General features: G+C 48.7%; 2 protein-coding genes across 6 annotated transcripts; both read right to left on the bottom strand.

Moving 5' to 3' along the window:
- Nucleotides 1–6954: 6954 nt before the first annotated feature.
- Nucleotides 6955–63745, bottom strand: CSPG5 (chondroitin sulfate proteoglycan 5). 5 transcript variants are annotated; one of them, XM_061576931.1, is made up of 5 exons: nucleotides 63687–63745; nucleotides 50298–51981; nucleotides 47856–48044; nucleotides 29919–30081; nucleotides 6955–18413 (listed from the first exon to the last, which is right to left on the bottom strand). In XM_061576931.1, the coding sequence occupies exons 2-5, from the start codon at nucleotides 51968–51970 to the stop codon at nucleotides 18231–18233; spliced, it is 2208 nt and encodes a 735-aa protein (XP_061432915.1). In that variant the 5' UTR covers nucleotides 51971–51981; nucleotides 63687–63745; the 3' UTR covers nucleotides 6955–18230. The 5 variants fall into 5 exon arrangements, with proteins under 5 accessions (XP_061432915.1, XP_061432914.1, XP_061432918.1 ...); XM_061576930.1 differs by lacking the exon at nucleotides 63687–63745 and adding an exon at nucleotides 62845–63573; XM_061576934.1 differs by lacking the exon at nucleotides 63687–63745 and adding an exon at nucleotides 62845–63577 and having other exon boundaries at nucleotides 18244–18413; nucleotides 29924–30028.
- A 23488-nt stretch (nucleotides 63746–87233) lies between these two features.
- On the bottom strand, nucleotides 87234–141295 carry LOC133358567 (SWI/SNF complex subunit SMARCC1-like). Its single transcript, XM_061576936.1, has 20 exons — nucleotides 141115–141295; nucleotides 139771–139907; nucleotides 137458–137517; nucleotides 136664–136701; nucleotides 130636–130662; nucleotides 130347–130462; nucleotides 128444–128515; nucleotides 117629–117742; nucleotides 112991–113144; nucleotides 111535–111651; nucleotides 110873–110935; nucleotides 103377–103493; nucleotides 101851–101992; nucleotides 98112–98216; nucleotides 96605–96657; nucleotides 94345–94417; nucleotides 91978–92117; nucleotides 90808–90942; nucleotides 88909–89074; nucleotides 87234–88029 (listed from the first exon to the last, which is right to left on the bottom strand). Exons 2-20 carry the CDS (start codon nucleotides 139895–139897, stop codon nucleotides 88019–88021), a joined length of 1830 nt encoding a protein of 609 aa, XP_061432920.1. The 5' UTR covers nucleotides 139898–139907; nucleotides 141115–141295; the 3' UTR covers nucleotides 87234–88018.
- Nucleotides 141296–144179: the final 2884 nt, after the last annotated feature.

Genomic DNA, 144179 nt, shown 5'->3' with positions numbered 1-144179 from the left:
CGGCCCCGGGTGGGATGCCTAACAGATGAAAAATGACATCCGAAATAATAGTCGCGGACGCCCCGGAATCGACCAAAATGCGCACGTCCACCCCTTGTATAGACCCCGGCACGGTGGACGAACCCGTAGCGGCCGCAACAACCCTCCGTGCCAATTTGCGCCACTGCGTCACAGAGCGACAAGGCCCCGTCGAAGGTCCCTCTTTAACAACAACACTATGACCGCACAACGAAGGTGATGGGTGAGGTGTAAAGCCTTGCCGGGTGTCTGGTGCGTGCCGACTTGCCTGTTTCGGTGGATCCTTGGGCGGCTTGGCCGGTAATGAGGCCTCCTGTTGTGGCGGACCCGGGATGCGGGCCCAGCAGTCCTTCGCGTAGTGGCCCTTCCGTCCGCAGCGGAAGCAATCGGCGTCGTTGCGCCGAAGCGCAGGCCTTGCATCGCGCCGCCCGCGTATCGGCGGTGCAGCACGAGAGGCCGGTCCACCGCGGCCTGACCATGGCACCGAGGCGGCCGTCAGCTCCTGAGGGCCCCGCTCATCCGGCACGTATACCGACTTCGTAGGGTCCCAACCCAGAGCGCCACCCTCCGCGACGGGCCCCCCTGTCCACGTCGTGACCTGTTTCCATCGTCGTAGGTTGAATTGTGCATCCAGACATTTCGCCGCCGCCCGGGAGGTGAGCTTCTCATGCCCGCACACCGGCATGGGAATCCCAAGATCCCGCGACAGCTCGAGCATCTTGCCCAAGATGAGAGGCTCGAGCAGGTCAGGTGTTGTATCTGGATACGCGGCCATAGCCAAATCAAGCACTGCACCCCTGTACGCCACAGGCGACTCCTCGGGCGCTCGTTGTCGTTGAGCGAATCGCCGATGCGCGTCGTCAGGTGGCTCGTAGGCGTCGGCCATTTCTTGAAAAACTCCATATAATGTCCTCTTCTTCTCGGCCTTAATGGAGCGAAAAAAACGAACAGATTCGTCGTCCAGAAGAGTCGGCAACACTTCCAAGGCCTCAGCATCGGTCCATCTCGCAGAACGGACCGCCGCTAAAAATCTGCAGGCGAAAGCGCTCCAGTCGCCCCCAATGGCGAATTCCTTGACCGTGGTGAGATGGCGACTCCGACTTCGCTTCACTCCGCCCTCCGCCGATGGTTCCTCCGGAGGCAAATTCAAAATGGCGTCGAATCGCGGCGTGGTCAAGATGGCGGATTCCCGCCGCGGCACGCGCAAGATGGCGGCCTCCTGCCGCGTGGCCCATGGCGCCGGGAGTGAAGAACCCGTGGCGGCCTGTGGAGCACTCTCCGCTCTCTCCGTCGCCGTGCTTGGGGTGACGAGATGACACAATTGGCCCAGGGCGTCCTTGAGAGTCTCCAGTTGCTCAGCCACCTGCAGCCATCGCCGATCAGCGTCTGATGGTGTCGGCGGCCCTGACACTGTGGCTACATCTTCCACTCCCGTCCCCGCACTCGTTTCAGCAGGGCTCTCCTCCACCACCCTGGCAGGATCCATGTTTGGAGGGAAGTCTTCGTCTTCGGACGAAGAAGCCGATGCCGGCGCTGGAACATTTTTCTTTCTCACTTGTTTCGACATGCCGTTGCACTTCCGACACCAATGTAATAAAGGACTCGACCACGATGTCTGGCTTGGTGTCCTTTATTCGGTTCTTCTCTCTTAACCCGCACGGCTGTCTTTCTATAAGACTCTATACTGACACGGATACTGCTCTCCTGCAGTTTCTCCCCTCGTCGTTCTCTCAGCCTCTCTCTCCTCTCGTCGCTCTCGTAGCCTCTCCCTCACACACAGCCTCGCCGGCTGTGTTCCCCGCAGCTCCTCGTCCGCCTTCTCTCCAGCCGCCCCACCGCTGTCTTCTCTCGCAGCTCCGCTGGCTGCTCCCTTAGCTGGCCACCGCTGGCCGCCGCTGCCACCCCTTGGCTTTGCCCACGTGGCCTTCCTCTGGTCCAGTCCCACTCGTTCTGCCTTCCTCTTCCGGTCTCCTCCCTTAAGAACCTTAACCTTTCCTCCCACGTCACCTAACTCCACCTCTCCGTGACGTCACATCCGGGAGGTCGCCCGCGCCCGCATTACAAAAATAATAAAAATGAATAATGTTCCGAAAAATGCGCAATTCGCATTAATTATGTTAATGTGTGTATTACTATGCATAAATTATGATAATGCGTGTAATTATATGCATAAATTATGATAATCACGGAGATAATCGTAGTAATTTATGCGGAGGCTTGCGATTATGTTAATGTGTGCAGTTGTGATAATTAGGCTTAGTTTCGTTTATCCAGAGTTATCAATCAGGATAACACGATTATCATAGATTCATTTACCGATTATCCTAGTGTGTGTTATAATATTTTAGGTCTCCATTTTCATATCTCATCGCAGGTAACAGCTCTTATGAATAAGACAGTTTTGCATGGACTTGGAAGGAACACTCGATATGCTTCTGTGATAACAATTTTATTCTAACAAACACGTGGCATTCTATCATGCAGGTTAAACATGCGTCAATAATTCATGAATAACCAAACACTTATGCATTTGCGATATCATGCATTCGATTAATATGAATAACTAAAATTCTTATGCAATTACGAGACTATGCATTTGACTAAAATGAATGACTCAAAACTCTTATGCATTTAACGAACTGAATGACTAAAAACCCTCCTAACAACCAGGCATCTCATTAGTTCGTTTTTTTATCGATCACAATCGGCGACTGGCCGAGTTTGAGACAAGCATGACACACTTCATTTTGCGGTAATAAAAAGCACTTATTGTATCCCAAAGGCGAAAGTGTATGTATATACTGGTGGGTGAGGGCGTGTTGCGGGAGAGCTAATCTGGCTCTGTTTTAATTAATTCTTCGGCGAGACTCTTTGACAAAGGAACTGGTTTGACAAGATTTTCTCTGTTTCCTTGAGTCTGTATGTGGGGAGCGATACGACCTCTCTGCTGTCTGTGCGAGCGGCAGCTGAGACTTTCTCCGCTGTGAGGTGAGCGGCGGCGCTCGTTCAGAAGACTTTGACTCTTTTTCTCCACGGCGGGATGACGAGTCGGTTTTGGTTGATGCTGGTCGATCCGGGTGTCGCTCGTTGTCGCTCGGTGGCGCACGGTGGCGCAAGGTGGCGCACGGTGGCGCAAGGTGGCGCACGGTGGCGCACGGTGGCGCACGGTGGCGCAAGGTGGCGCACGGTGGCGCACGGTGGCGCTCGTTCAGCGATCTCCGCCTTTCCTGCGGGTTGTTCGCTGGTCGTCACTCTGACGAGGAGCGATGCTTCGTTCGTGGCAGGGTGGACGTTGGCGTCTTTGTTGGCTTCACTCGCAGCTCGGCGACTCAGGGTAGCGATTCTTCTCAGGTGGTGCAGACCTCGGCTTGTAGCGGCACGTCGCTATCCCGCGAACCTCGCCATTCTGGATGACGAAAACTTCTTGACGATCTGTGGTGGAGTCGAAGCCCTGGCGACGAGTTGGGGCTCAGAGCCCTGGCGATCTGCTGGTGGGGCCCGTGGCCCGGACGAGATGGGGCTCGTGGCCCGGACGATCTGCTTTGAATGGATTTTCCTTCGGTTTATATCTGGAAATTCCACTCAGTTTCCCGAGTTGTTCAAATGCTGTCATAAAACATCCCTGTGGGGGTGGACCATCTGCGTCCGTGTGTGTGTCCGTCCGTGTGTTTCGCGTGCGTGTTTGTCTGTGTGTTTATTAGCTTTGAAGACACAGCTGTGTGTCGTTCTGGAAGAAAGGGGTGGGGGGGCCCCGTGACGGCGCCACCTGAGTTATTCATTAACCAGACCGATGATTCGCGTCGAGTTATATAAAAAAAACATTCGAATCCATGTTTTGTTACTGAATAATATTTGTCGCGAAAACCTACGCGTTAAGCGAGCTTAATTATTCCCTCCCTTGCTCGGGGATCACATCCTTTGTCTCACACAGCTTAAGTTGGTTTGGTTTGGAAGTTGAAATGCGACTTATTTGCTGCTTGGTTATGCCGAAACCGTGTTCACGATGTTTCATCGTGACCCGATCTCTCATGGAAATGTTATTTCCTCGCGTGTGCAATTTTTGCTGTCCGTGTTGTGGGGAGACAAAGGCGGTTGTTTCCACGGTGGGAGCACCCGGCGCATGCGCTTATTTATTCGAAGGCGTGTGTTAATTTCCTTTGAGCCATTGCCCCAACCTTTATGGGTGTCATTTCCTGGCTTGGTGCCTGTGTGTGGAGATCCTCTCGGAAAGACAAAGGCGGCCGTGTTGCTCGCTTCCCATGGGGTGTTGTGTTTGGTTAATTTTGAGAGCCTTCTCCGCCCTTGATTTCTCTTCTACTTTAATTCCGTACTTATTGTTTGACTTCTTGTGATTATTTAATCTGATATCCCGGCTAGGGATCTTTGTTCAGAATATAATTATCTCTTCCTCCGTGGTGCCTGGTTTGAGGTTTTTTTTTTTAACAAAAGGATGTCCTGCTGACCCCCCTGCCTGCCATTCCCCCCTCCCTTGTTCCTCTTGTGTGAAATTCGGGGAGTTTATGACCTTGATTACCCTCTTTCATGCCGTCTTTCCTTTGAATTGAGGTATGCGCGCATCTGTGGAAGTGTGGGGGCGTGTTCGTTATACGTTGCCCCGTGTCTATTAAAAAAACAATATTATATATGATGGCAGAATAATTCTTAAAAAAAATATTTAAAAAAATAAAAAGGGGGTACATACACAACAAAACGCCAAAACAAGATGCACAACCTGGTGGATCGATGTGGACAGAATAATTAGGCGACGTCGGAAGATGCCAGGAGAACTGGCAAGAGATGCAGGACTTTCAGCAGAAGAAGAAATTGTGCACGTTATGAAGAGCGTATTTTATCGACTTCAACAGATGTCAACACGGTTTTTACGACTAAAAGACCTGAACACAAAATTTGGATTTCTGCTGGACATCAAAACTCTTCTATCCGACACAGATGTCCATGCAATTCGTCAAAATTGCAAAGATTTTGGAAATTTCTATGACACCGACATCAATGGCCACGAACTTTTCACAGAAATTGGAGATTGCAAAATGCTGCTCAGTAGACATGATTCCTTGCAAAAGGTGTCAGTTTTGTTGCCAGAAAAAAGGGGAAAACCCCTATTAGTATATTTTGGTACTGGTGTAGAGGTGTTACGGGAGGGCAAACAAACACACCGGGCGTGGTTATGCCCGTATGCGAATGAGATGCTTACATCCACGTCCGCACCGTTTAGCCTGGGGGGCTAATGCGGTGCTGGGATCCCCCACGGCCCCACCCCTCGGTGGGGGAGTTGCTATATAAGGCGGTGAATCAGAGGGCTCGGGGTTCAGTGTTCAGCTTAAACCAGCGAAGCAAGAAGACCGGCTAGATAGGCCCTGGGACTCCCCTGGATCGCTGTCCTTCTCAGGACCGACCAGGGCAAGCCAGTGGCGTGGCCCCGAGAGCCCAGAGCCAATGTTCTTCTAAGAGCCTGTCTGGGGACTCAGGGTGCCGTAATCTCAGCTTAACCAGAGCTGGGTCAGCTAGCCTCCCCTAGCCCTGTAGTGGAGGACCTAGGAGTAGGCTAGCCGGGACAGAGATTGTGGGATCTCCCTGTTAGACAGGTGAAGGGGCCGATACCCCTTCGAGTGTTGTATATCTCGGCCTGTAATATACAACTGTGGTTAATAAATAAGTGTGCCTCTGACTACGTCGTCCAAGTCTCCTTGAACCTACTACACTGGCAAAAGAGGTCCCATGATGTAGCTGCTCACCCCGAGCCCTCATTACTCTGGTAGTGCGTTGTCTTGAACTGTGCGCCTTTTGGCGTCATCTGGTCGAACACCATATGAGACAAAGAAAGCTGTCTCTGGTGTGGACCAATCAGTTTCAAAGACAATGCATAAATTACCAGAGTGTTGTTTTTGTTTGCATTTGACTGCAGGTATTGTGGTTAATGTAGACATGATTCCTTGCAAAAGGTGTCAGTTTTGTTGCCAGAAAAAAGGGGAAAACCCATATTAGTAAACCGGAATGAAGTTCTACCAGAAACTCCTTTGGATCTTCTTGGTTTTATTGTGTTTTATGGAGACGACATATTTCCGAATTTGCGAATTTCACTGCAAATTTTATTAACAATAGCAGTTTCAATTTCAAGCTGGGTGAGTGAGTGAGTGTATAGAGTGGTGGGTGCATAGTGATGAGTGATAAGAGATGGAGTGATGTGGTACAGAAGGATGTGGAGCTGAGTGGACTTGCCGATGACTGGTACCAGCGGTGTCAGGAGGAGGCTCGTCAAGGACGCTCCTGGGCAGTTGGAGGCAGTCGTCCTCCAGCAACAATGGAGGGCGGAGGAGCGACACTCACAACAACGAGCGAAGCGCCGGGTGGTTAAAGCACAGAAAGTTGGCACAGTAGGCGGCACAGGTGGTGCATCAGCCAGTCTTCTCAATCAGTCGGCCCGTGGCACCTGGGTCTGCCCCGTGACCTCCTGCCAGCGGGCGTTGGACACTTCACGTGGCCTCAACGTGCGCATAGCCTGGCACAAGCGTCGTGGTGACGTCACCGCCACTTAGTGGCGAATGGCGGTTGTTTTGTTGTTGTGTTGTGAGTGTATAGAGTGGGTTTGTTGATGGGTGTGTGAGTATATAGAGTGGGTTGGTTTGTTGGTGGGTGTGTGGGTGAGTGTATAGAGTGGGTGAGTGTGGGTGAATGTGTAGAATGGGGAGTGTATAGAATGGGGAGTGTATAGTGATGAGTAGGTGAGTGTATAGTGGTGAGTGAGTGTATAGAGTGGTAAGTGTAGTGAGACTCGTGTTGCTTTATCCAGCAGAGGGCGCACGTAACGCACGCAGACGGCGTGAGATGACCGTAGGCGAGTAAGTAGTGGGTGGGTGGATGAGGCGTTACTAACTAAACAATAACACAAACAATAAATGCCACTTATAGACTACATCAGAAATTGAATACTGTTTATGTTCAACTTTGCTTTCAAACCCCATTTTTTACATTGAATCATGTATCTGCGATGTAAAAACACATTGGTTTAAGAGCAATTTGACAGCACACTTAAAAATAACCTTACACACTGAAGCAAATTAGCGCAAATCACTCATCGTATGAATTCTACAATGACGTACATTAATGCATGCGGTTCACCAGATACATCACAGTTTCATTAAAAACCAACGAGCGAAAATTCACTTGGGTTAAATACCGTAGGTGCAGCCCAAACAACTGATGGGGTTCCCCTCACAATCACACGGGTGGAAGATGTCAGACGAAACCAATGCTGACATGTGACCGACACAGGACGGGCGGGCCTTCATCGGGATTGACACGAGGCTTTGTTTACGTATTCATTTATTACGACTAAAAAGTTATTGGGCAAACAAAATCACACGTCCGTCGTGACATTTAACAAACTGCGTGTGTGCTAAGCTAGAAGAGGAAATAATGAAATAACACTCGCTCATTTATTTATTTTGCAAATGGAAGCACAAGGGGCCGTCCATAAATGACGTCACGCGATTTTGGTCGATTTTTGACCCCCCCCCCCCTTCGTCACACGGCGTCACAAAAAGTCAGACCCCCTCTCAAATATGACGTCACAAATCTCTGCCTCCCCCCCCAAAATAAAACATGCTTCAAATCGCTTTAAACTATTGTAATTGTAGTGTGTATTTAATGTGCCGCTGCACTCTCTGATGTTTAAGGAGAAAGCATTTATTAAAAAGTCATTTTAATTCAGTAGACTTACAGTTATTAAAAGTTGCGTATTTTGATGTGACGTCACATTTTTCACCCCCCCCCCCCTCGTCACAAATCGTCACAAATGTCTGACCCTCCCCCCCCCAGGTGCGTGACGTCATTTATGGACGGCCCCCAAGGCCCGACGACAATACGAGAACGTTAGCATTATGCTATTAAATAAAGGTGACGTTTGAACTTTACAAACCTCAAAAACGGGGGTTTAACACCTCCTAAGTACCGTGGTCTAGAAGCCAAATCATTGCAGCCGAGAGAAGCAATGCCGCAGCGAGGGCATTTGTGAGTTTTGCGAATCTCAATTCGACCCACCGCCATTATTCAAAGCGCTATATTATAGGTGTGTGTGTCACCACGTACAATATATATTTTCATTTTTTAAAATAAATACTCTTATTTCCACCATTATCATCATCCGAAAAACCCAGCACCGGTTGAAATCGCAACATTGAACATTTTTGCACACTCAATAAACAACGGGGCCAATCACGCGAAACGCCGCACCACTTCACGTCTCCGCCCATGACGCATGCAACGAACGAAAGCGATCTCGACGGTGGCGCTTCGAGGTCGCGCCACCATGAGCGTGGACGGTGCCCAAGGTTTGTGACGAACGGGGAGAGCGCCGTGTACAGACAGTCGCGAGGCTGGGCACATCGTCAGCGCTGACTCTTAAAACTCAATGGCTACTCTAACAAAGTACCTCTCTGTCCGACCCGAACTGTCAACAGAATAACATGAAGCTAAAGAACACGGTGTACGTCCGCAAAGCTATACATATACATCACGCTACATTAAGCACACGCACAGTATATTCACCTCAACAAAATGTGAAAATGTAGATTATTTTTATGTTAGGGTTGTCATCAGTGCGGCAACGCCCAACCTTATCCTGTACGAGGCTCCAACATCTGTGTTGTCGACCTTCATATATTGACAGCATGATCATCAAATCATGGGCATGGCACAATGAGGCTCTTATCCAGCGGTGCATCCACACAAGGGTGGTTCCTGTCTCTACGACACCTCACGCTTCCTGGCAATGCCATTTTGAGACAATTGTATTGTTTGAGGACGTAAAAAAACATTGCGGGGGATGACAGGACAGAGACACGTCTCAAGCCCAGGGGTTGCATCTATGGAGGTGGGTATGCGGCAGCGTTATGCGACGCATTGGGGCACAGTCGGCCACAAGGGTGTCCCCCCCCCGAATCAACAGATTAACAAGTTAAAAATGTTTAGAAAAAAATATTAAAATTTTTGTTGTTAATTAAAAATAACCCGCGGTCTACCATGTACCAAGCCGGATTAACGCATCTGGCTATCGTTATCAATAGAGCAGTGTAAAGTTGAGCAATGGAGCCGGCATGAAAGCAAGACGCACGATAACTTTATTGTGAGTCGTATTGTACCTTTACATATTTTATTTATCCTGTAACTGTGAGACTGTCTTCCCCTGAACCCAATACACGGTCACAACTAAAATAATATAAAGTTATAGCCTACACATTATTGTACACGGGGTTAAAACACGTGTAGTAACTCTTTTGTTAAAGTGAGTCGGGGAAAAATGAGAGGAGCTCACAGTCGGATGGTGCAGAGCCCCCCCCCACCCCCCCAGGGGGCTGCAGCCCTGCTCAGCCCACACCATACCTGGGTGGCACCACAGCTCGCCTCAACAGCCTGTACACGTTCATCTTGGAATTGTGTATATGTATATAATTGTGTAATTGTGCGTATGTATATTGTGTGTAATTGTGCGTTTGTATATAATGTATAGCATATTGTATGCATTACATGTACATCAATAATACATAAACATTATTTATATATATGTAGATGTGTGCCGTGCATATTGTTAAAACGTAAAAACTATTATAAATGCAAACATTTAAATACGTTAATTTAATGTGTTAAAAAAATCCTAAGCATGTGTGTATGTAAGCCTATTTTCCCATACGTAACTGACAAGCTATTCGAAATTGCAATCTCAAATTGAGCCAGAATAAATGTTTCAAGTTTATATTAAAATGTAATTGGTTGAAGACCATTTCACAAGCGATAAACATTTCGAAACATATAAATGGCTATGACGTAGATGTTACGTATCTAACGAAATGAGGGTTATATACCTATCTATTGTACCACATGTAGATGTTATGTATTGTAAAAAAATTCTACATTTTATGTAAATTTTATAGCAAAAAAAACGAATACCTCAGGGGTAAATCATTTATCAGATGAGGATTATGTTTGAACGGTTACACCTGAACAAGTAAACTGCCCTTCACAGCATGAAAAAGGGGAAACGCTTTGAGAACAGATAAAATAATTGTAGATATCAAGGAAGCTGTTACAATAAAAAAATGCTGTTTGTTCACTCAATGTTTACACATAGAAATGAAATACATCAATAAATAAATTATACACCATTGTTCAGCATGAGAGACACAAACGGATGTGTCCAAGTACAGACCCATTGGCATGCTATTACACGTACAATTAATTCGAACGTTGGAGCTGGATTTAGAAACTGTATTTTTACCTACTATTAATCAAATTACTATCAAACTACAAAAGATAAATACATGTAATAAACTAATTTTCCTGGATTTAATCACTGACAAGGCATTTTATTCATTGAAAACTTTAGCAGTTATTTAAGCTATCATAAACGGAGGCTTTAATAATATAACAAGAAGTTATTAAAATAATTAATAACTAAGGTACAATAATACCCCGGTTTAGGATGTCGGGGTGGACAACGAATATCGAAACGACTTGAATCGAAGCGATTTGAACAGGGGTAGTGGATAGTCGGTGGTGATGGTGGAGGAGGCTGAAAGGCGACGGATAATGAGAACGGGTGACGACGATGCTCTCAGTGATGCGAGTGTGTGGGGTTGAGGCGACGCTAATCGGGTAGCGGTGATCGTAACGTGACAACGTGCTTACGAAACGATGTCAAAAGGGAGAGACGTGTATGTATGTTGAACTTCTTTCGCAACATACATATCCGACCATGCTAATCGGAGGTGCGGTGTATGTAAGTTTAACTTATTTTCCACTGTTATGTAACCAACCGTGCTAAATCGGGGTATTACTGTACCGTCAATATTGATCTGCACGAAGACAGTGGAAATAACAAATCAGAAGAGAAGCCAGCCGAGGAGACAACCCGCCAATAACGCAAATCACAGCAATGGGAGAGGATATTTTACAAAAAAAATGGATTTGAGAAATAAAAGCATGCAACATAAATGGATAAAGTATTAGTCGTCTTCGATTTGCTCATGAAAAAGTCACTCGAACAAAGTTAGAACAACCAATACTTTGACTTAAAAAACAAGGCTGCAAAGTTAGACAATTTTGCTAAACATAATTATGCCTTAAGATATACACTTGGATCTAAATAGTGAAATAAAGATGCAAACAAGAGGAAGGTGGATTTCTTTTGCACAATTGTATTTGTCAAGTGAGAGCAGCATACGTAAATAATAAGTTACCATTTGGCCCATATTGCCAACGATAACTCAGCTCAGAAACGTGGACAGTGACAAAGAAAATGGGCAGACAGCTGAAGAGCACATCGCGAGCAGGGATGATGCCAACGGAGAAGAATGGTGACGGAACGGCAGCCACAGGAAAGAACGCGCCCGAGAAGATGACCACGGCTGAGATGGAGTGCTGAGATGGAGTGCTGAGATCACTTGAGCGCAGACGTCACAAAGAGGAGCCTGATTGAAGACCCCAGGGCCGAGCATCCTGGCTCCGCGCTATCCCCGCGTGAGTGAGTGATCGTAAACGTCATCAACACTTGCCACGGTGCGGCACGCACGTCTGCACGAGTGGGCGATTAATAATCCGCACTGAAGCTGTGGTGAACGTCAACAGCTGTCCCTTCTATTCATTTTGCCGTGGGATAGCAGAAGTTCAGTCGGCACCCTACGATGCTCTTGGCTGGCTAACTAAACCTCGATCTACCCTCGTTAGTGTTACTATTTACATACGGCAGCAGAAAAAGAATGTGAGATGGTGGTGCCATATGGAGATAGTATAGGTAGCCTTTCATTTAGCAGTGGCCATGCCACGACTGATGATGGCAAGATCCCAGGGCTAATTCCACTCCTGTGTGAAATGTATTTCACTCTACCCCGTTGTTCTGCTCCATGAGGATACTATTCTGGGCGTAAACGTCACGCATTGCGACCAGGCTTACATACAACATGGCCAACTCCAGTAAAAGCTTACGAACGAATGCACCTACTTCTTTCGCACCATACATAGCCAACCGTGCTAATCGGAGGTGCGGGTGGGGGGGAAGGACAACAAACTAAAATAATGCTCCGATAATATCCGTCAGGATCATTGCACCAGGAAGAGGGGCACTGACACACGTGACCTGATATTGTCCATTGAAAAACTAATCAGCCGTTCATACTCTCAGAATGCACAACACTTTTGATGAAAAAATAGACAAAGAGGCTTGACCCTTTCTGGCAATAACACAGGTGTTAAGATGTTGAAACGCCACATAGGTGCTCTGTACAGTTGAGATTATTGGAATGAAAGTGTAATGCCCCTAACTTAATCGAGGCACCACCTCTAGATGCCATTTTATACGCGATAGATGTAGCCGCTTCCATAGAATCTATTTTAATTGTGATAAGCTTAAACATACATTGACACAAAAATAAACAAAAGCAAAAAATGCGCTAAAATATAACCAATTTAACTTAAAAAAATCTGAAAACTTCATCAGAAAAATCCCTTTGCAAGATGCAATTCAGTGTGAAACCTAAAAGGTCCCATAGATACAACTTTTCATAAACAATTTAAAACTATTATCACAAAAATTGAGTATGTGCGTGTCTTCTCGAGTGTGTGCGTATATTGTACATCACCTGTATCCCTCATCTCACAGCACCATCACAACGACATTGTTCACCCAACGCTGGGGGTGACGAAGCCTTCTCGAGGTCAGCCCCAAACATGGGTGCCACGGTGGATCGGAGATGTTATCTACCTCGCCTGGTATAAAGATAAACGTGGGTTCGATCCCGACCCCGACGCCTGCTATATATTTGGAGTTTTCATGCCCTCCCCAGGATTGCGTGGAATTTTCTCCAGGTCCTCCGAGTTTTCCCCCTCCACATTTCGAATCAACGTCAAGCATTTTCGAGTATTTGGCTGCTGCTGTCAATTTCCACATAAGCCACTTCGTTGAGCTAAAAGGCGATTTACTTTGCTCAGTTAGTGTTAGCCGCTGAGGTCGTGACGGGTTCTCTCTTCATTCCTGTTGCTCGATGCCCCCTGTACCGTTCCCGTTCCCCTGTGATGCCCACTTTATATATTGGCATGTATAATACAGATTGATTGACTGATTTTTGTGGTGGTTATTTTGCTGTACAGTCCAGTAATGCAGCATGGAATGAACTATCAATTTAACTTATATTGTATACCGTGTAAAATTAAGCAGGTGACACTTTGCTAATGAAAATCCGAAACTTCAAATTGGGTTAATGGTACCGTGTTTAAACAAATGTTAACTCTGGAAAAGAAATCTAGAAAGTCCACAGGACAAACGGTGAAAATATAACTTTCTTGCAGTAAACTAATCCCTTAAAAATTTAGCGTAATACGATATACAGTACTATTTAATGTATTAAATTAACATTTATCATCGACCATGGTATCTTAATATACGATCGATCAATCATTCCACTATTAAAAACAAATGCCATACTTTACCCCTTTATTTACTCTGGCGAATATACGTAGCTGTCCCTTCAACCTCCACTGACCAATGTGGTGAAGTATGGTCAACCCCACAAAGTACAGCATGGTGGGCCTTCATCGAGCAGTGTATTGACACAGGGGGTTACAATGCTAATTATAGCATGCACCATTATTGATTATGCAAATTAAGCCGAACTATGCCGTTCAATATAACACTGTAAGGTTGTTTCACAATTATTTGTATCTTGCAAAAGTGGCTTTTTTCTAATTTAAGTATTCAGATCTTAAAAGTTTAATTATTTATATTTTTGTAGATGCTATGGATTAAATTTAGAAGTTTAATGTTGTGTTATTGTATATTTAAGCTTAAAACAATAAAAATAAAAGAAACTACATACAACACGTATGAAATGGCACCGAAAGGTGATGCCTTGAGTGCGCTGGGGGCAATGGCGGAGCCAGGATTTTCAGGTAGGGGGGACAACCCCTCCAGCAATGAAACATGATAGAGGAGTTCTTAGTGAGTAAGGACTTGTCCCTTGCTTTTATTCGACGCGTGTGCGGCGATGGTGCAGCCATCGATCGAGGGTCGAATTCGAACCGCGTTGTGTGATCGGCATCACGCTCGCTGAAGGTGTTTGCCTTCAGGGAAGTCGTGTACTGTATACGCAACTGCGCACAATTCTGAGTCACTTATAACTGCTTTGCCATTACTTATTGCCAATTATGGACTCAGACTATTGTCCTATCATCTCATAGAGTCCCTGGCACGTAATAATATTCTACACAGTGGCAGTGGGGGTCGCAACATGCTGGGGGCACTAAACTTTAATTCCGATCATCTCAAATGTGGCTCGATAGGTTATGCAATTTTTTTTATTAAAGCCGTAATCTTCAAGTTTACTAAACAAACTAACATCATTGTTTGAAGGACACTACTGAACAACACAAGAGTATGTATACCGAGATCAATTATTGAAGATAATTGAGATACATTTAGGAAAGAAAAGACACAAATAAAAGAGGATGTAAAACGGAATATGATAAATAAAGGCAATGTTCCGAAAGAAGACTTTCATGAAGTACAGAGAGACGGAGGCTTGTAATTACATCACGAAACAGAAATGTGAACACATGGATCAGAAAACCGATGCAAATTAGAGCCAACTTATAACTGTGTATTAAACCTTTCCCATTCTGATGACGTACGTGCGCAATAACGTTGTCGGTACGTCTTCAGGTCGGAAGATGTACCGTGGCTCCCACAAGGTCATGCGGGAGGGCATGTGGCAGTGTTGGTGCCAGCTATCATAGAGTAGAGGTGGTCGTGTCGCGACGGTTCACTGCGGTAAGTAATGACGTCTTTAAAAACAATGGCAATACTACACCTCTCTAAATAAAATTAACGCTGAACATGCTTTGCACGTTTCGAGATTCAGCGGTGAACGGGGGACACCCACATCCTGCAACTTGCAGTGGCCATGGAGAGGACGCATCGCGGGAAAGGCTGACAGCCCACAGATGAGACTGCAGACGAAATGTATCAATGTATGTGTGTGGATGTATGTATGTAAATATGTTGGATGTATGTGTGTGATGTGTGTGGAACTTCTTTCACACCTTACGCAGCCAACCGTGCTAATCGGAGGTGCGGTGGAAGGACAACAAACTAAACGCACAGAAAAATAACGGCAACCAAAGGAGCAAACACGCCTGAGACAACTGCAGAGATCGAGCAACGATCTGAGCCCACGCACAGGATCGAGACAGTTTACCCCATCACAAGACCACGCTGTTCTTGTGTACGATCGCACAAATACGTTCAGGAGCTCGATGCCGATGTCTGCTGACCACGACGAGAGGGCTCCAGCAGAGAGAGAGAGAGTTCGTGTGGTTTTGGTCTTCCTCCTCCTCTGTTGAAGGAGTGTAGACCACAGTGGGTTTACTATATGGTCCGTAGTTTGAGTTGCATGTCCACAATATCACTGTGGCTCGTGCCTTTAATTTTCCATTCATGAAGGAGATGTGCGCATCGGCCTGTTGATGTTCATGGTTCCACCAGAGGGATGGCAAGCCCATGAGGGATGGTAATGACATGGAGAGTGCCCGCATCCAAGCGAAGTGACAATGGCTAATGGTAACCTACAGTGCTGACGCGTAATCATGCACTGGCATGAAGCGAAGTGAAGGCAAGCAGCACGGCTCTCGTGCCCATGCGTGCAGAATACAGAGTCGAGTGGCCCGCCCCTATTTGTACCTTTACAGACTTACGAGCACGTTGGCGGTGGGGAGGAGAGGGATGCCCCACGTCCTGTGTGGGAGACCGACTTGGTGCATGAAAGGACGTGCGAAGGTCAGGCCTGGCTACAAACAGCGCGTGCTCTGAACATACTGGGCTGTTGTGGCGTTACGTGGGAAAAAAACTAATCAAAGTGTTTGGATGTGGCCATTATTAACAAGAGGTTTTAGTTTCATTTTTTTTCGCATTTAATTTTGAATTTCTACATGAATAATGATACACTGTTCAGCATACTTTCTCGTATTAACACCATTTTGGCAATCGTGCTCTTAAGTTATTGCAAGCAAGTAATTGCAAATTGGATACTTGCTTCATGTAAAATGTAATATATATCGTATACAAGCTAATAATGGCTAAGCATTACAAATATATAACGTCGTGACGATTGCAATTACAGTTTGATATCAGTTTTTATTTTAAGACATCTCCAAATGAGAACTGACGATTCGTAAGGAAAATTGCAACACCAACTCTGCAAAATGTATTTTCAATTATAGTTTAAGTAATTTCACGTAAACCCTGTTTTTTTTCTTTCAAGTTACTTCTCGATGACCATATTCCGATGCACTCTTAAGGAAGAAGTGTTTTATATATACCTATACATATTGTTTGTTGGAAACAAATATTCAAATTGTATTCGAAATACGCAAATAACATCAAAACTTGCAGCTTGCAACAATATTTATATCCATTATGGTTTATGTAACATGGGCTGCAACCATATACAAGTACAAATCAACATTAGACATTAGATCTCCAAAACTTTTTTACATTATCTTGAAGGTGTGTTCATGTTGCAGCATATCTCATGCTCCTGGTTGACTGGAATAAGGTCACGTGACATTGACAACAGTCAACCGGTAAGAACACCCCAGCAATGGACAATTCTGCCTTAATTTCTACGTCGGAATAAAACCCCGTTTGATCTTTTTATGCAATGTATTTATCCATGTTTATTGTACATGTATTTGACTTGCTTCCCAACGCTGCCTAGGCAACTTTAGACTTCATTATTATGATTGGCACTTATTTACCCAGGAACGCCTCGCTAAGTCTCAAACAATTTTCCAGATGGTCCTGCGGAAATTTCGAAAAGGTGGGTGACAGATGCTATATTAGTGCCAGTGATGTAATTTATTTTTCATAGAGTAGGCCAAAGTTCACGACCGAGATTGCTTCAGTGCTTTAGGTAAGATCTTCAGACTGGGCCTCTGAGCAAGAGGGGAAGACCCGGTATTGGGGCTTATCTAACTTGCATTGTATGATTGTTCATACAGGTGGGACTGTATTTGGCTGCAATACCTAACTAACATGCAACATTTGTTTTATATAGTAGTAAGTTTTTACCCTTTTAAACTGGTAAAAACTTACTACTATATTTTGCCACTGGTAAAAGAGATCTCATAATTTTTTTATAGTTTTCTTTTTCTTTTTATGGTAAGACCCACTTAGCTATGTTGCTCTTTTTCAGACGCATGATGTTGATTCTAAATGTGGAGGGAAAATCGGAGGACCCGGGAGAAAAATCCACACGACCACGAGGAAAGAGAGAGAGAGACACGCAAACTCCAAATATACAGACGTCACGGTCGGGATCGAATCCACAACCTGTATAACAGGCGAGGTAGTTAACAGCTCGCCATCGTGACGCCCTATGTTGTAGAACAAAATAGCAAAGTTGGTAAGTTTATGAAATATTGTTACACAATTGGAGATTGCTTTTAAGTTTTATAACAAAAATTTATTTTAAATCTATTGTGGTTTACCGCTGCTGATATATCTGTCATTATACATGTTCCAGTAAAATCTAAACCCAAAACGTTCATTATGAATAATATTGGTCGCAAAAGCCTACGTGTTAAACTTAAATCTGTTTAGGTATAAGGTTAGATCGCAAAGTCCGAGTGAATAAAATCATTCCCTAAAATACTTTGTGCGATAGTCATAAATGGAGTGGTATCAGAGAGCAAGAAACGGATTGATTAACGAGTGGCGTTTCCCTTCGCCGTCACGAAGTGAAACACAAAAAGGTTCCTTTAACTTGGGTTAAAACTAAACGTCAACATTTGCACATGGGTGTGGTACGTGGTTGACAACCTTGCTTCAATTAAACATAAATTCCAGTGGGATTGGATTATTTGTACACCAGTATTAAAACTGTCACACAACCTTGTAAACGCGTGCAACTACAGTGAATGCCAATACAAGTACCGTACAAAGCCTAAAATTAAATGCTGGTGATGTGTACTTAACACCTTTATTATTAGGAACCACCGCTGCCACTCCAAAATTATAAAATCTTACCAGAGACTCCGCTCTGTTGTTGTGGTTGTGCGTAGAAAGAGGCGTGGAGCTCGGAGGCGAGGCTTTCAAGGTTTGAGGGCAAGCTCCACGCGGTTGCCACGCGGTTACTCCACCCGACGCGCCTTCAGGCGAGGTTGTTTTGGAAGGAGCGGCTATCGCTGGGTTTGTCGTCGGACGTGTTCTCGGGTTTAGCGTGCGGGACGTGCGGCGGGTGCCCTGCGGAGGCGCTGGCGTTCAGAGGCTTCCCGTGCCCCACAGTGATGGCCCCAGACTCCCCGTTCTTCTCCTGCTTCTGGCTGGGGTCGTCCTGCGGGAGGGCCAGAACAAAAATTCTCCAATTTAAACAAAAAAATGTCAAAACACGCAGCGTATTCCAAAAGGCACGCGTGCGTGAACCGCAAACCATGAAGAGGGCGCGGTAACAAACGGTGGTATAAGAGGTTTTTTTGGGGTTAGATCGCGTAAATTAAGTGTTAAACTCGCCACCACCAGACACGGCCAATTAGTAAGGTTTGTCATGGAAGCAAAACGTGACAATTAGTTACTAGTTCAGCACTACCGATTGTGTGTTGGAGAGTAAACCTACAACATTAAGACTCAGCTTCATCAGGCGACAGTCAGAGTTGTGGAGAAATCCTCCTGCTGTTTCGTCTTAGAGGGATACAATGTGACGTCATTACTTGTGAGCCAATCAGGTGCGAAGACGAGAGGGGGGTTAATGTAGCCATATAAATTACAATGAATATCCATGATTAGTCCGGTTAGTCACAGTTAATCTCACCCGAAAACCTCTGTTATAGATAATATTGGTCGCAACAGGCTACGTGTTTTAGCTGGTGGTGTTAATATGATGGTCAGCAATTGGAGTAGCTGCTTTACAGATGTTTTGGGCTGATTATGTATGTCTAACTTCTTTTGCTATGTACATAGCCATCCGTGCTAATTGGAGGTGCAGGGGAAGGACAACAAACTAAACACAAAAAGCACTTAGAAAAAATGAGTTTTCAATCTAAATGATTTAAAAGTGCATAGCTCCAGTGGCTTCCTAATATCAGAAGGAAGAGTGTTCCAGACGGCCACAGAAGCGCATCTGAAAAGCGCGCGATGCGGTGACCATCTTTGCTCGATGGCTAGCCAATAGCCATTGCTGCAAGGATGACCGGAGTTCTTGTGATGATGGTTTATGCTCCTTGATCTGTAAGATGAAGACAGCTCAGTTCTATTGAAATCGAATTGTAGTTAATCACCTTCTCCCTCATCCTCGACCCTGTCAGCACAGCTAACACCGAACACACAGATTAGCTTTACATTGTTCAATTTTCCAGGTAATGCCCACTGAGCTACATAGCTCCTTTTTAGAATCAACTTGGCCACAAATGATAGTTCAACGAAGTGGCTTAACATGTGGAAATTTATAGCAGCCAAATACTAAATGCATGTTTCTAAATGTGGAGGGAAAAACCAGAGGACCCACAGAAAAATCCACGTGATCACGGGGAGAACATGCAAACTCCAAATATACAGCAGACATCAGGGTCAAGATTGAATCCACGACCTCCTGCATTCCAGGTGAGGTAGTTAACATTTCACCATCGTTACTCTATTACAATCAGCTTTTTTAGAACGTTCATTAGAGGAAACAAATATATTTCAAATTCATCATCATCAGCCAGGGTCAATCCCAAGCTAGATGAAGGTCCTGCCCAAGCCAAAATACTTTTCCTTACATTGCTTTATGAGAACCGGCGTGTGAAGGTATTGGCGGTACTACACCGCTGGTGTGCGTTATAACAAAAACCAAAAAGCTAATTTGTGTGCAACATTTATTTATTTTCTTTATTTTTCTTGCGATTCGCAACTCCGGTGAGAAAATCTTGTAGAGTGGTGGTGCCTGAAAATCAGTTCTCGTGATATCGAGGCAGTTTGGAAGACAGAACGGTTATATGAGCGGCTGACCGTGAAGCTTCACAGTCTGTTGCCATATAGCAGCACCCAGCCCTGATGACGATTGTTTGGCTCGGTGTTCTAAAGGCAAGATTTGCACTCGTGCCCTACCTAGACTTCGTCGAGACGGTTGTTCCTCGATTAATTTCCAGAATCATTTCTTGGCAGACAGTGGCATCACAAATATTATGACGTATGGTGGTGTCAACTTCTCATGGAGAGTTCTGCAGCTCAACTCAAGTGGCAACAGCAACATCATTCGACTGTTGTATGAGGTCCAGTGTGTTATGCTGCACCAGTGTACCGCTAATATGTCCATTTGTCATTCCAAGCATGCTTTGTGTTCAGTTTTTGTTCCATATTTTTGTTGTTGCTAATGGTGACATTTCTTGACGTTTGTCATTGCAGATAGCACACAGTGATTCAACGCTGTTTTCTTCAGGCATATTGCTGTTTCTCTTCTACGTATGTTGAACTTTCTTCCACACCGTACGTAGCCAACCATGCTAATCGGAGGTGCAGGGGAAGGATAACAAACTATGGGTCTCTGTGTGAGTTTATGTATGTATGTGGAATTTATTTTGCACCGTACGTCGCCAACCGTGCTAAACAAAGCTTTCCAGAAGCTCTCCACTTTGCTCTCGTCCATCTCATCATTTCGATCTCAGTCACCTTCAACATCACCCTAGGAACACGTTCTGCTGTGTCTTCCATTTGTGTTTCCCTTGAAGATATCGTCCATTATTCCGTGAACTGGTTTCACACTACCCTGGAATTGTTCGTATTCATAATTAGCTCAACTTTTTGCAGCCTTTTTAAAAATAAAATTCTTCTAAAATGTCCTGCCTGTCAAGTGCTTGCCAAGCTGCATTGGCTTCCAGTTGCTGAACGAATAAATTATAAGGTCGCACTCATTACACACAAAGTGCTTGTCACAAATGAACCACAATACTTTGCTGATCTCGTCAAGGAGCAGTATCTGTCACGCGAACTCCGGTCATCCTCGCTGCAGTGGCTTTTGGTTAGCCATCGAACAAAGACGGTCACCGCATCGGACGCTTTGAGATGTGCTTCTGTGGCCATCTGGAATGCTTTTCCTTTCGATATTAGGAAGCCACTGGAGCTATGCACTTTTAAATATAAATTGAAAACTCCTTTATTGGAACTGCTTTTTGTGTTTAGCTTGTCCTTTCCCCGCACCTCCAATTAGCACGGTTGGCTACATATGATGCGAAATAATTTAGAAATACATACTAATGCCGTCATCAGCAAAGCTGAGATGGTTCACATATCTAACCTATATAATTAATTTTTTGTCCGTCCGTCCGTCCGCGTACGCTCCCTACCGGGGGATTTAGCTCTCGGACCGTGGGGTTCGGCGAGATTAAATTTTGCAGGTGGGCACGCCCCCGGCCCCGCGGTAAACTTAGGCATTTCCGATTTTTCGTCTCTAAACTTTAAATCGGACCGATTATCGATTTAGTGCGATTCATCTTTATTTATTTATTTAACGCTTTATTTATTTATTTACTCTTGCCGGCCGGCGCGGACCACGGCGGTTGCCCCTGGCAACGGGTAGAGACGCGTTCGCTGCGGGGTGGACGCCATTTTGAATTACCATTAAAAATATGCGCACGCATTAACACGCGATTCTGAGGTAAATTCATCAAAGTTTCACGTCCTTTTCACTCCCCCCCCCCACCCCAATGTGTGCAATTACTATTATAGGGTCGGTAGATAATAAAATTATAGCGATTAGACAGTAATATTGTAGCGCGGGGGGGGGGGTATTGGCCCCAGTACGGAGCCTCAGCTGGGTAGGCAATCTAGGCAAGGCCGGAGGCTCTGCACGGTACTAGGCCTCGACACCCCACCCGTGTCAAGCGACGACTTTGTGGTATAAACTCGATATACCCGGCGTTGCCTGGGGGGAAAATACATTTAAAATCTTCTGAAAACTTTAAAACATTACATACCAATGAAAATACAAGTGTGTAATTACTTTTAAACCCGACGCGCCAAGAATCGATTCTCTGAATCGCGAAAAGGAATCGAAGGTTGTAGATTCCTTTAGATTCGGACGATTCCCGTTTACTATAAGTTGGTTAAAGTCGATATAAACTGCTACGAACGGGAAATATCCGGCGTTTACCGGGGCAAAAATTTTATTAAAAACTCCTGAAAACATTAAAACATAACATATCAATGAAAATAAAACTCTGTCATTCAAAATGTAAACCCCCAACATGCCAGGAATCGATTCCTTGAATCGCACAAAGGACGAATCGAAGGTTGTAGATTCCTTTAGGAGGGGGAGAGTGGTGAGGGGGAGAGTGGTGAGAGTGTTGAGAGTGGTGAGAGGGGGGAGAGTGGTGAGGGGGAGAGTGGTGAGGGGGAGAGTGGTGAGGGGGAGAGTGGTGAGGGGGAGAGTGGTGAGGGAGAGTGGTGGTGAGGGAGAGTGGTGATGGGGAGAGTGGTGAGGGGGAGAGTGGTGAGGGGGAGAGTGGTGAGGGGGAGAGTGGTGAGGGGGAGAGTGGTGAGGGGGAGAGTGGTGAGGGAGAGTGGTGGTGAGGGAGAGTGGTGATGGGGAGAGTGGTGATGGGGAGAGTGATGAGGGGGAGAGTGGTGAGGGGGAGAGTGGTGAGGGGGAGAGTGGTGAGGGGGAGAGTGGTGAGGGGGAGAGTGGTGAGGGGGAGAGTGGTGAGGGAGAGAGTGGTGAGGGGGAGAGTGGTGAGGGGGAGAGTGGTGAGGGAGAGAGTGGTGAGGGGGAGAGTGGTGAGGGGGAGAGTGGTGAGGGGGAGAGTGGTGAGGGGGGAGAGTGGTGAGGGGGAGAGTGGTGAGGGGGAGAGTGGTGAGGGGGAGAGTGGTGAGGGGGAGAGGGTGAGGGAGAGTGGTGGTGAGGGAGAGACTGGTGATGGGAGAGAGCGGTGAGGGGGAGAGCGGTGAGGGGGAGAGCGGTGAGGGGGAGAGCGGTGAGGGGGGAGAGCGGTGAGGGGGAGAGCGGGTGAGGGGGAGAGGCGGGGAGGGGTGAGAGTGGTGAGGGGGAGAGCGGTGAGAGTGGTGAGAGTGGTGAGGGGGAGAGTGGTGAGGGGGAGAGTGGTGAGGGAGAGAGTGGTGAGGGAGAGAGTGGTGAGGGAGAGAGTGGTGAGGGAGAGAGTGGTGAGGGAGGTGAGAGTGGTGAGAGTGGTGAGAGTGGTGAGGGGGAGAGCGGTGAGGGGGGAGAGCGGTGAGAGTGGTGAGAGTGGTGAGGGGAGAGAGTGGTGAGGGGGAGAGTGGTGAGGGAGAGAGTGGTGAGGGGAGAGTGGTGAGGGGGAGAGTGGTGAGGGGGAGAGTGGTGAGGGGGAGAGTGGTGAGGGGGAGAGTGGTGAGGGGGAGAGTGGTGAGGGGGAGAGTGGTGAGGGGGAGAGTGGTGAGGGGAGAGTGGTGAGAGTGGTGAGAGTGGTGAGGGGGAGAGTGGTGAGGGGGAGAGTGGTGAGGGAGAGAGTGGTGAGGGGGAGAGTGGTGAGGGGGAGAGTGGTGAGGGGGAGAGTGGTGAGGTGTAGAGTGGTGAGGGGGAGAGTGGTGAGGGGTAGAGTGGTGAGGGGGAGAGTGGTGAGGGGGAGAGTGGTGAGGGGGAGAGTGGTGGTGGTGTGGGTGAGTGGTGAGGGTGAGGTTGAGTGGTGAGGGTGAGGTTGAGTGGTGAGGGTGAGGTTGAGTGGTGAGGGTGAGTGGTGATTGGTGAGGGTGAGGGTGAGTGGGGAGGGTGAGTGGTGGTTGTTAGTGGTGATTAGTGAGGGGTGAGTGGTGAGGGTTAGTGGTGAGCATGAGTGGTGAGGGTGAGTGTTGAGCGTGAGTGGTGAGGATGAGTGGTGATTGTTGAGGGTGTGATTGGTGAGGATGAGTGGTGAGTAGTGAGGGTGAGTGGTGAGGGTGAGTGGTGAGGGTGAGTGGCGGTTGTGAGTGGTGATTAGTGAGGGGTGAGTGGTGAGGGCGAGCGTGAGTGGTTAGGGTGAGTGGTGAGGGTGAGCAGTGAGGGTGAGCAGTGAGGGTGAGTGGTGATTGGTGAGGGTGTGATTGGTGAGGATGAGTGGTGAGTGGTCAGGGTGAGTGGTGAGTGGTGAGCGGTGAGGGTGAGTGTTGAGGGTGAGTGGTGAGTGGTTAGGGTGAGTGTTGAGGGTGAGTGGTGAGTGGTTAGGGTGAGTAGTGAGGGTGAGTGGTGAGCGTGACTGGTGAGTGGTGAGCGTGACTGGTGAGGGAGAGTGGTGAGGGAGAGTGGTGAGGGAGAGTGGTGAGGGAGAGTGGTGAGGGTGAGTAGTGAGTGGTGAGGGTGAGTGGTGATTGGTGAGGGTGAGTGGTGAGGGTGAGTGGGGAGGGTGAGTGGCGGTTGTTAGTGGTGATTAGTGAGGGATGAATGGTGAGGGTGAGCGTGAGTGGTGAGGTTGAGTGGTGAGCAGTGAGGGTGAGTGGTGTTGTGAGGGTGAGTGGTTGTTGTGAGGGTGCGTGGTGAGGGTGAGTGGTAAGAGTGAGTGGTGAGTGGCGGTTGTGAATGGTGATTAGTGAGGGGTGAGTGGTGAGGGTGAGCGTGAGTGGTTAGGGTGAGTGGTGAGGGTGAGCAGTGAGAGTGAGCAGTGAGGGTGAATGGTGATTGGTGAGGGTGTGATTGGTGAGGATAAGTGGTGAGTGGTCAGGGTGAGTGGTGAGGGTGAGTGGTGAGCGGTGAGGGTGAGTGGTGAGTGGTTAGGGTGAGTAGTGAGGGTGAGTGGTGAGCGTGAGTGGTGAGTAGTGAGGGTGAGTGGTGAGGGTGAGTGGTGAGTGGTTAGGGTGAGTAGTGAGGGTGAGTGGTGAGCGTGAGTGGTGAGTGGTTAGGGTGAGTAGTGAGGGTGAGTGGTGAGCGTGAGTGGTGAGTAGTGAGGGTGAGTGGTGAGCGTGAGTGGTGAGTGGTTAGGGTGAGTAGTGAGGGTGAGTGGTGAGCGTGAGTGGTGAGTGGTTAGGGTGAGTAGTGAGGGTGAGTGGTGAGCGTGAGTGGTGAGTGGTGAGCGTGACTGGTGAGGGAGAGTGGTGAGGGAGAGTGGCGAGGGAGAGTGGTGAGGGAGAGTGGTGAGGGTGAGTAGTGAGTGGTGAGGGTGAGTGGTGATTGGTGAGGGTGAGTGGTGAGGGTGAGTGGGGAGGGTGAGTGGCGGTTGTTAGTGGTGATTAGTGAGGGATGAATGGTGAGGGTGAGCGTGAGTGGTGAGGTTGAGTGGTGAGCAGTGAGGGTGAGTGGTGATTGGTGATGGTGTGATTGGTGAGGATGAGTGGTGAGGGTGAGTAGTGAGGGTGAGTGGTTGTTGTGAGGGTGAGTGGTTGTTGTGAGGGTGCGTGGTGAGGGTGAGTGGTAAGAGTGAGTGGTGAGGGTGAGTGACGGTTGTGAGAGGTGATTAGTGAGTGGTGAGGGTGAGTGGTGAGGGTGAGTGGCGGTTGTGAGTGGTGATTAGTGAGGGGTGAGTGGTGAGGGTGAGCGTGAGTGGTGAGGGTGAGTGGTGAGGGTGAGCGGTGAGGGTGAGCAGTGAGGGTGAGTGGTGATTGGTGAGGATGTGAATTGGTGAGGATGAGTGGTGAGTGGTCAGGGTGAGTGGTGATTGGTGAGGGTGAGTGCTGAGCGGTGAGGGTGAGTGGTTGTTGTGAGGGGTGAGTGGTGAGTGGTGAGAGTGAGTGGTGAGGGTGAGTTGTGAGGGTGAGTGGTGATTGTTGAGGGTGTGATTGGTGAGGATGAGTGGTGAGTAGTGAGGGTGAGTGGTCACGGTGAGTGGTGAGGGTGAGTGTTGAGGGTGAGTGGTGAGTGGTGAGGGTGAGTGGCGGTTATGAGTGGTGATTAGTGAGGGGTGAGTGGTGAGGGTGAGCGTGAGTGGTGAGGGTGAGCAGTGCGGGTGAGTGGTGATTGGTGAGGGTGTGATTGGTGAGGATGAGTGGTCAGGGTGAGTGGTGAGGGTGAGTGGTTGTTGTGAGGGTGAGTGGTGAGGATGAGTGGTGAGGGTGAGTGGCGGTTGTGAGTGGTGATGGGTGAGTGGCGAGCGGTGAGGGGTGAGTGGTGAGGGTGAGTGGTGAGGGTGAGTGGTGAGGGTGAGTGCTGAGTGGTGAGGGTGAGTGGTGAGAGAGTGGTTAGTTTTGAGGGTGAGTGGTGAGGTTGAGTGGTGAGGGTTAGTGGAGAGTGGTGATTGGTCAGTGGTGATTGGTGAGGATGAATGGTGAGAGTGAGTGGTGAGTGGTGAGGGAGAGTGGTGAGTGAGAGTGGTGAGGGTTAGTGGTGAGGGTTAGTGGTGAGAGTGAGTGGTGAGGGTGAGTGGTGATTGGTGAGTGGTGAGGGTGAGTGGTGAGGGTGAGTGGTGAGGGTGAGTGGTGAGGGAGATTGGTGAGGGAGGTTGGTGAGTGGTGAGTTGTGAGGGTGAATGGTGAATAGTGAGTGGGAGTGGTGAGTGGTGAGGATGAGTGGTAAGGGTGAGTTGTGAGTGGTGAATGGTGAGGGTGAATGATGAGTACAGTCAATATGCACTGCTGTTATCATACCAGGTACCACCACCACAATATGTACTCCTCTCATCATAGCAGATACCACCACAGCAGTATGCACTGCTGTAATCATAGCAGGTACCACCACAGTCAGTATGCACTGCTGTCATCATAACAGGTACCAACACAGCAGTATGCACTGCTGTAGTGATAGCAGGTACGACCTCAGTCGGTATACACTGCTGTAGCGATAGTAGATACTGCTATCGAGTTGGTAGATACCGCTATAGTAAATACTAAAACAGTCAGTATATACCACTACAGTCAGTCAATACTGCTACAGTCAGTATATACTACTATACAGTCAGTACATATTGCTACGGTGAGTAGCTACTAGAGTCAGTAGATACTATTATAGAGTGAGTAGATACTGCTATAGATTTTGTAGTTACTACTATAGTCAGTGGATACACTATAGAGTCAGCAGATACTATACAGTTAGTCGTTACGAGTATATAGTCGGTAGATACTACTGTAGGCCCAGTAAATACTACTATGGTCAGTAGTTATTACAGTCACTAAATACTACTACACAGTCAGTAGCTACTACTGGCTCAGTAGATACTACGGTACAGTCAGTAGATACTACTACAGAGTCAATAGATACCACTTCCTCTGTTGTATGTAAGGTGTTGTTAGTATATATACCTACGAGGGGTAAAGATATTTTTTGAGGGGGGGGGGAGACCACAATTTTCGGAAACATTTTGACATCAACTATTTACCCCACACTTTCTACAACTTTTTGGACTTGTGAAAGCCTCTTATATATTTGTTGGTGGAAAAATGTACAAACAGCCCACCGGGCTTTGACAATACCTTAGTATCTGTGTATATACATGTAAGGTTTTTAAGAAAGATATTTTTCACCCGGGCAAAGCCGGGTACTTCCGCTAGTATATTAATATGTCTTTGTTTTTCCAATCCAGTTTTTTTTTATGTGTTCTAATGTTGAAGTGAATAATCTTGGCGAAGCATCACTTCGTTGGAGTCTATTCTTAGCACACGTCTGGTGGGTAATTGTTGGGCGTAATACGCCGCCACCACTTTGGTTGAGCTGGTAATTCCAGTCAGGGCCCAACAGGGGGCAATAGCGAGTCCGACCTGTGACAAGCAGGACTCGGGGGTCCGGCATCCCGGGGGGGATGGTTGGGAACCAGAGGGGGACACCCCAGGGCCCCGGGTGGGGGGCTGGGGGGGATTGCGCAACAATCCAGGGCCCTCGAGAAGGATCCAGATGGTGGGCGTGGCCAGGCGCGGGGTGACCCTGGGAGCCCCATAAAAGCCGGACCCCGGAGCGGCTGAGGCAGTTCGCCTCAAGCTGAAAAACCAGAAGCCACCTGAAGATAGGACCCTGGACCCCAAGTCCCGACGTCCTTCTGAGGGCCGGGGCTCAGTGAGGCCAGTGGTCAATAGGCTAGGACCCTGAGGATCCCTCGACCCGACGTCCTTCTACGGGCCGGGTCTGGATGGGCCAGGGTCGTGACTCGCACCTTGGCTGGGTCGGGTCACCCTCCCCTAGGTCCCGCTAGCCAGAGGGCTACAGGAGCAGTTAGCCCCAGTGGCTAGGATACGTTAGCCCGGAGGCTGTACCTCCCTCGGTTGTGGGTGGAAGGGGCCATTACCCCTTCGTGTTAGGGACCTCGTGTTGTGTTCTTGTTACATTATATAATAAACGTGTTGCCTCCTAGGAAGACTCCATCTCCATACAAACCCACTACACACGTTTTGTTGGCACTTTAGATACGTACATTTGTGTGGCTGTCCCATTTCTGTCATTGAATTTCATTATTCAGGCCTCATTTTATGCTGCATCAAACTTCATATTCTACATTAGATTCCACGTTTAAATTTCCACATTTTACTACCATACAAGTATTTATATAAATATAAACATGCAGTGACAGTAAATTCAATTGGGGGGGGGGTCTTGTCCATTCTTGCACGACATATTTTAAATTTGCTTATTATTGGAAATTGGCAAAAATAAACAAATAGACAAAAAATACTTTAAAAGGTTAATTTCTTTCCTGTACCCGAGCTTACCACTCCAATCTCGAAGACTCTGCATGGGGTGATGTATACACGTGCAGTCTTTTCATTGTTTACGTTGTATATAATGTATAATGTACTATGTGTAATAAAAGACTTCGTCACACACTGCTGGTCTCAAAGCGCCAAGCGAATGCGCTCCAATCCCCGCCGACGGTAAATTCTTTAATAGTCGTCAGACGGTGGCTGCGAGTCCCCCCGCTGCTGTCACCCGAAGCGGGCGCCCCACGTGGCGGTGACAAGATGGCAGCTTCCCGCCAGTCATTCGTGGCCGCGCCCAAGATGGCGGCGTCTTGCTGTGTGTCGGGGAAGGCGGGAAGCCTCGCAGAGGTTGCAATGGCGGATGTCTCGGCCCCACCCGAAGTTTCCCCCCGGAGAGGCCCGACGCGTGGCTGTCCCGGCATCGTCGCTGGCACGACCAGGGTAACCAAGTCTAGCAAATCAATTTGCTCCTCCACGAGCCGCCAGCCGTCCTCGCCGCCAGAAGATGCAAACGGCCCGGCTCCCGCGACATCTTGTACCCCTGTTGTGTCGCTCGCCGCCGACCCGCCTGCGCCCTCCGTGTTCGGGAGCGCCACCGCTGGAGGAAGGTCCTCCTCGTCCTCTGAAGAAGGCGTAGGTAGATTTTTCTTCTTGAGATGTTTTGACATCTCGAAGCACTTCTGACCCCAATGTAATAAAAGACTTCGTCACACACTGCTGGTCTCCGTTGCTCTTGTATTTAGCTTCTTTCTCGCACCCCGCTGATCCTGACAACGGACCAGCATCTCCTCGCGCGCGCCCCGCACGCGCTCCCTCGTCAGCTCTTCCGCTCCCCCACTCTGCACACCGCTGGCCGACGGTGTGCCGAAGCTCCTCCAGGCACGTGGCTGATCACCTTAAAACTCATCTATATACTTCTGGTTATGCAAATTATAGTTAATTCTGTGAATGGTTTTTGGCATTTATTTGAGTACTTTTCCATATTTAAGTTTTTAGTTTCAGGAGTTATTTTATGCTGAGTTTTCATTGCTATGCCTTGTACATCGATTTGGGATCACTGATGAAAGATGCCATATAAAGGTAATTATTATTATTTGCTTCAAATTGTATAATGTATGCAAAGCAATACCTCAAGCATTGACACTTGCATCACAGTGCTCCGCACAAGGCCTGTGTTCGTTACACATAGCGTCCACGTCAATTAGAACACAACAGCCGTAGGCCTCGGCGGAACTGCCACTGACTGCAAAGAGGAGCAAAGCAACGATAATGAGACCGACATACCAGAGGGGACATCGTAAGGTCGTACCGTACACAGCATGTTGTCATAATAGTTGAGGGCACGGGCACTGGGCAGCAGGCTGGGCGACTCTTGGCAGCTCTTGCGAGGTGGGGGGGGCATGCAGGACTCCACAGCCACTGTCGACAAGGAGAAGTTGTCAGCTCCAACCTCCAGCTGACACTTGGGCAGGCTGCAGGGATGTGCGCGCGCACACACACACACAGACATACACAGAGACACACACACACACGGGGGCAAACACACAGAGATGCACACACAGATACAGACACACACAGAGACACACACGGACAGACACACACAAGGGGGCAGACACACACACGGGCGCACATACACAGACACAGGGACGCACCCGCACACAACCCAGCGGCTAGAGTTTAGTTATGTAAATAATTTTATTTGGTTTTCACTAAATCTTTTGAAACGTTTTAAGACTTTGAGAGATGTTGTTGTTGTTCAATGTGTCAATGCAAAGGCTTATCTAATCAATGAACAGCGGATGTGTAGTGACTGATGTAGATCCGATTCAGAATCTTGATGTGCTTGGATAAATCCGATTATCTATAAAGCTATTTTTCACACATGTCCAGTAGGGGCGGGTCAGAACGTTTCAACAACAAACAATGCTAAAGACGATGGGAGTTCAGGAAGAGGGGGAAGGAATGGATCTATATATTTCTTACCTAATAATTACCATGTCAAACATATTCCCACCATACTAATAGGGGTTTTCCCCTTTTTTCTGGCAACAAAACTGACACCTTTTGCAAGGAATCATGTTTACATTAACCACAATACTTGCAGTCAAATGAAAATAAAAAACAATACTTTGATAATTTATGCATTGTCCTTGAAACTGATTGGTCCACACCACAGACACTTATCAGAGTATTGTTTTTTGTTGGTTTGCATTTGACTGAAAGTATTGTGGTTAATGTAAACATGATTCCTTGCAAAAGGTGTCAGGTTTGTTGCCAGAAAAAAGGGGAAAACCCCTATTAGTTTATTTTGGTACTGGCAAAGGAGGTCCCATGATGTAGCTGCTCACCCCGAGCTCTCATTACTCTGGTATTGCGTTGTCTTTGAACTGTGCGCCTATTAGCGTCATCTGGTCGAACACCATATGAGACTAGGCTCTAAAGAAAGCTGTCTCTGGTGTGGACCAATCAGTTTCAAGGACAATGCATAAATTATCAGAGTATTGTTTTTTGTTTGCATTTGACTGCAAGTATTGTGGTTAATGTAAGCATGATTCCTTGCAAAAGGTGTCAGTTTTGTTGCCAGAAAAAAGGGGAAAAACCCTATTAGTATATTTTGGTACTGGCAAAGGAGGTTCCATGATGATATATTCCCACTATTTTATATTAATAATAACCATCTGCAATCCAACTGTTCTGCTGATTAGCATACAACAGAAAGGAAGAGGTGAGTAATACAATAAACCCATGCCATGGGGTTATCTGCATCATGAGCTCACATTGAAATATAATTTAAGCGCTCAATTTCAATTCATAAATAAAAGTTTAAAATATGCGGAATACATGTTCATAGCATTTCACAGAAATGCACAATACAAGTGCAGGCCTACTAGAGTGTAAGCCTTCCCTGAATTGATGTCTCCTCCCTTTGCAATGCTTCTTATCCCCCTGCAAAAAAACCTCTTAGCAACGCGCGCGCCCGTGAATAAAACATTCAGCTGAATATTCATCAAGCTGTCAACGTTGGATTGGGGTGCTGGCAATGAAAGAGTGGATGTGTGTAGCGATTATTAATGAGTTCCCACAGTCTGAGACACCGAATCAAGAGACTAAAGATCCATTGTGTCTCAAATGGTTAAGTTGCGGCCAATGTAGCGATGCAAGCAAGGAGGAAGAGGGAGGATGAAGAGCGACCTCGGCGGACCACCGAATGGAAGTGGGCCTGACACTTATTTCCGTCATGATCCACTGCTTGCGGTGCGATAGATCGTAAATGTGCTAGTTTATGAAAAGCACTCAAACTGAATCTAAATAGAGCACACATTATATTACATATTCAATGCAGTCAAAACCGAGAACCCACACATTATAAATTATAGTATGGGTGGCCTCCGGTTTATGACGATCCACATTTCCGACGTTGATACAATACAAACAAGGATCGATTTTTGATGCAGAAACTTGAATCGCGACTCGTCTTTCGACACGACTCCGGCCACATGTGAATTTGAGTCGGTCCGGTCTCCGATGTGACTTGGCGTGGAGCTGTTGTTCATCTCAAGTGTTTCTGTGACTTTTTACCGATTGAACACTGGTGGGAGTGAGGAAGACACCAGGAGACAGAGACACAGGTGGGAGTGAGGGAGACACCAGGAGACAGAGACACAGGTGGGAGTGAGGGAGACACGAGGGGACAGAGACACAGGTGGGAGTGAGGGAGATACTGGGAGACAGAGACACAGGTGGGAGTGAGGGAGACACGAGGGGACAGAGACACAGGTGGGAGTGAGGGAGACACCAGGAGAGAGACACAGGTGGGAGTGAGGGAGACACGAGGACAGAGACACAGGTGGGAGTGAGGGAGACACGAGGAGAGAGACACAGGTGGGAGTGAGGAAGACACGAGGAGACAGAGACACAGGTGGGAGTGAGGGAGACACGAGGAGAGAGAGACACAGGTGGGAGTGAGGGAGACACCAGGAGACAGAGACACAGGTGGGAGTGAAGGAGACACCAGGAGACAGAGACACAGGTGGGAGTGAGGGAGACACGAGGAGACAGAGACACAGGTGGGAGTGAGGGAGACACGAGGAGAGAGAGACACAGGTGGGAGTGAGGGAGACACGAGGAGACAGAGACACAGGTGGGAGTGAGGGAGACACGAGGAGAGAGAGACACAGGTGGGAGTGAGGGAGACACCAGGAGAGAGACACAGGTGGGAGTGAGGGAGACACGAGGAGACAGAGACACAGGTGGGAGTGAGGGAGACACGAGGAGAGAGAGACACAGGTGGGAGTGAGGGAGACACCAGGAGACAGAGACACAGGTGGGAGTGAGGGAGACACCAGGAGACAGAGTCACAGGTGGGAGTGAGGGAGACACCACGAGAGAGACACAGGTGGGAGTGAGGGAGACACGAGGACAGAGACACAGGTGGGAGTGAGGGAGACACGAGGAGAGAGACACAGGTGGGAGTGAGGGAGACACCAGGAGACAGAGTCACAGGTGGGAGTGAGGGAGACACCAGGAGACAGAGTCACAGGTGGGAGTGAGGGAGACACCAGGAGACAGAGACACAGGTGGGAGTGAGGGAGACACGAGGGGACAGAGACACAGGTGGGAGTGAGGGAGACACCAGGAGACAGAGACACAGGTGGGAGTGAGGGAGACACGAGGGGACAGAGACACAGGTGGGAGTGAGGGAGACACCAGGAGACAGAGACACAGGTGGGAGTGAGGGAGACACGAGGAGACAGATACACAGGTGGGAGTGAGGGAGACACCAGGAGACAGAGACACAGGTGGGAGTGAGGGAGACACGAGGGGACAGAGACACAGGTGGGAGTGAGGGAGACACCAGGAGACAGAGACACAGGTGGGAGTGAGGGAGACACGAGGAGACAGAGACACAGGTGGGAGTGAGGGAGACACGAGGAAACAGAGACACTGGTGGGAGTGAGGGAGACACCAGGAGACAGAGACACTGGTGGGAGTGAGGGAGACACGAGGAGACAGAGACACTGGTGGGAGTGAGGGAGACACCAGGAGAGAGACACAGGTGGGAGTGAGGGAGACACCAGGAGACAGACACAGGTGGGAGTGAGGGAGACACGAGGAGACAGAGACACAGGTGGGAGTGAGGGAGACACCAGGAGAGAGACACAGGTGGGAGTGAGGGAGACACCAGGAGAGAGACACAGGTGGGAGTGAGGGAGACACCAGGAGACAGAGACACAGGTGGGAGTGAGGGAGACACCAGGAGAGAGACACAGGTGGGAGTGAGGGAGACACCAGGAGACAGAGACACAGGTGGGAGTGAGGGAGACTCCAGGAGACAGAGACACTGGTGGGAGTGAGGGAGACACCAGGAGACAGAGACACAGGTGGGAGTGAGGGAGACACCAGGAGACAGAGACACAGGTGGGAGTGAGGGAGACACGAGGGGACAGAGACACAGGTGGGAGTGAGGGAGACACCAGGACAGAGACACAGGTGGGAGTGAGGGAGACACCAGGAGACAGAGACACAGGTGGGAGTGAGGGAGACACCAGGGAGACAGAGACACAGGTGGGAGTGAGGGAGACACGAGGAGACAGAGACACTGGTGGGAGTGAGGGAGACACGAGGAGACAGAGACACAGGTGGGAGTGAGGGAGACACCAGGAGACAGAGACACAGGTGGGAGTGAGGGAGACACGAGGGGACAGAGTCACAGGTGGGAGTGAGGGAGACACCAGGACAGAGACACTGGTGGGAGTGAGGGAGACACCAGGAGACAGAGACACAGGTGGGAGTGAGGGAGACACGAGGAGACAGAGACACTGGTGGGAGTGAGGGAGACACGAGGAGACAGAGACACAGGTGGGAGTGAGGGAGACACCAGGAGACAGAGACACAGGTGGGAGTGAGGGAGACACGAGGAGACAGAGACACAGGTGGGAGTGAGGGAGACACCAGGAGACAGAGACACAGGTGGGAGTGAGGGAGACACGAGGGGACAGAGTCACAGATGGGAGTGAGGGAGACACCAGGAGACAGAGACACTGGTGGGAGTGAGGGAGACACGAGGAGACAGAGACACTGGTGGGAGTGAGGGAGACACCAGGAGACAGAGACACTGGTGGGAGTGAGGGAGACACCAGGAGACAGAGACACTGGTGGGAGTGAGGGAGACACGAGGAGACAGAGACACAGGTGGGAGTGAGGGAGACACCAGGAGACAGAGACACAGGTGGGAGTGAGGGAGACACTGGGACAGAGACACAGGTGGGAGTGAGGGAGACACCAGGAGACAGAGACACAGGTGGGAGTGAGGGAGACACTGGGAGACAGAGACACAGGTGGGAGTGAGGGAGACACCAGGAGACAGAGACACTGGTGGGAGTGAGGGAGACACCAGGAGAGAGACACAGGTGGGAGTGAGGGAGACACGAGGGGACAGAGACACAGGTGGGAGTGAGGGAGACACCAGGAGAGAGAGACACTGGTGGGAGTGAGGGAGACACCAGGAGACAGAGACACAGGTGGGAGTGAGGGAGACACCAGGAGACAGAGACACAGGTGGGAGTGAGGGAGACACCAGGAGACAGAGACACAGGTGGGAGTGAGGGAGACACCACGAGAGAGACACAGGTGGGAGTGAGGGAGACACGAGGACAGAGACACAGGTGGGAGTGAGGGAGACACGAGGAGAGAGACACAGGTGGGAGTGAGGGAGACACCAGGAGACAGAGTCACAGGTGGGAGTGAGGGAGACACCAGGAGACAGAGTCACAGGTGGGAGTGAGGGAGACACCAGGAGACAGAGACACAGGTGGGAGTGAGGGAGACACGAGGGGACAGAGACACAGGTGGGAGTGAGGGAGACACCAGGAGACAGAGACACAGGTGGGAGTGAGGGAGACACGAGGGGACAGAGACACAGGTGGGAGTGAGGGAGACACCAGGAGACAGAGACACAGGTGGGAGTGAGGGAGACACGAGGAGACAGATACACAGGTGGGAGTGAGGGAGACACCAGGAGACAGAGACACAGGTGGGAGTGAGGGAGACACGAGGGGACAGAGACACAGGTGGGAGTGAGGGAGACACCAGGAGACAGAGACACAGGTGGGAGTGAGGGAGACACGAGGAGACAGAGACACAGGTGGGAGTGAGGGAGACACGAGGAAACAGAGACACTGGTGGGAGTGAGGGAGACACCAGGAGACAGAGACACTGGTGGGAGTGAGGGAGACACGAGGAGACAGAGACACTGGTGGGAGTGAGGGAGACACCAGGAGAGAGACACAGGTGGGAGTGAGGGAGACACCAGGAGACAGACACAGGTGGGAGTGAGGGAGACACGAGGAGACAGAGACACAGGTGGGAGTGAGGGAGACACCAGGAGAGAGACACAGGTGGGAGTGAGGGAGACACCAGGAGAGAGACACAGGTGGGAGTGAGGGAGACACCAGGAGACAGAGACACAGGTGGGAGTGAGGGAGACACCAGGAGAGAGACACAGGTGGGAGTGAGGGAGACACCAGGAGACAGAGACACAGGTGGGAGTGAGGGAGACTCCAGGAGACAGAGACACTGGTGGGAGTGAGGGAGACACCAGGAGACAGAGACACAGGTGGGAGTGAGGGAGACACCAGGAGACAGAGACACAGGTGGGAGTGAGGGAGACACGAGGGGACAGAGACACAGGTGGGAGTGAGGGAGACACCAGGACAGAGACACAGGTGGGAGTGAGGGAGACACCAGGAGACAGAGACACAGGTGGGAGTGAGGGAGACACCAGGAGACAGAGACACAGGTGGGAGTGAGGGAGACACGAGGAGATAGAGACACTGGTGGGAGTGAGGGAGACACGAGGAGACAGAGACACAGGTGGGAGTGAGGGAGACACCAGGAGACAGAGACACAGGTGGGAGTGAGGGAGACACGAGGGGACAGAGTCACAGGTGGGAGTGAGGGAGACACCAGGACAGAGACACTGGTGGGAGTGAGGGAGACACCAGGAGACAGAGACACAGGTGGGAGTGAGGGAGACACGAGGAGACAGAGACACTGGTGGGAGTGAGGGAGACACGAGGAGACAGAGACACAGGTGGGAGTGAGGGAGACACCAGGAGACAGAGACACAGGTGGGAGTGAGGGAGACACGAGGAGACAGAGACACAGGTGGGAGTGAGGGAGACACCAGGAGACAGAGACACAGGTGGGAGTGAGGGAGACACGAGGGGACAGAGTCACAGATGGGAGTGAGGGAGACACCAGGAGACAGAGACACTGGTGGGAGTGAGGGAGACACGAGGAGACAGAGACACTGGTGGGAGTGAGGGAGACACCAGGAGACAGAGACACTGGTGGGAGTGAGGGAGACACCAGGAGACAGAGACACTGGTGGGAGTGAGGGAGACACGAGGAGACAGAGACACAGGTGGGAGTGAGGGAGACACCAGGAGACAGAGACACAGGTGGGAGTGAGGGAGACACTGGGACAGAGACACAGGTGGGAGTGAGGGAGACACCAGGAGACAGAGACACAGGTGGGAGTGAGGGAGACACTGGGAGACAGAGACACAGGTGGGAGTGAGGGAGACACCAGGAGACAGAGACACTGGTGGGAGTGAGGGAGACACCAGGAGAGAGACACAGGTGGGAGTGAGGGAGACACGAGGGGACAGAGACACAGGTGGGAGTGAGGGAGACACCAGGAGAGAGAGACACTGGTGGGAGTGAGGGAGACACCAGGAGACAGAGACACAGGTGGGAGTGAGGGAGACACCAGGAGAGAGAGTCACAGGTGGGAGTGAGGGAGACACGAGGAGACAGAGACACAGGTGGGAGTGAGGGAGACACCAGGAGACAGAGACACAGGTGGGAGTGAGGGAGACACCAGGAGACAGAGACACAGGTGGGAGTGAGGGAGACACGAGGAGACAGAGACACTGGTGGGAGTGAGGGAGACACCAGGAGAGAGACACTGGTGGGAGTGAGGGAGACACGAGGAGACAGAGACACAGGTGGGAGTGAGGGAGACACGAGGGGACAGAGACACTGGTGGGAGTGAGGGAGACATCAGGAGACAGAGACACAGGTGGGAGTGAGGGAGACACGAGGAGAGAGAGACACAGGTGGGAGTGAGGGAGACACCAGGAGAGAGACACAGGTGGGAGTGAGGGAGACACGAGGAGACAGAGACACAGGTGGGAGTGAGGGAGACACCAGGAGAGAGACACAGGTGGGAGTGAGGGAGACACGAGGGGACAGAGACACAGGTGGGAGTGAGGGAGACACCAGGAGAGAGACACAGGTGGGAGTGAGGGAGACACGAGGGGACAGAGACACAGGTGGGAGTGAGGGAGACACCAGGAGACAGAGACACAGGTGGGAGTGAGGGAGACACCAGGAGAGAGACACAGGTGGGAGTGAGGGAGACACCAGGAGAGAGACACAGGTGGGAGTGAGGGAGACACGAGGAGACAGAGACACAGGTGGGAGTGAGGGAGACATCAGGAGAGAGACACAGGTGGGAGTGAGGGAGACACGAGGAGACAGAGACACAGGTGGGAGTGAGGGAGACACCAGGAGACAGAGACACAGGTGGGAGTGAGGGAGACACGAGGAGACAGAGACACAGGTGGGAGTGAGGGAGACACCGGGAGACAGAGACACAGGTGGGAGTGAGGAAGACACGAGGAGACAGACACAGGTGGGAGTGAGGAAGACACCAGGAGACAGAGACACAGGTGGGAGTGAGGGAGACACGAGGGGACAGAGACACAGGTGGGAGTGAGGGAGACACGAGGAGACAGAGACACAGGTGGGAGTGAGGGAGACACCAGGAGACAGAGACACAGGTGGGAGTGAGGGAGACACGAGGAGACAGAGACACAGGTGGGAGTGAGGGAGACACGAGGGGACAGAGACACAGGTGGGAGTGAGGGAGACACGAGGAGAGAGAGACACAGGTGGGAGTGAGGGAGACACGAGGAGACAGAGACACAGGTGGGAGTGAGGGAGACACGAGGAGACAGAGTCACAGGTGGGAGTGAGGGAGACACGAGGGGACAGAGACACAGGTGGGAGTGAGGGAGACACGAGGAGACAGAGACACAGGTGGGAGTGAGGGAGACACGAGGAGACAGAGACACAGGTGGGAGTGAGGGAGACACGAGGGGACAGAGACACAGGTGGGAGTGAGGGAGACACGAGGAGACAGAGACACAGGTGAGAGTGAGGGAGACACTAGGAGACAGAGACACAGGTGGGAGTGAGGGAGACACGAGGAGACAGAGACACAGGTGGGAGTGAGGGAGACACCAGGAGACAGAGACACAGGTGGGAGTGAGGGAGACACGAGGGGACAGAGTCACAGATGGGAGTGAGGGAGACACCAGGAGACAGAGACACTGGTGGGAGTGAGGGAGACACGAGGAGACAGAGACACTGGTGGGAGTGAGGGAGACACCAGGAGACAGAGACACTGGTGGGAGTGAGGGAGACACCAGGAGACAGAGACACTGGTGGGAGTGAGGGAGACACGAGGAGACAGAGACACAGGTGGGAGTGAGGGAGACACCAGGAGACAGAGACACAGGTGGGAGTGAGGGAGACACTGGGAGACAGAGACACAGGTGGGAGTGAGGGAGACACCAGGAGACAGAGACACAGGTGGGAGTGAGGGAGACACTGGGACAGAGACACAGGTGGGAGTGAGGGAGACACCAGGAGACAGAGACACAGGTGGGAGTGAGGGAGACACTGGGAGACAGAGACACAGGTGGGAGTGAGGGAGACACCAGGAGACAGAGACACTGGTGGGAGTGAGGGAGACACCAGGAGAGAGACACAGGTGGGAGTGAGGGAGACACGAGGGGACAGAGACACAGGTGGGAGTGAGGGAGACACCAGGAGAGAGAGACACTGGTGGGAGTGAGGGAGACACCAGGAGACAGAGACACAGGTGGGAGTGAGGGAGACACCAGGAGACAGAGACACAGGTGGGAGTGAGGGAGACACCAGGAGAGAGAGTCACAGGTGGGAGTGAGGGAGACACGAGGAGACAGAGACACAGGTGGGAGTGAGGGAGACACCAGGAGACAGAGACACAGGTGGGAGTGAGGGAGACACCAGGAGACAGAGACACAGGTGGGAGTGAGGGAGACACGAGGAGACAGAGACACTGGTGGGAGTGAGGGAGACACCAGGAGAGAGACACTGGTGGGAGTGAGGGAGACACGAGGAGACAGAGACACAGGTGGGAGTGAGGGAGACACGAGGGGACAGAGACACTGGTGGGAGTGAGGGAGACATCAGGAGACAGAGACACAGGTGGGAGTGAGGGAGACACGAGGAGAGAGAGACACAGGTGGGAGTGAGGGAGACACCAGGAGAGAGACACAGGTGGGAGTGAGGGAGACACGAGGAGACAGAGACACAGGTGGGAGTGAGGGAGACACCAGGAGAGAGACACAGGTGGGAGTGAGGGAGACACGAGGGGACAGAGACACAGGTGGGAGTGAGGGAGACACCAGGAGAGAGACACAGGTGGGAGTGAGGGAGACACGAGGGGACAGAGACACAGGTGGGAGTGAGGGAGACACCAGGAGACAGAGACACAGGTGGGAGTGAGGGAGACACCAGGAGAGAGACACAGGTGGGAGTGAGGGAGACACCAGGAGAGAGACACAGGTGGGAGTGAGGGAGACACGAGGAGACAGAGACACAGGTGGGAGTGAGGGAGACACCAGGAGAGAGACACAGGTGGGAGTGAGGGAGACACGAGGAGACAGAGACACAGGTGGGAGTGAGGGAGACACCAGGAGACAGAGACACAGGTGGGAGTGAGGGAGACACGAGGAGACAGAGACACAGGTGGGAGTGAGGGAGACACCGGGAGACAGAGACACAGGTGGGAGTGAGGAAGACACGAGGAGACAGACACAGGTGGGAGTGAGGAAGACACCAGGAGACAGAGACACAGGTGGGAGTGAGGGAGACACGAGGGGACAGAGACACAGGTGGGAGTGAGGGAGACACGAGGAGACAGAGACACAGGTGGGAGTGAGGGAGACACCAGGAGACAGAGACACAGGTGGGAGTGAGGGAGACACGAGGAGACAGAGACACAGGTGGGAGTGAGGGAGACACGAGGGGACAGAGACACAGGTGGGAGTGAGGGAGACACGAGGAGAGAGAGACACAGGTGGGAGTGAGGGAGACACGAGGAGACAGAGACACAGGTGGGAGTGAGGGAGACACGAGGAGACAGAGACACAGGTGGGAGTGAGGGAGACACGAGGAGACAGAGTCACAGGTGGGAGTGAGGGAGACACGAGGGGACAGAGACACAGGTGGGAGTGAGGGAGACACGAGGAGACAGAGACACAGGTGGGAGTGAGGGAGACACGAGGAGACAGAGACACAGGTGGGAGTGAGGGAGACACGAGGGGACAGAGACACAGGTGGGAGTGAGGGAGACACGAGGAGACAGAGACACAGGTGAGAGTGAGGGAGACACTAGGAGACAGAGACACAGGTGGGAGTGAGGGAGACACGAGGGGACAGAGACACAGGTGGGAGTGAGGGAGACACGAGGGGACAGAGACACAGGTGGGAGTGAGGGAGACACGAGGGGACAGAGACACAGGTGGGAGTGAGGGAGACACGAGGGGACAGAGACACAGGTGGGAGTGAGGGAGACACGAGGAGACAGAGACACAGGTGGGAGTGAGGGAGACACCAGGAGACAGAGACACAGGTGGGAGTAAGGGAGACACCAGGAGACAGACACAGGTGGGAGTGAGGGAGACACGAGGAGACAGAGACACAGGTGGGAGTGAGGGAGACACGAGGGGACAGAGACACAGGTGGGAGTGAGGGAGACACCAGGAGACAGAGACACAGGTGGGAGTGAGGGAGACACCAGGAGACAGAGACACAGGTGGGAGTGAGGGAGACACGAGGAGACAGAGACACAGGTGGGAGTGAGGGAGACACCAGGAGACAGAGACACAGGTGGGAGTGAGGGAGACACCAGGAGACAGAGACACAGGTGGGAGTGAGGGAGACACCAGGAGACAGAGACACAGGTGGGAGTGAGGGAGACACCAGGAGACAGAGACACAGGTGGGAGTGAGGGAGACACCAGGAGACAGACACAGGTGGGAGTGAGGGAGACACCAGGAGACAAAGACACAGGTGGGAGTGAGGGAGACACCAGGAGACAGAGACACAGGTGGGAGTGAGGGAGACACCAGGAGACAGAGACACAGGTGGGAGTAAGGGAGACACCAGGAGACAGACACAGGTGGGAGTGAGGGAGACACGAGGAGACAGAGACACAGGTGGGAGTGAGGGAGACACGAGGGGACAGAGACACAGGTGGGAGTGAGGGAGACACCAGGAGACAGAGACACAGGTGGGAGTGAGGGAGACACCAGGAGACAGAGACACAGGTGGGAGTGAGGGAGACACGAGGGGACAGAGACACAGGTGGGAGTGAGGGAGACACCAGGAGACAGAGACACAGGTGGGAGTAAGGGAGACACCAGGAGACAGACACAGGTGGGAGTGAGGGAGACACGAGGGGACAGAGACACAGGTGGGAGTGAGGGAGACACCAGGAGACAGAGACACAGGTGGGAGTGAGGGAGACACCAGGAGACAAAGACACAGGTGGGAGTGAGGGAGACACCAGGAGACAGAGACACAGGTGGGAGTGAGGGAGACACGAGGAGACAGAGACACAGGTGGGAGTGAGGGAGACACGAGGAGACAGAGACACAGGTGGGAGTGAGGGAGACACGAGGAGACAGAGACACAGGTGGGAGTGAGGGAGACACGAGGAGACAGAGACACAGGTGGGAGTGAGGGAGACACGAGGGGACAGAGACACAGGTGGGAGTGAGGAAGACACGAGGAGACAGAGACACAGGTGGGAGTGAGGGAGACACGAGGGGACAGAGACACAGGTGGGAGTGAGGGAGACACGAGGAGACAGAGACACAGGTGGGAGTGAGGGAGACACGAGGAGACAGAGACACAGGTGGGAGTGAGGGAGACACGAGGGGACAGAGACACAGGTGGGAGTGAGGGAGACACCAGGAGACAGAGACACAGGTGGGAGTGAGGGAGACACCAGGAGACAGAGACACAGGTGGGAGTGAGGGAGACACGAGGAGACAGAGACACAGGTGGGAGTGAGGGAGACACCAGGAGACAGAGACACAGGTGGGAGTGAGGGAGACACCAGGAGACAGAGACACAGGTGGGAGTGAGGGAGACACCAGGAGACAGAGACACAGGTGGGAGTGAGGGAGACACCAGGAGACAGAGACACAGGTGGGAGTGAGGGAGACACCAGGAGACAGACACAGGTGGGAGTGAGGGAGACACCAGGAGACAAAGACACAGGTGGGAGTGAGGGAGACACCAGGAGACAGAGACACAGGTGGGAGTGAGGGAGACACCAGGAGACAGAGACACAGGTGGGAGTAAGGGAGACACCAGGAGACAGACACAGGTGGGAGTGAGGGAGACACGAGGAGACAGAGACACAGGTGGGAGTGAGGGAGACACGAGGGGACAGAGACACAGGTGGGAGTGAGGGAGACACCAGGAGACAGAGACACAGGTGGGAGTGAGGGAGACACCAGGAGACAGAGACACAGGTGGGAGTGAGGGAGACACGAGGGGACAGAGACACAGGTGGGAGTGAGGGAGACACCAGGAGACAGAGACACAGGTGGGAGTAAGGGAGACACCAGGAGACAGACACAGGTGGGAGTGAGGGAGACACGAGGGGACAGAGACACAGGTGGGAGTGAGGGAGACACCAGGAGACAGAGACACAGGTGGGAGTGAGGGAGACACCAGGAGACAAAGACACAGGTGGGAGTGAGGGAGACACCAGGAGACAGAGACACAGGTGGGAGTGAGGGAGACACGAGGAGACAGAGACACAGGTGGGAGTGAGGGAGACACGAGGAGACAGAGACACAGGTGGGAGTGAGGGAGACACGAGGAGACAGAGACACAGGTGGGAGTGAGGGAGACACGAGGAGACAGAGACACAGGTGGGAGTGAGGGAGACACGAGGGGACAGAGACACAGGTGGGAGTGAGGAAGACACGAGGAGACAGAGACACAGGTGGGAGTGAGGGAGACACGAGGGGACAGAGACACAGGTGGGAGTGAGGGAGACACGAGGAGACAGAGACACAGGTGGGAGTGAGGGAGACACGAGGAGACAGAGACACAGGTGGGAGTGAGGGAGACACGAGGAGACAGAGACACAGGTGGGAGTGAGGGAGACACGAGGGGACAGAGACACTGGTGGGAGTGAGGGAGACACGAGGGGACAGAGACACAGGTGGGAGTGAGGGAGACACCAGGAGACAGAGACACAGGTGGGAGTGAGGGAGACACGAGGGGACAGAGACACTGGTGGGAGTGAGGGAGACACGAGGGGACAGAGACACAGGTGGGAGTGAGGGAGACACGAGGGGACAGAGACACAGGTGGGAGTGAGGGAGACACCAGGAGACAGAGACACAGGTGGGAGTGAGGGAGACACGAGGGGACAGAGACACAGGTGGGAGTGAGGGAGACACTGGGAGAGAGACACAGGTGGGAGTGAGGGAGACACGAGGGGACAGAGACACTGGTGGGAGTGGGGGAGACACCACGAGACAGAGACACTGGTGGGAGTGAGGGAAATGTGGACGAGTTGAAACAGAGAAGGCGTCAAAGATTCCATGCTGTGTTTCTCTCTTTCTCTCTCTCTCATGGGATAACACCAAGTCTACCGACTGGCTCTGCCGACGTCCCCGTGGGTTCTAAACAGGCAACCTTCAAGTTGGATTTTCTGAGCACGCATTCCACAACGAAACTACACACTTGGCTGTAGAAGTGTACGGAATGTGTGGAGAATATATATTTGCAGGGAGCAAATATTCTGCATTGATTCCATAAAATAAGAGCCGTTAGACAGATAATGGTTTGGAGCAGAAGTTGGGCGACAGATGGTATATTATTTTTATTCTTTGGTTCTTTCGGTAAAGTCACGTAGGTATAAAATAAAATAAATCACGACGTTTAGAACGCAACACAAGCGGTCGTCCTCAGGCGGAAAAAATATAATCCAGCAGTGGAACTGCTGAACCAGCAAGAGAGCAGTTACAACAAGGTTATATATGTGGCGATGGGCAAGCAAGCGGGGTCTGAGCTGGAAAGGAATTTCATCCCCGGACACAGGCACGTCAGCTGTGTTAATGGGGGAGATTATAGAGAGAGGGATTAGGGAGGGAGATTAGCATGAATGAGATTCCGTCGCCGCATAAGAGTATCATGCCCGCATATGTGCACAACAGCAGTATTAATGAGAGATTAGCACCATGAGAGTGCAATCCAAAGGACGTGAACATGAGTGTGCACTCCAAAGAGTATGTGAGCCTGAAAGGTGCAATCCAAAGGACACGTGAGTATGAAAGGTGCAATCCAAAGGGCATGTGAGCATGAGAGTGCAATCCAAAGGACATGTGAGCATGAGAGTGCAATCCAAAGGACATGTGAGCATGAGAGTGCAATCCAAAGGGCATGTGAGAGATCTAAGAGAGAGGCATAGAGAGAGACACAGAGAGTTGGAAATAACAACTGACATAGGCAGGTGGGATGGAAACATCACAGTCAGTTAAGACTTTACCTGGTTAATAACGTCCTTCCAATGATTGCTCAGTTTGTACCCATCCTCTCGGTTCAAGCTGTGTCTGTGTTTATATATCTGGATGGCTTCATGAACAAATCTCTGAAGGTAGCCGGTAGGTTTGCAGAGTACCTCCGTCTTGGAAAAATAAATTTCGTGTGAGCCCACAATGTTAAAACAATGATCAGCAACGGCAGAGGTATTGGTCCTACCGTGTTTCAGATCTGCCTTGTGTTCACAAACGCGGTCCGAGACATGTCGTTTCGTTTCCCCAATGTAACTGCTGCTAAAACCACCCGACACAGCCAATTAGTAAGGTTTGTCACGTATCTGGCTGTCGCCTGATGAAGCTAGTTTTAATTACTGGCGAAAGGTCGTACTCAGATTGTAAATCTTGTGGCTTGGCTCTCCAACACACTGGTGTGCTGTACTAGTAACGCATTGGCATGTTCTGTTTATGTGACAAACCTTACTAATTGGCTGTGTTGGGTGGTGGCGATCTAATTTTAAAAAGCCTGTATTATAAACTAAACCTGTAGCCCCGCAGAGTTATCACATCGCCTAAGACTCGAGTACAGTCTGCTCTCCTATAACGCGGTGGTTGTTGCATTCCTCAAGAACACCGCTTTATGAAAAAATGGCGTTATAATAAATATTATATATTATAGGGATAAAGCATGGTCCGCGATAACACGTGAGATGCATAACGCAGGCTGAACAAAGATTTAGGCACTTGGGTAGCGTCTAGAAGCATCCCAATGCCTTGTGCGATGCTATGCCGAGGCAACCGTACAACCGCTTATTCCTACTCACATGATGTAGTTCTGTTCACTCAATCGTGTTATATATCCAATTCATCTCCGCGTTATAAAAAATGTGTTTCCCAATGCATTCATTGCGTTATGTCCAATTCAAGTTATGAAAACAACATACGTGACAGGAGAACAGACCGTATACGAGGCTTGCGTGATGCCAGTCCTACTCCACGGCGCTGAGACGCAGACTCGCCTGCAGTCTCAAACAGGCCGCAGCTTCCAGGCATCAGATGGTTCGACTTTGTTCGCAACACCGAAGCCTAGGCAAGGCGCTGGTCATTCTGCCGTCAAACGACAATGTCCACTCAAGCCACCTCTGTCTTTTTTGGCCACATCGCACGGATGTAGGGACAGTGCTCCAGCACACTGTGGACCTGTTAGTAAATATCCAGGCAAGAGTGGCTTGCGATCGTCTCCATCAGCGCACCGTCCAGATGGCTGCTAAAGGGTCCCATGGGGTTCGTCAAATCTATCGTGATCCCGGCCTAACGTTGCAGGCCTTCTACGACAAACCTGCGTTGGATTGCACGATCTTTCTGTATAGTGAATAATGCATGACACGAAAAGCAAAGAAGTCGGTGCAATGCGACCACAGAAAGAGACAGCAAGAACACGCAAACTCCAAATATACAGCAAGCGTCAGGGTTGGGATCAAACCCACAACCTCCTATATACCAGGCAAGCTAGTTAACATCTCCTAGCCACCGTGTTTATCAGGCAAAAAAAAAACCTATGTGTTAAATTCGGCTCTGAATTCTTAGCCGAGGATATTCACTGATGGGCCCCATACACCAGGATGGCGAGAACCCTGGCAGGCACAGCCACTCACGGTCACTCACGGCCACTCACGGTCACTCACGGCCACTCACGGTCACGCACGGTCACGCACGGCCACTCACGGTCACTCACGGCCACTCACGGCCACGCACGGTCACTCACGGCCACTCACGGCCACTCACGGTCACTCACGGCCACTCATGGTCACTCACGGCCACTCACGGTCACTCACGGTCACTCACGGTCACGCACGGCCACTCACGGCCACTCACGGCCACTCACGGCCACGCACGGTCACTCACGGCCACTCACGGCCACTCACGGTCACTCACGGCCACTCACGGCCACTCACGGCCACTCACGGCCACGCACGGTCACTCACGGCCACTCACGGTCACTCACGGCCACTCACGGCCACTCACGGTCACTCACGGCCACTCACGGTCACTCACGGCCACTCACGGTCACTCACGGCCACTCACGGCCACTCACGGCCACGCACGGTCACTCACGGCTACTCACGGCCACTCACGGTCACTCACGGTCACTCACAGCCACTCACGGTCACTCATGGTCACTCACGCCCACTCACGGCCACGCACGGTCACTCACGGTCACTCACGGCCACTCATAATCACTCACGGTCACTCACGCCACTCACGGTCACTCACGCCACGCACGGCCACTCACGGTCACTCACGGTCACTCACGGTCACTCACGGCCACGCACGGCCACTCACGGTCACTCACGGCCACTCATGGTCACTCACGGTCACTCACAGCCACGCACGGTCACTCACGGCCACTCACGGCTACTCACGGCCACTCATGGTCACTCACGGCCACTCACGGTCACTCACGCCACTCACGGTCACTCACGCCACGCACGGCCACTCACGGTCACTCACGGTCACTCACGGCCACGCACGGCCACTCACGGTCACTCACGGCCACTCACCTCTTTGCGCGCAGCTGCTGGTTCTCAGTGCTCAGCGAGTGCAGCTTTTTGGCGAAGAAGACGATGAGCATGAAGATGAGGAAGAGCACAAGCAGAGCGGTGCCCACCGCCACGCATCCCACCTGGAAGTCCGTCACCACCGACTGGCACCGGGCGCCCTTGTACCAGCTGTACTCCTGTGCCGAGCACCTGTGAGGGCGGGACAACGCACACATTCCCCTGTGTGTACATATGTAAGTGTTTATGTATGTTGAACTTCTTTTGCACTGTACGTAGCCAACCGTGCTAATCGGAGTATAAAAGTGCATAGCTCCAGTGATTTCCTAATATCGGAAGAAAGAGCGTTCCAGACGGCCACGGAAGCGCATCCGAAAGCACGAGATGCAGTGACCGTCTTTGTTCGATGGCCAGCTAATGGTCGTACCGTTTCTTTCACAATGTATTGCTTAAAGTGCTGTAGTTACCAGTTTTATGAGGTCAATCTTTAATGAATATTTTCAGTGTTAGTTTTAATGAAAAAATATTTGTGTTTGCTGTAATTTGCAAACTGATTAAACTTAAGACCTCCGTAAGCCTTTGCCATCTATTACAGTCTTGTGATGCAACAATTCATCTAACTGCTGCACAGAAGCCATCACTTTACAGTGGGCATGTCCTCAGCCCATTCCCATCTTTGGCTGTCATTCTTTATCGGGGATGATGCATGGCGATATGACAGGATAATTGTTCAGATCATTTTGAAGTCTCCAAAAAATATATATTAAGAATCAGCCTTATTATACAATGATTATTAAAAACTATTAAAATAATTGATAGCTCAACGAAGTGGCTTATCATGTGGAAATGTATAGCAGCCAAACACTCTATACATGTTGATTCTAAATGTGGCGGGAAAAATCAGACGACCCGGAGAAAAATCCACGCAACCATGGGGAGAGACATGCAAACTCCAAAAATACAGCAGGCGTCAGGGTTGTGATCGAACCCACGACCTCCTGTATACCAGGCAAAGTGGTTAACATCTCGCCAAAGTGTTTATCAGGCAACCATAATATTGTTTGCAAAAAACCTCCGTATTAAATTAGGCTCTGTATCAATTAGCTGCTTATTGGTGCCCCCTGAGCTACTGGGGACCCGAAGCTTTTGCCAAGTTGGTTCACGGCTGAGCGCCGCCACTGCTTCTGCCATGCGTGATTCTATTGTCACAAACAAGGCTTAAGGATCCATTCAAGAGTTGCTTCTTGCCTTGTTTGCACTGCCTCGTCTTGTACCATCTGTTCAGTTGGTTATATCGATACTGTCTAGTTTCTACTGTATTGTGTGCACTTTATATACGGTCTACCTTGTCTCTATCGCTTCTCACGTCTGCATGGTCTTGTCTGTACGGTCTCGCTTGTATCGTCCCATATGTACAATACTGGTTGTGTACTATCTGTCTTGTCTGCGTCGTCTTGCCTCTACCATCCACCTCGTTAATTCTGTGCAGGCAGTAGCACAGTTACGTGTCATGCACACACACACATTGACTGAGAGTGCAATAAAGGCAGCACACGTTTGTTATAGGGGCTCTCAATAACTTCACACCAGTGTGTCGAGTTGTTTCAAAGTATCCGTAAATATGAGGCCACGTTCATATCCATTGATGGCCATGAGCCAGTGGTGAAAATAACGTTCCCATGACAAGGGCCAGTCTCTACATAGGACAACCGCCACCTCCAGTGGTACTCAGTTTACCCACTCATAAACTAAACAATGATTTATGTTACCAGGTAAGGCCCACTGAGCGATGTAGCTCTTTTTCAGAAGCGACCTGGCTATCACAAATGATCGCTCAACAAAGTGCCTTATTATAATGTGGAAATGTATAGCAGCCAAATACTCTAAACGCGTAACGTTGATTCTAAAAGGAGGGAGAAAATACGGAGGACCTGGAGAAAAATCCACGCGACCACGGGGAGAGCATGCAAACTCCAAATACAGGTATATAGGCGTTAGGGACGGGATCAAACCAACGACCTGATGCATACCAGGCGAGGTAGTTAACATCTCGCTACCATGGCACCATTTTGGAAGGACAAGAGGCTGAGTTTTAGACATTACTGGGATTTGAACTTGTAACATTGCATTTTAAGTTATTTATCCGTAATGCAACCAGGAAACTGTACAAGTCTGTTTACCAATAAGGTACAATGGATGATAACAATGTAATAAAGGTATGCCTATGCCCACAAATTAACATTATAGTACTCAGACTAGGCCACAATGGCAGATTGGAAGCCCTGTTGATCTAAAATGTAAATGTCTCAACTCCCACGAAAATGTATTATTTTTGGGCCAAACTATCACGAGACAATTCTCAGTGCACAGCCAATAATGACAAGTAGTGATCAAATTCAAAGTATCTCAATTGATTTGCAATGGGCTGGCACAATTTGTATTCACCTGCATATGGCTCCCAGGTTTTCCACCAAATAGCAGCGGCCATTGTTGTAGCAATAGTGGGGCGTCGTTGCGCACACCGAGATGCAGGAGGCGTTGTGTGGAGCGTAGCCCGGCCTGCACTTCCTCACTCCGTCCACCAGCTCAAACGAGCTCGCAGCATCCGACGCTGCCACAGCCTTGCCCTTCGACTTGGCCTCGTCCCAAGGTGCGATAGTGTCCACCGGGCCGCTGCTGCTGGAGATCTGTGACGTTGTTGGCTCCGCGCTCAGGCTTCCATCTCCGTAGGTTAAATTATTAACGTCACCGTAATCATCGTCGTCGTCGTTGATCGCTGCTGGTCCTCTCGTTATCTGTGGAGCAAGTTCTTCCGCTTCAGGAGTCCTGGGCTGCATGTCCGTCACGGTAGTCACGAACCACGATTCCCTTGAATCCTCAAGGTCTGGGTCTGCAGTGGATCGCTGGCTCCAGTAACTGTCACTGTCCTTACTTGAATCTTCCAGCTGAAGTGTCCCTTTGCTGTCAACGCCATCATATATCTCACCGGTGTCGCCAAAGTCAGCATACGTCTCAGATGAGTTCCCAACATTGGGAGCTTCTAATTGTGTCTTGGAATTTGTGGCGTGATCATTTGCGTCTTCATTTCCCACAAGTGATGCATCTTTGTCATCGACGTCAACTAGCCCGTCACCTTTCCATCCCTCTGACAAAACCTCACCTTCTGAACTGGGTGCTTCAGTCATGTTGAACCAAGGTTCTTCCATTGAAGTGACAGTGGATGCAGTAGATTCCAAGGCATCTTTCACCTCCGTGTTTCTAATAAATGGCAGCCCTACATTCAGAGACCCTTCATTGTAAGGTTCAAAACCTTCCACAGATTCAGTTTTGATGGCGCTCGTTTTGAGTTCGATATCTTCCAGGTTTCCAAAACTCTCCTCCCCCTGAGCGGTGAGACTTGGCTCGGAATTTTTCTCTGTAGCCTCCTGCTTCGTTGGCATTGGAGGAATGGCGATCGTGATGGCATCAGTCAAGAGGCCACTGGTGGTAGTGTCTTTTGGTAACACTTTAGTTACTGTCACGACTTCTGTCTTCGCTGTGTAGACCTCATTGCTTTCTCTGCCGTGCCGTGGCTCAGAGATGTCCATTTTCTCAAAGCTCTGCAGCTCCTGCACAACCAAATCATCTTTCTCAAATGCTTGGACAAATTCGGGACTTCTTTCGATTTTGGAGGTCACGGAATTTACCATTTCGACAATTTTAAAGTGCTGTGGGTTTTCCGTAGGTGACCCATCTCCACTGCTCCCAAAGACATAGCCTTGGTTGTCATCACTGTGAGCATTGTTATGAGGTTGTGCAGTTGCACCCGGCATGTCTCCAGCTCCGTCAGCCAGTACACTGTGGTCCGTGGCAAGCGGTGCCGACTGATTCCGACCAGGTGGTGATGGAAATTCGTGAACGTAGACAGGCGTGGACGGAGACACGTTGAGAGGCACTTCGGGTGCCCTCCTGTGGGAGTCTTCCAGTTGGGCGGTTTCCAACGGGGTGGACAACACCGACGTCAAGTTGCTTCCGCTGGTCTCCTGCGAAGACGACGCGTTGACCTGACGCAACATTGAGTAGTTTTGGGTGGTCGTCAAGGTGTCGTTATGTGCTGGGAATGGCACTTGATCCGGCATGGCTGTTGCAGCTGTGAAATTCATAAACACATGACAAGCATTAACAATAAATATCGTACCCATTATTCTGAAAGATTAACACTCTCAGCCTTAAGATGGGTGAATAATAACTAGCCGCTCTGCACATAGATGAACAGTCTTACACTTACGGGAGAGCCTTAAATATCGCGGGGTTATCGTTCACAGTTTCGACGTATCGTAGGGGACTTCTTTGCATACCAAGTTAGCTATCGCAGGGGTTCGTTTTGGCCAATCGTGAGTATGCTGGCTGGTACCATGGTCCGGGGTGGGCGAGGGATGGGAGCTAGTGGCACCTCAACTGTGCAGACATCTTGAAGACAAAGACAAAAACCCCCGTAAAGCCTTAACAGATTGTTGGGGCAAGTATTGTTTGCGAGCACCTATAAAGGCCAACACGGCAAAAGAGATGGGTGACCAACACCACACCTGGTCGCCTTTGTCTCCCTAGGGGAGGCCCAAGACCGGTTTGGATAATTGTCACTGGTGTTGGCTTTGAACTCGGGTCGTCAGGTTTGTAGCGCGGCGGGCGAACCACTACACCACTGCTCCCTCCCAGCATCTCGCGGACAAAGATCAACTTTATAGCCTTAACAGACTGTTGAGGCAAAGTGCAGTTAGCAAGCTCCTATGAAGGCCGGCAATGGCACACGATGGGGTGGGTGGCCAGCACCACGCTCGGCCGCCTTTGTCTTCCTCGTGGCGATGTTTTAAAAATCGCAACGGGTACTCGTTTGAGGCTAAGTCGACCTAGGGGAGGCCCATAACCGATTCAGATAATCATTACTGCTGTTGGGCGTGAGCGGGAATCGAACTGGGGTCAATACTGCTTCCCACTCGCGGACAAATACACACACCCACTTTGGATCAGCATCATCGGCCAATACAGTATTTATTCAGTATTTATACTATATATCGTCTCGCAATATTATTTGTATCGGACTTTTACACGTTTATTTCAATTGTTTAGTTCTTAGTTTATTTGGCATACACTACAGTACTTGTGTCCATTGTGATGTGTCTCTGGTTGGTCGACGTGTACCTCGCCCTATTATTTAGGTGAGGCTTGAGTATTGAATATCGCGGTTTTGGCTTTCGTGACACATTCCAAGAACGGAACCCCCACGATATGCAAGTGTCTCCTGTACTGAGTTTTTCCTCATTGCACGTGGTATCATTTAGCAAGTATCGTGACCGTCGTGCATTATTATTGTGCTTGTTTAGCCAAGAATGCCTCTGAGTCTAAAAACTGTTCAGGACAGTCCAAGTGATTGCAGTTTGGCCATGTGTAATACCCAATTGAGTAATTTGCAGGTAATCTATCAGCATTGGGATGTGCGGCCAAAATCAATGTTGGTTTTGTTTTATCCATAAGAGGAAACGGGAGAAGCTGGAGGAAACCCAACAGGGGGAGAAAGAGAGAGAACGTAGAAACACGGCACAGAAAAGAGCCCGGAGTCGGGAATCAAACCCAGGCCCTCCTTGCTGCGAGGCACGAGCGTTACCCTCTGCGCTGCCGCGAATCTGCCGCCCAATTCACAACCTCATCACCAGAGACGATGGGGATATGCGAACTAACTCCCGATGAGTATGGTTAGTGGCAATAGCCGGGCATGATGGCAAGTGCGTGGCATCCAGGACTTTGTAGATTTGTGAAGACCTGGTAGTTTTGTAATAAAAGGACTCGAACACTTCTTTCTGTCTTCGTGTCTTTATTCAGGTTCACGTCTTTACCCACACGGCACTCTGTTATAACTCCTGTATTTGTAGCCCCCGGCTATTCACTGCTATTATAGCTTCCTCACCCCTCTGACTCTCTGCTTCATCTACTGTAACCTCCTCCCTGCAGACTTGCTGCTACCCCTATGTGCAGACCCTCTGGCTGTCACTGTATGCAGACCCGCTGCCCACTCTCTCTGTGCAGCCCCGCTGCTGACTGCAGCCTCCTCGCTGCTTCGGGTCGGTCACCGCTGGCCAACGGTGCCGATCCTCGCTCCCCCCGTGTTCGTGGCGATCTCGCCACACCCCGCTTCGCCCTTCGTGGCCTTCCTCTGTTCCTGGTTCCCCGTCACTCCCCCTGCTCTTCCGGTTCCCCTCCTTCTATACTCAACCCCTCTCCCCCCACGTGACCTAACTCCTCCCCCCCTGACGGCACCTCAGAAGGGCCGTTTACAACCGCATTACATCACCCTCCCCCCTAAAGAAAATCCAGCCGACCTCGGCTGAATTGCAACCTGAAAAGCAATGCGGGTGTAAAGGGCCAACACGCAAAAGACACGAAGCATTGAAGAACATTATAACAATAACACAACACAACACAATCTAACGAAACGTGAGGGATTTTGAGCGAGTACGGGTAGCCGGGCCGTCCCGGACGGTCGGCGGCCCACCCGCCGAGCGGGAACGTGGAAGGGTTTTAGGGGCGACGGGCGCAAGTTCTTCCGTCGCCATTGGAGGCCCGCCACTGTCCCGCTCGCGTCCAGAAACATCCCGTACTCGCGTCCGCGGAGGGATAGGAAGAGCTGCAGGTCCCGTGGGTTCTGCGGCTCCGGTCGGCGTCCCACAAGCGGAAGGTCCTCCTCCCTGCGCTGTCACGGCCGGCTTGTCTGTGAAGGGTACGACAGGCGCTCTCGCAAGGTCAGCAGACACAGGCAAGGGCGAGTCGGCAGCAACAGACCCCGGCAAGGCAACTTGGGGAGATGACGCATCCGGCCGTGGGGCAATGTATGGCTTCAACCGGGACGTGTGCACGAACCAACGCCGTGCACCAACCTGAACACGCGCCGACTGTGGGTTGGGAACCTCAATGAGGCGGACCGGACCCTGCCAAGGTCGATGTAATTTAGGAGATGTACCTGGCCGCACCTGTGGGCAATGAAGCCAGGCCAGGTCCCCCTTTTTCCAGGGACACTCCCCCTTTGACCGTCGGGCACACCGCTCATTCCTGGCCTGAGCCTTGGCAGTAGCCATGCGGGCATTTTCCCTCGCCTCAGCGACACGCCGAACGTTGTCCTTAATATACTCAGGAAGAGGCTTAACAGGCCCCCTCGCACCGGTTCCCAACTGGTCATGAATCGGCGGCACGTTCTCACGGCCGTACATAAGGAAAAACGGCGAGTATCCAGTAGCCGCGTGCGGCGTCATGCGATACGCCGAAAGCACCCCAGGGATATGCAAATCCCAATCAGATTGGTTTTCCCCGACTGTATGGCACAGCATGGCGGACAGAGTCCGATTCAACCGTTCCACCATACCATCCGTTTGCGGGTGGTAGGGGGACGTCCGTATCTTTTTAGTTCCAAGAGCCGCACACACCTCCCCCAACAATTTAGACGAAAAGTTACGTCCCTGATCCGTAAGGAGCCTCTCCGGAGCCCCTTTGTCCATTACATACCCAAATAGAAAGGCGTCCGTGATAGACGCCGCTGACTGGTCAGGCAAGGGCCAGGCCATCGGCCAGCGAGAGAGGTACTCCACCCCCACCAGTAAATACTTATTCCCTTTAGCTGATGGCGGAAAGGGTCCCAAAATATCTAACGCCACCAACTCATTAACCCGAGATACTTTAATCGATTGTATCGGCGGAACATATGGATGTTTAGGCGGCTTACGGCGGGCACAATCGGGACACGCGCGAACGTGACCGACGACATCCGTCGTCATGCCGTGCCAATAATAGTCTCGTTGCAGCGTCAATAGGGTTTTCTGCACCCCCAGGTGTAAAAGTGTGTCACAGTGCAAAGATCGAATCAACTCATAGCGCAATGACGCAGGCACAACGAGACGCCAGTGTTCCTGTATCCCTTCCCTCCACATCAGTAACCCATCTCGGAGAGCAGTTTCCGAATTACCACCCGCACCGACTTCCTTACCCGCCTTCTCCGTTCGTTTCCGTAACGACACCAAAGAATCGTCCAACATTTGCTCCCGAATCCACACAGACCTTGGAAGACGCAAAATCCCGTCAGCCGGTCCCCCTTCAACCGGTCCCGGTGTAAGCGGAGGTTCGAGAACATCCACTGCCCGCGCGACAGGTTGAGGGGGGGGCTGAGCCGGTCCACACCTATGCGTCCCCGACGCACACGCACAAGGGGATTGTTGCGGCAACCTGGACAGTGCGTCCGCGTTAGCGTGACGCACACCCTTCCGATGGTGAATTTGGAAGGAGAATTCTTGCAACGTGTCCAGCCATCTCGCCAATTGTCCGGATGGCTGGTCCATCTTAAGAGCGTACTGCAAGGCCGCATGGTCCGTTCGGACAATAAACGACCGACCGTACAGATACGGTCGAAATTGGCGGAGAAAATACACAATAGCCAAAAGTTCCCTGCGAGTGACGCAGTAACGAGTTTCCGCGGGAGACAAAACCCGACTCCCGTACGCCACCACACGCTCAACACCACCTTTTGACTGGGACAACACCGCCCCAATCCCGGTGTCACTCGCATCAGTATCCAGAATGAAGGGATGTTCAAAATCCGGATAATCCAACGTCGGCGCAGTAGCCAGTAGGTCGCGCAGGCTCCGAAACGCCGCCTCCTCCGGCGGTCCCCACACAAATTTGTGCCCCTTCCCAGTAAGGAGATGCAAAGGCCTGGCGATAGTAGCGAAATTCGGAACAAACCTCCGGTAATATGAGGCGAACCCCAAAAACCGACGCACATCACCCACCGTGGCGGGGGTTGCCCAATCCCGGACACACGCAGTTTTCTCTGGATCCGTGGCCACCCCGTCCGCACTAACAATATGTCCCAAGTATCGAACGGAACGTTGCAGTAGATGACATTTCTTAGGCTTGAATTTCAAATTAGCAGAACGCATTCTGGCAAAAACGGCCTCCAACCGCAATAAATGCTCATCAAATGTGCGGCTGAAGACAATAATATCATCTAAATAAATGAGACATGTCTCCCACTGCAACCCCGTCAATACCAACTCCATCAATCTCTGAAAGGTGGCAGGGGCTGCATTCAACCCCATCGGCAGACAGTTAAATTGGAACAACCCCTGCGGCGTACGGAACGCTGTCTTTTCCCGCGAGGGCTCGTCAAGGGGAAGCTGCCAGAAGCCCGAAGAGAGATCTAGCGTTGAAAAAAACTTAGCCCCTGACAAGGCGTCGAGAGAATCGTCCATACGCGGCAGGGGATACGCATCTGCCACCGACACTTTATTTAACTTCCGAAAATCCACACAAAATCGTAATTTACCATCTTTCTTTTTAACCAACACGACAGGCGCACCCCACGGGCTATTAGACGGAGATATAATATCCGCTTTCAACATGTCTTCCACTGCCCCTCGAACGTGCTCACGCTCAGCCGGACTCATCCGACGCGAGTTCAAGCGGATAGGGGCCGCGTCCCCCGTTTCGATGTGATGAGAGAGCAGCGAGGTGCGTCCCAAGTCCAAATCGTCCGAGCTAAACACATCGGAATAGCTCGCTAATAATTTATGAATCGCACAACGCTGCTCAGCGGAAAGGGCCGAATTTTCCGCACATAATTCGGCGATCCAACGATCGTCCACCCCTCCGTCGTGTGAAACACCACCCACCAGCCCCCCGTCCGGAATGTCACTCTGAGCCGTAAACGCCGTAGTGGCGTGTGCCACAACGGTACCAGCCGGCACACACACGCTTTCAGAAGTCGCATTTAACACCTGCAAAAACGGGCGCTGATCCGGACGGACAATGGTTTGCGCCCCCACCAGTGCCAATCCGCCCGTAACAGCGGCGGACGGCGACAGCAAAATTCCACAAGCACTCTGCCGACCCGGAACCGGCTTCCGGTATCGTAGGGGAATGAGCATCTGCGAGCCAGGTGGAATATCAACTGAAACTTCCGATAACGCCTGCACCTGGGCAACCGGAGCCGGTCGCCCCCAGGTGGACTGTAAAAACGCCAATTTGCGGCCCCCTGGCAGTTCAATGCAATTTTCATTGATTCTAATTAAAATGGGCATCTTAGCCAAAAAATCCGTGCCCAACAAGCAAGGAACCGCCAGGGACCTCGAAATTAACACAACGCCCGAGGCCGAGACCCCCCCGATAGAAATATTAGCGTCCACCTGTCCCACGATGCCCATACTACCCCCGTTCGCAGCGATGCAGGAAGCGTAAGCCGGCCTCACGGCCCCCGGTGGGATGTTCAAAAGATGGAATATGACATCCGAAATAATGGTCGCGGACGCCCCGGAATCCACCAAAATACGCACGTCCACCCCTTGGATCGACCCCGGTACAGTGGACGAACCTGTAGCGGCCGCGACAACCCGCCGAGCCAACTTACGCCACTGCGTTATCGAGCGACAAGGCGCAGATACTGGCCTCCCATATTTTAGAACATCCGCGTCGCACAACAACGGCGATGAGTGAGGTGTCAGGCCTTGCCGGGTGTCTGGTGCGCACCGACTTGCCTGTGCCGGAGGGTCTTTCTTTGGGACGTCCGCGATCGAGGCCTCCTGCTGGGGCGGCCCCGGAACCCGGGCCCAGCAGTCCCTGGCATAGTGGCCCCGACGGCCGCAGCGGAAACAGTCGACGTCGGGTCGGCGCGCAGCAGGCACCCCGTCCCGACGTGGCCGCGCCGGCGGCGGAGCCCGCGGCCCCGGCTCGCTTCGAGCCGGCCACGGAGTGGAGGCGGCCGACAGCTCCTTTGGGCCGGTCGCATCCGGCACGTACACGGCCTTTGTAGGGTCCCACCCTACGGCCCCCCCATCGACGACAGGACCGCCCGTCCACGCCGTGACTTGTTTCCAGCGGCGGAGATTGAACTGGGCGTCCAAACACTTAGCCGCGGTCCGGGACGTGAGTTTCTCGTGACCGCAAGCCGGCATAGGAATGCCCAGATCCCGGGATAACTCCAACATCTTCCCCAAGATGAGAGGTTCCAGCAGGTCAGGCTCCGTCTCCGGGTAAGCGGCCATCGCGAGTTCCAGCACGGCGCCCCTGTACGCTACAGGCGACTCCTCCGGTGCGCGTTGCCGCTGCACGAAGCGGCGATGGGCGTCATCCGGTGGCTCGTACGCGTCCGCCATTTCGTCGAACACTCCACGCAATGTTTTCTTCTTCGCAGCTTTTATAGAGCGAAAAAAACGAACAGACTCATCGTCAAGGAGAGTCGGAAGCACCTCCAGCGCCTCGGCGTCCGTCCACCTTGCCGTTCGTACCGCCGCCAAAAATCGACAAGCGAACGCACTCCAATCGCCCCCGATGGAGAACTCCTTAACAGTTGTAAGGTGACGACTGCGGCTCCTTGGCCTGCTTCCGTCCGTCACCGACTCTTCCGGCGGCAAGTTCAGCAAGGCGTCGCAACGCGGTGTCGCCAAGATGGCGGACGATCTTCGTGGCGGCCCCAAGATGGCGGCTTCCCGCCTTCCGTGGTGCGCCACGCCCAAGATGGCGTCTTCACGCCGCGTGGTCGATGGCGGCGCCATCGAAGACGACCCGGGCTCCTGCCGATCACCACCATCACCTTCCAACGCCGCCCTTGGCGTGACAAGGTCACACAACTCCGTGATGACGGTTTTTAGGGTCGCCAGTTGCTCCGCCATCCGGGTCCATCTTAAATCTTCGTCCTTCAACGCAGATGGGTCGGGCGCAGCGGCAACCTCCTCCACACCCGGGCCCTCACGGATCTCTCCCTCCGCCGAAGTGAAGCCGACCTCAGGAGGAAGATCGTCGTCGTCCGATGATGAAGCCGACGCCGGAGATGGGATATTCTTCTTCCTCAGTTGTTTCGCCATGCCGTTTCACTTCTGACACCAGTGTAATAAAAGGACTCGAACACTTCTTTCTGTCTTCGTGTCTTTATTCAGGTTCACGTCTTTACCCACACGGCACTCTGTTATAACTCCTGTATTTGTAGCCCCCGGCTATTCACTGCTATTATAGCTTCCTCACCCCTCTGACTCTCTGCTTCATCTACTGTAACCTCCTCCCTGCAGACTTGCTGCTACCCCTATGTGCAGACCCTCTGGCTGTCACTGTATGCAGACCCGCTGCCCACTCTCTCTGTGCAGCCCCGCTGCTGACTGCAGCCTCCTCGCTGCTTCGGGTCGGTCACCGCTGGCCAACGGTGCCGATCCTCGCTCCCCCCGTGTTCGTGGCGATCTCGCCACACCCCGCTTCGCCCTTCGTGGCCTTCCTCTGTTCCTGGTTCCCCGTCACTCCCCCTGCTCTTCCGGTTCCCCTCCTTCTATACTCAACCCCTCTCCCCCCACGTGACCTAACTCCTCCCCCCCTGACGGCACCTCAGAAGGGCCGTTTACAACCGCATTACAGTTTTAAGCAAATTGACCGTGAAACCATCTGGGCAGATGTTGAACCGTTTATTCCCTTGCTTTGACTTTATCTGAGCATTCCCGTTGCCTCCCGGAGGCAAAGCACCCATTGAAGCAAATGGACAAACAGCGAAATATTAGCAGGACTCCCCTGTTCACGTATTTAGGGATGCAGATGGTTCCCGAATATAACGTTTGAACTATTAAAACTTTTATTTTTAATTTTACAAGGTATAGGCCCACTGCGCTATAATAGCTCTCACAAATGATATAGCTCAACCAAGTGACTTGTCACGTGGACATGGAGAGTCGCAGCCAAATATCCTAAACGCGTGTCGATTCTAAATGTGGAGGGAAACCCCGGAGGACCCGGACATAATTCCACACGACCACGGGGAGAGAGACACCGCAAACTCGCAACATACAGCAGCAGGCGTCAGGGACGGGATCAAACCCACGACCTCCTGCATACCAGGCGAGGCAGTTAACATCTCCTAGCCACGAGGGAGGAGTAACCGCAATCCACACGAGTCGACCTTCACGTTCCTCTGACAAGCACACACACACACCCACAGGGCTCCCTTTGCTCATGTCCCACTCACCGCTTTACACAAGCGGTCTCCGGTTTTTTTTAATTGTACGACGGCCCATATTTACGACGTTTACACAATGCGACCATGGATCGAATTACGACGATGCAAAAACTTTATTTACGACGCTTCTTCCGAACACGTCGGCCAGGTTTCTGACGCGACTTGGTGTCGAGCTTCTGTTGTTCTCAAGTGTGTTTCTGTTAAATAAAGCTGATAGAAGGGGAAAACCACATCGGCAAAGTGATGTTACTACCGTGTATGGGGAAAATAGGGTCCCGATTTACGACGACGGGGTTTCCAGCAAGGCATTGTGACGTAACAAGGTGGGGCACCGTCTTTGTCTCCCCTTGCTTCCTGTCCCTTCTCGGAGGTTTCTAGCGCCCCCCTGCTCCCATCTCTTACCAACCCCCTTCATCCTTCTGCACCCCCCCACCTCCAACTCCCCAATGTCCTCGCGCTTTTTGCCGTTCAAATCCGCCAATCAGTAATCAGAGCAGGCCAATCAGAGCGGGCCGATGTTCGCACGACGGAGCCCCCGGCATGTCCACGCGCGTGGCCGATGCTTTGGCAGGCCACAGGTGGGGCCGAGGTGTTCGCGACACGTGCCTCTTCGCAGCCGTACCTCCGCCGCGTCGGCGAAGACGTGGGAGGACGTGGAGTGGCAGTGCAGTACAACAATTGGTTTCGCTGAACCGGCGTCTGTTGTCAACCGCGTTTACTTCCCACAGCCTCCACCACCTGCTGAGCGCGTGGTTGTGCGTCCATCCAGCAAAGACAAAGATCCCCGGTATAGCCTTGAGCAGACAGCTGAGTCGAGTGCTGTTAGCGAGCACCTCTGAAGGCCGCCACTGTGTGACACGAGGCGGTGGATGGCCAGCAGTCACGCCCGGCCGCCTTTGTCTCCCTGGTGGCGATGTTTTACAAATCTCACTGGGTACTCATTTTGAGGCTGAGTCGACCTAGGGGATGCCCAAGACCGGTTCAGATAATCGTCACTGGTGGTGTTGGTGGTCGTGAGCTCCGAGTGCCAGCGCGCTAACCAATGCGCCACCCCTCCTCAAACCCTAACGCTGCCTCCCAAGCCTGTTCAGCTGTACAGGCGATGCGGTCATTGGCGATCTGTAACTGATATGACCCTGAGGGGCCACAGTGGGCCACGTCGGCTACCACCACTTTGTAGGCGCCACACCGCCCGTGATGAATGGAACAGCCGAGCGGGCCGCCGCCTTTCGCATGCAAAGTGGCGTCTCCATCATCAACATCATCGTGGAGATTGTTCAAGCTTCTTGCGGTTGTTGCTACGATGATAACCCAATAATTCAGTGATGAAATGGAGGTGAAGTTACGTGGCTTACCACGATTACAATGTTTTAGTGGTTTTATATACCGCATATGCGATAAAAAAAGAATCGATACTTATTAATAACGGCGATGGTTTTATATATAATGAATTAGGTTGTTGGCTGCGAGGAATATATGGCGATGTTGAGGAATTATCCGTCAGCATGGCTCGGACATGGCCACCGCGGACCCCCTTCCGCCCCGTGGCTGCCCCTGGCTTCCCGCTCGCCTCCAACGGGCACGGACAATGCCGAGGCAGACGGAATCCGTGAAACAGCGGCGAGAACCAGGAGGCTCTTCCCTCGCCGATGATAGACCGAGGGGGTGCAGGCAGCGCTAGCGGTCGCGATGCAAACCATCGAGAGGGGACCGTGTCCCACCACAAAAGACAAAGATCCCCCGTGTAGCCTTAACAGACTTGTTGGGGCAAGTGCTGTTAGCGAGCACCTATGAAGGCTGACATGGAACACGAGGGGTTGGGTGGCCAGAACCACGCCGGGCCGCCTTTGTCTCCCCAGTGGCAATGATTTTACACACCGCATCAGGTACTCGTTTGAGGCTGAGTCGACCTAGGGGAGGTCCAGAACCACACACGCGCGCGCGTGTAGTAACAACTGCATTCAAGGAGCGCGAACGACAACCGACCTGGAGCCAGCAGAGTAACGAGGAGCCAGGGAAGAAGACGAAGCAGAGCCGGGGGGGATGGCGCCCAAAGCGCGGAGCTGTCCGCAGGGCTGCTAGGCGGCGGCATCACGGATGAGGTTTGCTGCTGCCGGTCGCCACTAATGAGTAATTAATGAAGTCCCCGATGAACAAACAAACAGCCTCTCCGCGCGGGGATACTACTCACGCTGCCAGCAGCAGCAGCCTGGCCATCGCACCCGGGGGATCGAACGCCGCTGTCGCCTGAGCGCGTCCCGGCCGGCGCCGCGCCGGACGCACCCAGCAGCAGGAGCAGGAGGATGGTGGTGGAGGCGGGTTGGTGGTGGAGGAGGGTTGGTGGTGGAGGAGGATGGTGGTGGAGGAGGGTTGGTGGTGGAGGAGGGTTGGTGGTGGAGGAGGATGGTGGTGGAGGAGGGTTGGTGGTGGAGGAGGGTTGGTGGGGAAATGCGTGAGGGTTGTTACGCGGTGCCTTAATAGCAAATGCAGCTTCAATCGCAAATAGGTTCGGCCAAATGGAACAACACAAATCGAAAAATGCAAAGCGCGAGCCACCCTTCCCAACGGCCGTTGTACAAGACCGCGTTTCACAATGCAGAGCGCGATTAAATAATAATAAATAATGAAAGTAAACGCATGCGCATTTCGAGGCGCTCTTTGTGAAAAGAGAGCCTCCAACGCCGCCTCCGCCGCGTCGTCCCTCTGAGCCTCAGCATAGCGAATAGCAGCAACATCTCATCATCAACATCTCATTAACAACGCCACTCAGAGCAGCCCAGAAACGAATAAGCCCCAACCGCAGCAGTGGAATATCCCCCCAGTCTCACCGTGGACAGCCAACCCCTCCTCCCTCCGTCTCACCCAGAGAAAACTGCACGGTGGAGCTACCACCGGCACCCGAATACCCCAGAGCGAGGTCGGGCAAGGCCCTTTCAAGGCTGATCCGCTTACCTCTGAGCTGAACATTCTCCAGAGGTGACCTTACATGTTGTTGTACTGATATTCAAACCGACCTCATAGGCAACTTAAAGAAAGCATTCGTGATTGTAAGTGCAGTGCCACCCGAGGTATCAACACACTGTACTGTAATCGAATGACGCTTTAATTGAATGACACAGTTACAGTTCAATGTAATTCGGACTTCGCATCTACATGCAACCACATCTCAATACGTTAAACAAAACAGTGTAATCTGGGCATCTTGGGAAAGAGGCGTATTTATTTTTGATTTAGGAGCAGTCTTTCATCGGCAGAGTCGAGGAAGGTTTTGAGCCTCCACTTGAAGATGGGCAGAGAGTGAACACGGATGACGGTGCGAAGGAATCTCCAGCGATGGGGTGATGCGAGAGCGAGGTAGATCTCTCTCCGTCCGTGAAGGTCGACTGAAGGCTGCGGAAGAAGGTCTGGGTTTCTGGAGCAGACTGGAGCGTGAAGGGGAATACCATGAGAGGGGAGAGGCAGTCAGGAGAGAGTGCATGGAGGATCTTGAAGATGATGATGAGAGGTGTGATCTTAAAATTGATCCAAGATTGGATTGGGAGCTGATGGAGGGATTCGAGTATTGGTACTGTGTGATGATCACCCTTACGGGTTAGCTGGCAATGGAATTTGAGATTTAACACGCAATAGACTTTCGTGACCAACATTATCCATGCGTTTTTTAGGTTAAATGTGTCGTTAAACCCGCCACCACCCGACAGCCAATTTGTAAGGTTTGGCACGTAAACAAAACGTGCCAATGAGTTCCTCATTCAGCACCCCGCTTGAGTGTTGGAGAGTAAACACACCACAACATTTACTATTCGAGTTCGACGTTCGCCGATCATTAGTTAAAACTCAGCCTTATCAGGCGACAGCCAGAATGTATCACCAAACTCCAGAATCAATGTTTTTATGAACCTTATGGCGGGACCCCGGGTTCCCATAAGCCCCCAGCTCGAACATAAACATTATATTATAATGTAAACAAAACTTAGCTATTTTTCACCAATGGGTTTTAAAGATGGCAGCAAGTTTTGTCTTGTTAAACTATGCCTTTAAAACCTGCAGTACCTCTATTTAAATACACTATCAAAAAAATAATTTACACTCCTCTGTCAATCATCGTGTTTCTCAGTGTGTATTTGTGAACACATTTTGTAAGCAGTACATAAAATAGTATGCGTTTTCAATGCGCTGTTCATATTGTAACAAACGTTTATACAAATGTTACTCTACAGAATAGTGGGTCCCCGCTCCTCTTATCCGCATTGATACGAGCGGTATGTGGGGACTATGGCTTAACCGCAAAAAAAACCTATCTGCACAGATGCATACGGACAAAAGAAGTATTATCAAACAGGAGGAATTAACGGTGCAATGCATCTCATCTGTTAAATATCTGCAGGTAATAGGATTGTCATCGATTGATCTTGGCTGCAGACATTGGTAGGTCACAAACTATAATGAAGATAAGAGAGCAGTTTCACTGTATTATGCATTCCATTATGAGAAGTCGCGAAGGCAGTTTGAGCAGCTTTGGATAAGACTCATGATCCTGCCCATACCCGAGCATGGAGTGAATTTGCTTGTTCAGCTCTTCTGCGCATTCGTCCTCGCTGCGCTTGGACGACATGACAACAGAATGATCCGCGCCAGGTGGGTCACGGTGTTGATGTGTGCGGTGGGACGGAGTCGCCAAAAAAATAATTAATTACGATTTTGACTTCCGTTTATTCGAGACCCCTGGGTCCCGCAATAAGGTTCATATGTGTATCTTCTTGGTTCTTTCGGTAAAGTCACGTAGAAGGGAAGTAATAAAATAATAAAAATAAAACATAAATAAACATAAATAAAACATAATGTTTTATTTTTATTATTTTATTACTTCCCTTCTACGTGACTTTACCGAAAGAACCAAGAAGATGGATCCCTGCAGTCACGAAAGCTTTAAATCGAAATTTCATGTGTAGTGACATAGAATCGGTCACGAAGCAGCATAGCGCTGGCTGCTGGCAAGGAAGGAGATCTGCAGCTCGAAGCAGCCCTGATTGACAGCAGGCCACGTGATAGACCCGAGAGGGATCTAGGGGAAAGGTTACAGAAGGGACATGCCGAGAGCCCGCTAGTAGGTTACAGATGGCCGGGGCGGAGCGAGGCCACGCTTTGGAGTGGGATCCCCGTCGTCGTTGCTGTTGAAGATCGTCGCAATCGCTGCTGTCGTCTCGGGCCTTCGTCGCGGTCGTCTCCACTTGATAATTGCGCTGCTAGGCGTAGTTGGCTGTCTCAGTTCAGCAGTGTCAGACGGCTAGCGTTGTGTGTAGGCTTGCAACCAGTGTAGAGTTGCGTATAAGCGAGAGACAGAGAATGTGTAACAGTGTAGGGTGTGTATTGTATAAAGTGTACAAAGTGTGCTCGGTGTTTAATTAAATAATTGCCTCCAAGAAGTTGAGTCTGCAAGTCAGTCACTACATATGTATCAATGTAGAACTTCTTCTGCCAACCGTGCTAATAATTTAAGGTTCGGAGGAAGGACAACTAAACACAAAAAAAGTTAAATGAATGCCATTCCTTGAGCTTTCCAGAGCAATAGGGGGCGAGTTTATTCACATTGGTAACTGAAATATATCGTGAAATAAACTGTGTTCTGGGGACACAGGAGGGAGGTTAGTGATGAAATGGGATATTTGTGTTCATAACACCATTTGTGATCAGGGCCTTGCCCGAGCTGAATGGTATAACTTCATACACGTCTTCCATATCTGGTAGTGAATGTCAAGGCCAGTTATTCCATTGTCTCTCAAGTCTACGGCCAATTTGTTGTTCAGAGAGGGCGGCTATATGCAGTAGAGGGGCCCAGGTGGTTCTGGAAGAGGTCCAAGTCTCGAGATGGCTACGATCATCCGCACCACCACCGTGCTATTGTAGTGCCCAATGGAAGAATGCTTGGGGTGCTTGAAGACAGTGCAGATATCCCACGATTTAAGCACGGCATGCGTTCTTCAAAACATGCGAGAGTGCAACGAAGTTTCGCGACTCGGACTGCGCTATTCCCAGTCACGTAACACTAAAAGTTAGGAATGCGTTTCAGGCAGTCATTTCAACTCTACTCCGAACCTAGGAATGTACACCACCTATATCACTTTTAACAATATAAACATAATCATAAATAACAAAAATAAGGAAACGATTGAGTAATAACGAATTTTAAAGAAGATGTATTCATCTTATCAGGGAATTCACCAAAAGATCCCGTTGCACGTTAGGATGAGTGGAGAGGCGGCGATGTGGAGGTGTTACCGCTGCACTGCAGGGACACGGTGATGCTGTCGCGGATGGGAAACGATGCAGCCTCCTGGGTGGCTTCTCGTTTGACGATCTCGTGGCACGTGGCCGGAGTGAAATTTAAAATTCGCATATCGAAAAGTGCCCATAATTTGTCAATTGCGTTTACGCGAAATTTTGGAAGCCGACGGTTGTAGATCGAGAGATACCCGTTCACGTGTGTGCCAAATCTCAGCGAGACCGAGGATGTTAACAGTTCCCTCATGAACGAGGTCACGATTTTAGAAGTGACTTTGAAATGAACAAGACATGGCTGGTGAGGCAGAGTGATTCTGACTTTGGATCTGGTGGGGGCGTCTTGTGATTTCGATGTGAGGAGTGGGTAGGAAGCTCAGGGTATTTCGCCGAGGGGGAAGTTTGTGCCGGGTGTGTGGGTGGTAAAATGGGAGTACTATTTACTAAGCTTTTTATTTTATTTCACAAGGTAAGGACCACTGAGCTATATAGCTCTTTTCAGAAGATACTTGGTTACAAATGATAGCCAAATGAATTGGTTTATCATGTGGAAAAGTAAAGCAGCCAAATACTCGAAACGCATTTTTCTAAATATGGAGAGAAAAACCGGAAAAAATCCACGGGACAACTGAGAACACGCAAACTCCAAATATACAGCAGGCGTCAGGGTCGGGATCAAACCCACGCTCTGCTGTATACTAGGCGAGGGAGTTAACATCTCGCCATCGCAGCGCCCACGTGCGTGTGCGAGAGCTGGATGAGCATTAAGTGTAGTTGGCATCAGTGTGGCTGTGGGAGCACTGGGTGGTGTTGCCATGTTCGTGTGGAAAGTGATCAAAGCACTGAGGTGTGTTGCCAGGGTTGTACCGGAGGTCGTCTCGCTAAATTCTCCAGTTCCGATGACAAGATGTGAAAGTCCTATCTTAGAGCAGAGGGCTTTGACATCTGGAGGGGACTGGACCAACACCACGAGTGTCTAAACATTGGAGACTGGCCGCCAAGTAGGCTATGGTGATGAAGCCAAGTTCAATTTAACTGTGAACCAGGGATGCAGATTTAGACGATAGGGACCGACAGCAGGATATATGTCATGAGTAAGTGAATGTTTGTATGTTTAACTTTTTCGCACTGTACACATCCAACCGTGCTTATCGGAGGGGTGGGGTAAGGACAACACACTAAACACAAAAAGCAGCTCTAAGAAATTAGTTTTCAATGTGCACGATTTAAAAGTGCGTAGTTCCAGTGGTTTCCTAATATCAGAAGAGCGTTCCAGACGGCTGCAGACGCGCATCTGAAAGCACGCGAAGCCATGACCGTCTTTGTTCGATGGCCAGCCAAATGCCGCTGCTGCTGCGAAGATAATCAGAGTTCGCGTGAAAACGCAGTACAAGTGAGACCGTACTGTGACAACCATTGCACGCGATACCAGCAGTAATAATAATACAGACAGTATACACAAGATTGACATACATTACACGTGACAAATGTGGATAAACAAGACGTGACACAATCCACCAATCAATACAAAGGAGTCCAAAGAATCAAAACAAAATAAACAAGGCAATCGATACAAACGAGACGAACGACAGTGCGAACAAATGAGACCTCATAGATAGAGCATGCGAGTCAGAACTTGAGAATATCCGTTGGACAGAAACGTATATACAATTACTTTATTTAATAACATTGCTACATATACAGTCGACTTATAAAGCTAATTATCATCAAATGATGGAAAATGCGATTGTAAAATGGGAAACAAAGTTTACAGTTGAACTGGGATGTTGAGAATCATTCTGGATTAGTAAAAAAAGTTCAAACAATTATAAAAAAAAAATGCAACATTAAGAAGAATATTAAGAAGCCTGCTACACACTGGCTACTTGACGCCATTGCTCCGCTTGCCACGACGCTCAGTGGGCTTGACTTCCAATGGATAATTTTTCATCGGGAGTGTGAGCGAGCCTGAGAATGGGCTTGCCATTATTCCCAGCCAGATATCAACACTTCCTCTGTTAGCCATCATGGCTTCTGGGGCAGCCTCTCCCGAGTGCTTGAATGGCACCGGTCACCACCGAAATTCGAGGTGGCTTACAACAGCAGCACTGGAGTGTGAGACCCGGGGCTATTTAGTGGCCGTCCATAAATGACGTCACGCGATTTTGGACGATTTTTGACCCCCCCCCTCGTCACACGGCGTCACAAAAAGTCAGACACACCCCCCCCCTCAAATATGACGTCACAAAGCTCTACCCCCCCCCCCAACCATATTTCCATTTTTAAAATAAAACATGATTCAAATCGCTTTAAATTATTGTCATTGTGGTGCGTATTTAGTGTGGCACTGCACTGATGTTGTAGGAGTGTTGTTATAACAATTCTATATTTCATAATCAACGTTTTTGGGTTAGATCGCGTTATATATAAATGTGTCGTAACCCTCCACCACCCGACACGGCCAATCAGCAAAAAAGTGTTACGTAGACAAAAGACAAATAGTTCTCTACTTTAGCCCACCGGTGTGTTGAAGCGTGAAACCACATCATTTACAATTTTTGAGTAAGACGCTTCGCTAGTAATTGCGATTTAAAGTTTTTTATTTCCTTTCAATCAAGAGCAGGCCTTTGCCTTGTACAGCCAAAATAACAGCAAAAGACCGGAAAAACCACATGAACGTAACATGAACGTAACGGGAACAGGGGATCCTCTTTACAGTCGATGCACCGAGTGCGCCGCGATCGAGTTCCCCTCTTTCACACCCTTTACTCAGAAAAAAACAAGAAGTCACCGTCGCAACGGAGGAAGGGGGGGGGGGTACGTTCATCCACCCATTCTCGTCGAAGGGGGGGGGGGGTCGTTTCGAATTCAGCCTATCCCGCACTTGGGTGGCGGCCATCGCCACTTCGCGTTTGTGGCTGCTCTGCCCGTTGTCGCCCGCTCCACCTCCACCACCCTCTCTAACAGCCCCCTGGCTAGTCGGTATACCTCGGGAGGCGACATATAGACGCCCTTAATCAGCTTCTGGCGCGCCGTCCACAGGGCCTCTTTTACGGCACCTATGACGGCCCATGCCTGAGCCCAGACCCCACCCGCCCTCTGCCTGAACATCCCCCAAATCATATTAGGCGCTGTGGCCTTTACGGGGCAGAAATGGGACAGCAGGGGTCGACTTAACTCCCACACCTCCTGGGCAAATGGGCACTGTACGAGGGCATGAGCAGCGCTCTCTCCCAGGTCGCAGCCTCTCGGGCAATCAGGAGAGCGGGCCAATCTGCGGGAACACATAAATAGCCTGCACTCCAGCCTGTCCCATGCGGCCAGCCAGGATAAGTCCCGCTGCCTTTTCGTCAGGGCTGCCGATGCTACATTTTCCCAAATTTGTCGGGCCCGGGTACCCCGAGCACCTGGCACCTCTGTGCAGACCTCCTTTTTCGACATTTCCGCCAGGACTTCCCTGGGAACCCATGACCCCCGTGTCCGGTCCGGCTCGTACTTCGTGATGTATTCATTTACCGTGGTGCACAACCACCCCTGAGGCCAAGCCAGGGGGGTGCCGCGCGGCAACGCCGCCATGCTTAGCCCGCCTCAGGAGCCACGCCAGTCTGTACAGAACATAATACGAGGCTTTCACCTGGAGCCCATTGGAGAAATATAGTCGCAGCGTATTACAGACAAAAATTGTGTCGAGGATGCACGCGACATTCGGGGCCCCCCTCCCACCGTTCTCGGCACGTTTGTACATTGTTTCTCTCTTCACTCGGTCCATCCCTCCCCCCCAGATGAACTTGAAGAACAGGCGCTCCAACCTTTTTGCCATTTGTGCCCCCGGCGGGAACACGTAGGCCAGGTAGATAAGTACCGGGAGGATTTCCACCCTCAAGACCAACATTCTACCTTCCATTGAAAGGCACCTGTCTGCCCAACCAGCCAGCCTGCCTCTCACCATGCACTCTTTTCCCCGCCAATTCTTAGCCGCAGAGTCCTCCCTATAGAACGTGACTCCTAAGATTTTGATCCCCTCCACCAGGACCGTTATACCTGGCGGGCGGCCCTCAAATAACCTGGGGTCACCGAATATCAGCAACTCACTTTTGCTTACATTCACCTTTAATCCTGAGGCCAAAAATAATCTATCCGCAAGACCTAGGGCCTCCCATACCGAAGCAACATTCCCACAGAAAATGACAACATCGTCCATATACGTTGCAATTTTTGCTGGTTCCGCACACCCTGGCATGCTCACCCCTCTAATCAGCCGGCTTCCCCTGACAGCCTGGGCAAAAGGCTCCATGCACATTATGAATAACACCGGCGACACAGGGCACCCCTGCCGCACACCGGACCCAATTGGAAACCCTTCCGAGAGGACTCCATTTATTAGCAGGCTACCTGTGAGCTTATGATATAGTTTCCTTATCCAGTCAATAAGCTGTTTCCCCACCCCCATTCGCCTCTAAACCACGAACAAATAATCGTGCGAGATGCTATCAAATGCCTTCTCCTGATCCAAACTGAGTAGACCCAATGAATTACCCCTCTCTACAGTGGTTTCCACCACCTCCCTCAACAGAACGAAGTTATCGGATATCCGCCTGCCCGGAACCGCACACTTCTGGTCAGACCCCACCACCTCCCCCACCACCTTCCCCAGTCATGCTGCGATAACTTTGGCCAGGATTTTATAATCGGTGTTCAGCAGGGTGATCGGGTGCCAGCTCCCGAGGTCACTGCGCTGCCCCTTCCCCTTGTATACAAGGGTTATGACCCCTCTTGTCATTGAATCTGGCACAGGGCCTTCCTCCGTAATTTCCTTATACATCTGCCACATGTCGTCCCTGAGGGTACTCCAAAACGTAACATAGAATTCAGCCAGTATCCCATCTACCCCTGGTGCTCTGTGCCGACGTAATCCCCCCACCACCTCATCCAATTCTGCCCTCTGGATATGCTTGTTCATCTCCTCAGGAGTCCCAATAACCCTATCTACCCCCCCTAGCAGTGTGCTCCGCGCCCCTTCGTCTGACGGCCTACTCCTGTACAATTCCTTGAAGTAACCCCTGGCAGCCTCCGTTATCTCCTCTGTGTGCTTGAGTCTACCTAACCTGGGACATACCAATTCTAGGATTGTGTTGTCCGCTTTCCTGCATTTCTTGAAGAAAAAACGCGTGCAACGCTCACCCTCCTCGACCGCCTTCACCCGAGCCCTGAAAGCAAGTTGCGCGGCCTGCTTCTCCAACACCACAGAGATCCTATCTTTTAGTTGCTTTATTTCTCCCATGACGGGGAATCCCAGTTCCATCAGTTTATACCAGGCCTCCTAAAACTGTGCATATCTACAAACTATACAGACTAACTTAGTTTGTAGACACCGCCAGGATTAGTTTGTAGAATAAATGTAGATCATCTATAGAGCCTCATTGTTTCATTGATTTACGCTCGCTAACGAAGCAACGACACCAGGAGGCCACGCTGCTTTGTCTGGAAGATGCCCTCAAGGGACAGATGCATCATAGAACTGCGGAACTCGTCGAGTTCCCACTTGAGTATCGAGAAGTCCGACTCGACCGCCGTCGTGTTGGCGAGCACCGATGCCAACCCGCCGCTGAAAGCGCGAGGTTGTCGAAACCACTCGGCAGCACATCCCACGCGTCGTTGAATGTCGTCGTGTTGGTGTGCTTGTTGATGGCGTCGTGAATGATCGTGTCCTCCTTGTAGAACTTGACCAGTTGGCGATGCTCCTCCTCGACCATGTCGACCTTCACAGCTGACCAGAATTTCGTAACATGCACGCGATGCACTGCCAGCACGTCCTTCACGAACACACCAGGACGCATCTTCACGAGCTGAGCGGGCATCACGGGCGCCGCATCCTGGTCGAGAGCTCGATTGGCGTCGTTACGCTCTGCTTTGACGTCGTTGAGACCCGCGATCAGCGTCATCGCATATATCGAGATCTCCTTGACGATCCTTGTCTTGTCGACCTCATTGAGACCCTCGTAGCTCTCCTGCGCAAACGATCCCTGGTCCTCAATGTGGGCAATGATCGCGGCAGACGCGATGCGCATCGACTGATCATGATACGACACGTATGCCTCATCACGATTGTTGACGCCATCAACAATCTCAACACTGAACAAAACGGTGAGCGACCCGATAAGCGACTGAATATGCTCCTTCTGCTGCGCGATGAGCAGCGACTGGCTCTGGAGCTGGACGATAGTGACGTTGATGGCGTCGATGGCGGGCGCGAGCGCGTAGGTAAGAACCCACCAATCGGCGGTGGGCAGCTTCGCGGGGTTGTTCTCAGTAGTGTACTCGATCAATGCTCGGCGGTACTGCTTGTAGAACTTGAGCACGTTCCCGAGATTGGCCCATCGGTTAGCCTTCCTGGGGCACTTGACCTTCATCTTGATGATCAGGTTGTTTTGGGCGCGGAGGTACACCGAAAAGTCGTACACGATCTTCACCCAGCTGCCATCGAAGACACACTCGGCGGATTTCTTGACCACAATATCGATCTGATGAGGCGGACACCAGATTCGAATGACGTCGTTCTCGGCCTCCTTCACAATGAGCGTCACCAGCCCCCCATGACGCCCAGTCATCGTATTCTCGCCGTCCGATGAAAAGCCAATCAGCTTGGCGTGCCAGTTGGGGTACAGCGCATCGAGGAACTTGACGAGCATGCGGAAGATGTTCTGAGCAGTGTGACGCTCGAACATAGGGATCGCGACCAGGTGCAGATTGACGAGGAAGCCGCGGTAACAAACGCGGGTGCGCAGGTCGAAGAACGACTGGCCGCGGTGAGTACTGCCGTCGCCAGCCAGAGAGAAGTCCCACACCGATGGATCGTCGATTATCCTGGCGATCATCTGAAGCCCGACGGCCACCAGAACACGGACTGACTGTGCGACGATGAGGTCGTTCATGCCCTGCAGCTTCGGCGTGTTGGTGCGGATCCTGGCATGATCGATGGCAGCAGCCGTTTGACGGAACGACATGCCGACACCGACGTGGTCCATGGCGAGCTCGAAGCGCATCTCGTTCTTGATTGTTGCCGTGTACGTATACGTCAGGCCTCCTAAAACTGTGCATATCTACAAACTATACAGACTAGCTTAGTTTGTAGACGCAGCCAGGCTTAGTTTGTAGATATGTGGCGCTATTTATAGCGAATCTACAGTTTTAGGAGGCCTGGTTTATACGCTCCCTCCAATCTCTCATTCAATCCCCGCAACGCAACCCCTATGCTCCTCCTTCTGCTCTGGGACTGGAAAAAGGTCTTAATTCGCCCCTTCATCATTCCCCACCATTCAGCTATCGTGCCAAAGCAGCACCGCAGGCTCCTCCATTCCTCGTACTGCCTGACAAATTCCTCCACCACCTTTTTGTCCTCCAGCAGTCCCGAGTTCATGCGCCAGATTCCCCTTCCCAACCTCAGCCCATCTGGGATTCTGAGCCCCCCAGCTATCATCTTATGGTCGGAAAAAGAGAAAGGTTCGTTTTCCACCCTCTCCGCCTTAACCTTGGCAGAGACAAAGAGGAAATCAATCCTCGAGTGTGAGGTTCCCAAACAACTCGACCACGTGAACCCTGGTCGCTTTGGGTGTAATGACCGGTAAGAATCAATCAAATCAAAATCTTCAACCAAAGCCCCCAGCCTCCTAGAGGAGGGGTCCAACTTTTGACATCCGGCAACTGGCAGTGTGTCCGCCAGGGTTAGCGGGCAATTAAAATCACCCCCCATGACGATGTGCCTTCGTGTTAGCAGCAAGGCTGCCACCTTCTCTAGCAACTCCACACGTTCCGGAGAGCCTGTGGGGGCATACACATTGATCAGTCGGACCGCCGCCCCACCATCTGCAACATCGACATAGTGGAGTCGTCCCGGGACCACTTCTCGGGCCTCCTGCACCTCTATGTTCTTTCTACCTAGGAGGATAACCACTCCTGAGCACCTATTAACATTGCTTCCGGACCAGAAGCAGTGTCCCTCCCAGTCCCTAGCCAGATCCTCTCGACCAAGGGAGTATGGCAAGTGGCACTCCTGTAAAAAGTAAACGTCCTTTTTCAGGGACCGTAGGAAATGTAGAATGGCCCCCCTCCTAGCCCTGCCCCACATTCCCCTCACGTTTACTGATGCTACCCTGAGGTCCATACCCAGAATTGCCTCTCCCTACCCAGGCTCGTCGTCCAATAGTTCGTACAGGTTTGTGTCAGCCAATCCCTGCAACTTTTCCGCTCTCCTAGGCTCCTTGGGCAGCCCTCTTCCCTGGTTGGCCTTAGCCGCCACGGCACCATCTTCCGACGACCTCGCGTCCATCGAGGAGTCTGTTGCCTCCAGGTCCCGTTTGCGGGTCGTCCTCGCTGGGCCACGCGGCGCTTTCCGCTTCCTTTTCACCACCTTCTTGAATTTCTCCCTCCTGGTGCTCTCCCTCTGCTGCTCCTCTCCGTCCTCCCCCGCCTCCACCGCCTCCGCCCAGTCAACCACCGTTGGGTCGGGGGGTTTTCCCACGGGCTCCTCGTCCTTGTCCCCGGGGTGTTCCACCTGCCGGCCCGTGGGATCCGCGTCTTCCTCCGGCGTCATCTCCCCCTCCTCCCTCCTGTCCTGCAGTGGCGTACCCTGCCTGCCCACCTCTCCACCCCCGTCCTCCATCTTCCCGCCGGGCTGCGTTGGCTTCAGCCCATCCTCGGCCACCTCCCCTTCTCCATCCGCCACCCTGCTCCTATGTGCGCGGACCTTGTTTGCGTATGACAGCGGGCAGTCCCTGTACAGGTGGTCTTTAGTCCCGCATAGGTTGCACAATGCCGGGGCGCAGCATTCTGTCACAACATGGTCCCGTGCCTTGCATCGGAAACATATCCGTGCCTCGCACGCTGCAGCCAGATGGCCGCTTCCCCCACATCGCCTGCAGAGCTTCAGCTGCCCCGCATACACCACATAGCCCCTATTGCCACCAATGTTCAGGGCGCTCGGGATGTGTTGCAGAGCCCCTTCTGCCGTTCTCAACCTCACTCGCCATTGTTTGGCGCCCGTCCAGATCCCTAAAGAGTCTTGGACCCGTTTACTGTCCGAAAGCACCAGGCAGTGCTGCCTCAGCCACACCTCGACGTCGTGGTCTGGCAGAGTCTCATTATACAAAAACACGGTGACAATTTTTGTGTCTAGCTCGGAGAGCAGTTGGAGCTTAAGCAGTGACAGTGGCCTCTCCCCCGCCTTCTCCTCGAACAAAGTCATAAAGCGTTGCAGCAAGTTACTTGTCTTGAAGCTCACGTCAAAAGCCCGGCCACCTGGCAGGGCAATCAAACAAAACAGATCCGCAGGATCCACTCGCAGAGTTTCTATCATCACAAACCGCACGAACCTCGGTCTGTCGATAGTGACTTCCTCTGGCACGTCCTCTTTGAAGGACATCCGTACACAATTGTGCCGCTTGGCGTGTATCGGGGTGAAGTTCCCCCCCGATCCTCCGCGCCACCGCCCTGCGCGCTCCTGGGGCCGCCCTGCCCCCACAGGACCAGGACTTGCCTGGACAGCGTCGCTTTGGGCACCTTGCGCCTGCAGGCCCACCGAGCTCGGTGCTTCCTCTGCCTCCTCTCCTGGGCTGGCCGACACCATTCCACTCCTCGTCGGCTCCTCTCCCTTCCTCGCCCACTGCCACCAGGCATCCTCCTCCGCTCGCCTCGAGGTAGACGCGCGCGCCTCGTCCCTCTCCTCTGCGGGTCTCCCTCCTCCAGGCAGTCCCACCTCACCATCCTCCGCCTCTGCAGCAGCCAACCCCGCCCGCTCACCTTGGCTCACCACCCCAGAGCGCTTGGTCGCCATGCCCCCGAGGGCCTGCGAGGCTGCCACTGGCCAGGCAGCCAGGGAGCCGAGACTTGGCACGACACCAGCAGAGATACAGAGGCACCGCACCACCAACCCCCCCCCTCCTCATCGGGCAATTCGCCAGAATGGTGAGGCTCTGCTCTTGCTCCCGGTCTTAAATAGAGCAGCAGCAGGGTGACGTCATCATTTAACTCATCAGGTGCAACGATTTGAGGCAGAGGGGGGGGTTATTGTAATGATATACTAGATTGGTAATCAGGCAATTGTTACGATGTGAGTTGTAGATTAGTAATCAGTTGTAATGTGTTATTGTAATCATATGCTACGTTAGTAATCAGTTAGTAAGTATTTGTTTCCCCTATAAGGAATTGTAATATGTTATGTATTATTTAATAATACGCTTCCAGGCCGCACTAAGCCTGTAGCTGTCTGAGCAGTTAAAGTTATTTCTGTTTCTCTCAATTTCAATGGATTCTCTAATTAGTCTTTGCCAGTAGTAATTCGTTTTACACAACACTTCAACGTTATCAAAATCAATTGAGTGTAGTGATGTCACGAGCCGATTATGATAATAAAATTAAAGATGTATTAGAAGAAAGTACCTACATTAAAATTAAACGAGATCCAACTAATACTTTGGAACGTAAGACTACTGCAATCATTGCAAATTCATTAATCCCGAAGAATGAGCAATGCCTAATTAAGCCAAGGGACTTCAAAACCACCGAGACTGTATGGGCTGCCAAAGATTCGTAAAATTGGCATCCCATTACGACCCATAGTCAGTACAAGTGGCTCTGCCACATATAAATTAGCAAAATATATAACTAAACAAATATAGTCCTACATCGGTAGGACATCTTCATTCATAAGAAATTCAAAAGATTTAGTGAATGTTATCCAAGCTATTAAACTTAACCCTAATGATATTTTGCTATTCACTAAGGTTCCAGTGAGCGAGTCGCTTAAATTACTTGATACACTGGTAAAGAATACAGGTTTGCCAAAATATATTCCGAAACTCGCTGACCATTGTTTAAATAACACTTACTTCTTATGGAGAGGCGATTTCTTTAAACAAAGGGAAGGAGCAACAATGGGCTCTCCTTTATCTCCTGTTATAGCAAATCTGTACATGGAAAACTTTGAAACAAGAGCACTTGCCTCGAGCACATTAAAACCATCCTTTTGGTTTAGATATGTGGATGACACTTTGGTTGCCTGGCCACATGGTAAAGATACACTTAACGATCTTCTAAATAATCTCAATGCACAAAACCCGGCCATCCAGTTCACCATGGAAATGGAGGTGAATAACACTCCCTTTCCTGGATATTTTGCTCGGACACGGCCTAAATGGTAAAATAACACACAGCGTTTACGGAAAGCAAACGCACACTGATGCCTATCTGAATGCAGATTCGCATCATCACCCAGCTCAGAAATACTCTCTTATCAAGACGCTCAAACATCGGGCTAAAACAGCATCAGATGGTGAAAGTCTAGTGAGAGAGATTAAACATGTTAAAGAAGCACTAAGACAGAGTGGCTACAATAATGCTCAAATTAACAGAGCACTAAATGCCAAATCACGATCGCAAAGCAACACTGCTGAAAGCGATCAGATTGTTAAAACAATAAAAATACCATGTATCTCAGGAGTAACTGATAAATTAGCCCGTGTTTTGCAAAAGAAAAACATTACAGTAAGATTTGGTACAGTACACAAAATTCAAAAACTAGTAACTTGCACTAAAGACGAATTACGTAAATTATCAACAGAAGGTGTATATCGGATTAATTGTTTATGTGGCAGATGTTATATTGGACAGACGGGGCGTAACATCAGTGTAAGACTAAAAGAACACCAAATAAATATAAAACTATCTCAAACACAACTGTCGGCAGTGGCAGAACATGCTTTTGATAACGTTGAAGTGTTGTGTAAAACTAATTACTACTGGCAAAGACTAATGAGAGAATCCATTGAAATTGAGAGAAACAGAAATAACTTTAACCGCTCAGACAGCTACAGGCTTAGTGCGGCCTGGAAGCGTATTAATAAATAATACATATTACAATTCCTTATAGGGGAAACAAATACTAACTGATTACTAACGTAACATATAATTACAATAACACACATTACAACTGATTACTAATCTACAACTCACATCGTAACAATTGCCTGATTACTTATCTAGTATATAATTACAATACCCCCCTCCCTCCGCCTCAAATCGTTGCACCGAGGTGGATCCTTCCAGCCCGTCCGGACTTCAAGCTGCTATCGCCACAGCAATCTCCCGCGAGACAACCACCAGCTCCGAGGCCTGCGAGGGACCTGGCCGTGAGGCCGGGGATGACCGTGCTACCAAGAGGCTGGGACTGCCAGAGCGTCGAGATGGAAGTCGCAGCGGACGAGGAGGGGACATGGCGAGAGTCGAGGGCTACGGGTGCCATCCGAGTTGCCGAGGAAGACCGGGACGACCGAGCCGCCCAGCTAGCGGTCGCAGCAGACGAAAAGGAGGTATGGCGAGCGCCAAGAGCAATGGACGCCACCTGCACTGCTGAGGGAGCCCGGGACGACCGAGTTGGCCAGATGGCGATTGCAGGAGGCAAGATGGAGACGCGGAGAGAGCAGAGGGCCACCGACACCACCCGCGGGGCCGAGGGGGACTGGAGTGACCAGGTTGACCTGCCGGCGGCAGGGGGAGGTGAGAGGAAGGCACGGCGAGGGGTTGAGAGGAGGGTGGCGGAGGCACGGCAGATGGGGCGGGTGGCAGAAATGGAAGGGAGAGCGGGAGCTGATGGGGTGGGCGAGGAGGGCCGAGGAGGAAGAGGTATGGTGCCGGGGGGCAGGGGGCGGGTGCCCCCGAGCAGAGGGTGGGAGACGAGGCCAGGGAGATGCCAGCAACCCTGAGGCTGTGGGAGGCCCAGGGGGAGAAGATGGCAGTGGACGCTGGGGGGGGGCTGGGAGGCCCCGGAAACGAGCGGGGGGGGGGGGGGTGGCGAGGCGGGGCAGGGGCGAGCCTAACACCACCTCACGTCAGACGACATAACTGCGTCAGAGTGGCGATGAAGGACGAGGTGGCGGAGGTGACAATCAACCGGGTGACCTTTGTACGGTCAATAGTGATGGGCCTGTTACAAATAGAGCCAACAGACCTGTACTGCTTGATAGCCCTGCCGGGAGGGAGGGTTTTTGATGTTAGTTTCAACTCAAGCCCCCTGCTACAGAGATTCTTGACCCGCTTCGAGAAGGTGGAGGAGAAGCCGCTGGCATCAATGAAGTTGCAGCTGCTATCGGAGCTGGATACAAAGGTGGTGACTGTCTTCCTATATAATGCAGCTCTATATGACCATGACGTGGAGGTCTGGTTGAGACAGCATTGCTTGGTACTGTCGGGCTGTAAGAAGGTGAAGGATTCGGTGGGGATATGGACAGGGGCTAGACAATGGAGGGTGCGGCTGAAGACAGGGGGGGGGGTTCCCTGAGACACATCCCAAGTGCGCTGAATATAGGAGGCAGCTGGGGATATGTTGTATATGCGGGACAGCTCAAACTGTGTAGGTGTGGGGGACGCGGACACCTGGCCGCAGCGTGCGAGGCGAGGGTTTGCATAGATGCAAGGCACTAGACCACGTGGTGGAAGAGTGCAGGGTCCCGGCACAATGTAATCTCTGCGGTAGCAGAGAACATCTATACAGAAACTGTCCGGAATCGTATACCAACAGGGTTAGGGTGTATAGGGGGGCGGGGCCAGACTGGGGCCGGATAGTGAATTGGAGAGGGAGGAGCGAGGGGAGGTGGCCGAGCAGCGGCCACTGGCGACGGGCAGAGCGGGAGAAGGGGAGAGACCCGCGGAAAGAGAAGAATCGACATTGAGCGAGCAGGAGGGGGGGCTGGCGGGGGAGGGGAGCGACGGCATGGGCAGCATCTCCGAGACGACTGTGGAAGACTGGGCGGAGGCGGTGGAGGAGGATGAAGGAAAAGGGGAACGACAGCAGCAGGAAGGCGGCAGCGAGACATGGGAGGGACCACCCGGAAGGGAAAGGAAGCTACAGAGAGCCCCAAAAAAAATCGCCCCTTCAGGCAGCACTGAACCCTCGGACTCTTCGCCGGACACGGAGGCCTCGAGGGAGGGGATAGAGGAAATGGTGGGGAGCCGGCGCAGGGGGAAACCCTTGTGAGCAAGGGGCAAGATGAAGCTGCGGGAGCTGGCGAACGAAAGCTGTTACGGAGGGCGAGTGGAGAGGGCGGAGTCGGATTGAGACACATCCCGACATGGAACTTACCGTGGCATCCGTGAATGTGAGAAGTTTGAAGGGAAAGGGGAGGAGAGGAGCGATAATGCAACTGCTGCAGGCTACCAAGAGGGAGGTGGTCATCTTCCAAGAATGTCACCTACCATATACCCTGGGCCGGGAGGAGCTGTTGGAGGGCTGGGACGGGTACTACTTCTGGTCAGGGGGCAATGAAAACCGATGCACAGGGGTGGTTACCCTCCAAGGCAGGAGGGGTATACAAATAACGGGGTCCCAAGAGGTGATCCCGGGACGTCTCCACTATGTGGACGTATCCTGTGGGGATGCGGAACTGAGACTGATAAATGTGTACGCCCCCACGACATGTGCAGGAAGGATGGACATGTGGAATAACGTGGCGACCCCGCTGGCCACGAGAGGGCAGATCATAATGGGGGGCGATTTTAATTGCCCATTGCACCTGACAGACTTGTTATCGGTTGCCGCGAGGAGGAAGCTTGACCCATCCTCTCGGAAGCTCAAAGAGTTGATGGAGGACTTTGAAATGACGGATGCCTTCAGAAAGGTGCACCCGATGAGACCAGGATATACGTGGTCGAATAAGGGCGGTGGAACGCAATCGCGAATAGACTTCCTTTTTGTCTGCCAATGTGAGGGTGAAAGGGGCAGATTTGGAACATTTCCCCCTTTCAGACCACAATTTGGTAAAGGCAAAACTCGGCATTCCAGGCGGCCTGAAAATAGGGAAGGGGACCTGGAAGATGAATGTGAGCCTGTTGGCAGACGGAAAGGTGGACGACTTCGTAAAGCGGTACAAAGACTGGACGACCCTCCAGGAATGCTTCGCCACGAGGGTTGAGTGGTGGAGTATGGTGAAGGGCAGGATAAAGGCTCTCTTCCAGATATATAGCAGGGGGAGGAGCGTGAAGAGGGAGCTGCAGTTATGGAATGCCAGGATCGAGAAGAATTACAGATTAATGGAGCTGGGGTTCCCCGTGGGCGAGGACATAGAGAGGTTGAAGGGGAGGCTATCCTCGGTATTAGAGAGGAGAGCCAGGCAGCTGATATACAGGGCAAGAGTCAGGGTAACGGAAGAGGAGGAAAAGTGTACGAGATACTTCTTTAAGAAATGCAGGACAGGAGATAACACAGTTAAGGAATTGGTGAGCCCGACTAGAAGCAGGCAGGTAACGACTGAGGGAATGATAGAGATAGCGAGGGATTACTATGGGGAGTGATATGGGAGGAAGGGAATGGATAAGGGGATGCGGGAGGCTCTGCTGGGAGAGCTGAGACATGAAAGAGAGGATCCAGATGGGGGAAGTGGGAGAGGCGGTGAGAAGGCAAAACAGGAACAAGACACCAGGACTGGATGGAATTCTACATCACATTTTGGGATTTGTTGAAGGAGGATATGCTGCAAATGTGCAGGGAGACGCTGGAGGGCGGCCTGGTGCCATAAGACATGAGTGAGGGGCTCATCACACTGATGTATAAGGGGAAGGGGGACCGGAGAGATTTGGGAAACTGGAGGCCAGTTACGCTTCTGAACTCAGACTATAAGATCATGGCAAAGATAGTCGTGACACGCTTGGGGAGGGTGGTGGGAGAGGTGGTCGAGCCCGACCAAACATGTGCAGTGCCGGGACGAAAGATCTCGGACTCACTGGTGCTACTGCGGGAGGCGATCGAGGTGGAGGGAGAGAGATGGGTGCCCCCTGGGGCTCCTAAGTCTGGACCTGGAAAAGGCATTCGATCGGCTTTCACACGAGTACGTCTTTGCAGTGCTAGACAAAATGGGAGTGAGGGGGCCCCTGGTGGAATGGGTGAGATGCATATACCAAGGACTCAGGACCAGGGTGATGGTGAACGGAGAACTCTCAGAGACGATCTTAGTGGAGTCAGGGGTAAGGGAAGGTTGCCCGATGTCCCCAGTGCTGTTTGTAATGGGCATGGAACCTCTCGCACAGGCGATACGGAATAGCCAGGGGACCAGGGGAGTGACAGTGCCAGGGAACAAGGAACAGGGGAAGGTAGTGCTGTACATGGACGGCGTGGTCATCCTCTGCAGGGACGTGGCATCGGTATGGGGGGCCGGGGAAGAGACGAGACGATTCGGATGGGCCTCTGGTTTGAAGGTAAACGCCAAGAAAAGTGCGCTGATGGTCTTTGGAGACTCGAGACTGTTCGAGGGGCGGCCACCAGAGCTGGAGATGAGGACAGAGGAGGTCAGGATATTAGGTATAGACTTCTGTCGAGAGAAGTCAGCGGAGAGGAACTGGGGAAGGAAGATAGGACAGGTGAGGGAGCAGCTGCGAAGGTGGGCAGGGAGGAAGCTGTCGATGGAAGGATCACGGTAGTGAGGACGGAGGTGATGCCGACCCTTAATTATCTAGCATATGTATACCCACCAGGCAAGGGGGAGATAAGGAGCCTGATGTCAGCATTATTTAGGTTCATCTGGGGGGGGGGGGGGGGTGGATAGGGTAAAGAGGGTAGCGATGTACAAATGTGTAGAGAACGGGGGGAGGGGGGCCCCAGATGTGGCGCGGGTCCTGCTCTCAACCTTTGAGTGCAACTCGCTGAGGCTGTTCTACTCCGAAGCACCCCGGGAAAAGGCAGCCTGCTACTTGAGGTACCGTCTGGAGTGGTTAATGAGGGGGCTCGGGATGTCCCAGCTGACGAGGGGCACGCCTCTGGCCTGGCCACAGGGATGGCTGCATACGGTGGTGGGGGATTACATAAAGGAGTATGGCTTGCACCAGGAAAGGGGCCCATGGACCCCCAAGAAAGTGATGGCAGAAGTGAATAAAGGGGAGGCCTGCGAGGTGGCAGGGGTAAAGAGAGCAGTATACCGGCAAGTATGGAAGAACACCGCATCAAAGGCACTCACAAAGGAGCAAAGAGACTTGTCATGGTTAGCGGTGCTAGAGACAAGGAGCTTCATGTTCGCCCGGCAATTAGCAAACTCCCCCAAATGCCCGAGAGGTTGTGGCAAGGATGAGGATGCGGTACACGCAATGGTGAGGTGCCCCTTTGCGCGGGAGGTATGGAGGAACGGCCCGCTGCTGAACCGGTACTACCCGGCGTAGGTGACTGAGCAGGACATTGTGGGGTGCCTTGAGGGGGGTGGGGGAGGGAGACAGAGACCGGGCGTGGGCCATAATAGGTGCGACGAAGGAGGCTTTGTGGGGGGCGCGCAGAAAGGAGCTGGATGGGTCCCCTATGTTGCCTGTGGGGGTATGTCAATGGGCGAGGAGGTTGTTGGAAAGGGTGATGGAAGTGGACCGGGCAAGGTTGGGACACAGGGCCGCGGGCGTAAAGTGGAGGTGGCCCCGTGGGTATGGGAAGGGACGGTGAGGGGTGGCCGTGCGTATTTAACTGGCCTACTGAGGTGTGCAGGTGAGGAACGCCCAGACACGGGGGGGGGGGGGGGGGAGGGCGATGCGAAGGAGCGTTGCGAGGGTGAATGGTGGTGGCGACGGTGGGGAAGGGGGGCACGGGGCGGTGGGCGTTGCGGTGGTTGGCCTTTGTTGTATTGTAGGTGGGGGCGCCCGCGAATGGGATGAAGATTGGAAGGGGCCTGTCGAGACGCCTGGGATGGAGTGTTACTCCAAGTGTTGCTTTCGTTGGGTTTCTTTGTTATTTTCGCTGAGAAGTTAATAAAAACGTTTAAATCACAATTACCAGCGAAACGTCGTACTCAATAATTGTAAATGTTGTCGTTTCACGCTTCAACACACCGGTGGGTGAAAGTAGTGAACTATTTGTCTTTTGTCAACGTGACACTTTTTTGCTGATTGGCCGTGTCGGGTGGTGGAGGGTTACGGCACATTTATAAATAACGCGATCTAACCCAAAAACGTTGAAATCTATATTTATTTAAAGTTGCGCATTTTGATGTGACGTCACATTTCTCACACCCCCCCCCTCGTCACAAAAGTCTGACCCCCCCCCCCCCAGGTGTGTGACGTCATTTATGGGTGGCCCCTTAGTGCAGGAAGGCCGATTGGTGCTCATGGGTTGCCCAGAAGTTGGGAGAGGTGCGTCAATCTTGCTCACAAAACGCATTTTAATACCATTTAAAAAGAAACTTGCAGCACTGCACCTATTACCATAACAAAGCAGCACGGTGATTTGGCGTAAGGGAACTCCAAAAGAAATACGGACTCTTAATGAGACCGTGGAATCTCTAGGAATGTGGATCTGAAGACCATATGGAGGTGGGGGGGGGGGCTCCCAGAGAATGGATTAGGGTCACGATGACTGGATGGCTGAGCCAGCTTGATGACGTGGGTCACGTGAAGGATGGGAGGAAGTACAACAGCTTCTGCAAGTCAGGCACCGGCTACGAAAGTAGCAAGAGGCACGGAAGTTATGCCTCGTGAACAGGCACGTTATCACTGGGTTCACGTAGCATTTGCTACATGTAAAATGGTATCGTTTACACGTAACAGGTCCCTGCGGGGTGGGCTGGTAGGAACGAATAACCAAAGAATATAAACATAATGTATTATTACACTTGTTTAGCCAGGAAAGCCTCACTGAGTCTAAAGGTTTTTGTAGGGTCCTGCCAAGTGTTTGCAGTAGGGGGCGATGTTGCTACACCTAATCGGACGATACGAAGGGAGAGTTTGAGGCCTAGTTCTAGGCTTTAGGCCAAGCTGTAGGCTTTAGGCCGCTGTGAGTTAATATTTAATTTAAATGTTTTAATTATTAATGTAAAAGCTTTAAATTTAAATGTTTCTATTTAAAAACATCAGGGAATGTAACATTGTTAAACATTAACTCCCTTTCACACACGCGGGGGTACGATACGAAGGGAGAGTTTGAGGCCTAGTTCTAGGCTTTAGGCCGCTGTGAGTTAATTTTTAATTTAAATGTTTTAATTATTTATGTAAAAGCTTTAAATTTAAATGTTTCTATTTAAAAACATCAGGGAATGTAACATTGTTAAACATTAACTCCCTTTCACACACGCGGGGGTACGATACGAAGGGAGAGTTTGAGGCCTAGTTCTAGGCTTTAGGCCTAGCTGTAGGCTTTAGGCCGCTGTGAGTTAATTTTTAATTTAAATGTTTTAATTAAAAGCTATCTCAGGGAATTATGAGTGAATTTTTTATTTAAATGTTTTAATTAAAAGCTATCTCAGGGAATTATAAGGGAATGTTACACTTGTTTAGCCAGGAAAGCCTCACTGAGTCTAAAGGTTTTTGTAGGGTCCTGCCAAGTGTTTGCAGTAGGGGGCGATGTTGCTACACCTAATCGGACGGACGGACGATATAATCTATTGTAGGCTGGTTCACTTCGTTCCTACCAGTATAATACTAAAATATATAAATAAAAACACGACAAATTAAGCTACAACATAATTTCAGTTATAAGCCACTGTACAGTTTACTTATAAACGTAAAAAAACACTTAGTATTAATTGTATATTAAACACCACCATTTCAGTAACTGTGGTCTTGTTAGCAATATGCAAGAGTTTGTTATTCACCTTTTGTTCTGGGTACAGTGTGGATCTGTAATTTAATGCATCCTTTGAGAAAGCGCATGGGCTTTCAGCCAATACAAAGAATACCAACCGGCATATTATTACTCTATGGTGTGGGTGGTGAAATGTTAACTATATCGCCTGGTACACAGGGGGTCGATACCGACACTGACGCCTGGATATTGGAGTTTGCGTGTTCTTCCCGTGGTCAAGTGAATTTTTCTCCGGGTCCTGTTTTTCCCTCCACATTTATAATCCACATCATGTGTTTAGGGTATTTGGCTGTAATACATTTCCACTTGATAATCCACTTTGTTGGGCTATCGTTTGTGGCGAGGTCGCTTCTGCAAAAGCGCTACATAGCTCAGTGGGCCTTACCTCGTAAACTAAAATATAGTTTAAACTGTATAGATGCACATTTAAAATGCTCAAGTCATGCTAAAATGATGTAGGAGTTGACAGGATACGGCTTCAATCACTTACGTCACGTCTGGTATCTGAAGACGTTAACATTGCTTTAATGAATATAAATAAACAGCACAACCTTAACAAAAACACTGGCTCACAGATTTCACTTAAATTAGGGTAGGTGTCTTAACCCGTCTCATATTTCATTACGGAGAGAAGACAAACATTTGATTTTGCGTAAAAAATATACAAGATGTAAAAACAGTTTGCATACACACAATCTGAACCGTGCCGTGCCTACCCTGAATTTATGCAACTTGAGTGGATAACATCTGCCACATCCTATAAAAGGGTAAATGTGCCACATCATTAATTCACAACATTCATTTGTACCAATCCTTACAAAAACACACTTACCACCTTGCTTTACACAAAGGCTGTTCGTCATACTTTAAATCATTTTTACAAGCCTCAATTTTACAACGAGAGGTCAAGTTACACGCGGAATGTAATAAAATGAACCATTTACAATTGAGCAACTTGGGTTACGCTGTGTCCAGGGCCGCACTCAAATTTTGTTCAGAGAACACTTTCAGGCTGGCTCAGGGAGGAGAAATTACCGGCGTACGGCACTACCACAACAGTACAAGGTTTGCTTTTCGGTAATAATCCTAGATTACTGTTCCCTTTTTTTCCTATTCTCCCTTAAACAACTTTCTAAAAATTAGGACAAAATAATTTCCGGAACAGTGTTACAAACAAATCTGGCTACAATCAGTCACAGGCTGTGTCCATTTCTGAGCCTCTTGAACATACATCAACAATGCAGTGTATATTTGTCAACAGCTTCAGGAATTGACTCTCCTCCCCAAGCGTTACGGTTGATCTGTAGGAGGAAGTGAGAAAACAACACATCAGCAAGAAGCACCACAATGTGCGTTTGAACTCAATTTAAACTTCGTTCACAGTTCAGCAGCGTGCTCTTTTAGGGAAACCTAATCACGACAACATGCTTAAGTGGTCAGTGCCATTGTCAACGATGTAAAAAATACGGATGTTCCTTACAACACGAGTCAAGCACGGTAGGCATCATTTTAAGATAGTTTACAGTATAAGATTCGTGTAGTTCAAATCATATTATTCCTAATGACGTGAATGTATGTATGTTGAACTGCTTTCGCACCATACGTAGTCAACTGTGCTAATCGGAGGTGCGAAAAAAGTTGATGCGTTTATGTGGATGAGTCTCATTACATCTTAGGTGTTTAGACTGTCGTCCTTCCTCCGTACCTCCGATTACCATGGTTGGCTACGTACAGTGCAAAAGAAGTTCGACATACATACATGCCATATTATGCATCATAACAGAAAAAGTGGGGACTCTGGCTTGTTATGACACCAAGGTATTGAAAATGATTTTTTTTATTCCTCCATCCCGCATTGACCAGCATGGTGAAGTATGATCAAACAATCCCCATGATTCACTTTTGATAATTAATTTTTCCCTATAAAATGTCATTTTTTAAAGGGACCGAAAATACGACAGGCGGCAATTGTCAGGTGTTGGGTTGCTGGATGAACGTGGGGAGCACACCATTTTGCCCAATCTTTGTGGTAAAATATTCTGTCCTTGGGCTCGGGTGAGGTATGATGTTTTCACAGTGGTTTCTTGACCAGACGGGGTTAACACACCGAAGGGAACCAACAACAACAGATAACAGTCTTGGCCGCACGGCATCCAGCTACAAGCTTATTTGTTTGCTACCTTGAGTGTGCACTGCTCCAATGTGCTCTCCTGTCTGTCCACAAGTCTGCTGCTGCTGCTGCAATTGCTGCTGCTGTAGTTGCCTTGCACGCAGCTCGGCCAGCTTTATCTGCTCCAAGTGAAAGGTGCTGCGATCCGAGAGAAGCTGTTGCCGTTGATATTCCAGCTTCACTCACAAAAAAGCAGGTACATGGGGGTGCACGCAAGCGCGGGGAGCTTTAATTTAAACACACACCATACAGGAATGCAATATCCTGCAGTTTTATGTGTACAGGTGGTCTCCAATTTACGACAGTCCGATTTACAACGTTTACACAATGCCACCATGGATCGGTTTGTGACGCAGAAACTGGATTCACGACGCACTTTCTGACACTATTCAGAACGGATTTGAACAGTCAGTCCAGTTTCCGATGTGACTTGGCGTGGAGCTTTGTTATTATCTAAGTGTTTTGTGTGGACTTGTACCTATTAAATAAACCCTCTTAAATATGGCTGATAAAACGAAAAAACACATCGGCAAGTGATGTTTCTACTGCTTCTACTGTCTATGGGGAAAATAGGGGCCGATTTATGACTGGCTTTCTAGGAACGTGCTGTGACATCCTTAAAGCCCGGACCGCCTGTATATGTTTGCTACATTTCACATACAATGTCAAAATTAGTTTCAAAACTACTTTATATGTTCCCAAATTGTAAAGCAAGCCTTCCTCCCCTCTTAATATACGCCCAATCTACATCTTTTGCCTTCTAGCAATTATCAATAACCTTTCATCCTGAACCAGTTCTCGTACCAACTGATCACTCTTTCCGTCAAACTGATTTTCTAAGGTTTTCTCTACGAGACGCTGATCTATTTACTATACTTGTGATACCCCAATTTACGTCTCCCCCTTTGATGTCGTTTCGTAAATACAGCATCGCTTTATTAACACCGCGACCTGATTTGCGTCGCCTCAACACACATTAACATCGCTGACAGCTTCTTGACAAAGGAATTTGCATATCAAAAGGAATTTAGCATATTTATGGGAAATGCAGGAATGTGATTAGTACTACATATGTAGTACTAATCACATATGTAGTACTAATCACATTCCTGCATTTCCCATAAATTTCCCATAAATATGCTAAATTCCTTTTGATATGCAAATTCCTTTGTCAATGCGCCCAGCTTATATATATGCTCCAAGCTCGTGTGTTGTTTCATTCAGACTCTGTCGCCTCGACGGACCTGGTTTTCACCTGAGGACGGCTGCTTGCGTTGTGGCCGAAACGTCGTGAGAATTGTTTTATTATGTTTTATTTTTATTATTTTATTACTTCCCTTCTACGTGACTTTACCGAAAGAACCAAGAAGATGAATCCCTGCAGTCACGAAAGCTTTAAATCGAAATCGCTGACAGCATCGTCATCTGTCCTTTCTCGTTATTCGCTGCCTCTCAGCCTTCACCTGCACCCACTACCCTGCACACAAACTACTTTGCGTCGCGCATACAGAAATGCACTATCGAGTACAATATATTATTAATGTCTGGCATTTTGATGTTTTTTTTATTGTACTGTATCTGTATCATTTGTGCTAAAGTCTACCGCTGTACACTAGTGTTGAGTATAGTTTGTTTACTAAGTTAATGTAACGTTGTGGGTACGACTAGGATGAAGATGCGTGCATTAACAGACAGCATCACCGTACCCTCCGTTTTATTGCTTAGCTCTCGTGGCATGCAGGCTACGTCTCCCGATATATCGCTTTCATTGACGTAGTTTCGATATTCGTCGTTGCACCTTTCAGGAAAGCATCAAACCCCCCCCCCCCCTCCGACGAAAACTGGGGGGGGGGGGGGTGTATCACTGCGACCGTTTTCACCTGCCAGGAGACAATGAGAAGTGACTCACCGACTCCCGCTCACGGTCCATGATGGTCTCCAGCTCCTCAAAATGTCTCAGCTTGATCTCGAGCTTCTTCATTTGGGTCTCCACCAACAGCGCCACCAGTGACTTGATTTTGCGTTCCTCCACAGCTGCCAGTTGCTTTAAGCGGAAAAACAAGGATACCAAAAATATAAATATTGAAGTGAGCAATACATAGGAGCCAAAAAAAAATACAAATAGCACGGCATCATACAGATAAACGCTAATATAAGCGAAACAACGCGACACGTTGTTTGAAGACCGAAACAAGAGGAGGATTTCTCCAAAATTCTGTCTGTTGCCTCATAATTACCGGCAAAACGTCACGATACTCGAAATATAAATGTTGTGGGTTTACTCTCCAACATACCAGTGTGCTGAACTAGTAACGAATTTCCACGTTTTGTTTACGTGACAGCCTCAATAATTGGGCTGTGCTGGGTGGTGGCAAGTTTAACGACACATTTATATTTAGGCGATCTGACCCCAAAAAAAACTTATTTTATGAACGTTAAATGGGCCACCGTTAAACGATGATGACTGCCGATATAGTCACCTCCTCCAGTGGAGGTTTGGGCCACATTGTTCACCAATAGACTTTTCAGGACTCCCCGTGAATGTCAGGCAAGGATGGGCTGGGCTGAGACAGACCAAGTTGTCAGTCAGTGTGGCTCAAACTCTGGTGCTGTTTTTTTGACGCCATGGTTGAATCCCATGATTTATTTTTCTCCCTCAATACTCTTATCCTCATGGGGTAGAACGAGAACGTAGTGGGTTGGCCGTTTAATGCTCGATGCAAATAAGTCAAATACAATGTCTGCCTGGCCACAGTTGGACGGACCCAACTGTAGTGGGTGAAGATGAGGCTTCCCGTCCGATTCAGTTTGTTGTCCGTTCAACGCACCTCCGATTAGCACGGTTGGTTATGTGTGGTGCGATAAAGAAGTTGAACAGACATATATACATACTTTTGCTGCTCACTCGTAATAGCAGAAATCGGCATCGCCGCCTTGGAGAAACGTGGATCACGTTCTTGCCAAGATGCAGCCTCTCTCTCTCCGCTGTGGTTCCACCCACAGGGTTTTTTTTTTATTGCCACGCGTAAAACGACCCGGGGAGAGACAGTGGAGTTGAACAGTGCGGCAAGTGCAATACCTTGGCCTTGGCAGCAGCTGCAATGAGAGCAGCAGCAGCAGCCGTTGCAGTGATGCTGGCATCTGGCAAGGACGACAAGCCTAGGGCTTCCGCAGGAGTCTCCGCCTTGCTTCTGCTGGACATATTTTCCTGCTCCTCACCTGATCAGAGTAACAGACAGCGCGTGGCTGGAGTTATTAGAGAGCATACATAGGACACAAAACATTCGTCAATGACAAAGACCAGTTGTGGTCGCAGGTGCACAACTGCTTGCAGTGTTGGCAGGGTAGGGGGCACAGGTGGTGCGCATCTGCCAGTCAGTCGGTCAACCTATGGCACCTGCTGGGTCTGTCCCATGACCTGTCAGCAGTGAGCCTTCGACACTTCACGTGGCCTGGCATAGGCGCCATGGTGACATCACCGTCACTGAGTGGCGAATGGCGGGTATTGGTATGGGCAGTGCGGGATTAACCAAGGAAACAGTAACTGTCCGAACCTTAACAGCTGTGCATTTTCAAATTGGCCGGGAGGGGGTATAACAAGCAAGACAGCATCTGATAAAAAATAATTGTGTCCTGAATTTATAAATGTTGCCATGAAAATGTTGTGCATGAATAATTGAGTTCAAAATTGTGACCTACAAAGGAGTAAAACATTCCATTAACTCAAATTACGAGGCAAACCAAAACTGGCAAACAATGCACTTTGGCAGCAATGCATAAACGCCCTTCATAAATCATGGCTAGGCTATCCCACAAACAGTAATAATGACACAGCAGATGTTCCTAAATGTGCATATCGACACTACGCCCGATTAAGATGGTTGGCTACATACCTAACAACCCTGCGCCACATTCTCTCACGTAAAGTTAAAAATACTGTTCAAATTGTGTGGGACATCAGTGTTCATACCCATTGTAAAAAATATTCCCTGCGTCATGCATGTGTGCCTGAACATCATGGGCCTCATATCCACAAAAATGGCATTAACCAGTGCAGCAAAGTTTTAACTTTGATTTCCGACCCATTCAGTAAATATGGAATCTTGGTGCAACTGTTATTGCTGTTGCTGGCACCACGTAAATAATGGAAGCGTGACACGAAATTAGGAAAGTTGGATGGCCAAAGACCTTATTGAAGTGACTCCGTGAGCACGTTTAAACTTCACTTCAACAGCACTCACTGCTCCCACTGTAAACATACGACAGTAACACCCCCGTTTACGTCGGGGGATGCGTTCCTCAAAGGTGCGACGGCGAATATCGAAACGATGTAATCAAAGTATTGTTTTCACACGAGCAAAATTTTTTTTTTTTTACCAGGTAAGACCCACTGAGCTATGTAGCTTTTTTTCAGAAGCGACCTGGCCAGAAATGATAGCTCAATGAAGTGGCTTATCAGCCAAATACTTTAAACGCATGTTTCTAAATGTGGAGGGAAAAACTGGTGGACCCGGAGGAAAATTCACACAACCACAGGGAGAGAAACATACAAACTCTAAATATACAGGTGTCGGTATCGAACCCATGACCTCATATATACCAGGCGAGGTAGTTAAGACAACAGAGGCAAAGTGAAGCTGTGTTAATGTGTGCATCTTCATCCTAGACATACCCACAACATTACATTAAATTACTAAAAATATTGTACTCAAGACTAGTGTACAACAGTAAACTTTAACATAAATTATACAGAAAGAGTGCACTATAAAAACGTCATATATTGTACGTGAATAATATATTGTATTCGACTGTACATTTCTTTACGCCCGACATAAAGTAGTTTGTGTGCAGGGTAGGTGGAGGCGGATGCCGAGAGGCGACGGAAAACGAGTAAGGACGGCCGACGATGCTGTCAGCGATGTTAAGAGTGTGTTTGGATTGAGGCGAGACAAAGCGGGTAGCCGTGTTAATAAAGCGACGATGTATTTGCGAAATGACATAAAAGGGAGAGACGTATCATGGGGTTTTACCGTATCTAAAACCGATGACAGCAAACAACTCAACAGAAAGCTCATCTTAGAATGCATGCGGCTCGTGCGTTCACAGCCACACCCTGGATGTCAGCATCTTTATCAGAATATTTATTTAGAATGGAGGAGGAATCTTATGAGCTATGAAGCTCTTTTTTCAGATGTCCAGGAAGGGCACGGGGTCATAAATTTACAACAACAAACAATACAAAAAACAATAGGAGTGCAAAGTATAGGAAAGCTAAGCCATGTGTTTTTTTTTTCAAGGTAAATGAGGCCTGACTGTAACAACACCCAAATTAATTGAACAAGAGTACAAAAAGAAAATGTAGGTTGTACATTGGATAGAATACTGGATTATTTGAGTGACTTGAGATTACGATCACGCGGTTGAGTTGATTAAATGTCATCCCAACCTTGCTCCTCCCTCGTCTCCTCCCTGTTGCCAGCCTCCACCTTGAGCACACCAAATTCAGTCGTCGCTCCTTCCTATCGAGGCAAAACGATTGCTCGTTACGACCAACAAACCAGACCTCCACATCTTAAGGGAGTAAATCAGAAGAGAACAAAGCAATGCAGCAGATTTGGACGGACTGGTCCTGGAAAGGTAATGCTTTGATGAAAAATTATAGGTTTTACCCTTTCTGGCAATAAAACAGGAGGTATCTACACTATGGGAACCTCATTTGCCAGTAAAAATATGATAATTGGTTTTTTACCCTTCTATCTGGCAACAAAACTGACACCTTTTTACAAGGAGTCATGTTTGCATAGACCGCAATACCTGCAGTCATAATACAAACAAAAAACATAACTCTGATGTGCACTGTCCTTGAAGTTGATTGGTCCACACCCGAGACAGCTTTCCTTAGAGCCTAGTCTCACATGGGTTGGACCAGATGACGCCAAAAGGCGCACAACTCAAAGACAATGCACCATCAGAGTATGAGAGTTCGGGGCAAGCATCTACACTATGGGAACTCCTTGTAAAAAGGTGTCAGTTTTGTTGCCAGATAGAAGGGTAAAAAACCAATTATCATATTTTTACTGGCAAATGAGGTTCCCATAGTGTAGATGCTTGCCCCGAGCTCTCATACTCTGATGGTGCATTGTCTTTGAGTTGTGCGCCTTTTGGCGTCATCTGGTCCAACCCGGTCTATGCAAACATGACTCCTTGTAAAAAGGTGTCAGTTTTGTTGCCAGATTAAAGCGTAAAAAACCAATTATCAAAACAGGAGGTGTTAAGATGTTCAAACACCAAATAGACACCTATTGCAAGGCATCAAGTCTGCATTCAGCACACACACTTGTGGCAAAACATGCACACAAACATGTTCTGATAATATATGCATTGTCTTTGAAACTGATTGGCTTAAACCAGACAGCAGCCTTCTTTATGGCCTAGGCTCAATACCAGTGTTAGACGAGAGAAGGCCAAGAGGCAAACAGTACAAATACAACGCAACACCTGTTTTATGGACAGAAAGGGTAAAACCTATTCTTATTTTTTCATCATTTTTTATACTGGCAAAAAGGTCCCATAGATAAGAAATGCTTTGTAAGCAACTCCCCCCCCCCCCCATGATGTACCAGGCTGAACATACAAGTCATAATTGGCTATGATGTTCCTATCCTACCACCTTCCGATGTGAGTTGTGCTTTACGGCCATTTCAAACTTGCGCTTTCACAGGGTTCACACTAACACAGTCACTTCGCACGCCGACCCCTCGGTTGCGGCTCCGCGATCAACTAATTAACAAGCTAATCTCTCATTAACATGCTAATTTTCACCTGGCAGCCCTTTGATTGGTGGAAAACCAACCACCGTCGGGTTGGCTGCCCACCACTTACATTAACATTGGCTGCTGACATGTGGGATACGCCCATTTCAAACCCTTATAAACAGTTTGCCTTGGAAGCTAACCCCCGTTTTCCTGAAGACGACTGCTTCTGTTGCGATCGAAACGTTGTAGTTTTTAGTTCTTTTTTATTTTCTTTGAACCTATCTACGTGATTTTACCGTAAGATCCAATAATATGAATTCCTGCAGTCACGAAAGCTTTAAGTCAATACAAGCACCTGTTCCTTATGATTTATGAAGGAGATTCTCAGGACAAGTCAGATCCGGTGTGAGATTCCTTCACGTTTAATGCGGAGTTCTGAGGGATTATTTCCATTCAGGGAGATGTTTATTGAAATGGATGACAGCATAATGGATATTTAGAGATTTGTTGCACATGAACCCATTCCGATGACGTACGTGTAGGTCAACGGTTTTTCTGACGATTCCATTCTGATTATATAATCGGAAATGGAATCGAAAGAAGGCCACGCGAGAGGGCGTGGCACAGTTTGGCTCCAGCTATCGTAGAGTGTGGTGGTCGTGTCACGAGGGTTCTCCCTGGTGAGTAATAACGTATTTACAAAACAACGGTGCTACCACGCCTCTAAATAAAATTAATGCTAAATACGTTCGCACGTTCCAAGATTCAGCGGTGAACGGGACACCCACCCACCCTCCAACTTGCAGTACGTCTTGGAACGGGAAAGGGTTAATGATAAATTTGCAGACTAAGCGCCACGAATTAATAAGCTACTTCAGATACAAAAGCTAATTTTTTTATTTACATCACTGCTGTGCTTAGATTTCATCTATTAATTCACGGTAGCCTTACCTTGCTCTTTTCATCCTCATTATTGCCAATGCCGAGCTTGGAATCGTCAGTACCTTCAAATGCAACAACAGTCAATTGAAAATGTGTAGTTGAAAACCTACCAAAGATAAAGTGTCTAGATCATGGCAAAACATAAGCAAACAAAATGGTCCAAAATCTAAGACACTGCAAACAGCAAGCATTCAACACACATAGGAGTTTCAAATACAGATTAACTATTTGAAATCCATAAAAATACATATGAATGTTGAACTTATTTTGCATCGTATGCAGCCAACCATGCTAATCGGAGGTGCGGTGTAAGTATGTGTAGTGAGTCCAACTTAGTCGCAGACGTTGTCTTGGGGGCAACACGTTTTATTAAACTCTTAGCACAACATACTCCAAGCTATTAACACAACACACTCTCGGGTGGTAACCACCCAACTAACCACGCTACGGCAGTACTAGACACCGTTCCATGATCCTGGTCCGGACCACAAGCTGGGTCCCGGACCGCGTGGCTGGAGGTTTCTTCAAGCTTGACGTGGATCTCCTGCCTCTCCAAAAGTAAGAACCCCGAGCCCCTCTCAGGGCCCCCCTTATACCGGGCCGGGCTGGGGCTGGTTCCGCCTCTCGCCCCGCCCACCTTCTCGATCTCTCTCGTCTTTGCCCAAAGTCTCTCGAGAGTTCTTCCCAGACCACGTGACCACCCATTGGCCCCCTCCACCGGTGGCCCCACTCCAGTATCATCCAGTCACATGTCTCCAGGTCAGCCAGAGTATCATGCCCCCAACGTAACCCTAGCTGGCTGAAATAAGTTCAACATACATATATAGATACACCGCACCTCCGTTTAGCATGATTGGCTATATACAGTGCGAAAGAAGTTAAACATACACACACACGAATGAAGGCCGTACAGGTCGTGGGGAGTTGTTTGACCATATTTCGCCATGCTGGTCATTGCAGGCCAGTTCCAATACCACTCACCACCGGTTGCAGCCATGGCCGGGGTATGAACTCCGGCCACCGTGTTCGTCACACGGCACAGTTACCGTCATGCCACCAGTTTTCCCTTTTATGACGCAGGATGTAAATGTATTGCTTTGGTGACAAATTAAGTCAAATTGTAAATAACAATGGCTTTATTGTTCAGAAAGGGCAGGAGGACGAGCAACTTTTTGGAAAAATACTTCTGCATTGAAGTGAAATAATACAATTATTGTTACCCACATCTATAATAAAGGTTTTTTTGGGTTATGTTGCTTAAATATAAATGTGTCATTAACCTGCCACCACCCAACATACCCATTTAGTAAGCTTTATCACGTAAACAAAACGTGCCAATTAGTTAATGCTTCAGCACACCGGTGTTGAGAGTAAACCCACAACATATAAATTATTTCAGGTTTCCCAGTGTTTTCATGGGGTAATACGCTTTTTCTTTAAACACATTACTCCACTCTTCCCTTCCACTCACAGCAGAAGAGACGCGTCTTGTATATGTATACTATGATGATCTTACTGGTTTTGTGCTGCTGCTGCTCCTGTTTGAGTATGATCTCCTCTTTCTTATCATCCACTCTTGCAAGATCAGGAGGTAGCAGGACTCTTCTGTGCGAGAACTCCTCTAAGCACACACGCACACACAAACAAACAAGAAGTCTATATTTTAGCCTGGTCAGAGTGCAGTGATAATGAGCACCGATCAATGCCTAATGCGTTCATGGAAGAACATCACTCCGTCGTTCTTAATCACTGTCATTGCCTTTATGACCAGGTGAGATGAAACGTCTCATTTTGAGGGGAGGCCTGGGGTAAAATTAACATTACAAAAAGACAAAGATCCCATGTATAGCCTTAAAAGACTGTTTGGGGCAAGTGCTGTTAGTGACCACCTATGAAGGCCAGCAAGGCACATGAGGGGGTGAGTGGCTAACACCACGCCCGGCCGCCTTTGTCTTCCCAGTGACGATGTTTACACATCTCACTAGGTACTCATTTGAGCCTGAGTCGACCTAGGGGAGGCCCAGGACCGGTTAATTTAATTGTCACTGGTGTTGGCCGTGAGCGGGAATCGAACTCGGGTCGCCGAGTTGGTAGCGCAGCGTAGCGCTAACCGCTGCACCACCGCTCCCCACACGCGGGAGGGTGGGTGGCAAAATTTAGCGCCAGCTATCAGAGTGCGGTCGTGTCGCTACAGTTTTATTCGTTGAGTACATATATGTCATACCATACACATATAGAAATATACATTGATTAAATATTAATTACATTTCCATAGTCCATAGGCCTTTGTGTCTCGAGAGACAATTCTTTTGCGCCTTACGAGGTCAGCTGTAGGTTTTGCAGCGCCTAGAATAACTTAGTAGGCCAATCCTTGAGTGGCAATCCTTGCCACAGCACTTGCAAGTGAATGCGGTGGCAGCTCCAGAGGCAAGTGAATGCGTGGCAGCTCCAGAGGTGTTTGTTGCTTTTTCTTTACGTCGCTCCCTCTTGGTCTGCCAAGCAGTGTGTCTTTTCCCCTCGCCTCTCCTTAGGCCTGTTTTCACAGCCTGCTGCCAGTTGAGTCGGTCACCGGCAGTTTTCTCCCAGTCATTTGGGTTGATGTCGCAGCTCCTCATGTCCCGTTTACAGACATCTTTAAAGCGCAGGACCGGGCGACCAGTGACCCGTGTGCCTGATGCCAGCTCGCCGTACAAGACATCCTTGGGTATTCTGCCATCCTGCATGCGGCGCACGTGTCCAAGCCATCTCAGGCGCCTATGACTGAGTAGAGAGTAAATGCTGGGAATGTTGGCCAGGTTGAGGACTGAGGTGTTGGGAACGCGATCTTGCCATCTGATACCGAAGATGCGCCTGAGACATCGGAGGTGGAATGTGTTTAGTCGATGTTCTTGATGGGCGTATGTTGTCCAGGACTCAGACCCATAGAGGAGGGTGCTAAGGACGCAGGCACTTTGGTGTTGAGTGTTAGGGATTTGTTACACTCTTTTGGTCAACCTGAACATTGCTGTGGACGCCTTCCCAATGTGCTTGTCAATCTCTGTGACAAGGGACAAATTGCAGGTGATGGTGGAACCTAAGTAGGTAAAGTTCTGAACGACTTCCAGGGTGTAGCTGCCAATGTGTATGGAAGGGGTGTCTCTGACATCCTGGCCCATGACATTGGTCTTTTTCAGACTGATTGTCAGGCCAAAGTTGTTGCAGGCATTGGCAAGGTGGTCGATGAGTGTCTGCAGACCTTGTTCTGTGAGCTGTCAGCGCGGCATCATCAGCAAATAAAAGTTCTCTGATGAGGACTTTGTGGTTGGTTTTGGATCTGAGACGGCCAAGATTGAAGAGTTTGCCATCAGATCTTGTATGGAGAAAGACTCCCTCTTCTGCTGTCCCAAAGGCATGTGTGAGCATAAGTGAGAAAAAGATGGCAAACAGTGTTGGGGCAAGCACGCACCCCTGCTTTACACCGCTGTGTATGGGAAATGCCTCTGAGGTGGTGCAGCTGTGCTGTATTGTTCCTTTCATGTTGTCATGGAAAGAGGAGATGACTGCCAGCAGCTTCGGTGGGCAGCCGATCACTTTGATGAGTTTGTAGAGGCCTCCTCTACTGATGAGGTCAAAGGCTTTTTAAGATCAATGAATGCCAAGTACAGGGGCATTCTCTGTTCTCGGCATTTCTCCTGTAGCTGACGCAAGGAGAAGAGCATGTCAATTGTGGACCTTCCTGCTCTGAAGTCACACTGAGCCTCAGGATACGCCCTCTCAGCTAGTATCTGTAACCTGCTGAGGACCACACGGGCAAAGGTTTTCCCCACGATGCTCAGCAGGGAGATGCCACGGTAGTTATTACAGTTCCCACGGTCACCCTTGTTTTTATATAGGGTGATGATGTTGGAGTCTCTAATGTCTTGAGGCATTGCTCCTTCTTCCCAGCACTGGCAGATAAGTTCATGGAGTTTTGTGAGGACGGCGGGTTTCGCACATTTCAGTACCTCAGGTGTGATGCCGTCCTGTCCCGGGGACTTGTCGCTGGCTAGTGAGTCGATAGCGTTGTCCAGTTCCTTCAAGGTTGGAACATTGTCCAGTTCGTGTATCGTTGGTAAGAGCTTTACAGCAGCAAGGGCAGCTTTTGACACACCGTTGTCTCGTGAGTAGAGCTCTGAGTAGTGTTCTACCCACCTGGCCAATTGCTCTTGTTTATCAGTGATGATGGCCCCTGTGCTGGATTTAAGGGGGGCAGTCTCCCTGATGTTTGGACCAAAGGCTGTCTTGATGCCTTCATACATGGCACGGATATTGCCAGTGTCAGAGGCGAGTTGGATCCTACTGCTGAGGTTCACCCAGTAGTTGTTGGCGCAGCATCTGGCGGTCGTTTGAGCTGCACTGCGGGCAGCTTTCAGAGCCTTTAATGATCCTGTACTTGGGACCTGCTTGTACTTCAGGAGCGCCTCAAACCAGTCTGTGTTCCGCCTTGTCTGCTTACCGAAGGTATTGATGGCTGCATTGAAGATGGCGTCTCTGATGTATGTCCACTTTGTCTCCACGCTTCCATCTGGTGTGTCATGTAGGGACTGATCAAGGCTGTGTTGGAATAATTGAGTGAGCTCTGGGAGGGAGGTCTTGGCAGAGTTGATGCGTAGGTAGCGCTTTCGTTTGAGGCGATGTATCTTTTTTGGGCATACTCTGACCTTGCTGGATACCAGCGAGTGATCGGTGTCACAGACTGCACTGTGGTAGCTGCGTGTGATGAGTACTGAGTTGAGGAGGGCTCATCGGGTGATGACGAGGTCCAGTTGGTGCCAATTAAGAGACCTTGGATGTCTCCATGATACTTTATGACATGGTTTAGGTGAGAAAGAATCAGAGATTGTGGTATGAACAAAGCTCCAGTAGTCTTTGGCCACTGGCATTCATCTTTCCAATGCCGTGATAGCCAAGGCATGCGGGCCACGTGTTGTGGTCAGCCCCAACCCTTGCATTGAAGTCTCCCAACAGAAACACGTGCTCAGAGCTGGGGATTTTGCTAATAATATTGTGAAGTTCTTCATAGAACTGGTCATGAATCTCCGGAGGTGAGTAGAGTGTTGGGGCGTAGACACTCAGGATGTTTTCATGGCCAGAAGCAGTGAGGCTCCAAGCGGATTCTGCTCATGAGAATGAGCAGAATCCGCTTGGAGCCTGAAGTCGGTGGTTCTATCATGCCAAGGAGTGTGTTTTTGACGGCGAACCCAACACACATGTGCCATTATGTGCGAGACACTCACCCAGGGCAGCCTTGGCCGCTGCGGAGGCCACGCGTGGGTCTACAACGGAAGCCAGAAACGCCACCGTGCTCATGATAGGATTCCCTGAGCGGCTGAATGGAACCGGCTGATAGGCCAGCGGACCCATGGATGCTTCGGACTCCTGTTGGAATGGAGGCATCATCATCACCACCACCACCTGAACAACAACACTAACGTGGCAGCTGTTCAACGGAAAAGCATCGCTCAATATTGCTTCGGTAAACTTAAGTGTACACTGTGGTGGTGAGTTATTTATGCAGCAGTCCTTTTCCCCAACCTTACTTCACTGTAGTATGTACACATGTATGTATGTTGAACTTCTTTCGATCCATACATAGCCAACCGTGCTAATTGGAGGTGCGGGAGAATGACAATAAACTCTACACAAAAAACAATTCTAAAGAAATTAGTTTTCAATCTAGATGATGTAAAAGTGCATAGCTCCAGTGGCTTCCTAATATGGGAAGAAAGAGCCTTCCAGACTGCTGCAAAAGCGCATCTGAAAGCGCACAATGTGGTGACTGTCTTTGTCTGATGGCTCGTCAAAAGTAGCTGTGCGGATGATCAAAGTTTGCGTGATGTCAAACAACCAGAATGACTGACACTGCGTGGGCAGACCTTCAGTGGATTGACAAGCGGCTGTATATTAATCATTATTGTTAACGTGTTCGACAATCCTTCTTCAGAGTAGAGGACTGAAAGACTGACTTGTACAACTGACAGACTTAGCCCAACTGACGTGCTTTCAAAATGTTACATGAAGACTACAGAACTGCTCACGGGCAATGGGATGACTGCACGCCCTGGGAGTAGAGGAATGACGTTTTTTTAGTTTTTTTTACATCCTGGAAAACTTTCACTCAGCTCAAACCGTGTGTATGTTTTGACCACTCATATTTTTTGAGACACCTCAATGTAAAAAAATTAAGTGATCTCCAATTCTAAGTTTATTAATCTTTCTGCTCTCTCAACTCTGACACATTCACCATTTATAATCAAAGTGCATTTAAGAGTATTTGGCTGCTATAAACTTCCACATAAGCTACTTCATTGAGCTATCATTTGTGGCCAGGTTGCTTCTGAAAAAGAGCTTTTTAGCTCAGTGGGCCTGACCTGGTAAAATAAAAAATTGTTTAGTTTAGTAATACAGAATGTGATTTTTTTCCATCATGAGACTGTGAATTAGTTTTTATTTTATATCATCTAAGATACTCTAGTTCTTTCGGTAAAGTCACGTAGGTAGAAAAATAAAAAAATTAAAATGTATACCTATGTGACTTTACCGAAAGAACCAAAGAGGATGGATTCCTGCAGTCACGAAAGCTTCAAATCAAGATCATCTAAGATGTCAACCCTATATCTGAATAACATAATCTTGTGTGATTGCTGGACCAAGTTCTTTGACAAGAGCATTGGGCCCGGAGCCGCTCATCTGCACGACGAATAAAAACGTTGCCACCCAGCAGAGTTGGTGAAGCTCTCAAGGGGGCATGCAGGGGACTTGCCTCCAGGTAGGGGTCTTCGATGGGTAGCCGCAGGAAGTGAAGGATGCACTCATCTTGAGTGCGGCTGCCCACGTGCTCCGACACTTTGTTCCAGTCATCCGTGTACAGGTCCAGTGCCTTGGTCCAAGAAAAGCATTCACTTAAATTTAAAGTACTTGCCACACAATGGGGATCGTGGTCTTACAATGTTGTAATACGATGACAATACAGTTTATATGTACACAGCGTACAAATGTGATAGCATATCAAGGAACTGTATAAAAATAGGGGGATTTTATGCATCAAGTGGACGGAGAGAAAAGTATGATTTTGGAAGGGGGGGAGATCCTGGCAAAGTTTGGAGATGATGGTATCGTGAGGTGTGACTGAAGACATTTTATAAACAAGACACAGTCACAGGTAGATGAGAAAAAAAAGTGTTGGGGCCTGGATATTGAACACATATCTAGGAGAGATTTCCAGGGTATTAAGGCCTCTGCAGAGAAATGACCTTCAACTGGGTGAAGGTTGTGTGGTGACTTTGATAGAAGGCCTTGGTGTTTGTAGCGGAGGGCAGATGACCGGGATGATCATGAGAGGGAAGGAAGAAGCAAGCAGATGTGAGTCCATTGAGGATCTTCAAAATACTGAGGATGGATTTTGGAGTTGATTTAGAAATTGATTGGAAAGCCATGAGAGGGTTTCCATGATTTAGGTAACTGGGTCTTGTTTAGGAGTGGGGGTGAGAGGTCTGGCAGTGGCACTGCGGATCAGTTGGAGATGAGGGACTTGGGGAGGCCAGAGGAGAGTTACAACAGTCGATTCAATACGTAATGAACACATGAATAAAGCTAGATGAAGAAGTTGCTACATCACATTGATAATCATATTCAATCTTGATTTCAAGCTTTCATGACTGCAGGAATCCATACTCTTTGGTTCTTTCGGTAAAGTCACGTAGGTATAAAATAAAATAAATCATGAAGTTTCGGGCGCAACACAAGCGTCCGTCATCAGGTGGGAAAGCGTGGCCTACTGCTGCTGAGGCAGACTGTTTTAAAGGGTTTGAAATGGGTGTAGCCCAGGGGTCATAAAGAAGTGGGCGGGGCTAGTGATGTTAACGTGATAAATTAGCATGTTAATGTAAGAACGGAGAGTCGCCTCCTGGACCAGGGCACAAAAGTGGCTATGTAAATGTGAGAGATTAGCATGTTAATGTAAGATCGAAGAGTGGTGCAATCCAAAGGCATGAGAGTGCAATCCAAAGGACATGTGAGCATGAGAGTGCAATCCAAAGGCATGAGAGTGAAATGCAAAGGACATCTGAGAGATATAAGAGAGAGACACACAGAGTCGGAAATAACAACTGACATAGTAAACTGAATCATATACAGTTTAACACGTAGACTTTCACGACCAATATCATCCATAATAGAGGTTTTTGGGTTAGATGGCGTAAATATATAAATGTGTCGTTAAAACCCGCCACCACCCGACACAGCCAACTAGTAAGGGTTCATATTTTTGGGTCTTTCGGTAAAGTCACATAGATAGGTTCAAAGAAAATAATAAAAAAATAACACAAAACTACGATGTTTCGATAGTAACACAAGCGGTTGTCTTCAGGAAAAGGGGGGTTTGCTTCCAAGGGAAACTGTTTATAAGGGTTTGAAATGGGCGTAGGCCAAATGTCAGCAGCCAATGATAATGTAAGTGTTCGGCAGCGAGCCCAGCAGTGGTTCGTTTTCCACCAATCAAAGGGCTGCCAGGTAAAAATTAGCATGTTAAAGAGAGATTAGCATTATGACTTAAGTCATTATGACTTAAGTCATTATGACTTAAGTCATTATGGAATGTATTACGCTGTGGTAACGACGTTCAAGATATGAATGCATGCGGGGTATATGGAGGTGCGGGGTATATGGAGGTGCGGGCTATCTGAAATTTTGATTTGAAGCTTTCGTGACTGCAGGAATCCATACGCTTTGGTTCTTTCGGTAAGTCACGTAGGTAGAAAAAAAAAATCACGTTTCGATAGCAACACAAGCCATCGTCTTCAGGTGAAAATCGCGACAGCCGTGAGCAGCACGACGTCTGGCAGCAGACATCAGTGCTGCTCGCAGCAGACATCGCGGCTGTCGCGATTTTCACCTGAAGACGATGGCTTGTGTTGCTATCGAAACGTTGTGATTTATTTTGTTTTATTTCTACCTACGTGACTTACCGAAAGAACCAAAGAGTATCTGAAATTAGTTTTTACACAAAACGCTATTTTTGCAGGGTATATGTGTCTGCAGGTTAAATGCGTATGCGGGCTATATGCGGGAAAATACGGTAGTAGGTCGTCGACCGCTCAGAAACCGCTTTACAATGGGGGTGCATGTTCCGCGTAGTAACGGTACGTGTTCTGCAGAAAAAGCTAATCTCTGCACCGTTTCCTCAAAGAGCCGACGGGGTAGGGGCACCGCGGTGGGGAGATATTAACTACCTCGCCTGCTCCTTCGGTTTTTCCCTCCACATTTAGAATCAACATGCGTTTAGAATATTGGCTGTTATACATTTCCACGGGATAAGCCACTTTGTTGAGCTATCATTTGTGATAGCCAAGTTGCTTCTGAAAAAAATATATAGCTCATTGGGCCCTACCTGGTAAAATAAATAGTTTTTTTAGAGACCACTCGTGGGGATCAAGAAAATGTCGACCGAGCCAACCCAACCCCATTACAACCCAATCCCATCTCACCCCCCTTCCAACCCATTCCAACACAACTCAACCCATTCCAATCCATCCAATCTGAACCCAACCAAAACCCAACCCCATCCCAACCCAAACCGCCTTGCAGTTCACAAGCTTTGCGAGGTGACTGCTTGAACAGGCTCGGAAGCTGACAACAGAAAAGTGAGTCCCCGCCACAAGGTGACGCTACCTCGGGAAAGTCCTGACAGCTTACAGCCACCACCCCAGGGCCTGGAGAACTATCCAAATTGTCCGGTGCTCGAGCCAGTTTACAGCGTACTGCCGTTCCACAGTACTCATCTTTACGATGGACAGACAGAACTTGGTCTTTCTTGCCATACTGATCCTCTTGATTTGACAATGTCCAACTCCACGAATATTCTTCAACTGCACTACAGTGCAGGAGATGCCTTAGGACAAGGTTCCACATACACCCTCTCCAAAGGGATCTCCTCTCCCAGTGATCCGCGGTGTCTCAGAACTACGAGGTTCAGATTGAGGTGCAAATGCCCTGGTGGTCGCATGAGAGAAGCCTCTTCAAAGGCTGCCCCTTGGGGTTTCGTTGATTCGTCATTCATCGTCTCCACTGATGCCTCAAATCTTGAGCTTTGATCTGCAGCCCATGGTGATAATCGCCTGTGTGAGGTCACCTGTGGTTAATGACACGTATAATTGTGCACTCTGCTAATAGCAACGTGAAGCCAGGTGCATTTTTTTATTTTAAGTGAATATGCAATGGTGACCAGGGATAGGACCCCGAGCCCCACGTGCACTGTAGCGTATGGGGCCACACCTCCAATTTAGATTTGAGCGTACTCCGTACTGAGAGATTGAGCTGCGGTGTTGTGACATGGAGAGTGTGCATCTGGTCGCTATTGCAGATATGCAATTTCCCTTCAGAAGAACACTTTGCAAGAAAGTTTCGTCGTTTCACAAACCCCTTGGGCTCGGCTGTTGTGGAGTCACCCACTTCTCCGGGAGGATAGAACATCGTCGTCTCCAAACTTTATTATTTTTATTGTTGTCTATTTAGCCGGCCCGTCCCCCTCGTTAGGATCCATAGGAGGAGGGGGGACAGGGCAGACCAGCTGCAGTGGCAAGATGGAATTTTTAAACAGTCCATTTCTCTTTGCCTCATTTCTTCTCGTCAAGGCTCGGAGACTATGCCTTGCAAAAAAACTTGCAAGTCGCCAGCGGCCACCGCGTTGGAGAAGTCTAAATGTGCCTCCAAAATGGGACCACAAGCAGTGCGAACACTGACAAAGAACTTCCAGCCCGATATAAATACAACTACGAAATTAAAGCGCATTTCTAAAACGAATATCCTTTCGAGAAATGCAAACGATGATGTCCTGTCGCGGTGACGGCCGGTTCTGGTTCGCACGTGTGCACTGGCGGGGTTGGTCACGTGGTGTGCTTGCGCTAACATGTTCAAATTTAGAGTAAACTATAAAAACATCTAGATTTGTATGTTTTAATCATTTTCCTACAAAATGTACATACATGTTGGACTTCTTTTTCACCGTATGTAGCCAACCGTGTTAATCGGTGTGGGGGAAGGAAAACAAACTAAACATGAAAAGCAGATCTAAAGAAATGAAAAATGTTTAATCACTTAATTGTTTATTTGCTGTATGAGGACAAACTGGGGCGACCAGTGTGCTGAGTGGTCACTGGCGAATTGCTCAGTCACCCCTCTCCCAACGTTCGTAATTCATTAAACATTTATTGATTTTCGATGCGTCTAGTGACCAGGTCTAGCTTAGTGCAATGCGTTGCCATCTGCAGTAGGTCGCCATCAGTTTCGTAAGTAATAACATTCCTTGCACAACTTGTCAGAGATCAATGAGGTCATGTGTAACGTTTGCAAGGGGTGAGCTGGACACCCAAAGAGAATATTTTTTTGCTCAGTCAGTGTGGTTGCAGATACATTTATAATACGTGAGCTTTAGGCTAAGACACCGGAGCACACAATGTCACTGCATTTTTTTTTTCATCACTGCAGCAATGCGCACAATGGTTCACGAGGGCCTCACTGGAATGACAATGCAAGGCGTGCGTGTGGTGCTGGCTGGGTTGGGTGGGTGGGGGCTGCAGAGAATGAGGACTCTGGTTTATATTCACGCCTCTGGCTGGGGACTCGGCAGCTCAAGCGTGCGAGCGGCCAGACAGAGAGAAAAACCAAACTAGGTCACCATCACGTTTGTGAAAAAATCCGGCTTGTCTCGCAGGCCCTCGGGGTTATTAACTTGCACATGGATGCGATTGTTATTCAAACATAAGCGGCGTGCGTGATGGATTACTGCACTTATACAAATGAAGGGGGCATTTCCCTGACCTATATTTTAGATTTATGCACAAAGATAACATTGTAACCTGGATTTTTTAAGTCAGTATTTTTTTTTGTCGTTCAACCAAACTGCATATATTTTTTGACAGTAAATAATACATTAGTGCATTAAATATAAATTAACTTGCAGATGCAGACCTGGGCTCAATTATAATTGTAATTTCGGCTAACAATGCTGCCACTGTAATTATAATCGATCCTAGGTATGATTTTGCATGTAAAAGCAAATCAGCTTATAAATGTATTTATGTTCGCATGATAAAACTGTGCACGTAGAATCAGCTGCTTCGTAATAGGTGTGGGAGTGGCATAAGTGAACTGTTTGCAACATGCATGCTAAAGATCCAACGACATTTACTCAGTGGTAGGCCACTGTTATTTCTAATATCCTAATTTGAACTGTTTTTATTTCTATTTAGCTCTTTCAAAATAATACAGCAAAATGGTTATTTGTTTTTTTACCCTTCTATCTGGCAACAAAACTGACACCTTTTTACAAGGAGTCATGTTTGCATAGACCGCAATACCTGCAGTCATAATACAAACAAAAGACATAACTCTGATAATGTGCACTGTCCTTGAAGTTGATTGGTCCACACCCGAGACAACCCATGTGAGACTAGGCTCTAAGGAAAGCTGTCTCGGGTGTGGACCAATCAATTTCAAGGACAGTGCACATTATCAGAGTTATGTCTTTTATTTGTATTATGACTGCAGGTATTGCGGTCTATGCAAACATGACTCCTTGTAAAAAGGTGTCAGTTTTGTTGCCAGATAGAAGGGTAAAAAAACAATTATCATATTTTTACTGGCAAATGAGGTTCCCATGGAGCAAAATGGTTGTCACAACTTCCTGCTTGGCAAATGCTGTTTCAGAGAAACGCTTGTGCACACAAAAATACAACGATCCCCCACTGAGCCCGGATAATGGTGGTGGCTCGAGCTTTTATCAACCACCCGCCGTTGATGCCAACAAGACGCGGCACGGCCACCGATCGCCAAGCTGATTTTAACTACGTACGTGTGTGCGAATGTTGAGTTTATTTCACACCGTACGTAGCCAACCATGCTAATGGGAGGTGCAAAATACAATTTTGTACAAGGCACACATTTTCGGGCCGGGTAATGCTTTGATAAAACTAGACCAGGTTTAGATACAAATTGCCAATGAAAAGGAATTCAACTTAGGATTTTAGGATTGTTTCAGTCTGCTTAACGCACCACCACTCCATGTGCACAAAGGAGACAAAAACACACCACTTACCACTGCCCACATTGTGCACGCGACAGAACCTAATGTATAGTGTAGTACGAGATTTTTTTTACAACCCTTCGGCAAAGGTTTCCTATTAAAGTAGCCGCTGCAGCTGGGCCAAGCGTGTTAGCTTGGTTTGGAATGGAAACAGGAAAAAATAATGTATGCTATTTATTTTTAATACCCAACAAGCACGCAGCAGAGGTAGGCTTTGTCTACGTTGTCTAACTCACGCGGGACTGGTTGCAAGCTTTCATGCTTTTCTGTCACTTTATACGCAGTCAGCCACACCTCAATCCCTGGGAAACCACCAAAAAGGATAAATGTCACGATTCACCTCCCGCACCGTTTGATAAAATGCCACAATTTTCGTCACAAATAAATTAATGAGTAGATTATTTTACGTCGTGTTTTCACCGACTCATCTGTAGTGTCAGTTTTGTATGTGCTGTGTCATCTACTGTATCCCGCACCTCTGGTTGGATACGTACGGTGCGAAAGAAGGTCAACATAGGCACATACATCTCATATTCTCTCCTTTACACCATCTGCTTTAAGCTGCCTCATTTTTGCCATATCACCTGCAAGGTCTACACTGCCTCATTTGTTCTCTCGTATATCACGGTCACCATCAGTAGTGTCCGCACTGTCTGTTACCTTGTTCTGTCCCTCATGTACTGCCTCTATTCTGTCTCATTCCAACAATGAGCGCAATAATTTGCAGAAAATATTCAGGAACCGTGTAAACAATTAATTTTTGCATGCAAAATTCGATCCAAGCAGCATAAGAAATTCATGTAATCGACAAATACATTCAATGTCTGGGGTGCCACAGTGGTGAGATATTAACTCCCTCGTCTGGTGTGCAGGAGGTTGTAGTTTTAATCCCGACCCTGACGCCTGCTGTATATTTGGAGTTTGCATGTCCTCCCCGTGGTCGCGTGGATATTTTTTCCGAGTCCTTTGGTTTTTCCCTCCACATTTATAAACACGCGTTTTGAGTATTTGGATGCTATATATTTCCATATGATGATAAGCCACTTTGCTGGTCATGTCGCTTCTGAGAAAAAAAAAAGAGCTAAATTGCTCAGTGGGGCTTACCTGGTAAAATAACAAAGTTTTTTTTTTTATTAGTGTATCAAGCCAATTTGCAATCTAAACGAATTGCAACTTACCTCCAGCAAAAGCAATGTCTCATGGTCCAGCCACTCGCGGGATGCACTTGCTGCGGCCTTGCTCTGCGGACACAATACATTTACATCATGGGACATTTTTTCCCAATATCAAAGTATTAAAAACAAGAATAGGTTTTACCCTTTCTGGCAATAAAACAGGAGGTATGTTAAGATGTTCAAACAGCAAATAGATACATTATTGCAAGGAATCAAGTCTGCATTAACCACACATATTTGTGGTGAACATGCAAACAAACATGCTCTGATAATATTGATATTGTCTTTGCAATGTCTAGTGTAGGCCAATAAATGCAACAGGTGTCTGTTATAATTCTGACAAGTAGTTGTAAGCGCAAAAGCGTTTGCATGTTTGCAAAGTGGTTTTTGCTCTGGTTTTTGGTAAACCTATACATTTAGCCAGATTTCAATTCGGTGAGTAGGTAATAGCAACACAAACGTTTTACTGGACACTGTATACTATGCATTCTCTCCAAGGTGCCTCACTTTGAGTCGGTGCTACCAGATTCACTTCACTAGTAACTATCTTAAACATAAAAATATACGTGTTAAATGTCCTGGAATGCACTGTCCGTTGTGAAAGATTGACACGTGTTGAACTCGTGCCGCCAGCGTCCCAAATTGGTTTGGAGGTAGCAAAATACCTTAGCAGAGACGTTCTTCTTGGAGTATATGTCTGTGCGCAGCCCAAAACTCTGCACTTCTGCTGGCTTATCCCGTCCGCGGTCCACCAAGGTCAGCATGACCTGCGAGGCAGGGCCCTGCAAAAGCACACCTTTTCAGAGGGCTATCTCCATCCATTGTCAAGCCCGAGTGCACTGCTCCTCGTGTATATATATGCGTATGTACGTCTTTATTTTGAACTTCCTTCACACGTATGTAGCCAACCATGCTAATCGGAGGTGCTGGGGAAGAACAACAAGCTGAACACAAAAAGTAGTTCTAAAGAAATTAGCTTTCAATCTAGATGATTTAATAGTGAATAAGCTCAAGGGGCTTGCTAATATTGAAAGGAAGAGTGATCCAAACGGCCGCAGAAGTGCATCTGAAATCGCAGAAGTGCATCTGAAATCGCGCAAGCGGTGGCCGTCATTGTTCAATGGCAAGCCAAAAGCCGCTGCGAATACGTCTCGCAACTTGGGAATACATAACCTGGACCCACATACGGTATTCTTGTCATGTGAAAAAAATCAACAAGGTATTTACGTCACACAGGCAAACATCTTCTATTCACGCATCAATAGATACATCAAAATCATTGAGAAGCATAGGCATTACCAACATTTTTAAACACCAGTATTTGCAATAAATGACAGTTCTCTACTATTCACAAATGGTTTACATAGTCCACCATAAACCCACCCTGCTCAAGCGATATACCCTCTAGTTCCCCTTCTCACAAACTCCTGTATTTATTATGCACATTCATGAAACCAATAAAGCACAAAGGAGATACTCTCTTCCTACTACTCACAAAGTGGCCTCTTTCCCAAAAGTGTGAATGGGTGAAGTTGGCCCAAATACAGCACACTCTCAGGGGCACAACGACTTAATTCAACAAGTTGGGGTATGCAAGATCCGACTGTGGGTCCCCCCTCCTTTCTCCCGACTCACTTTGACTGAAATAGCTACAGATGTTTTTAACCTGTATACAATTATATGTAGGCTATAACTAAAAATATTATTTTAGTTTCACTGTGTATTTGAGTTTAAAGGAAGACAGTCTCAGTGACAGTATTAATAAAAGAGATGTAAAGGTACAAGACAACTCACAATTAATTTATCGTGCATCTTGCTTTCATGCCGAGGCTCACTGCTCTAGGATTTTCTCAAAGGAGGTGGATTGCGCAACTTTATGCCTCTCTATTGATATGATAGCCAGATACGTTGATCGAGCTTGATCAATGGTAGCCCGAAGGTCATTTAAATAAATAAATATTTATCCATTTTCTTAACATAGTTTACTTGTGAACCTGTTGATTCGGGGGCTGGGCCCCTATGCATTGTATAACGCTGCCACTCCCCCTTATAGTTGCGCCCCTGCACACACTTCACTTGCCCGTGGGGGGTGGTGGGTAGCCACACTCTGTGCACTCTCACCTGAGGGCCTCTTGGCTTCATCGGTGCCATGCCATTGGGTACATCAGCCAGCACGTGGAAGTGAGCGGTGGGAGGTGGCCCTGTAGGAGAAGGCTTGCTGTCCGGGTCCACTTGGTAGTTTATGAGCCCCCACTGCTCCAGAAACGCATGCACCCTGGAGTCGAGGCGTGCCCAGCCAACATGAGCAGACGTTGAATATCCGTGCGCGTGGTTAAGGGTCTCAGGGGCCTAACACTTGTGCTAGCTTGTAATGCGTTATTTTATATTCATCATTATCATCAGACACAAACAATTCACTGCTGGATGGAGACCTCCCTCAAGCTGCTGCATTGGGAACTGCTTTTTGTGTGAGTTTAGTTTTTTGTTCTTACCCTGCACCTCCTATGAGCACAATTGACTACGTACGGGGGCGAAAAAAGCTCAACATATATACATCTACAGATGAAATGTACCTTACAAGTGTAGTGACATCGCTGAATGTCAACATGCTGGGTGCAGTGCCGGCCCTAGAGGGGCACGGCGTGCGGTGTAGCGACATCGCGGATACCACAGTGGTGTGGGTGTAGTACCAGCCCTAGAGGGGCCCGGTGAATAATAGCGCTGAATGACACCACGCTTTGCGTGCAGTGCCGACCCTACAAGACAGGGTGTGTGGGTGCCGGCCGAAGGATGAGGTTACGTGAGGTCATGGCACTCTGGTTGACCCAGGAGGACACGTGACCGGTTAAGTTGACAAAGGGGCCCCAAGAGGGGGTGGGGGGTGGTCACGTGATTGGGACTCAAATCCTTCCCGAGGATTCTGGAAGGTGGATGTGGCCAAGAATGGAGCCGGCCACGCCACAGAGAATAGAAGCCGGGTACCGGGGTGGTTGTTCATCCTGGAAGAAACCCTTTGTCTATGTTCTCCGTTCAACGAGTCTCCAACACGTGGACCCGGGCCGAAGCTGTTGGTCCCAATCCGTAGTAGCAGTTACGTTGTAACTAGTGTAGTTAGCCTGGTGGTCACCACCATAGGTTGTTATTATGTTAAGGGGAAAGTTACCCCGTGTGTTGGAACTGAATAAATGTGTTGCCTCTAAGTCTACGTCTGTGACTCAGTTGAACCCATTACACAAGTGTAAATTATTATCCTTAATTTATTATTATTTTCTGCTCGTTTATCCAGGGAAGTGTAGCTGATTCTCATGACTCATTCAGGAGGGTCTTGCCAAGTTTTCTCAGTAGGGGGGGCGATGATTTCTAAGTAGATTCCAACTGAGTAATTTGCGTGAAGGACGTCAAGGGATCCTTAACGCCGACTGCGAAGTGGACAGCGCGGACTTCCACAGTTAATCCATCTGCAGACTTAATCGGGGCGGCCCACTCAATTCAAACCGCGAACCTCCCCAAGGCGCTGCGATGATCCACCATGGCCATTGCACTCGATCGGATGTCATCCCTCCAATGGGCGAGGGACGTCTTCCCGGGGCGTGCGTTCTCTCCCCTTGACTGACATTCCATCATTATTGATGACCAGTATATTTAGTTTTTTTGTTTGTTGTCCTTCCCCCGCAACCTCTGATTAGCACAGTTGGCTATGTACGGGGTTGGAAGAAGTTCAACATCAGCCATCATATCCTTTCCAGCGGCCGTGTCCTGCCCCAGCCCCACTTGTCGCTTGCCAGTGCTGGAGGTTGAACATCACGCAATGAGCATGACTTGCCCGTGGCCGGAATGGGATACGTTACATTCTGCGTCACACCTTCCTCGTGTGCCCAAGCACCACCGCGGCCCCAAGTCAACAGGGCATCCTCAGGATTTATTTAGTGGCTATCATGTGGATAACAATAAATCACCTTGGTTAGTTAACAATATTAATAACATACTTTGATCCAAAAGGTTTTTTTTATTTTATTCAAGACCGAAACAGGAGGAGGATTTCTCCACAATTCGCCAATGAGGCTTGGTTGTATTTACCAGCGAAACATCATAGTACTCGAATTGTAAATGTTGCAGTGGGTTTACTCTCCAACACACCAGTGTGCCGATCTAGGAACTAATTGGCATGTTTTGTTTACGTGACAAACCTTACTAACTGGGCTATGTTGGGTGGTGGTGGGTTTATTGATAGATCTACAATTACGCGATGTAACCTAAAAAAAAACCATTATAAATAATATTGGTCGCGAAAGCCTACTTACTACGTGTTAAACTAAAATACTTCCAGCGCCAAAGGTAACAACCATTGAAAGCACCTATTTTGTGATTTATCTCTGACAATCAAATGCATAGCTGCTTTGTTGCTACCGGAGAGTCAGCTGTGTGGCTCTTTCAACAAACCCCTACCCCAACCCCCCACATGACCACTATCCCTTCTGGTTTATTACATTGTCACTGCTCTTTATGGATAATAATTTATTCCAGATAAAGGGCAGCACATTGGCAAGCAGACGAATCCCATGGGGCAGCAATGTCTCCATGAAGCGCAAAGCCTTAATGGAAGACGGGAGAATGAGAATTTGTGGACACAGGGTTAAACAGTCGCGCGCTGATCTACTTATATGGTAAGCTTATTACGTACTGTATATTGCTCATCTGTTGTGCTGATTTTGCAGCTGTAATTTGGCTCACCAGGTGGAGGACATACTGAAGTATGAATAATAATAGACTGTTGGTCCTAGTGCAGGCTTTGAGAAAACGTAATAAAATCACGCACACCACATTTTGGTAATCACCATGCCAGATGGTTTTCTGTCTCAATGAATTTCCATCATGTGTCCACACGTTTGGTCACATGACGGCTGACTGGACAACACGCTATAGAAATCACTCTCATCGGGGGTTAAACGGCTAGGAACGTTGGTATGATCACTCCTTCCCCCGCACCTCCAATTAGCACGATTGGCTACATACGGTGTGAAATAAATTCAACGTACATACACACATACAACAAGGAGATAACGTACTTAGACTGTCACAAGGAAGTGATGCTGGTTTCTCAGCTGAGCAGGATGACAGTGTTCACAACGCTGTTTATTTCATAGGACGAGACCTCATTAAGGGAGATGTAATGACAGAGCAAATAGAAGACTGGATACTGCTAATATCATACGATACCACAGCAAGAATGTACCTTAATGTACCCTACCATAAAATAAATTATATTTTTAATCCTCACAATCACATATTGTTAACTGATGTTGAATGTGTTAAACGTTGGATATGTTTTGTGACTTAGATCTCCCTCGCAAGGGAGACTGTTTGGGTCTCAAGGGGCTCCACATTAAATTATACACTTGATTACCCAATATTTTATTTAAACCAGGCTCTCACCTAGTTTAAATAAAGATTTAATTCAGGAGGAACCATTTCTTGGCTCAGTTTTTATTTAATTGACACGATATATTTTTTGTAATTTTTCACGGAACATTTATTTCACTCAGTGAAGTTCACGTGCAGCGATGTGAATGTTCCATCGTTAACGAGGTGCAAAGATGTTTGACTACCGATCACCCGATGCCTGCACTAAACAAGCCGAGTGATACTCTGGTCAGGTTCCGAGCTCGCGCTGCAGCTGTGCAATGCACCGCGTCACAATGTCACAATCGCCTGCATACACACCTAGTTCACAAAATATACTTATATATCTGTATACATTTTTTATTTATGTATATTTTCTAAGTGATTTGTTTACCTTTCCTATACTTTGCACTTCTATTGTGTTTTTGTATTGTTTGTTGTTGTAAAGTTCTGATCTGCCCCTACTGAACATCTGTGAAAAAGCGCTTTATAGCTCATCGAATTTCTTCAGCATAAATATTCAGATTCTTCACGTTCCGTGGCCTCGTAATGTAAGTACATGTGTTGAACGTCTTGGGCAACGTACGTAGCCAACTGTGCTAATCCGGGTGCGGGGGAGGACAACAAACTTAACAGAAAAAGCAGTTCTAAAGAAATGCGTTAAATATCAGTGATATAATGACATTATCCAAGAAGGGATCACCAGCTTCTTCCTTTAATTTAGTGCCCATAAGACATCCACCTCCCATTGGAACGGTTAGCATGGTTTTGTCTACGTACGTATGGTGCTAAAGAAGTGTAACATACATACATACATCCAGCCACTTTTCATCAGCTGTGATGAACACTGCCTTCCCAGAAGCCGTCATGACCCCTGTCAGTCATGCGATGTAAACATGTCACCCAGCACCTGCATGTTAGCAGGCTGCCCTCTGGGAAGAGTTCCCTATATTTGGCAGCCACTCCATCGTGAGTCCCAAACAAAGGCCAAGATTGCCTTTGAGGAGTATCCTGCCCAAGGCCACCTGCTTTTATTGCCAGCAAAGATTATTCCTTTAACCTGCACGTCTTCTGCAATGCACGTGTTCAACTTGGAATTTCGAGGTGTAAATTCAAAAGATCTATAAATAGTAAACCAGTCAGCTTTATGGTTGAATTATTTATCATTACACTTTTTTACAGTAGAGGGCGACAATTTACATGTGATTGCCAATCAAGTATTTTATTTTACAATTTTGGCTAATAATGTTTATCATGATTGGTGCGATCATTATTGCAAATGGGACGACCTCGTGAGTTCTCATTTTGGTTAAACAAATAAACTTGACTTGGCACTGCTCTATAGGAGGCCGATCTCACCTGATAATAGCACACACGTCCCCAGCCAGGCTTCGCCGACACACCATTCCACTGAGATATTCCTGGGGGTTGAGCCGGTAGGTGTCAATCATGAAGTTCCTGTATGCCAGATAGCTGCAACGCACGGAAAACAAAAAACACAGCTCGGTTCAGTATCCCTCGTGACGCCGGGGGGGAGCTTCTTCATACCCGAGTGATTCTCACCAATTCAGAGCAACAACAGCAATCCCTCATGAGTCACTAATCCTAGTTACCATAGCTGGAAGCCTTTAACCAACTGGCAATGAAAGGCATGGGGATGAATACATAAACATATTGGTGGTACACCAGTACGTGCGGTATAAAAAAAAGCACACTTTTAGCAACAATTATTATTTATTTTCTCGAGATTTGCAAACCCCGGTCAGGAAATCTTGCGGGGTTGTGTGCCAAAATCAGTTCTCGTAATGCCGAAGTAGTCGGAAGACGAATGTTTATAGGAGCGGCTGAACACGAAGCTTTACAGTCTGTTGCCGTAGAGCAGCACCCAGCCCTGATGACGATTGGCTGCTCCGTGTTCCAAAGACAGATTTGACTCGTGCCCTAGACTTCATCGGACGGTTCCTTGATTTATTTCCGAAATCATTTCTTGGCGGACGGTGGCATCAAAAGATTACCATTCATTCTAGATTTGAAGCTTTCGTGACTGCAAGGATTCATATTCTTAGGTTTTTTCGGTAAAGTCACGTAGGTAATAAATAAATAATTTGATAAAAGTAAAATAAAATCACGACGTTTCGGAGGCAACACAAGCTTCCGTCTTCAGGTGGAACCGTCACAGCCACGACAGCTGTATCAAGTAAATGAGAGATTACAAGAGCTACCACTCCGTATATATAATGGTTGAAGAGGGGAAGGGCCAAGTACGGCACACTTTTTATTAATATGGTAAGGTGAGGCTTAAGACTAAGAATAGACTGCATAACAAAAGACTGAGCCTTTGTTATGGAGGTACGGTTTGTGACTACGCCTAGCCTACATAACAAAAGTGTGAAAAAAGAAAACACTAAACCTGATAAAACAAGACTGGCTGTCTATCAATAACCTGTAATAGTTGTCTGTCAAATAAGATGGTCCAAATAAGTGTAGTTAAATCTTTTTTGCATGGTTAATCACATCTTTCCAATGATTACTCAGTTTGTAACCATCATCACGGTTGAAATTATGTCTGTGTTTGTATATTTGTATGGCTTTGTGTACAAACCTTTGATGGTAGCCAGGAGGTTTGCAGAGCACCTTGGTCTCGGAAAAGACAATTTCATGAGAGCCCACAGAGTTGTAGCAATGATCGGCAACGGCCGAAGAATCAGTTCTGCCGTGTTTCAGATCTGACTTGTGCTCGCGGACACGATCAGAAACATGACGTTTCGTTTCTCCAATGTAGCAATCACCACAACTGCAACTCAATTTGTAGACTCCAGGATACTGTAAGTCAGGAACAACATTCTTCACAGATGGAATCAGATCACGGATTTTATGCACTGTACTGAATCGGACTTGGATCTTATGTTTGTTTAGAATTTTGGAGATCTTTTTGGTCACGCCTGCTATGTATGGTAACGTGATAGTTTTGGTCGGAGTTTCATGTGGCTGTTTCTGTATGGTGGGAAAAACAGCTTGGCGGATGGTGCGGTCAGAGTATCCGTTCATCCTGAGGGCCCGATGTACATGTCTTAATTGACCAGCCAGGTGGTGTTGGTCAGAAATGCCATGGGCTCTGTGGTATAGCGTTTTGATGAGAGAATTCTTTTGAGATGGGTGGTGGTGGGAATCCGGTTTCAAGTAGGAATCTGTGTGGGTGGCTTTCCAGGAGACAGAATGTCCCAAGGATCCGTCAGGTCTCCTCTCAAACAGAATATCCAAGAATGGTAGTTTACCATCTTTTTCCACTTCCATGGTGAATCTGATGGATGGGTGTCTAGAATTTATGTGGTCCAAGAAGTGGTTCAATGCTGGGAGGCCATGTGGCCAGATGACGAAAGTGTCATCCACATACCTCTTCCACAGGGAAGGACGCAGGGTGGATGTCTGGATGGCGTCTGATTCAAACTTTTCCATGAACATGTTGGCTATAACTGGTGACAAGGGGGAGCCCATAGGGGTACCCTCATTCTGTTTGTAGAAGGTGCCATTCCAGGTAAAATAGGTGTTGGTGAGGCAATGCCTAACCAGCGCAGGTACATCAGAATTCAATCCATGTTGGACTAAGTCCTCAATTATTGTTAGGGTGTCCGGTACTGGGACTTTGGTAAACAAAGATACTACATCAAAACTGACGAGGATGTCATCAGGAGATAGTACCATGTCCTTAACCATAGAGACTAATTGGGTTGAGTTGAGTACTGCCGAAGAGGTCTTGCCTGTGAAGGGAAGCAGAGTATCTGATAGAAAACGGGCTAGTTTGTAGGTAGGAGAGTTTATCGTCGACACGATGGGTCGTAGCGGGGTGCCTTCTTTATGGATCTTGGGAAGACCATAGAGTCTGGGAGGTCTAGCCGCCGATGGTTTTAGAGAGGGACGTTTGCTTGGTTCGATTAGGGAAGTCGAACTCGTGATGATACTGTTGGTTTTTGTCGTTAGGCTTTTAGTGGGATCGTTTTTAATTTTGGAGTAACTCCCATCATTAAGAAGGTCCAGGATTTTGTTGTTGTATGAATCTTTATCCATGATGACCGTGGCATTGCCCTTGTCTGCCGAGAGGATGACTATATCATCTCTTTTTTTTAGGTCCGCGAGTTCAGAGCGCTCGTTTTTGCTGATGTTACTAGTGGGTTTCTTAGCATTCTTAAGAATAGTAGCTATTTCAGCTCTTGCTACATCCGCATGGATGTGTCCTATGCCTCTGAGGGCTACATCAATCTGAGAAATCACATCCTCTACTGGTATATATTTAGGGGTGACGGTGAAATTTAGTCCTTTGGCCAATACCGTTTTTAGATTGTCAAAAATTGGGATGTGTTTTTTCTTTTCCTACCTACAAACTAGCCCGTTTTCTATCAGATACTCTGCTTCCCTTCACAGGCAAAACCTCTTCGGCAGTACTCAACTCAACCCAATTAGTCTCTATGGTTAAGGACATGGTACTATCTCCTGATGACATCCTCGTCAGTTTTGATGTAGTATCTTTGTTTACCAAAGTCCCAGTACCGGACACCCTAACAATAATTGAGGACTTAGTCCAACATGGATGGAATTCTGATGTACCTGTGCTGGTTAGGCATTGCCTCACCAACACCTATTTTACCTGGAATGGCACCTTCTAGAAACAGAATGAGGGCACCCCTATGGGCTCCCCCTTGTCACCAGTTATAGCCAACATGTTCATGGAAAAGTTTGAATCAGACGCCATCCAGACATCCACCCTGCGTCCTTCCCTGTGGAAGAGGTATGTGGATGACACGTTCGTCATCTGGCCACATGGCCTCCCAGCATTGAACCACTTCTTGGACCACATCAATTCTAGACACCCATCCATAAGATTCACCATGGAAGTGGAGAAAGATGGTAAACTACCATTCTTGGATATTCTGTTTGAGAGGAGACCTGACGGATCCCTGGGACATTCTGTCTACAAGAAAACCATCCACACAGATTCCTACTTGAAACCGGATTCCCACCACCACCCATCTCAAAAGAATTTGCTCATCAAAACGCTATACCACAGAGCCCATGGCATTTCTGACCAACACCACCTGGCTGGTGAATTAAGACATGTACATCGGGCCCTCAGGATGAATGGATACTCTGACCGCACCATCCGCCAAGCTGTTTCTCCCACCATACAGAAACAGCCACATGAAACTCCGACCAAAACTATCACGTTAACATACATAGCAGGCGTGACCAAAAAGATCTCAAAAATTCTAAACAAACATAAGATCCAAGTCCGATTCAGTACAGTGCATAAAATCCGTGATCTGATTACATCTGTGAAGGATGTCGTTCCTGACTTACAGTATCCTGGAGTCTACAAATTGAGTTGCAGTTGTGGTGATTGCTACATTGGAGAAACAAAACGTCATGTTTCTGATCGTGTCCGCGAGCACAAGTCAGATCTGAAACACGGCAGAACTGATTCTTCGGCCGTTGCCGATCATTGCTACAACTCTGTGGGCTCTCATGAAATTGTCTTTTCCGTGACCAAGGTGCTCTGCAAACCTCCTGGCTACCATCAAAGGTTTGTACACGAAGCCATAAAAATATACAAACACAGGCATAATTTCAACCGTGATGATGGTTACAAACTGAGTAATCATTGGAAAGATGTGATTAACCATGCAAAAAAGATTTAATTACACTTATTTGGACCATCTTATTTGACAGAAAACTATTACAGGTTATTGATAGACAGCCAGTCTTGTTTTACCAGGTTTAGTTTTTTCTTTTTTCACACTTTTGTTATGTAGGCTAGGCGTAGTCACAAACCGTACCTCTCCATAACAAAGGCTCAGTCTTTTGTTATGCAGTCTATTCTTAGTCTTAAGCCTCATCTTACCATATTAATAAAAAGTGTGCCGTACTTGGCCCATCCCCTCTTCAACCATTATATATACGGAGTGGTAGCTCTTGTAATCTCTCATTTACTTGATACAGCTGTCGTGGCTGTGACGGTTCCACCTGAAGACGGAAGCTTGTGTTGCCTCCGAAACGTCGTGAATTTTATTTTATTTTACTTTTATTAATTTTTATTTTTTTTTACCTACGTGACTTTACCGAAAAAACCTAAGAATATTACCATTCATGGTGTCACCCCACGTTCAAATGGGAAAGCAGCTGCTGAATCTAAGGCAAATTCTGATGGAGAGTCTGCCGCTCACTCAAGGGCAACAGTGACATCGTCAGACTCTTTTATGAGGGCCGGTGTATTATGCTGCATCGGTGTACCGCCAATACGTCCACATGTTTAAGGATGATTTGCGTTACAGAAGTTAGGGCCTTTGCTATGAAACAGTGATTTAGAGAATACTATCCAAAATCAACAATTTAAAAGCATAACTCAAAACGCATGCAGCCATTTTTAAAATATCATTCCACATTCATTTATGGTAATTGTGGAAGTGAAATTCATTATAAAAAAATCTATGTACATTTTACCTATCAAAATGTAACAGCTGGTTAGATGCCAATGTGTCACCAGATCTGTTCAGTTAACTCTAAGCACACTGCACTTTGCATCATGTGAAAAGCAGCTGTCTGTATTTGCAAAATCCAGGATACATTTGAGATTTAAATTCCACATTTGTTGTCCTAATCATGTGTGTCCGACATAAGCTCCCACAGCACAGATTATGAAGGCGGGGTGTGTCACCAACAGATTCCTATAAATGTACATAATAAATAATTGACAAAAGCAGGAAAGTGACACAAGGAAGCCGGCAGGTGAAATGGCCAAGCGGTTGCGCATTCCCCGCTTGTTTGCAAAGGTTCACGGTTTGAAACCAGCAACTACCCTAATTAATACTGCCAGATGTATTCACCACAAAATAATCATGCCGTCTGCTTCAAAACTACGCACCATCTGGTTCACAGATCACGTAAAATATCCCGTAAGGTCATTGGCAAGTACAGCAATCCCTCGCCAATCGCAGACTTACCAACAGCGGAATTCACAGACAGACGGTTTATTTTCTATACTCTTTGGTTCTGTCGGTAAAGTCACGGAGGTAGATTTACTAAACCGCGGCATGGAAATTTGAGTATCCAAGGGTAAGCATGAGGTCTGCAACGCGCATTTACAAATTTTTCTGGGCCACAGTTCTCCTCCGCACCACAGCACTACCCCGTGACCAACCATAGCCACCCGTAACGCTGCGTCGTAGCTTATCAGCTGTCCCTTTGTTTTGTCGTAATTCTCACAGTGCAAAGACCGAGTCACATCGCAACCACATATTTTCCTCGTTGATCGTTCACATTTATTTTCCCCTTAATCATGGACCAAAAGCGTGCAGCGAGCGGTGAAGGTGAGAAAAATACAAACAGAGCAAGAAGAGTGATGGGTTATTGGATCGGCTTGTGCACGTGGGGAGAGTGTTGTGTCTGTAGTGGGTTGTATAGAGACGGAGTCTTCTTAGGAGGCAACACGTATTAATTTAACAATTTACACAGGTCCCTAAAACACGAAGGGGTAATGGCCCCTTCTACCCAACAACCTAAGGAGGTACAGCCTCCGGGCTAACGTGCCCTAGCCACTGGGACCAACCACTCTTAGCCCTCTGGCTAACGGGACCAAGGGGAGGCTGACCCGACCCAGCCTAGGTCCTCGGGTCCCGACCACTGTCCCACTCAGACCCGGCCCTGAGAAGGACGTCGGGTTCGGGGATCTTCAGAGTCCTAGCCTACTGACCACTGGCCTCACTGAGCTCTGGCCCTTAGAAGGACGGCGGAGCTTCGGGTCCAGGGTCCTATCTTCAGGTGAGCTCTTGGGTCTTCGGCTTGACGCTGACTGGCTCGAGCTGCTCTGGGGTCCGGCTTTTATGGGGCTCCCAGGGTCACTCCGCCCCTGGCCATGCTCACTCTCTGGAACCTTCTGGAGGGACCTAAATTGTTGCGCAATCCCCCAGCCCGCACTGGGGGTTTGGGGTGTCCCCCTCTGGTTCCTAACCGTTCCCCAGGTTGCCTGACCCACGAGTCGACTTCGTACAGACCGGACCCGCTATTGCCCCCTATGGGCCCCTGACTGGAGGTACATGTTTAACCGTCGTGGTGGCGGCGTATTACGCCCGACAATTACCCACCACATGTCTATGGGGAGAGTCTTTGGGCTGAATGAGTCTACAATTAGAACCATAAAAAAGTGATGTTTCGATTAGGGCTCGTTGCTGGTGGTGCCACTGTGCCTGCCTCTGTGCCTGCCCACTCATCTGTTATTGATTACCTGGAGGAAGAGGGGGTGGGCTGAGCACCTCCTTCTAACCACCCCTCCCCCAACATCTCATTGTCATCATCATCGTTAATATTAAATGTATATAAAGTTAATGTAAAGTTTATTTATGTTTTATTATGTTGTTGTGTAATGTACTCTATCTTAAATTTCGATTTAAAGCTTTCGTGACTGCAGGGATTCATCTTCTTGGTTCTTTCGGTAAAGTCACGTAGAAGGGAAGTAATAAAATAATAAAAATAAAACAATAAAATAATTCTCACGACGTTTCGGCCACAACGCAAGCAGCCATCCTCAGGTGAAGAACATGTCTGTCGACAGACAGGTGAAGAACATGTCTGTCGACAGACATGTTCTTCACCTGAGGACGGCTGCTTGCGTTGTGGCCGAAACGTCGTGAGAATTATTTTATTATGTTTTATTTTTATTATTTTATTACTTCCCTTCTACGTGACTTTACCGAAAGAACCAAGAAGATGTACTCCATCTTATTTGTTGTTTCGTTAATAAATCGGCAAACTTAGTTAAGCTATGGCGAGTCTTACCGCGGCCGTGGTTCCCATGACTCCCTTTTATCCATAGGCCGCTGGTACTTTACCAACCGCGGATTTGCCTACCGCGGCCTTTTCCAGGAACCTAACCCCTGCAGTTGGCGAGGGATTACTGTATAGGCTATTGTGTGCTGGCGTCATGGTGCAAGTTTGCCAAAAAAAAATACACACAAATTCCAAAATTGGAATCTACTCGTACGAAGCAATAACCACTCCTGGGCTGGGAAAACATGTCAGGACGCTCCTGAAAAAGTCATGAGACTCAGTGAGGCTCTCCTGGGTAGACATCAAGTGTAATGAATAAAATACTAATAATCATCATGGAGGATAATAAAATGTATGATGTGCATCAAGTTAATTATCTTCTTTGAAAGACAGAGGGTGTTCTGCCTCACGGCAGGTGTTTTGCTCCACGGCAGGAGTGGGGGGTGTGTGTATACAGGAATTTCCTGTTTTGAGGTTGAGTTTGGTTACGTGACCAGGAAGTTACGATTTGACAGTCTTTCAGCCACGAGGCTGGCGTCCGCCATTACACAGAGTTCAAGATGGTGGCACAAATCGCATCCCAGGGAAGTCAGCTGTAACTGTACATTGTGGGACTTTAAGAAGCATTGTCTGTAAGTTCGTTTATGTTCTTATAATACTGGGAATGCTGTTATGTTAGAATGACCGTTATAATGCTGTAAATGCCTTTATAATGCTGTTCAATTGTTATGATAAATACAAGGCCTAGTTAACAACGAAGCCTGCAGCTTGCCTTATTGTGATTGTTACTTGTAATTGAATAAGTCGAGTCAAACTTGCACCCAAGTAACTATATTGCGATCTGGAGAGCAAGGATGACGAAATGTCTCATCCACAGCTCAGTGTTATATGTAGTACTGTACATTTGGAGGGCAGTGTGATGATTAAACAATGTGCCTTTATTTAACACAGTAGCTTGTTCTCTTGTATAGCTATGCAGTACTAATGTAGGTGCCTGGTCCATCCAGGATCTATTGTTGAGTTCATGCTATCTAATACAATGTTATGGTGCTGTAGTGTTCATTCATTGTATTGATATTACCAAGTATTAATATATGCTGTATTTGTGCTGTGTTTTTCCATCAGTTTTACCTCGTTCAATTAAAAAAATTACGTTTGGAATCGGATGTTCACCCTGGCTTTGAAGGTTTATTGGATGCGAGGTTAACTACTCGGATAGCGGTGCAACGCAGCGCATAGCGAGGCCCGAGATAGAGGGAGCCGTAAATACAGAAAAAACAAGTGGGTGGACCATTCCAGACTGGTCCCAGCAGTGGAGATTGGATTTCCTTTTGCATGGAGATCCATGAGGCCAAGATGAAGTGTTTGCCTAGTTCATTAATAACAAAAATAAAGAGCTCCCGAAAATCCTGAACAGACTGTTGAGGCATGTGCTGTTAGCGAGTAGCATCTATGAAGGCCGGCACGGCACACGAGGGGGGTGGGTGGCCAACACCACGCCTGGCCACCTTTGTCTCCCCAGTGGCAATGTTTGCACACTGCACCAGGTCCTCATTTGAGGCTGAGTCGACCGAGGGGAGGCCCAGAACGCGTTCAGATAATTGTAACTGGTGTTGGCCGTGAGCGGGAATCAAACTCTGGTCACCGGGTTCGTAGCGCAGATGCACTAACCGCTACACTACCACTCCCTACAAACTAAGTTGCACCTGTGGTAGCTGTTACATTGGGGAAACGAAACGACATATCTCGGACCGTGTTCGCGAACACAAGGCAGATCTGAAACACGGCAGAACCAATATCTCTGCCGTGGCTGACCATTGTTATAACGCTGTGGGCTCGCGTGATACTATCAAAGGTTTGTTCATGAAGCCATCCAGATATATAAACAGACATAACTTCAACCGAGAAGATGGATACAAATTGAGCAATCATTGGAAGGATGTTATTAACCAGGTAAAACCCTAACTGCTTTGTAGTGGTTGTCGTCTATCATATTTTTTCGAGTTAACCCCCCCCCCCCGCATCCCCAGCTCTCGGCCTCCCACTCCCAACCCCGCCCACTTCCCCCTCCCCGCCTCACGTCCTTCTCCTCGCGTAAGAGGTCGCAATCGGGTACCCGATACCCGTACCCTACCCGATAACCGGCCGGGTACGGGTAGCCGGGTATCGGGTAGGGTACGGGTACCCGTTTGCGACCCTGGTGCGGCCGGGTACGGGTAAGGAATCAAAAACCCGTTTGCGACCTCTGCCTCGCGTACACGCAGTGCTCTCCCTCCCCCTACCCCACACCCCTCCCTCTCCCCCCTTGCTCCTCCCCCTTTCTTACCTATATAACCTCTCCCCACGGCAACTCTCTCCCACTTCAGCAAAAAAAATATATTGCTGTGCTTTTCCCACCTGATGATGATTGCTTGTGTTGCAATCGAAATGTCATGATTTAATTTATTTTATTTTATACCTACGTGACTTTACCTAAAGAACCAAAGAGAAGTAATACTTACATACGTACATTTACATACAGTGGTACCTCGGTATACGTCGTTAATTTGTTCCAGAAGGTAGGACTTATACCGAATATGACGTATACCAAACGAATTTTTCCATAAGAAATAAAGGGAAAGTAAATAATCCGTTCCAGAGGAAAATAAAGGACATTTTATATGGCATATTATACATTAATGGGGTTGTATAAAATAATTTAGACACTAATTACTAAAATGCATACAGAAGCCACGTGACCGCGCTGCTGCTGCTGCCAGCTGCGCTGGTCACGTGGCGTGCCTCAATCCCCCACGTCGCGCGCACCTCGACCCGGGGCTCCACCCTCCATGGGGGCAGGCTCCCCCCTGCCCCCCGCCCCTCTCCCCCACGCCCCCCGCCCCTCTCCCCCCTGCCCCCCGCCCCTCTCCTCCACGTCCCCCGCCCCTCTCCCCCACGTCCCCCGCCCCTCTCCCCCCCTGCCCCTCTCCCCCACGCCGCCCCGCCCCTCTCCCCCACGCCCCCCGCCCCTCTCCCCCCTGCCCCCCGCCCCTCTCCTCCACGTCCCCCGCCCCTCTCCCCCACGTCCCCCGCCCCTCTCCCCCCCTGCCCCTCTCCCCCACGCCGCCCCGCCCCTCTCCCCCACGCCGCCCCGCCCCTCTCGCTTTGTTTCAGTCGTGAACCGGCATACGCGGGTACTGTACGCGGTGACTCATCCCGACCCATACAAGTTCTAGCAAACGCGTCGTATCCCAAGCAAGATATCGTATCCCAAGACATTTTTGTCTCGGAAAAACACGACGTATACCAAATTCGACGTATTCCAAAGCGGTTGTATACCGAGGGACCACTGTACATTTAAATGTCTCGGTAAACACTCACATTTCTGCAGTTTTTGATTTTGTCTTGCTGTTGAAAAACTCCGGTAGTGCTCGCCTTTCAATTGCGTGAATACTGGAAAATAAGAAAATAATCATTACATATTATTATTATTTTGGTGGTATGGTGGTACAGTGGTTACACTTGTCTCACAACCAGAAGCCCCTGGGTCTGATACCTGACTCGGGTGCCTTTGTGTGGAGTTTGTTTTCCCCTGTTCTGCATGGGAATTCCTCCTGGTTCCCCAGTTTACTCCCGTAACTTCACAACACTGTTATTGACCCAACATCCCAATTCAGAAAAATAACGCACCAACACTGATTTACATTGCATTTCGTAACGCAATACAGAAGTCCCTCGGTTAACAGTGACATCGGTTAACGGTTTCTCGGTTCACGTTTCGCCTCTCACAGACCCCATGGTTTCAACTAACATTAACATTGTGACTAATGGTATGTTTACGTTATGCACGCGGCCGCCAATTTCGATCAATCCGAGGGCTCGTAAGTGGGGCTGAGCCACGCCCTCAGCCAATCAGCGATGCCCATTTATGAGCATTTGAACCTCGAATGGCTTTATTTACATTACGTTTTCTGTTTTGGGCAGTGTAAAAACAGCTCTCTTGCAGACTCGGAGATTTCGACTTATTTCTCAACTTATAAGTAAATTCGATTCACAGTTATTCTGGTTAACAGTAGTTTTCGTGGAATGGGTGAAAAACGTTAACAGAGGGACTACTGTATACACTAAAATCTTGCGCAGCGCATGTTTTTTAATCGCGAATTTGACCGTTCACGCCAAATTTATCGAGGTTTAGTTTGCCGATCTCGCCCCACGTGGCTCGATCATATCGCGATTGAACGTGAGATTCCTGTACAGCACACATCGTAAAGTAGTACTGTACAGCTACTCTTAACTGCACTACTCGTGATGATGCGGCCGCGGAAGAATACACACAGTGCCGTCTCCGTCTCTGTTGCGTCTCCGTCTCTGCCCTCGTCTCGTCTTCCACGCAGCCCATTGCGGGTCGCAGGCCACGCGGTGTTCCCAGTGGCCAGTGAGGAGGCGGTGGTGAGGTTAGGCCGCCTGCGATTATTCTTAACTACATTACTTTTTTTCCATTATTTACATTTACTGTAAAACTGAAAAAAAAATTATCACTGTAGAAATTATAAATCATATTTTAAGGTAAAAAATACTTCTCGTTTCATGTTTGGGTTCACGTAGAGTAACATGAAACCAAAGGAGGGGGTGGGTGTCAGATTACGAACTGGGAACCAGTTGGCGGATCGCAGATTTGCTGATTGCGGCTATTTTCAAGAACGTAACCCCCACTATGGGCAAGGGTTTGGTAGATATAAAAAAAAATCGAGTTTTTAGTCACTAATCCTAGAAAACTGCATTTTCATTGCAGTAGTCTCTTGGTTAACAGGGACATCGGTTAAGTTGTTTGGTCAATGTTTCACCTCCAATAGGACCCCATGGTTTGGACTAACATTAAAATGTTCATGAACTGGACGTTACGTTATGCATGCGGGCTCCAATTTCGTCCAATCCGAGCGCTCGTAAGTGGGGCTGAGCCATGCCCTCAGCCAATCAGCGATTCCCATTTATGAGCATTGAGACCTCGACTGGCTTTGTATACATTACATTTTCTCTTTTGGATGAATGCTTTTAACATGTAATTCCTGTTATCAATCAACAGATATGTTGGTTAACAGTAGTTTTGGTGGAATGGATACAAAATTTTAACCGAGAGATTACTCTACATCTCATTTCAGAATTCGCATATGTCTGTGTATATAAACCCCTTAGAATTCTGAAATGTGCACTGACGTGTATTTATGAACACACGTGTTGGATGGTAGCGATATGTACACATGCGCGTTGTTGGATGGCAGCATACCTGTTGTATTCAAACCAAGAGGTGTAGCTGGGAATGATGATGTGATGCGTCTGCTGCTCCGCTGCACCATCTTCACCCAGCTCAAGCCTCATTGCTGGGCCCATTTCATCATCCTCCTAAAACAATCACGCACATCTCAGCATTATTCGCATGGCGGTGACTAAAAGAATCAGCGTGGTTGGCTTACGTATGGTGCGAAAGAAGTTCAATGTGCGTATATACAGAGTACACAAACCGATACTGGTAAGAGTACAGAGGATCCTGTCATGGTTTGGGCTGCGTCACTCACAGACCACAGGGCCTTTCCAGCAGCGTCCTTCTGGGGCCAGTGGAAGGGACGAGGAAGAGAGGTGGGCCAAGGTTATTTTGCTCGTTTATTAGGGAAAGCGCCAACGAGTCTGAAGACACTTTTTAAGCAGGATCCTGCCAAATAATGTTCAAATATATTTTCAGCATTGGGATGTTTTGGTCATATCCTTGGTTCTTTCGGTAAAGTCACGTAGATAGATTTCGATTTAAAGCTTTCGTGACTGCAGGGATTCATCTTCTTGGTTCTTTCGGTAAAGTCACGTAGAAGGGAAGTAATAAAATAATAAAAATAAAACATAATAAAATAATTCTCACGACGTTTCGGCCACAACGCAAGCAGCCGTCCTCAGGTGAAAACCAGGTCTGTCGGGGAGACAGCGTCTGAATGAAACAGCACACGAGCTTGGAGCATATAAATAAGCTGGGTTGGGAGGGGGGGAAAGGGCGCTTCGACAAAAGAATTTGCATATCAAGAGGAATTTAGCATATTTATGGGAAATGCAGAAATGTGATTAGTACTACATATGCCCATGCATTATGCAGGATTAGCAGCATCAAAGGGAGGGGATATGGGAAATGCAGGTATGTGAATAGTACTAATTATGCACGTGCATTATGCAGGATTAGCAGCATCAAAGGGAGGGGTAGCATTAATAAAGGGAAGGAGTGTTAATAGTATGTAGCTGCAGTAACTAAAACCAACACGTAAACAACTAAAGTATAAACTACATAGTATCATCAGTATACTAACTATACTCTACAATAAGCTGAGTTACTAACAGTAAGTAATACATTACAATTCTACGTCGTAAAAATTATATAATATGCTTCCATCTAAACGTTATTCTCTTACATTACACGAGTCTACACCGTACTATATACTGCCATAAACAAACCCAACATTAAATTATATACTGTCCGATTCAACACAGTACATAAAATCCGTGATCTGGTCCCGTCTGTAAAAGATGTGGTTCCAGACATACAGTACACCCTGGCGTCTACAAACTAAGTTGCCTCTGTGGTAGCAGTTACATTGGAGAAATCCTACAGTGCCCGCAAGGTCCCCCTGCTCAAGAAAGCACATATACATGCCCGTCTGAAGTTTGCCAATGAACATCTGAATGATTCAGAGGACAACTGGGTGAAAGTGTTGTGGTCAGATGAGACCAAAATGAGCTCTTTGGCATCAACTCAACTCGCCGTGTTTGGAGGAGGAGGAATGCTGCCTATGACCCCAAGAAAACCATCCCCACCGTCAAACATGGAGGTGGAAACATTATGCTTGGGGGATGTTTTTCTGCTAAGGGGACAGGACAACTTCACCACATCAAAGGGACGGGGCCATGTACCATCAAATCTTGGGTGAGAACCTCCTTCCCCTCAGCCAGGGCATTGAAAATCGTGGATGGGTATTCCAGCATGACAATGACCCAAAACACACGGCCAAGGCAATAAAGGAGTGGCTCAAGAAGAAGCACATTAAGGTCCTGGAGTGGCCTAGCCCGTCTCCAGACCTTAATCCCATAGAAAATCTGTGGAGGGAGCTGAAGGTTCGAGTTCCAAACGTCAGCCTCGAAACCTTAATGACTTGGAGAAGATCTGCAAAGAGGAGTGGGACAAAATCCCTCCTGAGATGTGTGCAAACCTGGTGGCCAACTACAAGAAACGTCTGACCTCTGTGATTGCCAACAAGGGTTTTGCCACCAAGCACTAAGTGATGTTTTGCAGAGGGGTCAAATACTTATTTCCCTCATTAAAATGCAAATCAATTTATAACATTTTTGACATGCGTTTTTCTGGATTTTGTTGTTGCTATTCTGTCTCTCACTGTTAAAATAAACCTACCATTAAAATTATAGACTGATCATTTCTTTGTCAGTGGGCAAAAGTACAAAATCAGCAGGGGATCAAATACTTTTTTCCCTCACTGTATGTTTGGGAAAAGAGGGGGGAGAAGAAAATGGAATGCGGTCTGAAAGTCACCGTAAACGTGAACACAATCAATTAAGACCCGAAATGATTTATCAAATCCTTCCAATGATTGCTAAACCAGAATCCATCTTCTCGGTTGAAATTGTCTCTGCGTTTGTATATGTGGATAGCCTCATGAACGAATCTCTCATGGTAGCCAGATGGCTTGCAGAGAACCTCTATCTTGGAGAAATCAATGTCATGTGAGCCCACTGAATTGTAACAGTGATCTGCCACCGCCGAGTTGTTGGTCCTACCGTGTTGGTCTGCTTTGTGCTCAAGGATGCTGTCAGAGACATGTCGTTTGGTTTCTCCAATGTAACTACTACCACAGAGGCAACTCAGTTGGTAGATGCCAGGGTACTGTATGTCCGGAATCACATATTTTACAGATGGAACCAGATCACGTTTTAAGTAATGTGTTGAATCGGACATGGATCTTGTGTTTATTCAAGATTTTGGAGATTTTTTTTGTGATCTCCGCAATGTAGGGTAAGGTGATGGTTTTGAATGGCTCCTCAAGAGGGTCCTTCTTCATGGTTGGAGTGATGGCTTTGCGGATTGTGTAGTCAGAGTAACCATTAGCCTTAAGAGCTTGGTGTACGTGCTTGAGTTCACTGGCAATGTGTTCCTGGTTAGAGATGCATTGGGCTCTATGGTGCAAAGTGATCTGATCCCATCTGTGATGGATGTGATCCCTGACATGCAATACCCCGGCGTCTACAAACTAAGCTGTGTCTGCGGCAGTAGTTACATTGGTGAAACTAAGAGATATGTCTTGGACCGTGTTCGTGAACATAAGGCAGATCTGAAATACTGTAGGACCAATATCTCGGCCGTGGTTGATTATTGTTTTAATGCGGTGGGCTCACATGAAATGTATTTCTCTAAGATGAAGGTACTTTGCAAGCCCACTGGCTATCAACAAGGATTCGTTCATGAAGCCATCCAGATATATAAACACAGACACAATCATTGGAAAGACGTTATCGACCAGTTTAAGTCATAATTGGCTATGATGTTCCCATCCTACCACCTTCCGATGTTAGTTGTGCTTTACGCCCATTTCAAACTTGCGCTTTCACAGTCACTTCGCGCGCCGACCCCTTGGTTGCGGTGCTGCGATCTTCCATTCACATGCTAATCTCTACTCTTTGCAGAGAGATTAGCATTGATTTGAAGCTTTCGTGACTGCAGGAATCCATACTCTTTGGTTCTTTTGGTAAAGTCACGTAGGTATAAAATAAAATAAATCCGTCATCAGGTGAGAAAGCTTTCCCACCTGATGACGGACGCTTGTGTTGCGCCCGAAACGTCGTGATTTATTTCATTTTATACCTACGTGACTTTACCGAAAGAACCAAAGAGTATGGATTCCTGCAGTCACGAAAGCTTCAAATCAATGCTAATCTTTCTTTAACATGCTAGTTTTCACCTGGCAGCCCTTTGATTGATGGAAAACGAACCATCGCCAGGCTCGCTGCCGAACACTTACATTATCATGCTGACATTTGGGCTACGCCAATTTCAAACCCTTATAAACAGTTTCCCTTGGAAGCTAACCCCCCTTTTTCCTGAAGACGACCACATGCATTGCGATCGTAACGTCGTAGTTTTTAGTTATTTTTTATTACTTTCTTTGACCCTATCTACGTGACTTTACCGAAAGACCCAAGAATATGAATTCCTGCAGTCACGAAAGCTTTAAGTCATGTTTTGGTCTATAGCAGTTACATTGTATGGGGGGGGGGGGGGGGTTATTTGCTATGGGAAGAAACTGAAGGACCTTGAGGAAATAAATATAGAACAGGGGGAGAACATAGAAATTCCACAACAAGGTGACAAAGGTGGGGATTGAACTCAGTCCCTTCTTGGTGTTACCACTGCGCCACCCGAAGCATAAAACTAAACTGTGATCCAGTGGGTGTTTGGTGTTATGAAAGACAACCCGATTGTATCGCTTCAAGTGATAAAATACAGATGTGGAACATTCACAGAATGTGAAGCTTCACATTCAACCAAGATTTGTACATGAATGGCTACACAGTGACAGCAGCAGCAGCCAGCAGCAGCAGCAGCCAGCAGCAGCAGCAGCCAGCAGCAGCAGCCAGCAGCAGCAGCAGCCAGCAGCAGCAGCAGCAAGCCAGCAGCAGCAGCAGCCAGCAGCAGCCAGCAGCAGCAGCCAGCAGCAGCAGCCAGCAGCAGCCAGCAGCAGGAGCAGGAGCCAGCAGCAGCAGCAACAGACAGCAGCAGCCAGCAGCAACAGCCAGCAGCAGCAGCAGCCAGCAGCAGCAGCAGCCAGCAGCAGCAGCAGCAGCCAGCAGCAGCAGCCAGCAGCAGCAGCAGCCAGCAGCAGCAGCAGCCAGCAGCAGCAGCCAGCAGCAGCAGCCAGCAGCAGCAGCAGCCAGCAGCAGCCAGCAGCAGCAGCCAGCAGCAGCAGCCAGCAGCCAGCAGCAGCAGGAGCCAGCAGCAGCAGCCAGCAGCAGCCAGCAGCAGCAGCAGCCAGCAGCAGCAGCAGCAGCAGCAGCAGCAGCAGCAGCAGCAGCAGCAGCAGCAGCAGCAGCAGCAGCAGCAGCAGCAGCAGCAGCAGCAGCAGCAGCAGCAGCAGCAGCAGCAGCAGCAGCAGCAGCAGCAGCAGCAGCCAGCAGCAGCAGCAGCCAGCAGCAGCAGCAGCAGCCAGCAGCAGCAGCCAGCAGCCAGCAGCCAGCAGCAGTAGCCAGCAGCAGCAGCCAGCAGCAGCAGCCAGCAGCAGCAGCCAACAGCAGCAGCCAACAGCCAGCAGCAGCAGCCAACAGCAGCAGCAGCAGCCAGCAGCAGCCAGCAGCAGCAGCCAACAGCAGCAGCCAGCAGCAGCAGCCAGTAGCAGCAGCCAGCAGCCAGCAGCAGCCAGCAGCAGCCAGCAGCAGCAGCAGCCAGCAGCAGCAGCCAGCAGCAGCAGCAGCCAGCAGCAGCAGCCAGCAGCAGCAGCAGCAGCAGCCAGCAGCAGCCAGCAGCAGCAGCAGCAGCAGCAGCAGCCAGCAGCAGCCAGCAGCAGCAGCAGCAGCAGCAGCAGCAGCAGCAGCAGCAGCAGCAGCAGCAGCAGCAGCAGCAGCAGCAGCAGCAGCAGCCAGCAGCAGCAGCCAGCAGCCAGCAGCAGCCAGCAGCAGCAGCCAGCAGCAGCAGCCAGCAGCAGCCAGCAGCAGCAGCCAGCAGCAACAGCCAGTAGCAGCAGCCAGCAGCAGGAGCCAGCAGCAGGAGCCAGCAGCAGCAGCAGCCAGCAGCAGCAGCCAGCAGCAGCCAGCAGCAGCAGCAGCAGCAGCCAGCAGCAGCAGCAGCCAGCAGCAGCAGCAGCCAGCAGCAGCAGCAGCCAGCAGCAGCAGCCAGCAGCAGCAGCCAGCAGCAGCAGCAGGAGCCAGCAGCCAGCAGCCAGCAGCAGCAGCCAGCAGCCGCAGCCAGCAGCAGCAGCCAGCAGCAGCAGCCAGCAGCAGCAGCAGACATCAGCAGACAACAGCAGCAGCAAGCAGTCAGCAGCAGATCTGATGAGTGTGGCCCCAGCACATCCACTGTGTGGTGTGACGGGTGTGGGCTTCCAGATCTTATCCACCCATTGGAAGAGACCAAGATTCAAATGATCCAACAGAACACCATCTGAAACTCTCCAAATCCATTCCTTGTGTGGAAGAAGTCAAAACTAATGGCTGGACTGCTGCTTCTTATATACTTTAGTTTGCATGTCCACCTCGTGGTCCCATAGGTGGAGGGGTTATTCCCTCTATCGCAGCTAACAGGGGCAAAGATGGCACGAGGAGTTTAACCAGTCCTGGCCTATCACCGAGTAACCGTTAACGTAAAAATGTCTATTAAAATCGGAGAGTCATACTCTGTGAACGTTCCTTGTCACGTGTCGCTGATATGAGTCTACCGAGTCACTAGACCCACTTTTTTCAACGCAGGTTTAACTTTTTCAATTAAAAAAACAAATTATGCAAACAACACTGGGAGTAAAAGTACCAACTTAGCCAAGAGCGTAACAGAGAGTTAGTAGCATATCTGACCTTGGCTCCAAGATCAGTATTTTCATCTTCTTGTTCGTCTGTTGAAGTAAAAAAAACATGCAATAAATTTTCAATTAATTCTCACTTACTTATTTATCCAGTCGCAGAACTCTTTTTCAGGAGGCCCCTGCTTCATCGTGTTTATATTTTGAAGATGTAAGTGTTTATTATACAAGTGGGAGGGAACCGGAGCACCTGCAGAAAACCCACGCGCACGCGTAAGGGGGCAACGCTCTATCCCCGTACAGATGGAAGCAGATGGTGATTAGCCCACACTTGCTACTCTGCCTGGCAAGCCAGGGTACAGCACCTCGACGCCCACAGGGAGTTTCAATATGTTTGTGCGGTGATCCACCAACCCTCGCTGTTGCCTCCAGAGTGCTGGATTACACAGGCTGGGCATTTGGAAAGCACCAACATGTGCAATATACTCAATAAAAATGATTAAATAACATGATTTAAAGGGAATATACATTGACAGCGGTGGACGAGGGCAAACAAAATAATAACTCGGTCCATTTGGCTTTTACACAGACAGCGTCGCTGATGAATGTGGTGGGTTTTTTGTGCAATTTACTACTTTTGAGTTTATAAAGTATAGACAATTATCAACAGCTGCACTGTCAAACCATCGACTTCATTTACACTGGCTCCGTGATGAATGCCAACCCGGGGGTTCTCAAACAACAGAAACACGCTTTGGCAACTTGAGGCTGGCATAAAATGGCAACAATATTTGTACAAATGTTTTTTTAATCTGATGATCCTCGCTGTTTTGTGTTAAAGATACTCACCTAAATCTGTCATGACACCGCCTTTAATAGGAGCCACTTCTGTGTCTTTCTTTGTATAAACTGCAAAGTAAAACAACGACACCTTAATCACTGCAAACGTTTAGAAAGCTCTTTAAAAACTAAGGCACGTGAAATTACATTCCACATTTCAAGCATGCTTTCCAAGCAATATACAAAGTTTGGCCTTGAAGGCATCAGGAAGACTCGACATTGTATTAACTTAGTATGCAATACCTTACACAGTCATTGGTATTGCAAGTCAAATTTTTGACCCAGCATTTTGAGATGGTCTGTGTATGAACAATGCACACTGTAGCTGAAATATTTTTAAAATATTTAACAATATAAAGAAAGCTATTTGATTGGAAAGAGGTTGGGTTGACAAAGAAACGAGACAAATTGCGGATGGAGAAAGAGTTGACTCAGCAGTTGAAGCGGTGACTTCATGGGGGAATAAATGTTGCAGATGCAATGATTGACAAAACGTGAAACAAAAAAGGATGAATAATTAATTGGCTTAAGTAAAATCAGTTTTAATTTACGAATGGATGTCAAATTTTGGAGACATAAGTGAATGGAACACTCATGGGATGAGTGCAGGAAAGCTTAGATTGAGATTATTATAAGCAAATACTGCAGTGTGCATTAACCACAAAAATACAAGCAGTCTGCTTCATAGTGGACGTTAAAGATCCCATGTCAACAATCCCAAGAGCTGCCATTGTGTGCCAGCATCATGGTCCAAATTTGGAAAATTGAAAAAGATTACCCATAAATTACTCAAATCGGATTTTATATATATAGCAATCACCATCACCTACTACGAAACCTTGGCAGCAATCGCCTGAAACAGGTCATGAGACTCGAGAGAGGCTTTCTGGGTAAGTACAGTAGAACCTCTGGTCACGACCATAATTCGTTCCACAACTTTGGTCGCAATTCGATTTGGTCGTGACCCATTGGATTGTATGTAAATACGATTAATCCGTTCCAGATTCCTACAAACTGTATACAAGTATTGTTTTTTAAAGATTTTTAAGCACAAAAATAGTTAATTATGCCATAGAATTCACAGTGTAATAGTAAACTAAATGTAAAAACATTGAATAACACAGAGAAAACCTTGAACAACAGAGAAAACTAACATTGCCACGTCAAAGTTTAGAATCGTTCAACAAGATCATTGTTTCGTCTGCTACATCAGTCGGTCGATTCTGAGAGAGAGAGAATATTCGTATGAGCAATTCATGTTTCTATTGAAAGTAAGTTAACACTAGCAACAGTTTTTACACCTCTTTCAGCACTTGAGGCCTCTGCTTGGTTAACATTGTAACTCCCCTTGCAACATTAACTGCTTTAATAGCCTCTTTCTGCTTCAAAATAGTCGAGACCGTAGACTTTGATTTCTGGTACTCTGCAGCAAGATCGGTAACACGCACACCACGCTCATACTTTTCAATAATTTCCTTCTTCACTTCGATTTCAATTTTCTTTAAAACCTTCTTCTCACCAACATTACCACTCTTCACTTGATTAGAGGCCATGGCTAATTGCAAAATTAATGTAAAAATACACAAAATACTGCACAGAGTTCACAGCGAATGAGCGCACGTCTGACCGAGACCGATTACTAAGCGAGACTGACGGAGCAAGCGGCCACACGTGGGTCGCTGTTGTTTGTAAACAAACAACAGGAAATTTGGTGCTTACAAAAATAATGGCGCGGAAGGGGAAATCGGCCGCGGCCATGTTTGATCGCCACCCGAGTATGTGTTCGTGACCAGATTAAAACATTTTGTGAATTTTTTGGTCGGAACCCGATTTGGTCGTGGTCAGAAGCGTTCGTGACCAGAGGTTCTACTGTAAGTGTTAAGGATAGCGAAATCTCTCATGATTTCTTTGCTCATCTACCCAAAAAAGCCTCCTTGAGTCCTGCAAAGTTTTCACAAACCGGGTGCGATATTGCTACATATAACCCCAATTAAAGAATTTGCAGGTATGTATGTACGTATTTTGAACTTCTTTCACACCGTATATAGACAAACATGCTAATTGGAGGAGCGGGGGAAGGACAACAAACTAAAACACAAAAATCAGTTTTAAAGAAATTAGATTTCAATAAAAACAAATTCAGCATTGAGAGGACACCGGATAACCTGGGAGGAAACCCATGCCGAACAGGGGGAGAACAATACACAGACTCCACACAGATAGGTGCCGAAGTCGGGCATCTTGTTTTGATGCATAATCAAAATTACCACTGCACCCTTACGCTCAGATGTGCACACAGACGGCGAGCAATGGGGCACCCACCATTCTTGGGCAGCTGAACCTCGGTCATGTTGGGCACGTGTAGAGGCTCCTCCATGTCTTTCGTAAGGTCCTCCTCCTCTTCCTCCTCGTCCTTGCGCCCATGCCTCTTTCCTAATGGCTCACCCATCGTATGCCTCCTGTGGGACCCAGTGTGTCAGGGGTCGGGTGCAAACCACACTCTCAACGCTTAGTTTTGTGTCTTGGGAGCAGGAATGAGATTGGATTGGCCGTCTGCTTCACAGTGGATGTTAAAAGTTCTATGACGTCATTCGGAAAGTGTAGACCATTGTCGGCCAGCATCACGATCCACATTTTTCTAAATGTATAACTCGATTGGGATTACTCTCTTAGTCATGAAAGCTTCGAATCTAGTTCGATTGGGATTGTATATAGCAGTGGCATGATGTTAACTACCTCGCCTGTTATATTCTGACCCTAACACCTGTATACGTGGAGTTTGCATGCTCTTCCCATAGTCGCGTACAATTTTTCTCCGGGTCCTCCGGTTTTTCCCTCCACATTTAGAAACATGCATTTAGATTGTTTAGATTAATTGGCTGCTATAAATTTACACGTGATAAGCCACTTCGTTGAGCTATCATTTGTGGCCAGGTCGCTTCTGAAAAAGAAGATAATAGCTCAGTCGGCTTTATCTGATAAAATAAAAATTTGTTTCGTTTAATTTTTCGTGTGATTTGTTTACCTTTCCTCGACTTTGCACTCCTACTGTGTTTTTTTACTGTTTGTTGTTGTTGTAAAATTCTGAACCAGTGCCCCTACTGGACATGTCAAAAAGAGCTTTATAGCTCATCAAATTTCTCCAGTATAAATATTCTGATTCTGATATTGCCCTGTACTGCAAAACTACTGCAGACCGTCTGTTCAAATTTAGCGCCTTTGTGACAGCCTTGCACGATAAGAATGGCATGAATACCAAATGTACTAAATTACTCTTGTTATTAAGTCTGCGTGTATAGCTACCCCTTGCAGCTATGTAAGGGGTGCCAGGGTGGCAAGATGTTAGCTACCTCGCCTGGTATACAGGAGGTTGTGGGTTTGATCCCAACCCTGAAGCCTGCTGCTGCTGTAGATTTGGAGTTTGCATGTTTACCCCATGGTCGCGTGTAGTTTTCTCTGGGTCCCCTAATTCGACGCTACGCGTTGAGAGTATTTGGCTGCAATACATTTTCACACGGTGATCAGCCACTTTGTTGAGCTTTAATTTGTTAAGGCTGGGTCACTTCTCAAAAATAAGCTAATAACTCAGTGGGCTTTAGCTCGTGAAATAAAAACATTGTTTATAGTTTTCCAAATAGGTAATAGTTTGGGGTGCGTGTGACTTGCCTCTTCTTGGAATTTGGCTTTTTTCTGGGCTCTGTGGGCGAGGGGGAGTGCCTCCGCCTCCGAGACAAACCCTTTTCCTTCTTCTCTTTCTTTTCTGTGTCGGGAACGGCTGTGGTCTGCAATCGTACAGAAGTGGGAATATATTTACTCAAGACACGTATACACGAGCAGACACGCAGGCTGACAGACGCAAATGTATAATTGTATACAGGCGGTCTCTGGTTTATGATGGTCCGATTTAAAACGCTTGTATTACGGCACCATGGATAGATTTACGATGTGAGAACTTTATTTACGACATATCTTCCGACGTGAACGCATTTGAACAGTCAGTCTGGTTTCCGATGTGACTTGGCATGGAGCTTCAGTTATTCTTAAGTGTTTTTGTGGAATTTTACCGATTGAATAAGCCCTCTTAAATATGATTGATAAAAGTAAAAAACAAATCAGCAAATTATGTTTCTACTGTTTGTACCGTCTATGGGAAAATATGGTCCAATTTACGATGACATGGTTCTTGGGAACGCATCGTGACGTCATAAAAGCGGGGACCACCTGTATAAGTATAATCATATGAAATAAATACATTTGGACATAGTTTGACTCTTGTGTGTAATGGCCTCTACTTGGATGGCTTAGGCAGGACATCAAGGGGATGATGGTTGGTGGGAAAAAAATACACAAATCAGCAGAGTGGTACATGCTAGGAATTGCAAACTGAGAGACAGGAAGAGGAATACGTGGACTTCCTAAGGACATCATAGCGACTGTTCAGGAAAGTATCCTTAGGCAGGACATTGAGGGACGATGCCCAATGGGCAAATCTGTGATGGAGTGGCAGCCAAAAGATGGAAAGGTCTGAGAGGCCAACCACTATACTCACCCAGAGTGGGTGAGTGTGGTGCTTGCCCTCTCAACATCTCTCGCTCCTGAATGGGTTAACCTCATTGCAGCGATATGCTCATTCAGGAACGAGTTAAATTGTGGCATCGGCAGTCATCATCCAACAGTGGATAAAACAACACGGACGATGATGACAAAGTTAAATTGTCAGTAACATTATTTCAGTAACTTCCATTGCAGAGTCGAGTAAACGCTCATTATGAGCAGAAGGAAACAGAAACATTGAATCTATGAGCTATGCATTCCCCAACACCTTACAGGTAGGTAAAAGCCATGACCAAAATATTGTTTACTATTCAATTCACAATCAGTATTGCGCAGTCTGGCGGACAAAACGTGGTATTGCACGATGGGTAAACAGTGAAAGGGTATTCTATGGTTCTTTTGATAAAGTCTCGTCGATAGAAAAAATAATAACAATAAAATAATAAAAATGAAAATAAAGTGAATAATTTTTTAAATAAAATATCACGACGTTTCGATCACCTGATGACGACCGCTTGTGATATTTGTATTATTTTTTATTCACTTTATTTAAATTTGTATTATTTAATTGTTATAATTTTTTCTATCTATGTGACTTTACCGAAAGAACCATAGAATATGCATTCCTGCAGTCACGAAAGTTTTACGTCAAAAAGTGAAAGGGTAGTGGAGGGCAAAGCTCAGAGAGACTTCAAGTCACTCTTGCTATGCGCGTCTATTAACTAGTATATACAAGACATACTCTTTGGGTCTTTCGGTAAAGTCACGTAGATAGAAAAATAATAAAACAATAATAAAATCACGACATTTCGATCGCAACACAAGCAATCGTCTTCAGGTGAAAAAATACAGCAGGCGGACTGCTGAGGCAGGAAGAAATGTAGCGAGAGAGCTACTGCAGCCATCGGTTATAAAGGTTTGAGATGGGTGCAACCCAAGGGTAAGTGGGTGGGGCTAGAGATGGAATTTGAAAGGAAGTGTAAGATCGCAGAGCTCGGTATACCTCGGCTATTGTATTGCTAGAGATTAGCATGTCAATCTGTTAATGTAACCCCATGGTCACGGTACTAAAGAAGCCATTGTATTGCTCGAGATTTGAGATTAGCATGTCAATTTGAGATGGTTCCCGCAGCTGTGTTAATGAGAGACATTCAGCCTATTAAACAACGAGCGTCACCGCCGCATCGAGGAAAAGGGAGCAGCAGCTATGTTAGTGAGACATTTAGCCTGTTAATGTAAAGACATTTAACAAGGTAATGTAACTCAAAGAGTCGGAAATAACTGATAACATAGGCAGGTAGGATGGAAGCATTACAGCCAGTTATGACTTTACCTGGTTAATAACGTCCTTCCAATAATTGCTCAGTTTGTACCCATCTTTCTCGGTTGAAATTGTGTCCATGTTTATATATCTGGATGGCTTCATGAACAAATCTTTGTTGATAGCCAGTGGGTTTGCATAGTACATTCGTCTTGGAGAAATCAATTTAATGTGTGCCCACAGCGTTAAAACAATGATCAGCCACGGCAGAGGTGTTGGTCCTACCGTGTTTCAGATCCGCCTTGAGTTCTCGAACACAGTCCGAGACTTGTCGCTTAGTTTCCCCAATGTAACTACTGCCGCAAGACACAGCTTAGTTTGTAGACGCCGGGATATTGCATGTCAGGGATCACATTCTTCACAGATGGGATAAAATCACGAATTTTATGTACTCTATTGAATCGGACCTGGATCTTGTGTTTGCTCATGATATTGGAAATATTTTTGGTGACCCTTCCTATGTATGGCAAGGTGATGGTTTTGATTGGGTCCTCAGGTGGTTCTCTCCCAACGGTTGGGGTGACAGCTTTACGGATTGTGCGATCCGAATATCCATTCATCTTGAGGGCTTGATGTACGTGCTCCAGTTCACTGGCTAGGTGGTGATGGTCGGAAATGCAACGAGCCCTATGGTGGAGAGTTTTGATGAGGACATTTTTCTGGGCTGGATGGTGGTGGGAGTCAGGTTTTAGATAGGTATCCGTGTGGGTGGCTTTCCTGTAGACAGTGTCCCAATGAGCCATCTGGTCTCTTTCGATTAAAACATCCAAGAATGGTAACTTGCCATCCTTTTCCACTTCCATGGTGAATTTGATGGCTGGGTGTATGGAATTGATGTGGTTGAGGAATTGGTTCG

This window comes from Lethenteron reissneri, chromosome 62 (genome assembly GCF_015708825.2).
Source record: "Lethenteron reissneri isolate LAM-NWPU_2019-01 chromosome 62, ASM1570882v1, whole genome shotgun sequence".
NCBI classification, from domain to species: Eukaryota; Metazoa; Chordata; class Hyperoartia; order Petromyzontiformes; family Petromyzontidae; genus Lethenteron; species Lethenteron reissneri.
This window is presented reverse-complemented; position numbering and strand designations above follow the sequence as displayed.

Coding starts and splice junctions, on each gene's coding strand:
- CSPG5 (XM_061576930.1), bottom strand. CDS start 62,950: ATGCCGCCGCCTAGCAGCCCTGCGGACAGCTCCGCGCTTTGGGCGCCA. Junction 48,045..50,297: donor AACCTGGGAGCCATATGCAG/GTGAATACAAAT, acceptor CCGCCCTCACAG/GTGCTCGGCACAGGAGTACA. Junction 18,414..29,918: donor ATGACAACATGCTGTGTACG/GTACGACCTTAC, acceptor GCCCTCCCGCAG/GACGACCCCAGCCAGAAGCA.
- LOC133358567 (XM_061576936.1), bottom strand. CDS start 139,897: ATGGGTGAGCCATTAGGAAAGAGGCATGGGCGCAAGGACGAGGAGGAA. Junction 128,516..130,346: donor TCTTGGTTTGAATACAACAG/GTATGCTGCCAT, acceptor CTTATTTTCCAG/TATTCACGCAATTGAAAGGC. Junction 103,494..110,872: donor AGACATTGCTTTTGCTGGAG/GTAAGTTGCAAT, acceptor TCTTGGACCAAG/GCACTGGACCTGTACACGGA.